Raw genomic sequence first — 143,380 nt, forward strand, 5'->3', positions numbered from 1 at the left:
TCCTCCCTGCTGTGTGGCAATACTGCCAGTGGGCATTGCCTCAAAAAGTTGCCAGTTAGTCCTGGCCTTCAGGTGTGTTTATTCTGAGTTTTAAACTGGCATCGCCACCGCATGTCTTTGAGGTTAGAGCCTCCGCTGACCGCCGAGGTCAAATGATTTCTCCTCTTTCATTCAGAATGTTTATGTTGGTGTTTCCTGTATGTCATGTGTTGAATTATGAATATGCTGAATAATAAAAAAACAACAACACAATGCCAGATTCTGGTCCCCGATCTCATTTAATCATTTAGTTGGTTTGTATTCTGCTGGGGCTCCCTGTCTCCCACCATCTACTCTGTCTCTGTCTGTCTCTCTCTCTCTCTCTCTCTTTCTCACCCGTGCTTTGTGTTGCTCTTGAGGGGGAGTGTGATAGATGATGATACAGATGGTGGCCTGTATCAGAGTGTTGTAAAATACCCCCACAAAAATATGACAATTTGACACAGTGCTGAAGAATGAGGAAGGCTCTCAGCACACAAATCCTATCTGAAGGTTTACAGCTTGCCTTAGGGGATGCATTACTGCGTTTGTGTGTACTTGTGTGTCTGTGTGTCTGTGTGTGTATGCAAACGCAGCCCCCGTTAATCTGCTCAGAAATATTTGCCATTTGTTGCTCACCCTGTTATCACACTATGCAACTTCAAGATGTGACCGCAGTGAACTAGCTCCTGCAAGCTGCTGGGTTTTGGTTTCCACCGAGGTTGGATGGCTGACAAACAAACAGTAACTGGAGCTATCAGTAAAGTAGAGCGCTAATTAGAATATTTAGATTGAACCTCACACTTGAAATGACTTGTATGTGAGCCAGAGGGAATGTTGGGGTTACTGTTCCATCTTAATTTCTGTCCGTGCCAGAAAAAACAACTCGAAAAATGTAGATCTTGTCTATGTAGCCACTAAACTATCACTCACACAACCTGAGCAGCAGCAGCTATAGGAGCTGTTGCTGCCGTTATTATCATTTTGTAAGTTGTGATGTTTCAATCAGAAACCGTAAGAAGCCATACAGTGCCATTTTCACTCTTTGTTATGCCTTAAGCTGCATTTTACGGGGAAGATTTGAAGTTAAAAAACCATTAGTGATGGTTTATACTGCTGTTTTCTTCCCAATCTCCAGCTCAGCCACTAAAAATAAGATATTCAGGGTGGTGCAAGTCAATGAACTTTCATCTCATGAAGCAGCACAATTGTTATACCTCTATGCTGCCACTTGGTGCCGCTAGCGTGCAAAATCATCTCATGCAGCTAGAGCAAATTAAATTAATGAAACATCTCTCACATGCCTGATGCTCCTCCTCATTGCAGCACAAAGTAGCTCCATGAGCTTAAGAGAGAGAGAGAGAGAGAATATTACATCACCGTGATTTGCATATCATTTTTTTCCCACATTGCAGAGTCGATTTAAAGACTTTGATCACTTGAGGGGCGGACGGCTCGACCAAGCTTCATCACAGACTTTTAACACTATCCATGCAGATTAAAAAATATGCTGCTCATATACGCTTTTAAAATCAGACTTAACCTCACCTGTCAAACCACTTCTTCACTTTTTCTGCATTGGTCCTTTATGACTCTTACAGTTTACAGCAGAAACAGAGTGACTCCCCCTGACTTAACCCTCATAGTGGGAAGAAAAAAACTACACCGAAAGGCAAGACAAGTTTAGCTGTATTGCATAAAAGCAGTTCAAAACTTAAATATAATGGGGACAGGGGGAAAAAATAGGAGAAACGACAAAGGGAGGGGGCTATAGACACAATGAATACAACCCAGATTGACGTATTCTCCAATTAAATGAGGCGAAAACACCGAATCAGCTGTATAATGTGAATTAAATAAAGAAAAGGCACTAGGGGATGCTTGGCTGGAAGTTGGGGGATTACGACAAGCACTTGAACGCAGCATGAGAGCGACCTCGCAGCTGTCTGCCGGACTGGGAGCGAGACCACCGGCGGCGGCTGCGTCACGGGGGTTATTTCACATCTACACCTCGTGACAGAAAACAACAAAACAAAACACAAACACAAATACAAACAAACAGCAGCACCCAGCGGGGACCGGTGACCGACTTAAAGAGTTTTCCCGGCCCGCTACAGCGAAGCTCCAGTGGCGCAATCGGTTAGCGCGCGGTACTTATACGACAGTAGCCAGCAGAGCAATGCCGAGGTTGTGAGTTCGAGCCTCACCTGGAGCAGAGTTTTTAGAATGACCGTCACGTGCCGCAGGTGCCCACCGCCACCGGCTCCGGCTCGCCCACCGGCCGAGAGCAAACCGCGGACACACCGGTCAGCCACGAGACAGCAGGGCAAACTTCTACAAACTGAGATGTAACAGCAGCCCTGATAGGCTGAGCCGCGTCCCAGGCCGTGCCACCACCCATCAACCCGCACACCTGCAGCCGTGTAGTTTACGTATTAATCCGCCGCTCATGTTTGATAGTATAATTGATAGAAAGATAGGTAGATTTTGCACGGAAAACAATGGTAGACTTCACCAAATATATCTCTCAACACTTGGAGAGAAATATAGATCTTTAGGAAAATTATTAAACACAAGTAACAAAATTAATAAAGTGGATCAGTTTAAAAATGCAAGAAAAAAGAAAGAAAAAAAATATTCATACCCTATAAGAGTAATAAAAAATAAAACATCTGCAGAATATCTATACACCTTTCACCTTTGAACCTTTGCATAGACTATATATATAATGAAATATATCTGCAATAATTTCCATGTGGCGGTCCTGTGATACCTGGTTCAGCCTTATGGAAAACATTTTATATAATATATAATTAATCTTGTAAGTATAAATAGAATATGAGCCGTGGAAAGATATTAACAAAGTTATAATTATCGTTTTCTCAGATTTTACAATTTCTATAGGAACATATTTGTTTGCTGTGTTTATAGTAACAAAGATGATGTTATTCATTTAATTAATTCATGAGGAAACTCGGAACAACACATGTCGACGATTTCCTCCTCACAAGACAAAAAAGCTCATCAAACAATGGATGTATGCAATATTTAGAGATTATTGTCAGGTACTCACGTTTTTTTTGTTTTGTTTTGTTTTGTTGTATTTAGTCTTTATTGCTCATCTTTTTGTTAGTTTTGTTTTGTTTTCACTGTATGTCTCTGTAAGCGATGCTGTTATCCTTTTGTGCATGACTTGAAATAAAGATTTACGGAGAAAACGAACCACACTGACAATAAAGTGTTATTCTAACTATTAATTAACTATTATTAATTAAAATCAAACTTCGTTTAATATTTTATGCACTGAAAACATTTGGCCATCAGTTTCAGTTAAAATCATAAACAATATAAACGGCCTGCCGTACGGAAGAAAAGTTTGGAAAGAAAAGTCCAAGTCAGTCTGGCCTCCTGCTCTCAGTGTATTGGCCAGTAGCACCCCCTATAGGCCAACAGGGGAATTACTACTTTGCTGTAAGAACAGTTTCTCACCACTAGAGGGCAGTACAGCTACAAAAAACACTGGAAATGTTATAGTTAAGGAATAAATCACCCAAAAGCTACACATAGTGTTCCATCATATATCCTAAGTTGTCTTATGACCCAAAAAAAAAAAAAAAAAAAAAAAAGTTTTGATCGCATGCCTCACAGACATTCAAGGCAACTCAAGAGTGAGTAAATGATGCAAAATATGTAGCTTTTTTTATGTGAAATATTCTTTTAAGTGTTCCTACTGTATACAATTCCTCTGACATTCTTATACAGGTTGCAAACATAAAGACAATGATAGAGTGTACATTTTGTAATATGTAGCAGCATAACAATATCTGTAGAAAAAACAAGTAAAAATAATAGATTATTCACTCACTGTGGAATTTGTCTGACTGGGTGACTGTGTTAGTGGGTCAGTGGCAGAGCAGGGAGCCAAACTTAACAGGCTTATTCCCAGTTACTTTTTCAACTAGTTGAACCACTGTGTGTGTGTGTGTGTGTGTGTGTGTGTGTGAGTGCCTTATGTGGTCCATGGATGCTGGTCATTCGGCTGCAGGACAGTCGCTCACCAAACTGCTTTGATTCAGTTGTTTCCTTGTGGTTACTGGAAGGAGTTATGTTATGGGAGGTTATGTCTGGAAACTTGTAGCAAAAAGCACAGTGGTACAATCCCTTTCCGTGCCGTTCAGAAAAACGTCACGTTGGCACACACACACACACACATACACACACCCACGGATCTCCACAAGCTGTTTGCCAATCAGCGAGTGCAGACTGCTCGGTTACATCACCGCATCTTACAATCTGTTTTACTGGAAAAAACTAACCTCATTTTGACCTTTGAGACATTTTTCTAGTTCACAGTTTACAGTTGTTACGTTTTGATCCTCGTGTGTGCATGAACTTGAGTATGTGTGTGTGTGCTCTTGTGTGCATGTGTGTGTGTGTGTGTGTGTGTGTGTGAGCAGGTTTGTCCCTCTAAGCTGTGTAAGCTGGGAATGAACAAGCAGAAGATTGCAGTAATGATGTGACCCAGATGTCTCCGTGCTGATCTCCAGGCTGAAAATGAGAGTGCAGATCAGTGCCCTGTACCTCCCTTCACCCCTCCCTCTGTCCCACCCAGGCTCACTGGGTATTTAGCAGCAGTGAGTGTGTGTGTTTGTGTATGTGTGTGTGTGTGTGTGTGTGTGTGTGTGTGTGTGTGTGTGTATGCGTGAATATCTTCATATGTGTGTGCATTTGTACGTACATGCCCCAAGTGTGTATGTGAGAGAGAATCTTTGGGTGCATGTGTGTTGGTGTGAGATTTTTTTTGTGCGTGCATGCATGTGTGTGTGTGTTTGTGTGTGTGTGTGTGTGTCAGCTCAGGCGGGCCATGTAAACACAAGGGATCAGGGTTCAGATTTTGAAGTGTGTGCCACTTGTTCTTGGTGCTCCAGATTAGATGTAACAGTTTTTTAATTTACTCCCCAGAGCTGAGCCAAGCCCCCCCCACCCCCCACCCATCACACACACACACACACACACACACACACATACAAAACCACCTACACACACACACACACACACACACACATCCCTCTTTCTCACCCCTCCCTTTAGGTGACCAGGTGGCTGAGCAATCACACACACACACACACACACACACACACACACACACACACACACACTCAACACCCTGACAGTAGGGTCAGCGGGCCACTTTACTCAATGAGAACCTCAGCAGTTGGAGTTTAGCAAGCATGTGTGTGTGTGTATGTGTGTGTGTGTGTGTGTGTGTGTGTGTGATCAGGGATTGAGGGGCATGGGGACAAAAGAGAGAGAGTTTAATATTTGGGATAAGCTGTGATTGAACATCCTGAGATCAGAGCAGAATGATCAAATTCTGCCAGTGCTAATCCCTCATCTTGGAAAATTAAATACCCACTCTGTTCTCTCTCTCTCATTCGTGCTCACACACTCTTTGTACGCCCACATACACTCATGCACACACACACACACACACACACAGACACACACACACACACACACACACACACACACATCACACCGAATTCTAACAGGGCCTTAATCTGACCTGTGTCTCATAACCCTTGTTGGGTCCTTAGGGAGATGTTCTGATATCTGATGAGTTTTTCATTAATAAGACTCAAATCTAATCCGGAGGGAGAAACACAAAATGACAACGGATAAAGCCTGCCTTTCCCATCCTGCTGTCACACACACACACGCATACACACACACTGACACATACACACATACATGCTGACACAAACACACACACGTCATAATTTTGGTCCACTGATACACTATCTCACTTTGGCTCCAGGGCACACAACATCTGCACACACACACACACACACACACACACACACACACACACACACACACACACACACACACACACACAAAGTCTCTCATTTCCCCCCACTGTTCCTTCATTTGAGTCTACTTATTATTACTTTTTTCTTTAAACTTTTTTTTTAGTACTTTTTTATTAAGTGAATGAATTACCACTTTGAATGATGTATGCTCTGCTGGTGCAATCAGTTGGTAAGGGGTTTCATCAAAAATGTACAAGTGCTATATAAATAAATCCGAGCGCACTTTGCCAAGCTTTCATTTTCATTTGTAAAACACTTTATTGACCTTGTAAAGAAAATATATGTCATTATACAGTGGACTCAAGTGGCATTAGCCTCTGAGATTAATGAACATAAGGAAGACATTTTTTTTTTTTTTTTTTTTGACCAGCGTCCCAGTGGAGACTCAAATCCCTCACCGGGGGACCAGGCAGGGATCATGTAAAACACATTATGTATCTTGTCATGTGGGCAGCCACCAGATAAAGATCCTTGACCTATTTGGGGGCTGACATCTTTCATTTGTTTCCATGAATTTAAAATGCAGAATGGAAACCATGTTATAATATAAAGCTTAATATACCAGAATATGGTGTTTTATTGGTTGATTGACCTTAAAATCCTCTTTTACCACTCAGCACAGGAAGGAAAAAAGTCCAACATCTCCAAACACAAATACCTTTTTTTCTTACAATCCACCACTCAGGTTTATTGAGCTTTGTGGCTGGATTTTGCCGCTGATATTTTAAAATTTCCAGCTGCTGCACTGGCTCTCCACTGAGGGGACACTGTGCCATGGATCCTCTGCTGATATCAATTAGCATTTTTTTTCCCCTGTGTTTTTCCCCGGGGAAAGTCCATGAAAGTCTATTTGGGTTTTGACAGGGACTGATTGAAGAATTAAACTGAAATGGAGCCACCAGACATCAAAATAAAATCAAAAGTAGGACTCTTTTATGTTAACCCTCCTGTTATCTTTGGGGTCATTTTGCCACAATTTATTGTTAAACATCTCTAAATGCATCATTAACATCTTTTTTGTTTTGCTTGATATTTAATGACTTTTCCTGATTTAATTGTGGCAAATGGGTCAATGGGTGAATTACTGGGGTCAAACTGACCCCAACTGAAAATGTGGGGACGCCACTTTGACAATCCCCCTTTTGCCACCAAAGCAAGGGCAAAGTTGTATTTTTCTACTTTATCATAAAAGGGACAGCTTTTTAAATTTTTTTTTTTTTTTTTTAATTTTAATTCATGAACAAAGAAGATAACAACATTGCTTACAAGTATATGAAGGATTAAGAAAATAAAATAGTCCAGTAATTTTAGGCCAAAATTGGGGTCAACCTAGGACAAATTGCAAGAGAAGCAAACTCAACTGATTTTGTATCCTCAGTTTGTCCTGAGTGAGGGGAAAAAAAAGTCCCAAGGAATCCCATTGGTGGAAAGTTTTGAAACTCACCTATTTATGACCACATATTACCAAAAAACACTGTTTTTAACACACAGGGGAAAGGGGTTCAAAATTTTACTTTCAGATATCACTATAAAAATTCACAAGTTGATTACACACACAAAGACAAGAAAAAAAAGTCAGTTACAAGTTCTTTGAATTATTCTGATCACACATTATCTGATTTGATATGCGCTAATAAGGAATATAAGGAATAAATGCCAGAACAGATATTTAAACAGTGAATTAAAAGGTTACGATATATACAGTAACCTTTTAATTCACTGTTATATAGTAACCTTTTAATTCAAGGTTACTATATATATAGTAACCTTTTAATTCACTGTTTAAATGTCTCTTCTGGCATTTATTCCTTTATATTCTTTATTAGCGCATATAAAATCAGATAATGTGTGATATGCATGTGTAAACAGAATAATTCAAAGAACTTGTAATTAACTTTTTTTCTTGTCTTTGTGTGTGTAATCAACTTGTGAATTTTTATAGTGATATCTGAAAGTAAAATTTTGAACCCCTTTCCCCTGTGTGTTAAAGACAGTATTTTTTGGTAATGTGTGGTCATAAATAGGTGATTTTCAAAACTTTCCACCAATGGGATTTCTTGGGACTTTTTTTTCCTCACTCAGGACTTAAACTGAGGATACAAAATCAGTTGAGTTTGCTTCTCTTGCAATTTGTCCTAGGTTTTTTCATAAAATGACTGGAGTAAAACATAAAGTAGCACAAAATAGAGAAATGCAGCAAAAACGAAACAAGCATAAAAAGAGATAAGTAATAAAAATAAAAAAATAAATAAAAAAAAAAACGCGTGTATCACTTTGAGAATCACAACTCTAGTTGGGTTACAAACCGAATACGTCACCTTGCTAGCGGAACCGCCCAATGAAAATTAAGCTTTGAACAGGGGCAGAGCTGATTGACAGAGAAAACAACCAATCAAACAAAACTTTTCCTCGACGTCATGACCAATCACCGAACATATGCCAAAAATAGTACCTCCTCTTGTTCAGCACCCAAAGTCGAAGGATAGCGCTGGCCTTTCAATGGACGAAAGTGCCAGATTTTGTCCGTGTTGTCTAATATAACCCATTCTGAGTGTCCATATTTGTTTTGGAAACGATCGGAATTGTTTATACGTATTGTGAGAGACAGAACTGGCGTCAAACATGCGTAAAAATCAACGTTATCCAAACAGGGAACCGCCAAGAAAGGAATTATCGCCGCTCATCTGAGGCCAATCTCGATTATTTTTGTCAAATAAGGAAACATAACAAGATAGCTAGTTAGCTAACATTAGCTCTGTAGGTAGCTAGGCTATATCTTCTCCCCCAAAAAACAGACCCCGGCAGAGAACAGAGATTGGATCTACATTCGCATAACGGCAGGAAAACGTAAGTAGCTAGCTGGTATGTTACGTTAACGTCATTAGCTAGACTTTTGACAAGCTGGAAAACCGCTGGCGTCGGCTCTCTAGCGTTAGCAACACCGCTAGCTTACATGAGTACACTGGCAAACAACTAGGCCTTCCCGCAGAGGGACCAGGCTAATGTGAAATGGAGCTCAGCATGTGGTTAGTGCATTTTGGTAAACACTAAAAGGATATCTCACAGGAACAGTCAAAAATTTTAGTTGCCAACACAAGTTTGGCAGCGCAGTTGCTTTCAAACGGACCTTTAAAACAACAAAAAAACGTTAGTCAGTGTTGCTAGCTAGCACTTGGAAGTTTGTGAGCAGCTTGGCTACCGTTTTAACGTTAGCGGGGCATTTTTTTTCCTTTTGGATGCAGGTTAATTATTGAAGACATTGGCCTCCAGTGGTTAGTCTGGTCCCCAGCGAGCTAACCCAGCTCGGTTTTGCAAGGTCTACCTTCCTTATCACTAGCCAGTGACAGGTTAGCTGACTTTGTCATGTGTCGGTGCGTAGTTAGCCATCGTTAGCTCGTCAAGTGTAAAGGTATTTATAACGTGGACATTGTTAGACCACGGTGTGTGCAAGTGCGTTGATTTCAGTGGAAACTCTGCGATGTTGAACGCCAATAATGCTGTTTAATCGCCAGCGTTGTTCAAGTCCAAGAAGCAAGAAATTCTGTATTGCTAACTGGCTAGCTAGTCGGCTACGTGTGCAGCTAACGTTGCAGATAGTTGGCAGGCATAGCGACCTTTTATGTGTACTGTCTTGATGCCTGTGTTTTACTACATAGTAGATATAATCTAAGTTAGGCAGATAACGCACAACACTGGTCATAACCTGGCGAGGTTTTTATGAGAAGTAAAGTTATGTGGTAGCGCCTCTCAACGCCTCACGTTTAATTGAAGGAGGATGAAGCTTTCTTAACAATCAGTCTTGTGCCTTCTCCACAGAAAAGGGGCTTATTTTGATATTTTCAAATGCTACTGTTCATAGCGCGTAAATTAATGTCACTATTGAGTATTTTTGATGCATCATAGTGTTGTGGAACTTATTTTTTGGTCGAAGTAATTGATATTTTATTTTGTCACTTAAGCTGAGAAGTATAATTCACATATCAGTGTTTTTGTGAATGCCAGCATTTCTTTTCTGGTTGACTACCTGTTCAAGCTCAGTGCCAGTTGTAGAGTTGTAACTTGTGCTGCATCTTGGCTCAGTGGATGGTGCCACAGTAAGGAGAGAAGCTATATTTTTTTTCTCCCTTTTTAATATTACCTAATATTTACTAGGCTATCCCTGGCTGTATGAGGAAAACCTACAGGCTTTTTTGTAACTGTAAAATGTGCTTACTTGATCATTTTTATGGTTTATTTAAGTGAGCAGTGCATTAGACCATTGTGATTAATAGACCAAGAGCTAACTTTCTCTGTCTCGGGAGCAGCCAGTGGCCACTGATGTTGCTAAACAAATAGTATTTGGTGGTATGTTGTGTATGTTAACCCCCTGGCAACAGCTCAGAATAATAGTCAAACCTATTATTTCATCATTATTAGTAGGTTAACACTAATGTAATTTGAATGTCTGAAGCTTGTCATACACTCGGGGCTTATTTGAATCTGAATGCGCTGTATGTAACAATATGTTTAAGTATCTTCTTAGTTAGTCGTAGTTCAAGGTGACCCCCAACCAGCCCAGGCGCCCTAAATCACACGTTCCACCCTCACTTTCCATATTGATGAACAAGCACCCCAACAGCATGCCGAGTGTGCTCCACCGTCCTCTCTTGTGGGCCGAGCACATCAGTGAGTGGCGACTCTCTCTACAGTTTCTCCTGTTGCCATGGCAAATAGAAAGGTTTGCTAAGATTTCAGGCGGAAAGGTGAGGCTCTTGACTTTCAAACATGAGAAGGGCTAAATTTGGGAGCAGGTTAATATTGATTTATCACAGAGATTTTATTAGACATTGTTTGTTGATTTTGAACAGATTCCAAATTGCTTTAGTGTAGCAGAGATGTGTCAACAAAACAAAAGTTTGGCATAATGTCACATTTCTTGTACACATTTTCCTTCGGGCAGCAGGGAAGGTGAAGCTTGAGAGCCATGCCAAAGGTCTCTCATGCATTTTAAGGCACTACCTTATCCGTATCAGGTGGTGATAGTAAGCACAGGTGACCCAATGTGTGACATCACCTGGTGTTGGACTTCTGCCCGGCTGGCGAGATAATGGAGGAGGTCAATGACTAATAATCTTATCTGAGTCAGCAAACACTGTATAAAGATGGAATGGCAGGTGAAACAGAGTGCCAGGGGCGTCGGAGAGGAGTGACAGGCTTTTTGAAGAGAGGAGTGACAGGCATTTTTTTTTTTTAAGAGTTGTAAAGTTGTTGAAGGGTGATGATGACAACCAGCTATAATGCTGGATTTCTCTTTACCTGAAAATCAGGCCTGTGATCACATAAACTAGCTGTATATACCCACATGCTTGTGTAATTCCACATTTTGCTCCAATGGTGTGGTACAGCCACTGGCTGCATGGTCCACCCAATAGTGGGATGTTTGTCTCCTCAAGAGGGAGAGGATGAAATTGGATGGAAATAGGTTTGTACAGGTTGTTTTGGTCAACTGCTTGGATTTCAGTCAATTTAACATACTGCATGTTATATAACTTGCTGCATATCACCAGTGTCCTATTTCCTGAAACAAACAAAAAAAAAAAACTCTACCTCCCCCAAAAATAATAATAATAAAAATAATAATAAAAAAAAAAAATTAGAAAGGAAACGCAATTGAAGATAACCCTTTATCTTCAGTTTAGTTCAGCTGGGTCTGATACTGAAATTTGGAGCACACTATTAACTACCGGTGTTTGTAATTTATTGGATTGGGTGTTTTATTAAGTAATTATTTCCTTGGAGCATAGAGATATGCTGCATTGGCCTACATTGGCATATTTTGGAAAGATTCTTCAGGTGGAAATACATTCCTTGCTTTAAATATTTGTGAAACATTTAGTACTTACTGATGGATTAAGCAAAATCTTCTATCCATAATTGGACATTTGCCATTTATATATCTCAAGAGATATGTCAGACACTGATTAGCTCTTTTAATTTTAGACCAGAGTCATGATATTTTCTACATCTCTATGCATTGGAGCCATTGTCCATATATGTAACAATTAAAACATGGCTTTTATCTGGAGTTATGGGTGATATAAAATTGTTGTTTTTCATGAGGAAAATTATTGAAGAAGGGTTATGCTATTAGGAATTTAAACTCTCCTTTTGCTTGTGTGTCAGTTACACAGAACAGACATTCATAACACTGTGGTTTGGTAGTGGTTTATAATTGATCCCTGATATGTAGGTTGCTTTATTTACACTTGGACAGCCATGATTAACAAACTTGGCTGGGTTTCTTTTTAGCATCTCAGTGGTTAGATAATCTTTGTTTTAGTTGTAAGTCAGAGGAGAAAGGAGGTGTTAGGGATAAGAGGCTTTCAGGAAAGTGGGCCCTAGGCCACAGAGGCTGTATGCGGCAGCTGAGTGGAGGATCCTGGGAGCGTGACCCTTGTTATTGTGAGTGCATCCAGACTCAGAGGATGCGACTCTGCATTCATGGTGACAGACCCTTCGTCTTTATGATTCCACCTTAGACTTTCATAGTGTCAGTGCGGCGGTTACGCTAGAAGACCTGTCAACACAAGGGACGTTAGCCAAACGTGTGGGTGTGTGGTGGTATGTGGTGGGCTGTGGTCGGAGGGGTTTGTGGACGGTTGGCTCTCAACCTCCACGCTGCACACTTTCCTGCTGGTGTCATCTCACTGTTAAATGCTTTTTATGGCTGGCTGCACACACTGCTACCTACATGCAGTGAGCTACAGGTTGCAAATGAAGCGCACTGTTACTACATCCAGAATATTCCAAATGATGACACCAACCCGATTTATGATTTTTGATGCCTGGTTCTCCCACCAAACTCCCAACACAGCTAAGTTGCTTTCAACGAGCATCCTGTAAGATGCTGTGATTTACTAGCAAGTGTATTTTGGAAATTGAGGTATGTCTACTGTTCTGTTCTTTTTGAATTTAGCATCACATATGGATGAGATAGCGCCTTCTTCTCACTAGAGTGAATCATTTTGTGTGTATGTGTTTGTGGGGGCTACATTAGCTAAGAGACAGAGCCCAACTTCCCAGCGTTACATTCACTAAAAAGTGCCTTAAATTAGCAGTGTGGGAGCATTTTGGACACCATGAAAATGACCAGAGTCTCACTGAAGTAGGCTCATATCCAGTTTGCAGTGCATGCCAACAAACACATTGACTTCCAGTTGGTCAAAAACATCCAACATGCATCGACATCCATCCTAGTTATAAGCCTTAGACAAGGTAATAAAAAGATGGGCGAAAAATTTTCTTCAGCATATTTTCTTTGACGGTATTAGCAAGTTGCTTTTGAAACATTAAGATGATAGGATTACTTACAATCATAGAAGTGCTCAGGCTTTCAATCTAATGTAAGCTAATGTCAACAAAGCAGGAATGGTGGTATTGCAGTGTCATCAATTAGCTTCCATTTGAAAAGCTCATCAAAACAGCTGTTTGTGTGAGTCAAGAGTGTTTGCTCACTGGGATAATTTTTTTATTTATTTATTTGCCCTTTCCCAGCTGTATTGATTAAATTTTTTGCAAGTATATCAGCCAAGAGTAAAAAGCCAACCTATTCCAGTACAGTTTATTTTTATGTTTTCAGAAGGGAGTTTTAAACTAAAAGGGAACTGCATACTTGTCCCACTGTATTTAAATGTGCTCTCCATATTGAAAACATCTGTTTTTTAGTGTCACATGAAATGTTACAAAAACTACATTAAAACAATTAATTATAAATAGCTAATTTGACTGTTGCATTTACAATGTATAAACATGTAATCATGTAAGTGTGAAACTGATTTTTCTTTCCTCCAGGACTAATTCATACCATAAAAATGTCAAACTATTGCATCTCTAGTTGTCACATACTTTCAAGTGGTGGTCATGAATTAAAAAGGAGAAGTAACTTGTGACAAGTTAATGTCTAAACACAGGCGGCAACCATGTGCTAGGTGCTATAAACCTCACATTAACCTTTTTGCGAGATGGCATAATTGTATGTGCTAGGGTGACTGATCTCAGAGCTGCGCTCAGCAGCATTATGCAATCACAGACCTCCACTTCCCTCTTCAGAGCCAGTGGTTTTTGGCAGCCATGTGTGTCTTAGCGTGGGGTTGGGGGTGGGGGTGGTGTTGGTTTCGGCCTGTGGTTAGAACATGGGTGACAGCAGTTTTCAGTGGGTTAAGTGGTTGAGAGTTTCTAGTTTCTGTCTGGCACCTTAGCAAAGCTAATTTCTGTGTTTTGTGTGTTTTTTATCTGGCAGTCTGTTGCACCGTTGTCAGACAGTGAAATCGGGTGTGTGTGTGTGTGTGTGTGTGCGCAGGCTGCATGTCTCCTTACAGGGTCTGGTTGCTGCGCCTGTTTTAATGGGCGCATGATGCAATTCCCCTTTCCTCTCTCTACCAGGCGACTGTGTAAGTGTGAGTGAGAGAGGGAGAGCGACAGAGAGGGGATGTCGCTGAATGAAGCCCAGCCTGGATGTTTGCACTGCAGGGTGGGTGGTTGCTAGGCAACGGCAGTGTGTTTGTTTTATTTTTAGAGAGAATCGCTGCTGCCGAACATAACAGGTCTTTCTCACACACGCACACACACACGCACACACCTGCACACTTGCTCTTACTTAATAGCATGAGCATATAGGCTGTTAATGAGCGTTTGATGGTAGCAGCGTGTCTTTTAGAGCTTGATAGAGGGAATTCTGTTGATAGACTCACAGAGCCGAAAAGCAACAGAGGTATGAATGGGGCGACCCACTGCCCCACCCTGAACATGAAATCCAAACCAGCCCAGCATATTTATAGAGTGTCTTTCACTCACACAGAGGCACTGACACTACACACATGCACGGAGTAGATACAAACACACACACACACGTTCCCGTGAAACCAGCTGTAGTCACTACTTGAATCTACCGTCCTTTTTTGGGCACACGTCTGCCATGCCATGTGTGTGCATGTGGGTGTGTATACAAGGAAGTGAATATGTTGGTAAAGACATGATTTGGGTGATCTTCTGATTGATGTTTTGTGTGTCTGTTGGCCAGTATGACTAGTGAAGAGTCACACACCCATGCTAGACAGAAATAGCTCATTGTTAAGCAATTGATGGGGTTTTGGTTAGAAATAGACCTGTAGGCTGGGATAATAGGGTCCGAATTGAAAATAACCAGACTTGAGCATTCAGTTTGTGGCTAGTGAAAATACATTGCTAAGTAACTTTTGCCAGCCAAACTAAGTTATGCACAATTTCAATTAACATGCTTTTTATGTCACCCCAGCTGCTGTTAATGCTATTTTGTATACAGAATCTGAAAAGGTACTATGTAAAACCATTCATTCATTACGTTTACATTAAAAATTTGGCTTTCTACTAATTTTTGGTGAAGGTGCTATTGAGGCAGAGGAGACTCAGGAGGAAAAAATAGCAGAAGTTTAGATTTTATGTTTTAGATTTAAAATTGTATTGTCTCAAACAATTGCCAGCCAGTGTGTCAGGTGACACTATACTGATTTATCCCCCGAGAGATTGTGATCATTTGGCAGCAGGTAGGTGTGAATTTCAGAGCCTGCTGGTACAGTAATGTTGTACTCTATTTCCGCCTAACAGGTAAGCTAATACTATTAGTTACCTTGTGCTAAGAGTCAAACAGGCTCTGTGTGCTCAAAGAGGCTTACAGGTGCCGTGTAATCCTGAGCCCCGTGGTTCTTCCTCTGCTATCTTTGTCCTGCAGTTAGGATCTCTGGCTCCCATCATCCACACAGTAATTAGAAGCACTACATGGTCATGGCTTGGAGCGCCCTCTTCAAGCGTGGATACCTCAAAAGCTTTGTACCCTCAAATGTTTTTGTTACGCTTTTGTTACAGGACTAACTGTATGGGATAACTCTACATGAGTTATATGTCTATTTGTGATGTTTTCAAACATTGGAGCAAAAACAACCCTGTTGTGAGTTATCATAGGTCAAGAAAATTGTACAGAAAATTGTACTTATTTTCCATATTAAATAATATATGTAAATATGATCACAATTCTGTCTTGACAGCTGAATATCAGCTGTGGTTTGAATGCAAATAATCATGGAAACCTGTGAAATTAAGTACCCACAGTATCATTGGGATGCACTTGCACATTTAAGAGTCTCTATTTCAGGTAATATTAATCAGCCACCAGCAAACATGCAGATGAGAGCAATTTAGATTAATACTGTTGATGTTCATGGTACTGTAGGGTGAAGGAGGTTGGCTTATAGGCACATGAAAAAAACCCCTCTGTGTTAGTCTTACATGTCTTTGTGGTTGATGGTGTTTTCCATGTCCTCCTGTTTCTCCTCTTTGTCTTGTGTATCCTCAGCTGTAGGCAGTAATGGGTGCATTCCTAGACAAGCCGAAGACAGAGAAGCACAGCGCCCACGGTGAGGGCAATGGCCTGCGCTACGGCCTGAGCTCCATGCAGGGCTGGCGGGTGGAGATGGAGGATGCCCACACAGCTGTGGTTGGCCTCCCCCACGGACTCACCGATTGGTCCTTCTTTGCTGTCTATGATGGGCACGCTGGTTCCCGGGTGGCCAACTACTGCTCCGGCCACCTGCTGGAGCACATCCTCTCGGGAGGGGCTGAGTTTGGCTCGGGGCCTGGCTCTGTGGAGGGTGTGAAGGACGGCATCCGCTCAGGCTTTCTGAAGATTGATGAGTACATGCGCAGCTTCTCTGACCTGCGGCAGGGCCTGGACCGTAGTGGCTCCACAGCTGTAGGCGTGCTGCTCAGCCCCACCCACCTCTACTTCATTAACTGCGGCGACTCGCGGGCTGTGCTGAGCAGGGATGGCCGGGTGGGCTTCTCCACCCAGGACCACAAGCCTTGCAACCCCCGTGAGAAGGAGCGCATCCAGAACGCCGGCGGCTCAGTCATGATCCAGAGGGTCAATGGCTCCCTGGCTGTGTCCCGGGCCCTGGGGGACTACGACTACAAGTGTGTGGATGGCAAGGGCCCCACGGAGCAGCTGGTGAGCCCTGAGCCCGAGGTGTGTGTGTTGGAGCGGGCGGCTGAGGGAGATGAGTTTGTGGTGCTGGCGTGCGACGGCATCTGGGATGTCATGTCCAATGAGGAGCTGTGTGAGTTTGTCCGCTCACGGCTACAGGTGTGTGAGGATCTGGAGAAAGTCTGCAACTCAGTGGTGGACACCTGCCTGCACAAGGTAGAGTGACACACACACACACACACAGCCTTTTTTCTGTTTCTGTGTTTGGTTTAACCAGCTAAAACAAATGTATGGAGAAGTATTGCCATATGCAGTGTAACCATTGGGTTTAACACACAGTAAGGAGGTTCATGATTTGAAGCAGTCCTGATATTTTTTAGGGTAAATGGAGACACATTTTTAGCAGTTTGAAGATTCCTTGTTTATTGCTGAAACAAAATTTGAAAAGACAAAATCATAACACTTCATGATACAATTATGAACATATCAGCCTATACTCTGATTTGCATTGGAAGTAAAAAGTCTAAATTAGTTAATAAATTGCCTCTGGGTGCTGAGCTTACCATTCATGCTAGGCCTGTATAATCTGATTTACACTTAAAACATTGCATTTCATTATTTTAGATGAAAAAATGATAAATGATTGAAATACACTGTGTAGTGTTGTGGGGTTCTTTTCAGTAGTAGTCTCTTTTGAAATTAAAATATGAGCTTGTGAATGTTCTGACCCTCCGACATGCTGGTGGCAGTGAAAGTGATGTATTCCTGAGCTATTTGGCCTTTTGCTTTTGTTGATTGCTTGACAAAACCTTGTGGTGAATGAAACGTCTTTCTGGTGGCTTCACAGATGATGAATCACAGTGATGTTGTTTGCAAGTACAACATAGCATAAGATGAACATTGTGTTTCCAACAATATTTTGTTATTGTGTGCTGAAAATCATGCTGCACCCTTAATTTCAAACAGGAAAAGAACTAAGAGTGCAAAAACAGAAAAAGAAGCAGCAGCTCATTTTGTGGATTGTTTTTGTGCTTCAAAATACAGATCTGGTATTGCATTACCTACAGAATATGCCTTATTTACTATATATTTATTTTAACTCTTTCCCTGTCGTCTTCCTGTAGGGGAGCAGGGATAATATGAGTGTGGTGTTGGTGTGTTTACCTGGAGCTCCCAAGGTCTCAGAGGAAGCCGTGAAGAAAGAAGAGGAATTGGATAAATACCTTGAGACTCGTGTTGAGGGTGAATACACAGCACACACAAACAGATGCATCTGGACCTACACACAAGCAAATAAATGGCCTTTTATCACATCAGTCTGTCAGTCACCATGTTGAATAAGGCATAGTTGTATTCATGTAAAATCCCAGTGACTTTGCAGCATTTTATGACAGTGGCTGTTATATGATAGTGATTTTTGCATTTTATTTCAACACCTTAACTGTTTAACTACATAATAATGAATTGAAATGTTGAATTGCTATATGCAAAAACCATAATACACTATTGTTTGGTCCTATTTACATGCACACACTGCTCCTTTGGTTCAACAAACTTTTGATTCTCTATTGAGCTTTTATGTTTAAGAGCTCTAAGTGGAGCAGATGCCCCATTTATCACCCATATGTAGTATGTACCTAACCTGGACAAAATAAGCATTCCATACATAGCACAAATATTTGAAACCTGTCTGCTATGTAGTAGTGGCATAAATGACAAGAACTGTTGTTACTGAGTTTTTCCACTGCCTCTTTAGACCCACCCAGGCCTCTGTTCATTGCTTGCAGTATACAAGTAGATGTAGCATAGCCAACAAAACTGCCAGTGGAAAATGTAAAATGCAAATGCATGAGAGGATATGAGCAAAACAGTGGAGGAACATCAGCGTTTTCCTTTGAGGGTTTATATGCCTGTAACCCCTCACTCACTACTTCCTTCCACCTTTTACTGTGTGTGTGTGTGTGTTTGTGTGTGTGTTTGTGTGTGTGTGTGTGTGTGTAGAGCTACTGGGGGGCTGTACGGATGAGGGAGTCCCTGACCTGGTGTCTGTCCTGAGGAGCATTGCCACGGAGAACATCCCCAACCTTCCACCTGGCGGAGGCCTGGCCAGCAAGTAAATACACACACTGAAACACACAGCAACACATAATCTCACATAACAGACACTGCACATGCTATTGAGTGAGCAGAAACCAATCAGATGGTCAAAAGAGATTCAGACTTAAAATAATAAATATCTTCACTGCTCCTGAGCTCGTAAAATTCATTGTTTACCACCAGGATGTTGCATACTAATGACCAAATATGTGACAAATGCATGTACTAAACTTGTGCTTGTTTGATAGCTAACTGAATTAGCTACATTGCTTTTTACCTTTTCACCTCTTTGGTGTGCAAAAATTAGTTTTAATATTCATCCATACTTCTTAAAGGAACAATAATAATATGACAAGCTGTGACTTCATAACTGCAGACCTCCCAATCTACATGAATTTTGCATTCCAACCATGCATTTCTTTGTGAATAAAATGCCAGCTGAAACAACACAAGTCAGTAGCTAGCTATGTTGGACAATATTCCCTGGTATTTTAAATAGCTTCTACAGACACCTTTGTGCTTCTGTACTTACGCTCCAAACCTATTGGAAGCATTTTTGCTAGTCTGTATTACCTTATTAGAAGATGTCACCAATATGAGCCACAGGTAGCATGATGTCATAGTCTAGATTAAAATTTAACCATCAAACATTTTGAATATAAGTTATCTAAACCAGACCCTTCTATAAAAATGAACACTAGGCATTTTATAAGAAGAAAAAATGTAGAAAAATATGATCATATTGTTTACTTCTTAGCCTATTTATCCATTGATATTTTATATACTGTTGATACTTGTAGTAATTATAATATGTACTCTTAATTACATAGCGGTGAACAGGGAAATGTCTACAGGCCAGGCTATGTGGGGTGAAACGGTGTGAATCAAGCGTTACATGACGGTGGTACTCAAAATATTACCTCAAGGTTGGCAGGTCTGTAATTGTGATCAAACAGCATGTGTCAAGGAATTAACTCTTTAATTGTGCAGCTCTGTTATGTAATTTATCATTAGTTGTTGTCATTTCTCTTAAATTTTCCCATCTGTGGACGCAATCAGAGACTCATCACTTTGTATATTAAGTGCGTGCTGTGTGGTCAGTTGACTAATTAACAGGTTGACAAGAAGCAGACAGATGCGTGGTCACATTAACCAAAACTAAACTGATTTGGACGCTTATGTGCACTCTAACACAAGTCTGCACACACTGGAACTCTTTCAAAACATACGCCGGCTAAAGCAAAAGAAGTTAATGCTTACACGCACGCACATCCTCAATTCACTCAGTTGCTTGTTTACATCAATACAATCAGCATACACTTGAGAGGGATGAAAAGCGGCTGTTTGTATTATATAGGGAGCACCCGAGTCCCTCTTCTCTGAGTTGTGTGCTGTGTGTGTTTCCAGACGGAGCGTTATCGAGGCGGTGTACAACAAGCTGAACCCTCACAGAGAAGAGGAAGGGGTGAGTTCATCTCTCTGACCCCTCACCTCTGCAACCTCCCAGCTCCCCAACATGACCTCATAAAGCTAGAGTAGCCCACGCCAGCCCAGACAAGGCAACACACTCTTTGGTGCACATGTTTGTGTGAGAGAGCGAGAAAGAGAGAGAGAGAGAATGTGATTTAAGTGTGGGTGAGGGTCAAGGATAGACGCACAAAACAGACTTGGCAGGCTTAGTGAAACTCAATTGACTGCGTGCCATGTTGAAAGGCATCAGAACCCTGTACAATCCACTTGGATTTTGTATTCATCATTCAAATAGGAGTTACAGTAAAACCTTGATAAACCTCTTGAACTCTGGGAATGAATGCAACTCCTTTGAACCAACAGAATGTTTTGATGACTTGAATACACTGAATGGCTGGGTTGATTCTTATTCACAGTGTTACTCATGCTTCATGCACACGCATTGCAAAGCATGAGTCTAATTTACAGTTGAACGTCCATTAAATCAAATGAAGTAATCATGATATTCCAACGAGTGTACAGTTAATAGAATTTATTTTTATAACTGCTGCATCAATCGGTTACTATGCCTGTTAAGGAAAATTTACAGTGTAGGTCAAACGTATGGTAAGCTGTGTGGGATCCTTTGTCAGTACACAGCAAAAATATCCTTAACAAGCCTTTTTTTTTTTTTAAGATTTTTTTTTTGGCATTTCTGCTTTATTTGACAGTCACAGTGGAGATAGACAGGAAAGGCAGGGGAGAGAGAGGGAATGACATGCAGCAAAGGACCTGAGGTCAGATTCGAACCCCGGTCGCTGCGATCGGGACTAAGCCCTGGTACACGGTGCGCGTTCTTGACCAGTGAGCCACCGGGGTGCCCCCAACAAGCCATTTTGTCACATTATCAGGCCTCAGGCTGTTTGGCTTAAAATAAATGAAGTCATCCAGTGCTGCGTGAATTCTACATCCTCTCTCTGGAAATTTCTAGAACTGTGTCAGCATCTTCAGACTGGGAAGAATCAGGCAGATCACTCCACTCATATAAAAATAATATCACTCGATTCAAGAAATTGTTCAAATAAGCTGATTTGAATTGGAAGTAAGGGGAATTATCACATTGCACCGGCAGACATTATTCAGTTGTTTTTAAGAAAAATAAGGTTTGAAAACTCCTTGCTAGATTAAATGACTTGTTGTGATGGATATGTTTTGCTCTGTATGTTCTGTCGCCCATGTGAGCTACTATCTGTCAGCAGATTTCATCGTTTGTCCCCATCCTGCTTTTGTTGCATGATTTACCAGTCTACCAAACATGAATTGGGTCTTAAGAACTCCCAATTTAGACTAAATAAAAGCGCAAACAGATCATCGGGGCTGCTTTTTGTAATGCTGATTTTTTTTTTTCATAACTTGTCTGCTCTAAAATACATTGTCACAACTATTTTCTGAAGTTGATTGTGATTGCACATTTTAGCACTACCATTGCATTTGCCGTTTCAGCGTGACTTTTATCAACTGATAATGCCAGAACGTATTAAGTGACAGGCCTTGGAACAAAAATCAGATTTTGCTCACATCTCTGTGGTGTCTTCAGAACCAGATATGGGAGCAGTCAGCCTTGTATTGTGAAGGAATGGCATCTTAACTACAGTTACCATTGGCGGCTGTCCAGATGCAATGAACATGCAGGCATTGTAAACTGATGGAGAGTGAGAGTGGGAAAAATAATGCAAACACAAGTGTAAATAAATAGAGCTACACAAGGTGTAACAGTTGTTCTTGGGCCAAGCTTGGATATTCAGAGATGTAAAAAAAAATGACACCCTTAGAGTCAGAGCTTTGAAAATCAAACTGAAATTCTAAGTTTAACTGTAGGAGGACATCCCACATTTAGCATCGCATGGAAATAGTTGTAAGAGCTACAGGCTAAAGAATGGATCACTAACAGAGGCCTGTATCACGAAGCAAGCTTAGTTTTCGCTGGATTAGCCAGACCTGTCCGGATACACTAATGGAGATCATGGTGATCAGGGATAACCGGTATCACGACGCTGGTTATCAACTCGCTCATTCGATCCAGGTTTGCCTCATCAGGAGCCGTGAACGCGCACGTATAAGGGGCGGAGTCTGAGGCAGCCAACCAATCACAAACATGAGCGACAAGGAAAAAAGCACAGCGTATGTCACGGCGGAGGTGAGGCATATTATAGCCTACTGGAAAAGTATGAGGAGGAAAAACAACATCTACACACCAAATCGAACGCCGCGGCTGCCGCGAAGAGAAGGCAGAATGCTCGGCAACGAGTTGCCGACTAAATGCGCAAATTACACATCGGTGGCTTAAGTCCACATCTGACGCTGAAACCTATGAACTCACTGCACTGCACAGATGTGCTGCGTGTATGAGAGATATTTAATTCCTCCAGGTGTAATCCCTCAAGGGTTAAAAGAACGTGGGAGCAAGTAAAAACACAAAAACACAAGAATATCATTGCATTTTGTAAGTTTGCCATTTTATTATAGGCTACATTTATTTATTGCCATTTATTATACAGGCTATAATAAAATGAAGCGGACGGCAAAAATTAATCACATCAGTCAGTGCATCAGGTTGACAGCCTGAATAAAAACAGATACTGAGCTGCATTTGAACAGGAACAAAAGGCAACTATAAATGCCTACTCGCCCTCTTGAATGAAGGGTACAAATGATCCTTTTTCAAATTTGCATCAGCGAGCTGTCAATCAGGCCTATTCTCTCACCCAGGAATAATTTGCCCCCCAAAAATATTTAGAGCTAATTAATTGAGCCATTTTAAATGTCCCTAAAATGTTGTGAAGAGCCTCTAAAGCTTTTAAATACTTTTAATTATCAAATTAAAAAAAAAACAAACGATTTCTGATTTCTGTTTTCCTCTACAGCAGGCAGCTGTTAGCCAGGCTGAAGTGCTGCTTCACATTAATATTACAGCCTCTCTCTCATACAGAGGGTTGTCGGCAAAATGTTACGGATATGGCCGGTCAAGGAAAATCCTTTAATGCCGTAATGCTCTCCTTATTTGGACTCGTTGTTCAATGGGATCGTCAATGATTGGTCAGGCCACGGTTTGGCAAACAGCTGATTGGCCAGGGGGCGGTGCTTTATGTAGGATTCAATCCTATCCTGAAAGTTAGCTGCCTGGAGCAGGCTAGCGTTCAGGATAGGATTAGGACAGGTTTTCTATCCCGATCAGAGGTGAACCAGCTTTGTGATACAGAAAATCCGGAGTTGAGCCTGAAGTTATCTCGCTAACCCCTTAATCCCGCTTCGTGATACAGGCCTCAGGACTCATCCAGCCTGGATAGGTGTGAGTGTGTGTTTGTGTTCTTAATGCCAGTGGCGTGTGGACTTGCAGGGCTCTTTTCTCTGGGCTGTGTGGAAGCTGGCCTCCTTTCCCTTTCCCACCACACAATGAACATCACTAAGGGCTGTCCGTCACTGAGTTACTGGCAGCTCAAACGTGGGTTTGTCACGTGGGTTTGACCTTTGTCACACTAAGACGGTGTGCAGTAGATATTTTAGTGACAAGTGTCATGCTTGAGTATTGATGCTGCTGCAGTGTGAGAGGATGCTCCTTAGTTGTGTGAGTGTGTGTGTGTTTTTTTTGACCATGGAGCGTGCCTGCAGAGTCTGACCCCTGGCGTGTCACCCCAGGCCTGTGCGGGGGGAGAGGAGGAGAGTGAGGAGGGAGGCGGCAGCGCAGCGGCTCACCTGCTGGAGGCCTTGCGGCAGTTTCGCCTTCACCACCGGGGGCAGTACCGCTCGGTGTTGGAGGAGTCCCTGGCCGCCTACCATCTACGGGGGGAGAGCACCGCCGAGGGAGCAGGGGAGAGCAGGAGGACGCCCGGTGGCAGCCATGATGACGACAACGAGGAACAGCCCGCCTCCCCTCCCACACCCCCCTCGCCCCCGCCCTCACCCGCCAACGCTGAGCAGGAGGGCAGCCCAGATGTGCCCGCCCCCGTCAACATCGGCCAATCTGATCCCTCCTCCGGCTGAGCCCTGCCCCACCCATTCCTGCCCCCAGAGCTTCAGTCAGATATACTGTGCCCCCTCCTCCTTCATGAGGTCATTCTGCAGCACAGAACTTAAATGGACAGAGTCAACTCCCCTTGCACAGCAAAGGCTCATATATATTTTAATGATGCAATGGAAATTATAAGGGCAATTCTGTCCATTTAAGTTCTGTGTCTTGGTCACATACACCCCTCTGGTTGTGTTTTAGTTTTACCAGACATTTTAATCATAGAAAGGGGAGGTGGATGCAAAAATGGCTGGTACAACACAATAAACCTTGCACTCCATGGCCTGCATTTAGCAGTATTGGCTTCTTCGTGTTTATTTCCTCCACAACCCTCACAGCGGACTAACAGAGGAGAAGGAGAGGACACCCTCTGAACTGTAGCTGTTATCCTGCACCGTCTCCAGGCCTACTCCACTTACTGACTCAGAACACACTCCCTGTATGTGCGTGCGTGCGTATGTGTGTGTGTCTGCAGAGTTTGATTGATTGTGCAAGAAACTAGCCATCAATACAGACGTGTATTTTTGCAAATGGGTGATACTTGAGTGTTAGCCCATTTTTCACACTGTAAAAACGCAAAATCTTACCAAGATTATTTGTCTTATTTCAAGTCAAAAATGTCTTATTTCAAGTCAAAAATGTCTTATTTCTAGTCAAAATATCTCATTACACTTAAAATAAGACATGATCACCTCAGAAGTAAATTGTTTTTAGACTATTTTCACTTGTTTCAAGTGAAAATTTGCTTGAAACAAGTGAAAATTTGCTTGTTTCATTGGCAAAATTTGCCAGTGGGAAAAGTGAAAATTCACTTGAAACAAGTGAAAATTAGCTAGACACAAGAAACAAATTTTGCCAATGAAACAAGCAAATTTTCACAAGAGACAACTGTCTAAAAACAATTTACTTCTGAGGTGATCATGTCTTATTTTAAGTGTAATGACATATTTTGCCTAGAAATAAGACATTTTTGACTTGAAATAAGACAAATAATCTTGGTAAGATTTTGAGTTTTTGCAGTGCAGCATGTTCAGCAATCATATGTATAATCCAATCTAGGTACTGTTGAGAACTGAGTACTCTTACAGACTTTAACAGCTGTGTCTGTGTGAACATGAAGGGAAGGACAGGTGAATGGTAGAGGGATAACTGTTAAGAGAGATTTAATTTCAGTCTTTTAACCCTAAATCCACACCACCACACTTTCAGTAGATTGTGGATTGAATACTCGCACCAACCCCAATTGAAGAGATAGTACCATTCAGCAGGTCGTGAATACATGAGTGGCACTCTTCAAGGACGCGAAACATGTATTGGTCCTTGATGAATGATCTTATCCCAAACATTAAAAAAAAAACTCAAACCACGGGGGTAATAATATTTTTTTTTGCAAAATGTATCTGAGTAATAAAATGTAGTAAAATTGGATGCCAATGTAGGGAAATGTTGTGTAAGAAATTACGTGGAAAGTGTGAGCATGGTTATGTATCTCTTGTCAGTTCATATCATGGATAAAATATGATTAGGCCCAGTTTTCATAAAAACTGCTCATGCTGGCAACCAGTGGTGTTAATTGTGGCTTGATGAGTTTCAAGGCTCGATGTAACCTCAGAAATGAGTTTTTACATTGTTTAACTTGCCACAAAATGCAATCCAAACTCTTGTCAAATGCATTCGAAAGTCTTGTTTCATTGTAAAAGTTTGATTAGGACTGTGATAGGAACTTTTAAAGTGTAATTTTTGTGTGGGGAAAGGTATGGAGGTTGTTTTCAGTCTGTTTAATGCCCTGTACTTAAATGCTTTGGTAATGCATGCACTGCACCTATCAATTCCATATCTATGGCACTTACCTGTTTGAGTGGAGATTACAAAAATACTGTGTGTGTGTGTGTGAGAGAGAGAGAGAGAGAGTTAGGGAAAAAGTGTGTCTGTATGTGTGGGTGTATGTATGTTTGAGATGTTTATATGCGTTGGTGTGGGCCAAATCAGTCCCACACAGTAAAATGTGAGCTGACAAATGAACAAATAAAATGATTTGAGGTAAAATCAAACGATTTGTGTAATTCTGTTAGTATGTCTGTGTTAGCTTGACTGCACATCATTGGTCCTGTCTGAAATGATTCACCATTCGCCAGGGTTTTGATTAGGAAGGTTTTTACCATTTAGTAAGGACTTCTCCAAAAGAATGAAAATGCACATCCCTGGTAGAGCCTAAATAAGTAAAATAGTGGCATTTGACACAGGGCCATTATCCTCACTGTTTTCACTGTGTTGTATGTTGGTGTGTAGATTCTGTGTAGATAGGTGTGTGGGATCTGATCAGCTTGAGCATAAACTAGATCTGCACATTCCTCACCCTCCTGCATCAATTTTTAGCCTCAGTCTAGCCCTCTTATTCCATCTGAGTAGCATAAAGAGACTTTCCTCACTTTATCTCCCGTTGAGTAATAAAAGTTGAGGCTTAAAATGCCAAATTCAACGTGTTGGGGATGAGTGAAGGAAAGCTCCGTAGACTATCGGGACACCCATCCCCTCCTCCTTCCTCCTTCCCCTGTTTTTCAGTCTGACAGTCGGCCTCACCTGATTCTCTGCAAGGTGAGTCATCAGAGGTCTGGGATCTGACATAAAGACTGGTACGGAGGAATAGCTTTGTCTCTGTTCAGATGAAGGAGGTCAAATTGGTTCCCATCACTTAAAAAACACATCAGGAGTAAGATTTTTACAATTAATTGTGTAAATAATAATTGCAGCAATAGCAAACCTAACAGTCTGTCTCCTCTTGTCCCTTCCTGTCCATTTTCCTCGCCCAGAGTGCCGGTGAGCTGGAGGACCCCTGGTAGCCATGGCAACGCCCCCTGTCTCCTCCCGGTGATTGGTGCAGCCACCCAGAGGAGGAGTCTCTCTCTCTCTCTCTCTCTCTCTCTCTCTCTCTCTCTCTCTCTCTCTCTCTCTCTCTCTCCATTGCGCCATGTCTCCTCCACCAAGAGGACATGTAGTGTGTGTTGGAGTGCGTGAGTGTGCGTATGTGGGTTTGTGTGTGTGTATGTGTGTGTGTCTGCAGCAGCAGCAGCAATGGGACAAAGACGACAATGACGAGTACACAAATGCACACACAAACACACTGCTTTAAACCCGGAGGAATCACTTTTCAGAAATGTTACAATTTTACGAACTGAGTTATCATAATGGTAGAGATGATTTTTACCTTTTTTTTCCCCTCCGGGGTTTTCTTTTTCTTTTGTTCTTTTTCGGGGTGGGGGCAGGGGGCGTTGACATTGATCACCTGACTTCAGAAGGACTTGAGGACCGAGTGTGTGTGTGTGTGTGTGTGTGTGCGTGCGCGCATGGGTGGGTAAGAGTTTGTGTGTTAAAGTTTTTTCGAGGACGGCCAAGAGAAGAAAGATGGCGGACAAACACTGGCTGGATGTGGTTCTTCTTCTTCTTCTTCTGGACTGTTTTTTTTTTTTTTTTTTTTTTTTGTGATCCTGGTTCTGATAATTGCCTGGCACCCTGACTCCTCCCCTCTTTAAAGACTCACACACACACACACACACACACACACACAGCCAACCTTAAACACCCCCACCCCTACACGTTCACCGCCACCTTCGCAGGGCACCGCATGAGGACTTTTTGGTTCTACATGTACATGGTTTTCTCAGCACCGGCCCCGGACCGCCATTGGTTGAGACTGAATGCACCTGAAGGACCTCTGGACTCTGATTGGCTCCCGCCGTGTGAGAAAAGTTCTTTTTTCTTTGATTTTTTTTTTTTTTCTTGATGACGCTATAATGATGATGATGATGATTATGATGGAGGGGGGGTAGCTAGTTCACTGAAGAGCCAAGGTGCTGGTGGGAAGTCACAATGTTGGACTCATGGAAATGGGAGGGTGGAGGGGACTTGTGTAATATCGTTGGTTGGACTTGGGTTTTGGTTTTTCAGTCAAAGGGGTTGGGTGGGGGGGGGGCAATTCAGCAGGACACACTCATCAGTTTGCTCTCGAACAGGCAGGACTCCGCCCCCTCCCTCCCACCTCCACGATCGGAAGTGCACGTGACGGCGGACTGTCCTGACAGAGGGAGTTTTTTTTTGTTTTGTTTTTGTTTTTGTTTTTTTTTTTGTAATGTTGTCCAGCTGCTCGCCGTATAGAGTGAGTGAAAACTCCCTGTTTTAACCCTGTTCCTGGTTCTCAGACTGCATTGGTAATGTTTGTATTTGCTGTTGTTTGATTGCACTCACATTTGATTACAGAAAGCGTCTATATATGAAATAAAATACCTGCCAAGGACCAGTGGTCACCGTGTGTTTGGATTGTTTGTTTGTGTGTGTGTGTGTGTGTGTGTCAGGCTGTTGACTCATGTCTGACCTGCTTTACATTTTCAGAGCAGATTCAGATAAAAAAACAAAAAACAAAAAAAAACCCCCAAAAAACTGGTTTGTTGAGCTAACACACATCCTGATGTTTCAGTAAACTAGGGCCTATAGTTGTCATCCTCAGCTTGTTCACCCTATAAAGCCTGAACTATGAAAGAACTGGCAGAAAATTCCAATTTTTTGAAATTGAACCCTTTTTTTAGTCCTATAACAAAATCTTAAAAAAAAAAAAAAATATGTTATTACATGATCTTTCTGTTGTATGATATGATATGTACTTGAAGTGCCAATGGTATGGTCCAGGGTGAACGGGAAGTGTCCAAACGTATACAACAGTATTTTGATTAAAGTATTGATTAAACTGAAAACGGAAAATAGAATTGAATCCATGTGTATCATATATGATACACATGGCTTTATAGGGTTAATGGTTTTGCCTGTTTTGCCCAAGTTTGCTGCTGCTATGACACTTGAGTTTCCTCATGGGATAGATGAAGGTCCTGTGGGTACAGCAGGGAGACGGCCCTGAAACCTGCATGCCAGCCTGCTGAAGTGTCCATGAGCAAGACACTGGATCCCTACCAGCCTCAGAGCTGCTGACCTCTGACCTCCCTGTGGAGGAGATAAAGCAGATTCATCTTAATGAATCAATAAAGTTTACAACTTATACAGTCATTCACACAAATCAACCTTTCCAAATAGTCTTATTTAAATATTCAAATATGATGAAGAAAACCATAGGATTGCAGTGTAACTTAATAGGTTATGTTGAATAATACCTTAACTGAATCAGTCTATTTAAAGTCTCAAACTGCAGAGAAAATATTTTCTTTTGCTGACTAATTCTCCAGTTCAGTTACACACATCTAGCTATGAATGCAAAGTAAAACAAATTAAAATGTCATGCATACATACACTATATTGCCAAAAGTATTCGCTCGGCTGCCTTCACACACATATGAACATGAGTGACATCCCATTCTTAAACCATAGGATTTAATATGATGTGGGCCCATCCTTTGCAGCTATAACAGCTTCAACTCTTCTAGGAAGGCTTTCCACAAGGTTGAGGAGTGTGTTTATGGGAATTTTTGACCATTCTTCCAGAAGTGCATTTGTGAGGTCACACACTGATGTTGGACAAGAAGGCCTGGCTCGCAGTCTCCGCTCTAATTCATCCCAAAGGTGTTCTCTCGGGTTGAGGTCAGGACTCTGTGCAGGCCAGTCAAGTTCTTCCACACCAAACTTGCTTATCCATGTCTTTATGGACCTTGCTTTGTGCACTGGTGCGCAGTCGTGTTGGAACAGGAAGGGCCATCTCCAAACTGTTCCCACAAAGTTGGGAGCATGAAATTGTCCAAAATGTCTTTGTATGCTGATGCATTAAGAGTTCCTTTCACTGGAACTAAGGGGCCGAGCCCAACGTCCGAAAAACAACCCCACACCATAATCCCCCCTCCACCAAACTTTACACTTGGCACAATGCAGTCAGACAAGTACCGTTCTCCTGGCAACCACCAAACCCAGACTCGTCCATCAGATTGCCAGACGGAGAAGCATGATTCGTCACTGCAGAGAACACGTGTCCACTGCTCTAGAGGCCAGTGGCGGCGTGCTTTACACCGCTGCATCCGATGCTTTGCATTGTGCTTGGTGATGTAAGGCTTGGATGCAGCTGCTCGGCCATGGAAACCCATTCCATGAAGCTCTCTACGCACTGCTCTTGAGCTAATCTGAAGATCAGATGAAGTTTAAAGGTCTCAAGCTATTGACTCTGCAGAAAGTTGGCGTCCTCTGCGCACTATGCGGCTCAGCATCCGCTGACCCCGCTCTGTGATTTTATGTGGCCTACCACTCCGTGGCTGAGTTGCTGTCGTTCCCAATCACTTCTACTTTGTTATAGTACCACTAACAGTTGATTGTGGAATATTTAGTAGCGAGGAAGTTTCACAACTGGACTTACTGCACAGGTGGCATCCTATTACATTACTATTACAGCACCATGCTGGAATTCACTGAGCTCCTGAGAGCGACCCATTCTTTCACAAATGTTTGTAGAAGTAGTCTGCATGCCTAGGTGCTTGATTTTATACACCTGTGGTCATGGAAGTGATTGGAACACCTGAATTCAATGATTTGGATAGATGAGCGAATACTTTTGGCAATATAGTGTATATCAAAATGCCACTACCACTTCCTTGAAGATATCACATTGTTGCCTCATGGCAGACCAGTAGGTATCAATAAAAGTCCCAACCAATAGTAGCCATCACATTTTTCCAACCTAATTCTGCCGCACACCTCTCCCATCATATAAAAAGTACAACTTCACAAATTTCAAACTTGACATGAGACATGAGAGTTGGTCTCATTTTGCTAAATCCGAAATATAACGCAGCTCAAGGCATTCTTGAAATTTTGAACGATTGCTTGTATTGGTATGTCCTGCAATGCTACGGCTCTCACTCCAGCTCTCTTTTTCATTCTTTCTTTTCCTTTCACTCTTCGCTGCATGTATCAATAAAGCAAGAATACCCTACAAAGAAAAGAAACACGACTGACACGCCGGCGTACATCCAGGCTGCTGAAGTGGATCAGAGACAAGAAACTGCAATGATCTCTGCCTCCAGTCTCATCCCCCTGCCACACACACACACAAACCCCTCCCACCTCAACCCCCGTCTAATCTGTCACTCTATCATAATTTGATCATAATCCCTAATCATAATCACATCGTATCTTAAAGGTGTTCTCAATCTGGAGTGGGATTAGGGGATTGCAGAGCATGTGTGTGCATGTGTGTGAGTGAGTGATCCAAATATATTGCATCAGGAGGAGGGGGGGTTGAATGAGAGGGGTGAATTTAATTTAATGATGATGGGGTACAGAGCGCGCCTGCTCGTCGACATCACCCTCTGAATCCACTCTCAGTCTGCTGTGACATCACAGCAGTACACGCTAACCTGTTAAAATGTTAAAGTCAACGGTCTTAGCTTCATCTTCAGTCTCATCGTTTGAGTGTGTTGCGTGAAGTGAAAGGCTAGAAAAAAAGAGTTGAAGGTCCTGTTCTTTTTCTTTTTTCTCTCTTTCTTTTTTTCACACTCACATTTTCTCTCCTCTTTGCACTATTCCCACCCGTCTCCTCTCCTACTTACCTGAATGGAAAGCAGGATCTGCGATAACCTTGAAGCTCTCTCTCCAACCAGAACCACTTAGGCTATACCTGCAGTTAATGTAAAGCTACAGCTACACACACACACACACACACACACACACACACACACACACACACACACACACAAAGCAGTGGTTGCTTCTGCTTCAGCATCTCCCTTTAGAGGACAGATACTGTACTTGATGTCACTGGAGCTGTTCACTGTTACTGTGCAGCTTTTCTGAAGAAGTATGCACCCTGTACTACAGCACATTATTATATACACATACATATATACAATATATACAATATATATATGTGTATATGTGTATATATATATATATATATATATACATATACAGTCCTGGGTGTATAAACATTATGTTGCATGCATTGCCGCCTCTTCTGGGAGGGCGACAAAAGTGTATTTGTGGTGGCGCTTGTGCTCCTTACATCTCAAGGTCAGCTGACACAGGTTAACTCATACATTGGCCTACTGAGGAGCTGCTGTCTATAGGAGAGAGCTTTGTTTGCACTGTCCACCCCCCCCCACCTCTCCCCTTCTCTCTCTCTCTTTCTTCCCTCTCTGATTTGGTTCTCTGCTCTCTTTTCACCCAATGCCACGCTTTCACCCTCGCTCGGCTTCCACCCACTCTTGTCTTTTCAGAGCGACGGATTCTTTACTGGTGCCTATAACCTTGGGTGTCCAGGAATGAGAAGAGGGAGACAGGGTTATGCTGCATAGGCATCGCATTTCAAATAAGAATCCTCTCCCTTTGAATTTGATTTGATCACTCCAAATGACAGCTCAAAGGAGTGTGAGATTTCCATACACGGCGAAAACACACAATATGCCAGTGACCTCGCTCTGGGTGTGTGTATGTGTGTGTGTGTGTGCGTGTGTGTGTGTGTGTGCGTGCGTGCACATCCCTGTATATTTGTGTATGTCAGCATATGATTTTGAGTGGAGTAATTTAGCAGATGAGCGGGTGGCCATTGTTAGAGGGATAATCCGGCTCTTGCTGCTCAGATAGGTTAACACGCAGCAGATTAGACCAGATTACCCCCAACCACACCAGACAGGACAGACCCAGCCAGCCACCCACCTCCTCCCCCAGCCTCCCTGACCCTCCCTCCTTCCCTCTTCCACCTCCTTACATCCCTCTGTGCTGGCTGATCCTCCCTCCCCTGCTGTCCGCACCTTGCCTCCCTTCCATCCTTTCTTCGCTCCTTGTCTTTTTCCTCATTTCTCCGCCCTTGTCCCTCTGTTCACCCGCCTTCTGTGTTCCCTCTCCACTCTCGAACTCACCAAGCCATTAATTTCTCCTCTCTTTTCCTGCCCCTGTCTCTTTTTCTGTCTCCTCTGGGTTTCTTGCAGACGCTCCTCCAAGAGGCAGGTGATAGCATAAAGCGAAGCGCAGTTTAACCACTAACAAATCACAGTGGCAGTGACTCAGTAAAATCCTGCTGCTCTGACACTTATATATCCACCTTAAACCAAGAGATGGACTGTTTTGAGAATGAGATATCAGCATGGAGGAAATGAAGAGTTAATCTAACTTTCCTCTTTTATAACCCTCTCCTCATTTCCTCTTCTGTGAAAGACAATTTCTTTCTCCTACATGGATGATAAACCCAAAACAGGTATTCTCTTATTTAGTGTTATTCTCAAGTGCAATCTTCATTATTTAGAGTTCCTAAAACTGCATTAAAATGGAGTTTTTAGGGTTTTCTACAGTAATCCATTCCAGCATGGCCTGGTGGGCTGTTGTTCCCCTTGTAGGGTAATGATATTGTCTAGTAAAGAGAAAATATCCCAGCTGTTGGAATTGAAAGAGCTTCGACTCTTAGCGCTGCAACAATATGTTTGTTAACATCACTGCAGTGTTCACTTAGTAAAAATTACCACTGGCTAAAGTTCCATTAATGATTGAAGCACTTTGCTAGTCCTCGCTCCTTCTGATAGAATATCAGCTTGGCAAAATAATCCTCAATCAGTCAATCAATTAAGTTTATTTGTCACGTGTAACCATATAAGGTAAAATCACAGTGGTTCTTCCTGACCACAGTGATCCTGCTCTGTTCTGTTTCCACAGCAGGGAGTGATCATTCACTGTCCGGACCTTCTTTATGGTGCAGGACTAGAAATCCCTCAGTATTTAAAGGGATTTCCTAAAGCATCTGAGGTCCAGCAGTCTCTGCCTCGCCTTTCTCACCACTGAGTCAGTATGCAGCGCCCGGGTCAGGCCCTCGGTGATGCGGACGCCAAGGTGCTTGCGAACCTGTCCACCCTCTCCAGCAAGGACCTGTTGATGTTGAGGGGGGCGAGGCTCCTTCCCTGCTTCTTCCCACCGCCTGCTATCAGCCCCTTCGTCTTGCTGACTTTCAGGAGACAGCTGCTGTCCCGACACCAGCAGGTCAGGTTCTCTGCTTCCTTCTGGTGGCCCTTTTCATTGTTATCCACGAACAGGCCCACCACAACTGTGTCATCAGCAAATAATCTAATCCTCAGTAAAATGGTAGATTTATATCCAGGAACAGCACAACATTTTGCAGTATTCCTTTAAGCTGTGCATGCCGGTGTGTGTTTATGTATGTGTGTTTGTGTGTGTGTGAGTGTGTTGGCCTGCTCAGTGCATGCTTCTGTGTGTGTGTGTGTGTGTGTGTGTGTATGCATCTGCCCTTAGAAAACAAGACAGTGGGGCTTTTGTTACAGCTCCAGCTGTTTGTATTTTTAGCCATTGGTGTGTTTGTTTGTCAGGTCACCGCTGTATGTTTGTCTCATACACACTATTAATTAAAAATGCCCAGAGTGCTGATGTGATGCTGGCAAAACACAGGATAATGATGTAATTACTGCCTTAACATCTGGCCCAGCTATCCTAACCTACAGTCATAATGCAGCCTGCTGGGTGAGGCGGCCGCACAATGCTGTTTAGTGGAATTATTAGTCGAATTATCTGATTATCTTGTTTTTGTCATGTATCGGTAAGGTGTTTGTGCTTTTATGTTTGTGCATCTCACCCATCTGTCACGTATGTATGCTCACATGTCAGTATGTGTGTGTGCTTGTGTGTGTTGAATTGTTACAAAGTTGAATGCTTTCCTCCCAGTGTAGAGACAGTTCTCTGTCTTTACACACTTCTCTCTCCAAACTGTCTGGTGACACACAGGTGGTCCACCGCCCCGCCAATAACACAGCAGGATTATCAGGAAGTATTGAGTTGCACCCCAATTAGGTAGCAGGATTAGCAGCTCAGGTACAGTTACTTGGATACCTGTCCTCCTCAGCTGGGTGTGAAAAGGGTCAAGAGGTGGTCACCTGGTGACCACACACACAAGCAATACACACACAATGTAATGTAACGCCACATCCATCTGTCCATATATGTGGCGGGCTAGCTCTCCCTGCAGATTGGCTCTGGACCACCGTTTGTGTGTGTGCATGCATGTGGATTATGATGATGATGATAATGATGACATATGCACACTAGGAGTGTGCAACTTTGGTTTACAGCAGTTCAAACTGATTCATGGTTCACTCGCTGGCAATTTGATTTAAGAAGGATTTTCCTGTTTTGGAACGATTTAATTTGAGTGTTTTTTTTTAAAGTTTGAGTTAACGATTCAGTAGCGTTAGACAAAATTTTATCTTCATTAAATAAACGTATACAATAATCGTAGATGGTATTTTTTATTTTGAAATGTGAAAAAAAATCTAAAGAAAAAAAAAAAAACAGCTGTTGACCAAAAAGTTGCAGTTCATTGTTAGATAAGCACAATAGGTCATCTTTTTGCTATTCATTCATTATTTATTTATTTATTTTTTTTAGCAGATCAATGCAGTTGAATCGGTGGAATGAGTCATTAAACCTGTGATGCACACACAAACATCTTGATGCTGCTGCTCCACAGGTGACAGAGACAGCCAGGCAGCAAGGTGGAGTAGAAGCAGCTCTTTTCTTTTCTTCCGCCTCAGTCCCCAATTTAGTCATCCTTCATTGTGACCCCCCCCTCCCTTTTTTATTTTTACTATTGTGCAGTAAAACTCTCCCGGAGGCCAGCAGGAGCACAAAAGCACAACAGACTTAGGAAGTGATTAAGGGCTTAACGAGGAGTCGGGGTTTGTGTGTTTCTGTGTTTCTGTGTGTGTGTATGTGTATGTGTGTGTGTGTGTGTGCATGCAAGTGTGTGCATGCATGCATATACACCAAGAAAGTTGGATGGGGTTACGGCAAGACAAGGACGGGTGGATGGAGGAAGGGGGGTGAGGTGTGTGGGGGTTAGGGGGGTTAAAGTTTCAGGGCTTAAGAGGTCGATGTTAAGTTGTGGAGGTCAGTGGAGGGGTTAATGAGGAGCAGGCCTATTGTTTACAGGGGATAGGGAGACATGGAAGGGGGGGCTCACTTCATATCCTCTCTGTGTTCCTCCAGCCACTCTGAGTGTGTCACCCATCCTCCTCCAGCCGCCTCTGCTTTCTCCTCTCCACTAATTGTTCCGCCGCTGAAAGGACATGTAGCCGAATTTACTTAATTGTCACCAGTGACCCCTCCCCCCTCCGCCTCCCATACAAACACACCCTACCCTCCTATACATGTTAAGAAGGAGCAAAACAGAGTGTTTCCTTGAGCATGTTTTGTGTGTGTTTCCTCCTATGTGCAGGACAATAATGTCTTTTAAACTTGGAGGAGTCCTGACCGTGATCATCCCTGAAGGAGCCCTGGTGTGTGCATTGTTCTGCTATAGAAACACTAGTACACACCACACAGCAAAGAGCAGTGCTCTAAAGGCCAAGCATCTCAAGTGCAGTGGAGTGAGCTTCTTAATGTGTGTGTCTATGTTTGTCTGTGTGTGTTTGTGTATGTGTGAGAGACAGAGAGAGAGAGAGAGAGAGGGAGAGAGAGATTATCTGGACAAGCATGAACCTTTTGCATCAGCCTGGGTGAAAAACTGGCACATAGTGTCTAACATAGCAGTTCACCAGCACACACACAACCCCACCCACCGACCCACCCACCCACCCACACACCCACACACACACACACACACACACACACACACTGGGCACACACTGGGGGACATCTGTCTGTTGGGGTAATTGGCATTAACCCTTTGAGCTGGGTGACCCCCTTTTTCACGCCCAACACATCTGCACTGGACTGCGTATTTGGGAATTTTGTGTGTTTGTGTTTGTGTGTGCGTGTGTGTGTGTGTGTGTGTGTGTGTGTGTGTGTGTGTGTATGTATGTGTGTGTGTGTGTCTGATAAGTGGGTTGTTTTTGCCTGTAAAAACTTATAAACCTGTGCACTCACACTATTGGGAGAAGAGTGTGGTTGACCTTTTTGTTGGATGATGCTGATTTATGCTCTCAACCAAAACTGTGCCGTCATCCAGTCAGAGATTTCATTTCCAGAACAAAACATCATTTACTGGACATTTAACGTTTCAAGGATTTAACTGAGAGCTTACGGGGAGGCAGCAGAGAGCAGGCTTTAGGCTTCTTAAGGGCTCCTTGTCAAAACACGCCGCCATTGATGGACAAGATTGGCAGTTGAACCCGTGACCTTCGGGTTTCAAGATGGCCTCTTTAACTTCAATGCCACAACCTCCATGGTACATCTGGTTACTCTGTATTCTCCGTGTCTCTGAATCTGATATAAGCCTACATCCCACCCAAACACACACAAACACACATGTACACACACACATGGACACACAAAGAGTGGCATAGTCCAGAGCATATGGCTTAAAGTAACAAAAATGTGTTAATGTTGATTGAATATGCTCTTCTATTAGTCTAATGCTAGTAGGCTGTATAGGCCTGATGCTAATCCAAGGTAATAGAATGGGGCGCTTATGCATATTAGAGAGTAGAAAAGTGATTATGATGGCGGTAGACCACTTAGAGAAACATACGCTTTCAGGTCTGGCTGAGATTTCCAATCACACCGGGAGCGATGGACATCACTGGCATTAGTGGAGCAAGCGGCTTACCGGGCAGGACCACCGGGACCGTCAGGTTTATTTGATAGCACTGATGTTGTGCTTGTTCACGGGCGCGCGCCAGTCAGTTTGGTTATTGCACATACAGCCTAGTTTATCCTTCATGGGTTCTTGTTCATCCGGTTTGAATATAACTAGGCGACATCATCAGCATCCCAACCCAGTGATTCCTTCCCTGCGTAATCGGCCTTAAGCTTTTCTTTATAGTCTATTTATGTGTCTTATTGGTTTATCAGGCTTCATTAGATTAGTTTCTATTTATTACTATTTAGCTATTCTGTATTTCTGTGTGTAGATTGCACACTGTATCATGCAGATGTAAACAAGCTCTGCTCTCATATTTGTGATGTATTTTCATTTGTCTGACTTAAATATTTCAGATCATAAATCCAGCCCAGATGAAGGAGATGAGGACTTTGTGCGACTTTCTGTGAGGCAGATGCTGAGACTGAGTCTTAGTGGAGCCCACCGCTTGTGCGTAAAAGGCGGGAGATAAAGCCTGCTTGGTCTGTGATTGGCAGCGCTGCCATGACAACCCTGCATCAGTACCAAGATGTCCAATAAGGAGTCAGACTGGGAGTCCCGCCCTGACACCCAGGTGAGCTAAAGAGTCAGACTTCAGCCGTTTTCTGTCAGACAATTCGCGTCACTCCGCAGGGACAGCGCGCTTTTTTCCACTTCTCAGGCTTTCCCCCCTCCCGTTATCCAGATGGTGTTCAGATCACCACTCGAGTTTTTCTCAGCCTCCCGTCTCCTCCTGCCTCATTACGCGGACGGGCCCCCTCTCCTGCCCCGCTCCCGGTCTCCGGAGGAGCCCCTCGCTGCTTGTCCTCCTCTGGCTCTTCCGGGACTCTGCTTCTCTGCGGCGCAGGTCGCCAGCGTCTGCGAGACTCTGGAGGAGACCGGGGACATCGAGCGGCTGGCCCGCTTCCTCTGGTCCCTCCCGGTGGCCACGGGCGGCCGCGACTCCATCTCTGAGCAGGAGTCCGTGCAGCGGGCTCGAGCCGTGGTGGCCTATCACACCGGGAGTTTCCGTGAGCTTTATCACATCCTAGAGACGCATCGCTTTACGCGCGCCTCTCACGGTAAACTTCAAGCGATGTGGCTCGAAGCTCACTACCGAGAGGCCGAGAAGCTCCGCGGCCGGCCGCTCGGACCGGTGGACAAGTACAGGGTGAGGAAGAAGTTCCCGTTACCGAGGACCATCTGGGACGGAGAGCAGAAGACGCACTGCTTCAAAGAGCGCACGCGGGGGCTGCTGAGAGAGTGGTACTTGCAGGACCCGTACCCGAACCCCGGGAAGAAACGGGAGCTGGCGCACGCCACCGGGCTGACACCGACCCAGGTTGGGAACTGGTTCAAAAACCGGAGACAGAGAGACCGAGCGGCAGCAGCCAAAAACAGGTCCGTGACCTCCTGCAAACAAATTTCTTTGAACACCAGGGAATATGGACGTATTTTCTTTTGATTGAAAATAAGAGTTTGGCAGCTAGTTAACTCAAAACATACGCAAACAACTTAATCAGTGTCCCAAAGCCTACTTAATTACTTAGGCTACTTCTCTATTTACAAGCCAGGTTGTGCGTAAAAAGGGCCATTCGTGCGTAAAAGCGCATTGCCCTTTCCAGTGTCAGCTTGTAGGTTTGTTCTTTTCAATCTGGCCTTGTTGAATCTCTCTATCTTTCCTTTTCTCTCACCATCCTTTCCTTCAGGGCCAGTGTTCGGGTCCAATGGGTTAATTTACCATTTGGAGACAGCATAAGCTATGCCTGAATGGGTGCCACTTGGGTGCTGTTCGTGCGCGTGTATGCGTGAATGTTGATAATTTATTACTATCCACTGGACAGTAAAATCATAGCATTTAGTTCACAGTCTCTTAAAAAACAAACAAACAAACAAACAAAACCCCTCTTATTTTCGTTTTTCATTGAGGGTCGATATAGGTTTAAAATGTCACTTTGGAAAAAAATATTTTGCGTTTAACTAAGTAGCATAAATATTATTTTTATATGCCTTATTTTCCCGTTAGAAATTAGTGCTCTACACTCTGGGACAGGATCAGAAAAAACGAGCATTTCTATTCTATTCTGTTACATTACAATATATTACAATTATATAATATCATATAATATTATATTGTATTGTGTTATTTTTTGGCGAATACTGTAGGCTAAATGTAGTTTTTATGTTTTTCGTTTTCGTTTAGGACAGACAGACAGACAGACAGATAGATAGATAGATAGATAGATAGATAGATAGATAGATAGATAGATAGATAGATAGATTGAATGATAGACTGATTGATTGACTGATAAACTTTATTGTCTCCATGGGGAAATTTGCATGTTAAACACAGTCTATAATACATACACAGTATCACAAATACAATTCATATGATAAACTTTGTCTTTAGCACCAAAAATCACCCCTTTTCTTAATGTCTCCACTTTTATTTTCGTTATTTCAGACTGCAGCATCATGGGATGGGTCCCGACAGTGCGCGTGCCATTACCAGAGGAGAGTGCAGCCCTGACGAGAGCGCGGAGCGCGTGCACGGAGAGACACTTCTTTCGGTAACGGACAGTGACTCCGACTTTGATGCCTGAGACTTTGATACCCCACGGACATGCAGGGACGCTGTGAGATCTGTGCTGGTCGTCGAGGATCACAGTTAGCTGTGGCAGTGGGAAGAGGAGATAGGTTAGCTGCTCGCTACCGGCAATGTGGTGGGGTGCACCTAAACTGAGTTAACCCACTGTGTTATTCGCAGAAGAGGCTGAAATTCATCTCCGTGACTTCAATCATACTTCCCCTCATCAGTGTTAGAAAACTGATAATAAAGAGCAAAAAAGCATTCATGAAAATATATATTTTTGTTTATATGGTGGTGGTTTGCCTTATAATGACCACCGACAGGAGGTCATGATTCATCCACTTTTTAGCACCACCACATCCCGCCACAGACGCTCATTAGGCCCGGGACAATCTGATAAGAATGTATCCCAGGGGGAGCTCACATGGGAACTTTTTTTTTTTTTTTTTACAATGAAAGTGGTGTGAGTGACACCTAGTCAGTTTCAATCGTTCTCTGTAATTGGAATCTTTTTATGTTGAAATCAAACCAGTCCTCGTTTTGCGTGGGGAGGGTCCCCCTGGATGTCCCGGCCCTCACTTTGAGAACCACTGCTGTAGACAATCGGACGCACTGAAGCCTACCTCCCGTCTATTTGTATGTTTAGGAATCTATTTTTTCTTAACCTCTACACAAACATAGTCTACTTTTATATCATGTGCACAAATGGTAGTCCAGTGTACAGTCTGTGTGATGCTTATGTCCCAGTTTGTGTTCAGTTTGATGTTGAATAAATGTGTTGGTATTTTGTGTAAATAAATTAATTTAATATATGGCTGTCTTTGTGCTCACTCTCCCCTCATGGAAAAAAATCCTTAAAGCTCATATAGAGAATCCTTGTGTTTTTGGTAGCCTACTCAATAATGAAGTGATATTATTTATATTATGAACAACAACAACAACAACAACAACAACAATAACAATAATGATAATAACAACAACAACAACAACAACAACAACAACAACAACAATAATAATAATAATAATAATAATAATGAAACACTGGAATTAATATCCTTGTGACATCTGTATGGTAAACCTTATCCTATATGTAAAATGAAAAAACGTGCAATGGTAATATTTATAATATGGCCTACAGCTGATATACACACCACGATAAGGCTAAATGAAGTTCCTGGCTGTAAAATAATAAGTCCTGTGGTCATAATGGAAATTCAGTATTATATTTTTCGTGTAGTTTCTGCATACAGATGCAGCCTAACACAGGTATTTTTTAGAAGTACCCCAGATACCACAGAGATCCATGAGAGATGATTTTTTGGATGACATGGGACAGAGTCATATATACCTTGACACGGGACAAATTGGAAATTAAAGGGGCCCCCGGCAGCCACAGACCCCACATGGTGACTCCTGGCCTGCTAAATGTCTAATAAATGGAGCAGTTTGTGTGTGGAGTCTGGGGTTTAGAGGTGATAACCTGGTGCTGAGGGGAGTTGAACCTGTAACCACACAGTTCACAAAGTATCACATGCACCCTTACAAAAATAACCCACTTCTAAATCACACACCGGATTTACCTGCAGCTTTATGCTATTTTTGGCCAAAAAAGGTTGAAACGTGGATTTCTTAACGACGTGCCTTTCCTGTTTTTTTCAAATGCTTGCGCTAGTGTTAGACAATAAAACAATACGCAGTTGTTGATTTAGATAGATAGATAGATAGATAGATAGAGTGCTTAATTTATTCTCAAAGGGAAATTTCGGTTTTGCAGCAGCAATTCACATAAATGACAACAAGACACATAATTTGCATACTTTACAAAATATCTGCATATACCAAAAACTACAATAAATAGAATAAAAGACTAGTATAAAAATAGGATAAAAAAATAGTCTGTGAATACAAAATGTCTATATATTCAAAAACCACGATCCTAAATAAAAATGTTTTCAGTGATGTTAGTGGTTTCAGTGGTGGATTAAAAATGGGATTGAATGACAATACATTAGATGTACAATGGATGCACTAAGCACTACATGACAATATTTTCCTGCATGGGGTGTCACGGTAATACCCTGACTTTAAGATGCTTATAGCGTCACCCAGTGGTCAGAGAAAAAAAAAAAAACACCCATACCTTTTTTCCCTCCACCGGTTTCTTGTGCTGTTGGAAAAAAAGACTGATAAGTTCATCACACATGAGAGAGCCAACAAACTGGTAAATGCGACCAAATTTGCTACCCTGGTTACCAAAATGTAATCTTCATGAGGCTTGGGAGCGACAACACAAATAAATATGTTGCATTTTATTATATAATCACATTCTGTGTTTAACAATAGATATGCCTATTGTTGGGTGTTTTTGATTCATCTCTGTTTAGCATTCTTTATAATACTTGTTTTCTTTGTAATCAGTTAATTTAAACATGAATTACATCACCGATTAGTGTTTGTTCCTCTTTGCTCTGTGCTCTTTGACAGCCAACAAAATCAGAAGTATACGAAGGAGACCTGAACGCAGCAGCACTCCCCCTCCTCTCTGCATCGCATGACGTCATGTCCTGTGTGCTGCGCAGCCGCTTCCAGCCGGTAGGTGGCGCAGCTGGCCAGGCCTGGCGCGCAGGCTGGGACTGAATCATATGCTCAGTATGCTCACTGCACATGGCGAGGGCCAAGGGCAAGGCTACTGCAGGAAACAGGCAACATGAACACAGCAGCAGCAACAACAACAACAATGACAACAACAACAACAACAACAACAACAGGACTGCTTGTTGGCCATCCAGCCTGCACTGGAACATGACACACACTCTCTTTAATCAGATAGTGACACACATATTTATGGTTCGATCAGTGAACCATCTGCTAATGTAAAAGCCTTAAGGCTGAATTATGCTTCCGCGTAGGAAGAGCGTACGGAGGTTGTGCGGAGCTTACGGGGGTTGTGCGACCGCCGCAGAGCCTTGCCGCGCGCCTCCCAAAAATTGTAACTACGCGGACCCTCCGCAGCCCCACAAGAGCTGTGATTGGTCCGCCGAAGTACACTATTTCCGGCATTTCGTTGCAACCGGCATCACATTCCTGTTGTTGTGCCGTCAGCGCCGTTTTTTTTTTTTTTTTTTTTTTTTTTTTAAACTGTTGTGTCTCGACTCGTCGGTTGTGTTTGAAAACTTTGGAGAGTGCCCGCACCTATACGACTCGTCCACTCGCCACAGAAGAGCAGCGACCATACGTCACAGGGTCTACGTTGGTGGGAGGAGAATTGCTCTGTGTGTTTGCAGAGGTATGTTGGACACACACGCGCTGCGTAGGAAATGCGTGCTTCGCACAACCCCCGTACGCTCTTCCAACGCTGAAGCATAATTCAGCCTTTATGGTGCGATGTTTAAAATGTGTCTTATACATGCCTTGGCTAATATCCACCTCATTCTCTTCTCTTCTATTTTTAATTCTCACACATACACACATCAGCACACATTCATTCACATGCACACTCAGACACAGACAGTTCAAGCATGCCCACACAGGCCGGTGTGTATGTGTGTGTGTCGGTGTGTTGGTGTGTGACTGAGTCACTCAGATGTCTGAGAAGTCACATCATCCCCTCCATACATCACAGCTGATGGAGAGTGACAATCGCTACGGTGACCCACCTGCCTCACTCTGACCCATACAAGCAGCCAGTCAGGGATCCGGGCTATGACTGGATGTGTCATGTGGCATGTGTTTGTGTGTGTGTTGGAGAGAGAGAGAGGCAGACAGGCAGACAGGCAGACAGACAGACAGACAGAGACAGGTAGAGCAGATTGGCCCTCTGTCTGCCAGCCAGACTCCCACACTCTGAGCTGCCTTCTGTTTACAGCTCCATTCACCCTATAATATCCCTGTAGGGCCTGGCTGTGCTGCTCAGCTGTAGCTCTATACTGACCTTATCATGCTTTCTGATGCATATCCAACAGTCCTCTGATGTTCCTATGGGAACCTGAGGGTTTTAGCTCTGCTGTGATATCTTTACAGTTTCCTTCTAAAATGTATTCAAGGATTACTATTATTCTTTTTCATAACATTATCATTGGCAGCGTGTCCCTTTCCCCCCGTACACCCCACCATTCTTCCATTCTGTATGTGTGTGTGTGTGTGTGTGTGTGTGTGTTTGTGTGTGTGTGTGTATGTGTGGGCTATCTGTGACCATGCATAAGGCAAGGTCTGGCTGATTGACTGGCTATATTGGGTGTCTGGCCCTGACACACACACACACACACACACACACACACACACACACACACACACACACACACACATACAGCCTCCATGCCTGCGGGTGAATTTCCCCCCGCCCAATTCCCCCCATGCGCACAAACACACCGCTTACACACACACACACACACACACACACACACACACACACACACACACACACACACCCTCATCCGGCGCAAGGGGCCGGCGGCGCGGCTGACGCGTTTTGCGCATTTCCTGAAGCTCGCGCTCACTCACGGATTCATGAGAGAGAGAGGGGACGGGAAGCGGGGAGCGCGCGCAAGGACCGACAGGGGGAAAAAAAGCTCGGGAGCACCGTTATGTATTTGGGGTGCCCGTGAGACCGAAACGTCTGCATTGGGGAAGAAAAGGCATTCCTGTTCGAGAGCACACGCAAATATCGCGGTACCGCGAGGTCGAAGCGAGGAGATTATCCCAGAAGAGAGCGCACGAGCCGCGGCGGGGTGGAAACGGAGCACGGATCCCGGATGGCTAGGCGCGGCTGCTCGCGCTCTCTCCCACCCTGACCCGGGAGAGACGAGACGGGGGGAATCTCCGGTGGTTCAGATGGTCCCAGCCGGAGCCCGTTAACCCGTATTCAGTCTCACTGCACATCCCGGCCTCGCTCTTTCCGCCGAGACGGGAATCTTGTCTGGCGCACGGGACCGACCGTAAACAAACAAGGGAGCGCGAGAGGGTTCAGCAACCGACCTCTCGAGGGTGTGTGTTCGCGTTATTGCTGCGTTTTCCACTCCACCGGGAGCCCAACAGCTGTCCCGTGAGTGTGTGTGTGTCTCCCTGTGTGTGTGTGTGTGTTTGTGCTATGTATGTGTGTGTGCGTGTGTGTGAGTGTGTGTGCATTACACAGTGTTCTGATATGGCTGTATTAGACTGAGAGTCCAAGGAGCCAGTGGCATTATGGGATGTAGCAGGACTGTGCAGCAGTGACTCCACTCACTGGAAGGAAACACGCCGTTTACAGGAGCAGGAACAGGCGGACTAGCCTAAACACACACACACACACACACACACACACACACACACGCACACAGACATCCTTGTATACACACTCTGAGCCCAGCAGCCCGGGGCCATGCCTGTGTTCAGCGGTCTGTTGAAGGTGCGAGTGTGTGAGGCGGTGGACCTGAAGCCGACCCCCTGGGCCCTGCGTCACGCCGTGGGGAAGAGTGGCTCCTTCCTGCTGGACCCTTACCTGGCCCTAAACCTGGACCAGATGCGGCTGGGCCAGACCGCCACCAGGACCAAGACCAACAGCCCCGCCTGGCACCAGGAGTTCTGCACTGAGGTGCGCGAGGGGCGGAGCCTGGAGCTGTCAGTCTTCCACGACGCGCCCATCGGATACGACGACTTCGTGGCCAACTGCACCATCCAGCTGGAGGACCTGCTGCAGAACGGGACCAGGCACTATGAAGACTGGGTACGTGTGTGAGGGGGCGAGCGAGGCGTGCGTGTGTGTGTGTGTTTGTGTGTGAAAAAACAAAAACAAGCTGTTTTTGGCTTTAATTTCTCCTGGGAACAGATTTGTTTGTTTGTGCTGCTTCGTATTCATAGCGTTTACACAGATTCACACCTGGGAGCTGCAAAGTAAAAACCAGTCTTCTGCTGTCAGCCACTCCACTGGAGCAACTGGGGTTCAGTGCCTTGCTCAAGAGCACATTGATGGTAGTTGTTGAGGAAGTCCAGAGCATCTGTCAGCCATAAACCCACCCATCTAACCTCTATACTACTAACCCCCCCGGGAAGCAGTGGGGTTGCTTATCATCACTACAGTCAACATCATCACCACCATCTTTCATTGGGGCATCAGTGTGTTAGCTCACCCTGACATCCATTACCTATGCCTGTTGTCCACTGGTATGTGTGTGTGTATGTGTGTGTCCATGGGGTGCTGAGACCCCGGCCGGTTGTCCCGTCTGCGTCCATTGTTTTCATACACTGTGTCCCCTCTATGGAAGAGCCGTTTACCTTTGTCCCAGTCTCAGTGCAGTGCTCCGTCCCTGTGCGTGTGACACAGGAGCTGCCTGGACACGCACTAGATCGGCCTGATTTGGGCGTTTTGGGTGGACCTGTAGTCATCCTTCCTCCATTCCTCACATTCCTCCTGGCTCTTTGGACTGGAAGAGATATTAGCCCCCACCCTCACCCCCACCCCCCCCCCCCTTTAAAATTAGATCTGTGAAGGAGACACAACAGGAATTCATCCAGGAAGATGTTTTGGAGGCTTCGCCACGACCTGTTTCCCAAAAGGCTCCTCTTCTGTAGTAGGCAGAAGACATGCAACACATTAAGCTGTTAATGTAGCGTCTGTCTGCGGGGCCTTTATTTGCTCTGGGGCTGTCCGACGTGAAACAGCCACAAATTCATTTAGAAGGAAAGAGCTGTTTGCTGTGGCCGGGTGGATTTTGTCCTCAGCTGCATTGGTTTGTCCTCTTGTCCCACTTTGTTTTATATTAGCTGTCAGACGAAGGTGAGCTCAGTTCAGGCGTTCTGAAAGCGAAAGACACGCAATTTCAAAAAAAAAAAAAAAAAAAAAAAAACGGGAGGGGGGGCATGATTGATGTGCTGTTATGTAACCTCATACTATGTGTGTGCACACATCAGCATACATTAACACATATAAATATATACATAAAGACAAATGCACTTGGGCGTGTAAATATATGCACATCCATATGCATAAATACAAATGCACACAAGCGTGTGCACTCACACACACACACACACACCCTCCCCCAGTGCTCCAGAGTAAGGTCAGAACATATGGATCATCCCGCTGATTGACCCCAGCCCATTGATTAGCCAGCCGGCTTGTCAATACATCTGCCTCACAGCGCTCTGACACAGCCCCCTCCCACTTCCCTTCCTCCCTCCTCCCTTCATTATTACTCCATTACTCCTCCTCTCACCCCCCATCCTCCCGCCCCCCTCCCTGTGTGAGCCAACCACCCATGCCAACTCTTTCCCACATTCATTAGGGATGCCATTTTTCAGTTTTGTGTTTTTTTTTTCCAACAGGTTTTCAGGGTCCATGTGGCTGCCGTTCTTTCCTAAATGGGAGATTACCGCTTTCCCTGTGATCCTCATCACATCTGCTTTCCTTGTCTCCCTTAAACTCATCCTCCCATCTCCCACGGCCAATCGCTGCTCTCTTCTCTCCATTTCTGCTGCCATCTCCCCTCTCTTGTCTCTTCATCTGCTTCCTTTCATTCATCCCCTTCCTCTCATCTTCCTCCTCGTCTCATTCCCCTGCTCCCTCTCTTCTTCCCCTCACCCTGTTCTTTCTCTTAGTCCTCCTATCTCTTCTGTCCTGTGTTGGCCTCCTATGTCACATGACAGGTTTGCACTTGTTCCACAGGTGAAGGTAGATTAGTAGTTTTTGTTCCCCCCAGCCTTTAGTTGGGGGTGGATGGTGTATTCAGTGTCACCAATGAGGCTGCTTGTGTTGCAGTGAAGTTTAATTATTAATAAATAGTTGCGGATAGATCAATGGTGTTTTCGGCACCTTTTACCTTTAATCAATAGTCTGCATGACAGATGTTTTCAGTTATTTGTGTCACCAACCTCCTTCATTAATTATTCAATTGTTCACCAAACATGTAATGTTTTATTTTTAAACATGAGATATACATAATTTGGGGCCTCTGTACTGCATTTGGTGTATTTGGATGGGATAAAGCGTCACCATCAGCATATCGACTCAACATGTTTTCATCACACCAGAAATGTCCTGTGTGTCTTATGTAGTTTCTGCCGGTTTTCTGTTACTGTTGCCTACTACAGAAAATGATCTCACCTAAAGCTGCTGCAAGCGCCACCCCTCTGACAAGCTGATCCACTTTTGAACGTCTTTTCATGGCCTTGATTATCTGTCTTCTGTGTACCATTAGATAAATAATTATTCCATGAACTCATGCCTCAAAGAACTTTCACGAGTGTCGTCTCCATTATCAAAAGAGTCCAAACAAAGAATAAAACCGGGAAAAGTTATTACTCACAGGAAGTGGCACAATACCTGGGGGTGTTTTTTACACAGCATTTCACAGTAGGAATTTTTACTTACTCAGATTGCAAATTCAGACGGAACTAAAATGGCAGTGATGCTCAGGTAATTATTATATTACCCCACCTCCCCCTGTAAAACTAATCCCGTCCGAATAGGGCTTAAGTGAATGCTTGCGTGAAAGTAAAATGCAGTATTTTCAAAGCTATTAGTTCTCTTAAAGGGCAAAGATGTTCTCTGATGCACATAAACATCCAGCAGTTGGATTAATTTTGTGTTGAAGAGTCAGAATTTACTTTTTACTGTACCCACTTTCCTGCACCATGTGCCGCGTACTTCGACATTAAGCTCGATGGTATGCCCAGTTTCAGCCCCTTTGCTCCTACCTCACTGGTTTAAAAATTGCATCACTCTGGAAAAAGTAGGAGCTGGGTCTGGAGAAGCAGCTGTAAGATCAATATATGAAGCACAACACTGCAACACATCCAATTATATTTGCCTCTTTTTGATTTTCAACCCCAGAGAAAAGAGACTTGTTGAGGTAGTGGAGGTAGAGCCTTGTGTTTCTGTCTTCTATCTCAAACACCTAAAACAACAACCAGTGTCCTACAGTTCCCAGAATGCCTTATGACAAGCCTGAGAGAAGCAGCATTAACCTTGTTGGTATGGCCATGTAAATATAGCCAGCGAGCGGACTAGTGTGCGAACACGGGGGCAAATGTATGATCGCGGCCGCGTCCCTCACACGAAACACAACATGCCTCGTGGCTGAATTGCATTGTGGTCTGATGGGGCAGCTGTCAGAGGACGAATGTTCTTTTTTTGTCTCATCTGTGATGGAGTTCTGCCTGTATGATTGTTGAATGACAGAGAGAGCAGAAAAAAAAGGTCTTTGATTTGGGGCAACTGACAACAAAGCCTGGTGTTTGCTGTTGATACTTTACATGGGTAAAAAGTAAAATCCTCTATTAAATTCCAGTGTGCTGCACTGGGATATGGCAGTGGGATGTTGTATTGTCTAGATTCGGGTATGGGAGAAATTAAAATACAACACCAAGCAACACAATGGGCCCACAAATGCATTATATAACCCAATAGCTATTTTTAACTGTTTTAAAAACTGTTTTAGGGTGGATTTGTCCTGTGGAATGAAGCAATAGACAGATAACAATCCATATTTTTAAAAATGAACCAGCAACATGAGGAAACACTTTACCCCAGATACATGTGTAGCATCATTTGTACCTCTTTCCTCTATCCCACCATCAGCCTCTGGCCTACACTCCTCTCTCTCTTTCTCACTTCCTCCGCCCGTCTGCTGCCTCACTCATATCATCTCCCTCTCAGCCCCGTCATTCTCATCTCCTCTCTTTCCTGTCCTCTTTTGTCTTCCGCCATCTCTCCATCTATCTCATATGGACCAGAGAGGCCGGCTGGCTCCGCTTTGGGCCAGGTTCCTGCTCTGTGCTGCCGGTGAATTATTAACCAGGCTTTGATGCTTATTAATTGTCCCACTCAGTAATTGAGATGCTCTGCGGAGCCCGTCCCCATGGTGACATGACAGCCAGCCGCCTTGCCTCTCACCCACAGAAACGCAGGAAAAGAGAGAGAAACCGGCAGGTGGGAGGTGGATTGGAGAGGGAGAGACGGGGTAAAAATACTGAAGAGAACGAGGACAGAGAACAGGCGCCTTCAAAAGTATGAAAAAGCCTTAAAAGAAATGAAATTGAAGGCTTTAAATGTCTTAATATGCCTCAAATGTAGCTATTAGCAGATTTATTTTTCTCAGCATGAAATAAAATCTTTTGTGGTGCAGCAGCTCCGCTCACAAACAGGCCCTCAGGTGATACGCCCTGGCAGCCATATTGGAGGTCCTGGGCTCTTGGGCAACAGCGGCTGTAAACACCTGATAACGTGTCTAAACCCGTGACTCAGCCATCACAACAGGACTCGGTAGACATGGTTAATTTCTCTGCACGTCAACAATAACATTAATTGCTTGCTTTAGGCTACTAAAGCAACCAATTACATTAGCTACATTACCCTGCTGGCTGGCTGGCTGTGGAGCCAACAATGCCCAAAACTGACTGGGTTGACTGAGCAGACTCTTCTCAAGCTACAGCTCGGATTGTTTTGGAGGAGATACTTAGAGCTGAAGATAAGACAGTTTACTGTGTCACGGTAACCTGAACTTGGAAACAAATCTGCTTTATCTGACTATTCACTTTTACTTGTAATATTAATGAATCGACCAGCACACACACACACACATGCACACACAGCATGTTTTTCAAGTTTCTCTCTTTTTGTTTGCCAGCACACAGCCAAATAAGGACAGTCAAAGGACCTTCATGTGGATGCAAGCCATTCCTAGATTTTTCATGCAACTCCAAAGATACAGAACAGGGTTAGTAGCGCAATAAGCCAAACACATTTTTTTCTATTTTTCGTTGTGAGTGCATAACACACAACATGGTTTGACTTCAGGTCCCCTAACAGATCGTTTTCCATTTGTGGTTTCAGAACATTCATTAGGTCAGTTTCACATGGAAATAGGCTGGTTTTTGCAGCTTTTTGAGAGAGAAATGAGGCAAAGTGGGCACAAGAGATGGAGTGAGGAGGGAGAGAGGAAGGAGAGAAACGGTGAGGGACGAAAAGGGAAAGGAGAGGCAAGTATAGTACTGAGCCCTGGCCATGGAAACTTTTCTTTTTTAAATATTGTGTGCATGAAATCCTGATTTGTGCCCACAAAATACTAAATCGAGGTCACAAAATCCTGATATGGGTGCACGACTGACTTTTTTCTGCTCTCAAATTTGACATTTCAAGCTCTCAAATTAATAAAATTGCTTTAGTTTTAGTTATATTATACTCTCAATTAAAGAAAATGTGGCCAGGATCTGATGGATAAGGTGACAGCAGCCACCTGTGTAACTGGGCTTCTTTAATTAAGGTGTGTTTTGACATGGAGACGTGACAGAGAGCGCCTCACATGCCATTATAGTGAGCAGGAGGATCCTATGGGTGCACCAAATCTCCCAGTATCAATACACTAATTTGGATCAAGTCACTGAATTCAAAGTGACTAGAAATGGATGCACACACTTTACAGTACGGGATCCAAATTTTGAATATATTACAAATTTCTATTATTAAAACCCATCTTAAATCATATAATTATTATGATTTTTTGGGCAACCCGGACGCACTATCCTCTGAGGGTGCACATGCAACAGCAAAGATCCAGTCTCTGGCACCGTGGGCATGTTTTTCTTTAGATGCGAGCACAAATTTGGCAAAATGTGGGCACAATTCGATTAATTTGAGAACATAAGGTGGCAAATTTAGAGCATGAAATAAGTAAATCGTGTGCACAAATTAGGATTTGGTGACCTCGATTTAGTATGTTGTGGGCACGATTTAGTGCATTGTACGCATGAAAAAGAATAAATCAATTCCGTGGCCTCTCCGGGGCTCCGTAGTGTAGAGCGAGAGAAGGGTGAGCGAAGAAAGAGAAAAGTGGAAATCTGATGAAGGGATGGTTGAAGGCGTAGGAGGTGAAGAAGGAGAGGGAGAAAGGTTGGGAGAGATGAGGCGATGAGGTGTAGAAGTGTAGAAGTGAGGTCTGTCTACATGTAAATACAGCAGGCCCGAGGCTGTGTGGCTGCCAGAAGGTTCTAGGCCTTGGCCTGAGACATGGTGACCACACAGTGTAATGTTTCCACACAGGACCCGAGCCACGTCAGATGTCAGCCAGCCACCCGTTTGACACTCTGAGGCAGCCAACAGCGCACACACACACACACACACACAGACGGAGACAAACACAAGCTCATACTTACAGCAGCCAGGATTAATGAGTGGAGGACCGCAAGCAGAGGCCGGCCTCCATCCCGTTACTGTGGCAAGTTGCCGGGCGATGACATCACCGCCTAGCCCCACCCCCTTGGTGACCTGATGCTGAAGTAGGACAGACTGGGCTTAAGATGCCCTGACATGCTGTCGCCACGGTGACAAGACAAGCGAACGTGTACACACACACACACACACACGCACACACACACAAATGTAAGCACAATGTTCTGTCCACTGATGCCAAATCAGGTCAGCCTTCGGAGTGTGTGTATGTTTCCTGGAGGGTGTGTAATGCATGTTCTCAGTGAAAGGGAAGGAATGGTTTGATATTTCAGAGGTCTGGGACAGCAGGTGACACACACTCTTTCTCCCCTCGTCTCCTTCTCTGACCTCAGATGCATGTGTCCATGTCTGCGTCTGTGTGTGTGTGTGTGTGTGTCTGTACATTTACACCACTTCTGTTTTTCATTTTAGCCAGCTCCGGCGCTCCCCTTCAACCGCTTGACTCTTTTTATGAAATGCATCTTCATTTAGGCCGATCCAACGGCGATGACTGTGCTACGGCTCTGCGGAAGTCGTTCCCGGTGCCGTCTGCCGGTCCAGCTGGACATCAAACGCTCATCTTGAGCAGAAGCGATGCGATCTCTGAGACGGCAGAACAGACAGGCTGATTCGATTGGGAATGTCCGCTCCTCTAAATTTAATTCAATTCCCTCTATTCCCTTCCGTCACGCTATTGGACCACGGCCCTGTCGCTTGGGCTGGAGGCGGTCTTTGTTACAGCCGAGCACCAATCAAAAATCTCGGACCCCCTCTCCCAGCTCGGCTCTTCTTACATTATTAGCCGTCTGTGATGTTATATTAAAGATGCATGACTCTCACACTGTGTCACTCAGCATGGCCCTTGTGTGTGTGTGTGTGTGTGTGTGCTGATACGCTTGAGGGTCTGAGTGAAAGAAGGAGGGATTAACACACACACACAAACACACACACACATGCACACACATTATTGTGTGAATGCATGTGAGCTATCTCAATGCCGAAATTTGTTATTTGACAGATGGACGTGGGAGGCTGTCACTGAGACTAAATGCTCCTGAGAGAGAGGGAGAGAGGGAGAGAGATGGAAAGAGAGAGAAAGAGAGAAAGAGAGGGAGAGAGAGAGAATGCAGTCTGGTGGGAGAGATATAGTGAGCTAGATGGACAGGGAGTGGGAGGGGGTTAGCTCCACAGTATTGATATAATGCAAGCTTTGAGTGCCCTGTCTGCTTGGTTGAGTGCTTCTTTGTACTGCTGCATATGGTGTGTGTATGTGTGAGTGCATGTGTGCGGGTGTTTTTCCACCAGTGTGTATGTCTGTGACTGTTTTGGAGTGTGTGCGACTGTGTGTGTGTAGATGGAAAAAAAGAGAGTTAAACTCGTATGTGTGTTTAACACTCGCCTCCCTCTGAAGCCCACTTTAGAATCCCTGGACACCAGACACTCACACATCACTCATATTGTGCTTCTGTGTGTGTGTCTGTGAGTGTGTGTGTGTGTGAGTGAGTGAGTGTATGTGAAGTGATAGGTCTCTCTGGCTGTATCAGTGTCCTAACTGGACTAACTAGATTAATGAGGTGAACTAGATTCTCCAGTTTCCTCCTCCCCTTTTTTGTTGTCAAGGCGGGGCTCTTCATTATGCGTGTGTGTTTGCATGCACGTGCGCGTGTGTGTACGCATGCTATTTCCATATCCAGTTACAAATCGTCTACTAGAAATTATTAGACTCTGGAAGCATGTTAGAGCTTCACTAACACAAACCTCCTGTGGAAAAAGGCCCAGTAAAACATCCAGAGCAGTGAATTACATTGAGATACTGAAGGCGAATTCAGTCAAAATATAAAACATGCACGCAAACTACACCAAGATCAAATGTTGTTATAGGTTGTAAGTAATTCTTAGCTTTATTTTTGACCTGTGTAAATTGCTGGAAGGGTGGGGTTTATCACACGAGGACACTTAAAATAGTAACAGTTGAGTTGAGCCGCAGAAAAGTAAACTAAATCAGCTTTCAAATGTTTTCCTTTGAACGCCTGAGCTGTCTGACTCTCATCACATCATCATCCTCGGAGAACCCAACCCATCTGGCACCTCAGTCGCTTTAAACAAACTCAAAGAAGTAATTCCAAACAGTATGTTAGCGAGGTGTGCCGCCCGCTGTCTCTACCATTAAATATCAGCTGCCACTGCAGACATTTACTTACCCAGAAATCCCCCTCAAAGGAAAGTTTGTGGAAATTTGATGTGAATGCAGGCACTGTCCTCTTGATGTTTTATGTGAATGTAGTCACTGTCTTAAAGATGGCTTTCAAGTGACATGATGCACACTCTGGTGGCCATATTGGATGGGAACAGCTGTGAGCAGCTGGTTGCCTTTCTAAATGTACGACTTTGTTTTTGCAACACAATTCTGCACATAAGGGATAACACACTGAAATAGTTATAGTTGCCAAACCTTTGATAACACTACAAATAATAATTAAATGTTTGGCGATAAGAACCAACCACCTACATTATCCCATTCATTACCAAATTCATGAACCATTGGACACAAAATATTGGTCTAAAATGATTTTAGGATATGTAAAGTTCATAAATTCATAAGCTTTCAGCAGAAATGGGTCAGCATGACTGCAGCCAGGGTCCAAAATCACTATCATTTACCTGCCAGGTAAAATGTAGGCAAATTTGGGGTTTGGTGTGTAGATAAACTGGGCTCACCAGCCAGGTGGCCTGTAGATAATTTGGGATTACAGAGTAGGTCCATGTTTACATTGTGTAACGGCTGAGACTAATGTGACCCTCATTGTCCACCATACCCACTGTGACATAAGCCAATCAAGTCAAAGCTGCTTACGACTATATGGCGTTATGTACATCGTGTCTGTATGTGTTTTTGTCTAGAGAAGCATCTTTGGGCTTGTTTCCGTTGATCTGGTTGCGAGATGACCACAGTACCTTATCAGCCAGCCATCACTGCCTTGTTGTGAACACATCTGCTTTGCACACAAGCTGAAGGATCTAAGAGATGCTTGTGTTAGATGTGGCATTAGTTAGCCAGCTACCAATGTAAAAAAGAAATGTTTAGGCTATCTGAAAGTCACATTTTTATTTGGTAAAAAAAACTGTTCCTCAGTGTCAGTAGCAGTGTCAACTCCTCTCAAGTTTCAACTCATAATTCTTTGGAGGCGAGACAAGGAAAAGGGCTATAAACAAGACAGTTAGTGCGCTGCAGTAACCTTGATTTGCAAATAAATCAATCTTATCCCACTTTTCAACAGCACTCAATGCCTCTACACCTGCACCATAACAGTCTTGTTCTAGCCTGGTTGGTGTACATTTAGGCGTTACATTAAATTACAGCCAATTCTCTGGACCTGCATGATGGCATCAGACACGGTTGCTCAAACATTTGTTATGCAACTTCAAACCCACTGTAGATGTTTCCTGTCACAGGCGTTTTGTATCGTTTCCTATGCCATACATGTATTAGAGCATTCACTGGCGCTTCTGATGTATAGTGACTTTTTCTGGGGGAAATTAGGATTATCAAAATTACTGTTAACACTGTGCAAAAAACACTGCAAGAGGATAATCAGAAATATTGCAAAACCACTTTCACAAGTTTTCACTAGCATTTAAAGGGGCATGTAAATTCTGTCAGATTCTGGAAAATGTCTACGGTGTTTAAAATTTGTCAGCAAATCACAAATGTACCCGGATTTACTCCCAAAAATCCGGGGACATTTGGGGATCAGCGTTATCGGTGAAGAAGACACACACACATTTGCTGTTGTGGCTGTCACTTCTCCATTACGTGACGGTTTCTTCAACCACCATCCCACACCGCCAGACATCAGAATATGAGGCACAGTTCTCGGCTTCGTGTGGGTTATTGATGTTGATCAATTTTTGTTTTATCTCACATGTTGCAACATCTTTAAGAAATGATTTGTCACTCTGATCAGGAGCGTTTCAGACCACTGTTTCTCTATTTTGGCGTCATGTTACATTAGTCCTGTCATCTCATATGATTGAGGTTCCTCCCCGACTTCCTCCTTGTATCAGTAGACAGTCAGTTTACACAACACCTAAATGATCTGCAATACATTGTTTGTCTATAAGCCTTATCGCTGAAATGTTTCTAATGTTTTGATCAGATTCTATATAAAAGGCAAGAATTCATGTATTTGTTTTATTATTATAACAGATAAAGAATTCCTTCCATATGGTATTATTTAACCCTGCAGCTTTCATGAAAAACAAATGAAAATCTTGAAAGAGCTGCTCACCCACCTGAAATAATGTGATGGATTGTGTATGGATTTTGTAGGAGAATTTTACCAGCATATAATGATGTAAATGCTGCTTCAGAGCTTTTTCTTTATGCCAACAATACAATTCTTGTGGAAAAGTTGAACGTTTATATTTTCACTGATTCTTGGGAATTTGGATAAAACAGGTTTTAATTTTGAAAAAAAAAAAGTGCGTTAAATTACAAAATCTGAAGGTATATCATTATAGGCCAAGGTCTTGGCTGTTCAGCAATGTACCGGTGCAACGTCCTCATTTTGCATTTTTTTCATAAAATAGGTTTTTCCAGTTATTAGGCTACTTTGTTTTTGTCAACACCATCACCATAATGTTTTTTTTTTTTTTATTTGAAAAACATATTTTTGTATTAAAGGGACTATTACTTTAATAACTTAACAGCACCAAAGAAACATATTGTAAGCATATTCATTTAAAACCAATATAACTGCCTCTGACGGTGGTGACATTAATCTGACGGTGGTGACAGTCGCCTCATTAAAACATACATTTCCAAAATTTATTCCACTCAAGTCAATGGCTTCTTGCTTAACAACTTTATTTAACTATTTGGTACAAAAAAAATAAGAATCCTGAGCTCTGTTATAAGCATTTTTCAGACTTCAGTCATCACCGTCAGACAGAAAACCTGACGGTGGTGACGTCTGACGGTGGTGACAAAAACCTGCTCTTTCACATGATGAGCATGAGTTGTTCACATTAGCCAGCTTGTTTTCGCCCTGTTGCTACCTGCATCAGACCTCTTCTTAAAAAGTATACATTTATTCCATAATCTAATCTAATATTTTTTATACAAAAGTGACAGTGTTGACAATTTATGGTTGCGACAGTAGCAGTGTCCAAAAATATGAAGAGATTTAAGAGAAAACAGCAAACTTCCAGGAGCCTGAGCGGTCTTGAAGCATGCAGTAGAGCTGAAAGTTTGAAAAGGGATCCTCAGGAATGTAATTGACCTTGTAGTTTTATTATTATTATTTTTTAAATATATATCTGACGGTGGTGACGAATATCTGGGACACATTTTGAGCAACCACAAAATAATAGTAAATATTGTTCAAAACCCATCGTTTGAAGTTTTTAATACATATTATCATGTACTCTTTCATGTGGTAAAGATATTATTCAATGGAATTATTACTTTTGGTTGTTTTAATCAAGTTGAAATGATTATCTCCTATCCGAGGACAACTGGTTTTGTAGGCCATGGGCCAACATATAATCATTAAATTAATAAAAATTAAAAATAAACCTATAAAAGAACCTTACAAATGTGCAAAGGACCCCCTGATTATGCCTTTGATTCTTTTTATTCATTAAAATGTTGTAAATTTCCAGCAGAAATAGCATTTTTCTTAGTGGGACGTGATTTATCCAAATTCTCAAGAATCAGTGTTTTGTTTTGGTAAGCTGTGGCATGAAAACGGTCACATTTTCAGATATTTCAATACTGGCGCAGTTAAAAACCCATATCTGCCTAGCTGGCCCCTAAACTCCTATTGATCTTGAAAGAAAAATGAGCTCGAAGGAACCAAGTGGTCATATATAACCGCTGATAGGAGATGGGGTTTTTGGCTGGCGTGCCACCTCGAGACCTGAGCACCAAATCAATCACGGTGCCGTCCATTTGTTCCACACTATACCAAATTACTCTGAGTCCATCCTGCAGCTAAAATCCCGCCGAGATGCGCTGTTATGCAAGAGGCTACACTCGGGGATTAGCACAGTATTTTCAAGGGTAGACATCAAGAATCCAGTGGTGTTTATGGGTCAGAAATTTCATGCAGTTGTTATGCGTTATGCAAAGAAAGGAGGATACCACACAAACACAAACACACGCATACACACACACACACACACACACACATTCCCTCTGCATCTTCCGCTGTATTTGTCTTGAGAGAAGTCCCTTGACAGAAACATTGATCACACAGTAAAAATAGCGCAGAGTTGTTATGTGTGTGTGGGAAGCTTCTTTCTTAATATGAACTGCCAACTTCAGGCTTTGATTCCACGCACCGCCGCCTTACTCCAGACACAAAACGCATGCCACCAAATATTCCCCAAGTAATGGCTTTTATACTTTGGCTCACCTGTGCTCAGAGGGACTGACTGCAGAGCCTCAAGTTTTACTATTTTCACGTTCATCTGATATGCACAGTGCCTGCTGCCATGCTTTCTGGGTGACTTATGAATTCTATCTGATCCATAGAAAAATCCTATTGCACGTCTCAATGAATACCTTTCCACACAGTTGTCTGCAGTGCCATGCCGCTGTGGGCTACAGTGTGTGTGTGTGTGTGTGTGTGTGTAAGTGTGTGTCTGATGGAGGAGGGTGGTTGGGTGGCGGGGTGGGGAGGGATGCAGGGCAGTACTTTTGCATATTTGTCTGTTTATCATTTTTGTGCAATGCATGGATGTATATGTGTTTGTCAGACTGCCTCTGTGTGTGTGTGTGTGTGTGTGTGTGTGCGTGTGTGTGTGTGTGCGACTGTTGCATAAGAGGATCTGCTGCTGTCCCAGAGCTTAACTAAGGATTTAAACCTCTCTTCCTCACTCTCTTTTTTGCTCTCTCTCTCTCTTCCTGTGTCCTCTGTGTCTCTACTTCCTCCTCTTCCTCCCCTCCCCAACTCTCTTTATTTCTAATCTTTGTAATTGCATGTATATCGTAGGGGGGGATGATGTCATTATTTGTTAGATAAGTCTTGAGTGTGTGTGTGGGCGTGGGTGTACGCAAACGCAGCATATATGCCGCGGTATGCCATTGTGTGTCTGTACATGCTGGTGTTTGAGTATGAAAATGCATTTTCATTCAGGATATACACATGGAAGATTTCCAAAGTGAAATAACAACACCATTTTATCAACACCTACTCCCACAGTGATTGTTGTTCTTCTATTAGCTAAATAAAGACCTTTGTTCACAAAACATTGACGACAGCATGATGATTAGTTAGTAATATAGTGATTTAATCAGCTGTATTTTCGATATGTTACATATTGAAAGTGAATATACTGTAGAATGATATAAAGCTGGCATCAAGACCTGTATTCATACATATATGGATTTCTTTTTGTCAGTTTTTCTTCATGTCCTGCCTTGGATGCAGAGGATTATTAGATGTACATGAGCTGCAATAATTAGTTTAACGATCAGTTAGTCGTTTTGAATCATTTTTAAGAGGAAAATTTCCAAATTCTCTGACTCTAGCTTCTCTAATGTGAACATTTTCTGGTTCCTCTTTGAATTGTGAACTGTTGAAGGGGACAAAACAAGACATTTGACAGAGTCACCTTGGACTGTGGGCAATGGTGATCAACATTTTTCACCATTTTCTGACATTTTATGCACCAAACAACTGACTGATTAATCGAGAAAATAGTTGACAGATTAACTGATGATAAAAATACTCATTAGCTGCAGCTCTCATGTGAACACAGGTACATCCAGCGCTGACACCGTTCCCCATTTCTCCCTCAGTAATCCCGTTCAGCACTTGCAGTGACTAGTTAATAGTTTAACATCCCTGGTAGCATCACACACAGTATTAATTCTTACCATTTTTTACATTTTTCACAGTCTGTTGACAGTCGGTCACAGAGCAGATTTGGCTCCCTGGTGGTCTAAAAATAGTTGGTTTAGTTTAGACTCAAGCATGATTTTCTGAGACATGCAGTGTTGCAGATTTTTTGGCCAAGAACTCCACAAAGCCCAAGAACAACTTGTTATGGAAGCTAAATAGCTCTTTCCCTTGAAAAAACAACAAACTGCACCCTCTTGCAGTTTGAACATCAACGTAATTAATAATAATATTTTGATTTATTGCTCAGCCATAGACCTTGATGATGATGATGGTATTATGGCTAATTCCTTCACCTCTGGAATAGCATCCACCATGATAATAAAAACAATGAAGATAATATGATACTTATTTAATCACGACAGGAAAATGTTCTTTTTCTGCTGCCCACATCCACAGGGGGGTCAGAGGTCAGGGTCAGCTGCAGTGCAGCCCCCAGGAGCTGGCAGAGGTTCAGCGTCTTTGCTCTAGGACACTTCATCAGGTCGGATGCTTGCCAACATGGGGGCACGGACCCCCACAGCGGTCAAAGGACAGGCTTTTTAAAGGAACACATCAAGTTTTCAGAGAGATCGTGCCATTGGTCGGCTTACCTGTTAAATGATTAGAATATAAACACCAAATAACCTCCATGCGTCCCTGGTAGATTGCTCAAAAATGACAATATGAGAACCTGTTGTGGCTCAAAAGCTAAATGTTACAGTCAGTTTATGGCCAAGTCAGACATTTTGGTGTAGATTGGTAAAATATAGTTTACAGAGTGATGCACTTTGTTGAATTAGGCTACAGGGAACTACAGTAGTCCATTGTTTTTTCCCCTCCCCACTACAAGCTGTGCACTACTCCCCACTAGCCTACAATACAGCAGCCTGCTGGACTAATTCTGTTGTTATTACAAATGCTATTAAATTTCCTGTAAATTGGTTATTCATCCATTTGGTCAGTTTGTTCCGATGTGTGTGTGCATGCCTGTGTGTGCCGCCGCTGCCGCCACAGGTGACCTCATATCGTCGCAGCTTCTGTTTTACGGGCAGGTGTGTAGGGCCTGATGTTTGTGCTGGTTTAAAGGCTGTTCATTCTCCAGTAAATAAGCCTCTTATTCACTGGTCAGTTTGTTCCGACATGCATGCATGCGTGTGTGTATGTGTGTGTTTATGTGTGTGTGTGTGTGTGTGTGTGTGTGTGTGTGTATGCGCTGCAGCCACAATAAGAGACTTCTTTGATGATGCTGTTGTCTCCAACTGTTTGCAGACAGCTGAATATTTCCTGGCAGGTCAACATATTTGTCAAGTGGTTTAAAAGCTGTTTGTACCACAGAGGCGTCTGGAAACATGTTGATAATATATTTAATTTAATAAGTAGAACATGTTCTGCCAAAAGGTTTGGTGCATTTTTAAACAAGTTGCAATTTCCCGAAATTTAAGCCATGAAATACCTTTATCCTGGTTCGGATAATCAAAGTCCCACTCTACTACAACCTTTGTTACTTTGCTGATGTTTTACTTACAGGAAGTGTAAATACTAGTGTAAACATCTGCATAAGTAAATGTGAAATTTAAAATGCGCTGAGAGTAAAAGTTACTGAGTTCATTTTAGAAACAGTAATTTTGTATTAGACTGCAAAAACTCCAAATCTTACCAAGATTATTTGTCTTATTTCAAGTCAAAAATGTCTTATTTCTAGTCAAAATATCTTATTACACTTAAAATAAGACATGATCACCTCAGAAGTAACTTGTTTTTAGACAATTGTCTCTTGTTTCAAGTGAAAATTTGCTTGAAACAAGTGAAAATTTGCTTGTTTCATTGGCAAAATTTGTTTCTTGTTTCTAGCTAATTTTCATTTTTTCAAGTGAATTTTCACTTTTTCCACTGGCAAATTTTGCCAATGAAACAAGCAAATTTTCACTTGTTTCAAGTGAATTTTCACTTGATCTTGGTGATCATGTCTTATTTTAAGTGTAATGAGATATTTTGACTAGAAATAAGACATTTTTGACTTGAAATAAGACAAATAATCTTGGAAAGTTTTTGCGTTTTTGCAGTGTAGAAGTTAAATCTTTTCCATACAACTCTAAAATAGGGAAGAGTACAAACAAAATTGTATTAATTGGTAATTTGGAAATTGCAAAAGAAGTCGACAAACAAAGCAAAGCCGTCTTACTGTTCTCATTTAATTAGTTAATTGTAATTAGTTACTTACATCTCTAAACACAGGGTAACAGCTGGCTGGCTGGCTGTATTAGTGCTGGTACTGCTACCACAGGATGCTCTGTCCCCCCCCCCCCCCCCCCCCCCACACACCCACCCACACACCCACCCACTGCACTATTACTATTAGCATGCACTGACTTACTGTCTCTCTCTCTCTCTCTCTCTCTCTCCCCCTCTCTCTCTCTTCATTCAGATTGACTTGGAGCCGGAGGGGAAGGTGTACGTGGTCATCGATCTGTCCGGATCGTCCACTGAGGGTAAGACACACTCTCTCACTGGCACAAAGAGATGGTGGAGGAAAGAAAACACACACACACACACACACACACACACACACACACACACACAGACTGCGATGGAGCGATAAGGAGAGATTGTGCCTCAAGCCTTGGCCCTTAATGTTTCTCTTCCTGGATTCCTAGAAAGTCAAATTCGTAGAATTCTCTCTCTTTTTCTTCCTCTCTTTCTCTCTCCCTTCCTCTTTGTTTGTATTGATTAGACATGGTAGCATTCTAAATGTCTCTCGATTGACCCTCAACCCCCACCCACTCCCTTTGCACACGCACACACACACACGCACACACACATGCACAGGCAGACACAGACAGACAGACACACACACACCTCCACGCAGACATGCAGACACACAGTGACTGATGAGAGCGATTTCACCTGCACCTGTGTATCTTCGCACCTGGCTATAAATAGAAAGCTTTCTTTGACTTCCAGTGAAATTTTGTGTGTGTTTGTTTGTGCGTGTGTGTGTGTGTGTGTGTGTGTGTGTGTGTGTGTGTGTGTGTGTGTGTGTGTGTGTGTGAGCAGAGTACACCTCAGTGGCTGCAGAGCGGAGAGGGGGTGAAGGTGATAGATCGAGCATAGCAATGAGTGGAGAGAGAGAGAGAGAGCAGTAGAGGGTGAAGGGAGACGAAGCAGTGGAGGGGCATTATAGTCTTAAAATAGGAGGTGAGATTGAGCCATGGATTACACACACAAACACACTCACACACACACACACACACACTGACTTCCGAGTCATGCCCTCCTCAACTCTGATTGGACACTTTCTGGTGACCTCATGACCTGCTCTCCGCCCACTCCTGAACTTCCTCCCAGGGTTCAGCTGGCCCCTGTTAATATATGATGATACATACCGCTGTGTACCGCATAGGAGCTGCTGGAGAGAGAGATGGAGAGAGGCAGAGAGGGAGAGAGAGGAGAGGAGAGGGGTGAGAACTAGAGAAAGAGGTGGTATTTTTAGCAGATTTATTTTTTCCCCCCTCGTGCAATCTGTTCTCTGCAGCTCCAGGGCTGGAGAGACTCTCCTCTCGCTTTCACTTCCTGACTTCTCTTCTCTTCTCTTCTCTTCTCTTCTCTTCTCTTCTCTTCTCTTCTCTTCTCTTCTCTTCTCTTCTCTTCTCTTCTCTTCTCTTCTCTTCTCTTCTCTCATCCCACCCTTTTCTCTCCTTTGTCTCAGGAGGTGAAAAATAATAATCTGACCTAATCTGGCCATCTGCAGCCTCCTCATTCTTTCCTCACATTTTCACCTTTTCATTTCCCTCACTCCCAGCAGCTTGTCACATTTCATATTTCATATCTCTTAATAGAATTTTAATAGAAAACAAATAAACTTTGTTGTCATATTCATCAGATGAGCCTATTTTTTTTAAATTTGAGCTGGTTCTAGGTCAGTGCCACAGTTATATTATCACCTCAACACATTTCGAGGGGAATATTCATTTCAATATTGTTATATTTGGTTTAGCCTCAGCTCACCTCCGCCTCTGCTCTCCACAGGCCTTATGTGTGTTTGTGGAAGATTTAATGCCTTTGTTGCTTGTGTGTGTGTGTGTGTGCGCGCGCGCGTGTGTGTATGTGTGTGTGTGTGTTTATTGAATAGCCGTGCCCCAATTGGTCACTCAGCAGGTCCAGAGTACGTCTGTCTCCACGGTGATCTCACTTACCTGCCGTTACGCCCCATAACCTTCCCTTGTCAATATGCCTTGCCTCTGTGTGTGTGTGTGTGTGTGTGTGTGTGTGTGTGTGTGTGTGTATGTGCTCTGAACAGATGGATGATGTATTATGTAAAACACAGTGATCCCAGTAATGGCCTGTTTAGCGGCTCTGCCCCCCACCCCCTTTCCCTCTCTTTCTCTCTCTCTCTCTCTCTCTCTCTCTCTCTCTCTCTCTCTCTCTCACACACACACACACACACACACACACACACACACACACACACAGTCCCAAGACACCCTGTCTGTAATAGAACTCTGGAGAGGCTCAGCAGTAACCACATGTATAGCGCACCCAGGAGAGAGAGAGAGAGAAAGGGAGAGAAAGAGAGAGAGAGAGAGAGAGGAAATAAAGAGGGGGAGAGCGAAGGAGAGGAAAAGAAAGGCAAAGTAGGACAGGAGCGCAGAGAGGGAGTGTGTGGGAGTGAGCGTGGAGGTGGTTCTCTTGTCTTAAGGTTACCCTCAGAAAGCGTTTCTCTCTCCTGTGAGCTGGAGATGGAGATGGAGAGACGGGGGGAGGGAGGGGCGAGGGAGCGGGAAGGGGAGGGCTGGTTGGATGGCGCTCGCTGAAGAGGAGTATTTTAATATGCCGTCCTTCGTTTAAGTGCCCACACATGGAAGTATAAATAGCACACACACGCACACACACACGCACACACACACGCACATTTAAGTGCGCGTATGCATTAGGCCTCTGGTAGTTTTCAGGGGGGGGTCTTTGCAAGAAAAGAGAGTGCGAGGGAGGGAGAAGGAAGCCGTTTGAATGATTAAATGTGTCGAGCAACACATTTATGCAAGTGATCCTCGTTTGCACAAACCCCCCGTGGAAGCTGAAGGCAGAGTGAAATGTCATGAGTGCCGCAGCACGTCGAAATGTTTGACACAGGCTTTGTTCAGAGCCACGCAGGTGTCCCGAAACACGGCCCGCTGTCGAGCTAGTGGTCGATTCGTTCGACTCACCGGATGTAGACTGTGGGCTGTATGTGACTGTTCTCCCTCTCTTCCGGGACGGGCGCTATTCTGCAAGGGCGCCGTTGTTGCATCCTGCGGTTTGTGCCATGATTTGTGCGGTTACACAAATACAAACAAGCCAGAACCTTTTTTTTTTTCCCTCTTCTAGCAGAATGATAAAGGACTTTTCTCCAGCGCTGGGACAGTGCCAGGACAAACACTTTGATTGTGCACAGCAGCAGAGTTTAGAGTCTATTTAGGCAACACCACATTTTCAGGTTTATTATATATTTTCTGTAGATGTGCCAATTCAGAAATGTGAAGTTGTGTAACGCATCGGTACATGGCATCAGACTGGAGCTCACGCAGTATCTCAACTAACACCATCACTCAGCTACAAGTGCATCAAGCAGCCATCTGTGGCTGTATCCATGCCCACAGATTTGTGAGGCAGTTTCAGATCAGCAGTGACTTTACGTGGCACCGTATCACTGGACCTAAAGCACATTTCCTAATAAGCCATTTTCTCCAACCCAATTTCTTAGCCAGTGCCTTATTACATGATAAGTGGATCAGGGATTAAATATGCAGCAAAATCCATCTTGGTTATCAGCATTAAGCACAGCGCGCCTATCAACACCCGCCAGGCTGACGAACACTGGAAGAGCTCGATCACAACTCGGCGTCGACATTGAGCAGTTTCTAATTCTCTCTTGTTTTGTGCGTCTCTTCCCCCGACAGCTTCAGGGACCAATGAGAATGAGGAGCGAGTGTTTCGCGAGCGGATTGGTCCTCGCCGGCGCCAGGGGGCCGTCCGGAGACGCGTCCATCAAGTCAACGGACACAAGTTCATGGCCACCTACTTGAGGCAGCCCACGTATTGCTCGCATTGCAGAGATTTTATCTGGTAGGAACCGCGTGCATGCTCAAACACGCTTGTGCACAAACACAAACACACACTCACATAACACACACACACACAGCAGTCTGATAGAGCTCACTAATTGCTCTGTAATGTCTCGGTAGCGCAGGACATAATGGCTGAAAGGTCTGCTTGAGAGGCTAACCTTTCTCTTTTTGTGTGTCTGTGATCTGATAGGGGGGTGCTGGGGAAGCAGGGATACCAGTGTCAGGGTGAGTATGTCTCTCTGGCGGATTCCAATTTCTCAAATAACATTGCACATCATCCATTATTCAAGCTTTAGAACACAAGAGGAAGTATGTTCCGGTGAATGACAGTTGTGATTTGGCTGCGAGCCGCACGGAGGCAGGAGCAGCAGAGGTATTCGACTAAAGCAGGCGGTCCTCAGGGGTCCTCCTGCGTGTACACAGCAGCAATATTGTAAAATAAAGTGCTGCTTTAAGGTATAACCTGTCATAGCATGTGTTGCCTTTTTCCCTCAGTGCAGGAAAGCCTTGCCAAACAACAAACTGCTCCAGTCAGAATGATAGTTCACTTTTTTAAGCCGTCAAGTCACTATTTGATTATTATCATTGCGACGGCGATGGCGTAATTCAGTTTTCAGTGGAAATCAGTGTCTAATTCCATGCCAGCTGTCATTCTTTCATCCAGTTCACAGTGAAAAGTTGAATTATGGCATTTGGCAGTGTATTCATGATGAATGCACTGCAAAAACGCAAAATCTTACCAAGATTATTTGTCTTATTTCAAGTCAAAAATGTCTTATTTCTAGTCAAAACATCTCATTACACTTAAAATAAGACATGATCACCTCAGAAGTAACTTGTTTTTAGACAATTTTCACTTGTTTCAAGTGAAAATTTGCTTGAAACAAGTGAAAATTTGCTTGTTTCATTGGCAAAATTTGCCAGTGGAAAAAGTGAAAATTCACTTGAAATAAGTGAAAATTAGCTAGAAACAAGAAACAAATTTTGCCAATGAAACAAGCAAATTTGCACTTGAAACAAGACGCAAATGTCTAAAAACAAGTTACTTCTGAGGTGATCATGTCTTATTTTAAGTGTAATGAGATATTTTGACTAGTAATAAGACATTTTTGACTTGAAATAAGACAAATAATCTTGGTAAGATTTTGAGTTTTTGCAGTGTGAATACTTAAATAACAACAGTATCAGCTGTATTACTGTGATAGTGACACTGCTGGTGCCGGCACCAACTGTGCAGCACTGACATCAGTGAAGCACTCACTTACGTAATGCCTATTATGGCTTTCATACTGTTTTTAAAGCTTGTTTTATAGGGCAGGGAGATATGGACAAAATTAAATATCACAATATCTTTAACTGAGTCCCTAGATATTGACATTAGAGGGATGACTGCTGGTGCTTTCGTAAGATATTTACAGGAGATTTTTGATGTGGATTTGACAGCCAAACAGGTCGAGGCAAATAACAGAACAGCTACAATAGTCTAATAAGATGTGAGGAGTGCATCCCTTTAGTGAAATACAGCCTTTAAACTGAGGAAAAGACAACACATGCACCATATAATGCTATTATTATATCTAAAATCTTGGATGATGTCTGGTTTTATATCACAGTAATGATATAATATTGATGTATTGTCTATTTATTCAAGTATTTGGAATATTTGCGAATTGTCTTCCGTTTTTATGAGTGTGTGCCACAGATGGAATTGTTTTATGATGTTTTTATGGGTTTGTCTTATACTGCGATTTATGGAAGTTTGTGTGTTTTAGGTTTTTATGTTTTTATGTTTATGAGCGCGTGGCAGTGAATCCCACTGACTGCCAAGCTGAAGTGGCAGTAAAGCGTAGAATTGAGTTGAACTGATCTTTATTAGGGTGTGCTTGTCAAGGTCAGCATGTGCTTGATGTCGATGCTGTGTTTGCAGTGTGTACGTGTGTGGTTCACAAGCGCTGCCATGAGCTCATCATCACCAAGTGTGCCGGGATGAAGAAGCAGGAGGACACACCGGAGGAGGTGGGCGTTCAGTCACACACACACACACACACACACACACACACACACACACACACACACACACAGCCGTCCCTTCCTGTCTGTACAGTTTCTGGGTCGCCTAAGGCTTCCCTACATCCGTACAGCATGTCCTTTATCCATGCATTGTTTTCCATGCGCCCACATGCATTATTCCTCCCCTAATGTGGCATTCAGCTCACTGTGTGTGTGTGTTATGTGTGTGTGTGTGTATATCTCCCTCTGTAGGTGGGCTCCCAGCGGTTCAGTGTTAACATACCCCATAAGTTCAGCATCCACAACTACAAGGTCCCCACCTTCTGTGACCACTGTGGCTCCCTGCTGTGGGGCCTCATGAGGCAGGGCCTGCAGTGCAAAGGTGAGAGCTGCACACACACACACCCACACACACACATACACACACACACACACACACACACACACACACAGTTACACCTGGTGTTCTGCTGTCATATTTATCATGTGACCACACAAGGATGCAAATTTGAATGTACAAAAATTGGATCTTCACACTGCCGTTATAGTTTATGCGCTGCAGGCAGAATCTGCACATATTTAAAGACGAGGGAAGGCTAATTTATCCATCTAGCATGACATAAATAATAAATAATAATAAATAACAGGAGTTAAAATAAATCTACTTAAAAGCTGAATAAGACACAACAAATACAATAAAATGCAATAAAACAGAATAATGAAGAGGAAAAAAGGAACAATAATAAGATAAATACCAAAAATAAATCAGTACAAAAATAAAATAAAATAGATTAGAATAAGAAATCCATTTACAGTGGGGTGCAGTTTTGCAGGGTTATTTATTATTGTAAGAACAAGGGTTGTTAAAAGGCAGATTTAAAAGATTTTATTTAAAGTCAAGTCATGGAGAGGAAGAGCGGGAACAAGTAAAACAGACACGTGCATTCACATTTTTTTTTAAAGCAATTAAATTAAAGTCACTGTGAAATGGAAAAAAAAAAACAAAACAAAACTTTTTTTTTTATCTTGTTAGGTAATTGCCCATGTCATAACATACAGGTAACAACAATAAATGTGAGGATACGGTTTACTTTTGCATATTTTGCATATCTAAATCCTATTCTGTTTTTTTACTGGAACACTATGTTATTATTTTTTGCTTGCGTTGGGACAAAATTCCAACCAATAATACCATTGTCATTTTTAACACCCCCTCTTATAAAAACTGCAAGTTGACAGCTTTCAAATTAACACAAGTGGTGAAGTGGTTGGGTGGTGCAAAAAAAAAGAGGCTGTTTTCCTTCACTCAAGACCCCTGTGTTCATGACCCGGTGGCTGGAATTTATTAATTTTGAAGAATCCAGATGAGGATTATGCACAGTCAGGATTACGTGCATTTTATATTTTAGGGACTAAGCTGCTGCTCTTTTCCTGAGTGACTTACAACGTGAGACATCCGGCGTCTTTCTCACAGGGCACGTCGGCTGGTGCTGGACAGGGATCAAACCTGTGACCTTCCGGTTCCAGGACGGTCTCTCTACCCACCACTCCCACATATCGCAGCTCTGCGACTCAAACGGCGTCATTCAGTTTTGTCGTTTCAGCTCAACGCAAATCACTTTTGTGTGCTTCTGCAGTGTGTAAGATGAACGTGCACAGGCGGTGCGAGACCAACGTAGCCCCCAACTGTGGCGTGGACGCCAGGGGAATCGCCAAGGTCCTGTCCGACCTGGGAGTCACGCCCGACAAGATCTCCAACACCGCACAGCGCAGGAGGAAGGTCAGCACTTGTGGAAAAAAATGAAGTTATCATCTCAACACTTGAAACGTGAAGGCAGAAAGAGGGAACATGAGGGTTATGTGACAGGATGAACATCTCTCTCTCTCTCTCTCTCTCTCTCTCTCTCTCTCTCTCTCTCTCTCTAGTTGACTCCAGGGCAGGACCCTCCTCAGTCTCCTCCTGAGCTCTCCCAGACTGAGGACAGCTACAGCCAGCCAGCTGTCCCCACCTCCCCTTCACAGCAGGGTAACACACACACACACACACACACACACACACACACATCATCATCATCATCATCATCATCATCATCAAAAACGCAAAATTCCTAAATTCATTTCTGGGCTCAAATTGGCAAAGATTTTCAAAGTGTTTTTCAAAGTCTCGCCTGTGTCCTGTGTACTATTAAATAAAAAAAATGTGGGAAAAAATAGGAAGTAGGGAAGGCCACTTGGTGCAGCATCTGTGTTTGGATCACGCTCCACTACATTTTGCTGCAGAAACTCTGGAAATTGCTTATCTTCCTTGCATAAAACTGCTATTAGCAGGAATTCCAAAAGAAGGGGGTCTGAAGCCTTAAGTTATGGCTTTTAAATGCAATACAGAGACAGAGAGCCTGGGAAACCTTTTTTGAACCGCTACCCGCTGCAGCGTTATGCCAGGAAGATATCCAAAATTTTGTAGCTAAAAAAGACAGTAGTTTTGTTATTGTCCCCTCTACATATAAGATTTAAGTTCAATTACATAAAAACAATATCCCACCACCCACCACAACTCATTGTTCTCATAATTAGTCATTAGTCCTCTCATACTGCGTTAGCTGAGAGAGAAAAGTTTACTTTCTTTTATGTGGAAGGATTCCCATTTTTGATTTTATCGAGCCAAATGATGACAAGAGCACTGGACGTCAGTGCTGTTTAGCAGCTCTTGTTGCTCACAGGAGAGGTTATTGAGTTGGTGAAGGTAAGATAATATTTAGTCATCATTTAACACCAGTCATGAGGTTTAATAAAAAAGTAACACAATGAACAATACAAAGACTTAGTGTTTTTAATTACTGCCTGAAATGAGTAACAAGTAAGGAGGAAAATCGGACTATTTTTTGCATATCGAGTCCAACGCTCCGCTAGTTTTCGCTGATGGCGGAGCTGTTTTTCTCCTCACACCTACAGACTTGGCAGAGTTAGAGCGGCTGCAGGAGGTGCTGTCGCTGGAGCAGCAGGGACCCGAGCACTCCTGCTCCTCCACCTCCTCTTCCTCCTCCTCCTCCTCATCCTCCACGGTAGGCCGGGAGAACGGGCAGGGCCAGAGGAGGACTCTCAAGGACTTCAGCTTCATCAAAGTCCTTGGCAAGGGCAGCTTTGGCAAGGTAGGACAGGACGGAGGAGGAAGAGAGAGGGGACAGGGAGGAGGGATGGGGAAGTTTTTTTTAGAGAGTGAATTCACCACGGTTCATTGGTCATGAAATTTCAGGAATATTTCAGAGGTGAAAAGTCAGACAATTGTTTGGTGAAGTCAGAGAATTGGAACTGGAATGGAGAATCAAGGAATTGTTTGAAATGAGTCTCCAGCATAGACCTTTTGCCACAGCAACCATTTTTTTACATGAATGACTTATTATGAAAAGTGTTTTTAACACTCTCATGAAGGCTCTGTGCTTCTACACTGCAAAAACTCAAAATCTTACCAAGATTATTTCTTATTTCAAGTCAAAAATGTCTTATTACTAGTCAAACTATCTCATTACACTTAAAATAAGACATGATCACCTCAGAAGTAACTTGTTTTTAGACAGTTGTCTCTTGTTTCAAGTGAAAATTTGCTTGAAACAAGTAAAAATTTGCTTGTTTCATTGGCAAAATTTGTTTCTTGTTTCTAGCTAATTTTCACTTATTTCAAGTGAATTTTCACTTTTTCCACTGGCAAATTTTGCCAATGAAACAAGCAAATTTTCACTTGTTTCAAGTGAATTTTCACTTGTTTCAAGTGAAAATTGTCTAAAAACAATTTACTTCTGAGGTGATCATGTCTTATTTTAAGTGTAATGAGATATTTTGACTTGAAATAAGACATTTTTGACTTGAAATAAGACAAATAATCTTGGTAAGATTTTGCGTTTTTGCAGTGTACTGTGACTCAGTAAACAGATGAAATGTGAGTATTTTGACTTGATAATTTGGGATGTGTTACCTTTTCACATGTTTGGATTTTGGGTTTCGCATTCCATTGGAAATCATTTTGTTGAAGCGTAACCTTCTCCTCGAGCCGTCACTGAATTTGATTTCAGCTTCAGTGGGAATGCCGTCTCACCGTCATCCATGCTGGTCTGCCTTTTCCAACTGGCTACCACCTTTTTATGTTAAACCCATTGGCAAGCGGTTTCTTTGTCAAATAAAACCAGACAGGCCCAACTCAGCACGATGCACAACACTTGCTAATGAAGCCATGTCTGTTTGAACCTGCTCGACTGTTGGTGGGTTTGTCATTACACATGCAGGCTGCGCAGCTGAGCTTTGGCCAAACCAGCAGAAATGTGTTTTTAAATTCTATGGACATGGCTGAATTTTGTCTTTTATTTAAACTCCCTCTTCCTTCTTTTTCACCTCCTCTCTCACTCCCTGCAGGTGATGCTCGCGGAGCTGAAGGGGACGGAGGAAGTTTACGCCGTCAAGGTGCTGAAGAAGGACGTGATCCTGCAGGACGATGACGTGGACTGCACCCTGACCGAGAAGCGCATCCTGGCCCTGGCCCGTCGACACCCCTACCTCACCCAGCTCTACTGCTGCTTCCAGACACGGGTAGGACCACACACACACACACGCACGCGCGTACACGCATACACTCCCTCTTCCATCTGTCTCTCTCTGTCTATTTCACGCATCCCGCTCTCTCTCCAGGACCGTTTGTTCTTTGTAATGGAGTATGTGAACGGAGGAGACCTGATGTTCCAGATTCAGCGCTCCAGGAAGTTCGATGAGCCTCGATCTCGCTTCTACGCCGCCGAGGTCACCTCAGCCCTCATGTTCCTCCACCGCAACGGGGTCATTTACAGGTAAACTCCCACCACTCGGTCCCAGAGAGACCCTGTACTGTTACAGAACAGCCGCTGCAAGATAATTAAAGCGAGAAATCTCTGCAGGTTTATCCTCTCTGCTCTCATAACTAACTCTCTTTTCGTTCTCACAGTTTCTTGCATACCATGAATTTTAGAGAGTGATTTACAGACAAGGAAGATCATGGGTATTTGATAGATTTTTTGCATAAATGATGGAATCTTTACAGGAATATACTAGAGCTGATATTACAGTATCTTCCATGCATTCACTATGCTAACATGGTGCTTTTCAGCTGCTTTTCTGCACTTTATGCTCAGTCCTCTGCAGTAAGACCAGCTGCAGTGCAAACCAGACTGTTTAGCCCTTAAGAAAAACAATGAACAAACCATGAAGGAAAAACAGTTTTCAGGTCATGGAAGCCCTGGAAAGTCATGGGAAAAAAAAAATGAACCTGCTTCTCTCTCTTTCTCCCCCCTCTCTCTCTCTTTCCAACTAAATTCAGATGACATATGATGTATTGCAGTGGTAACAGTATGTCTTTCTGTGCCTCTGTCAGGGATCTGAAGCTAGATAACATCCTGTTGGATGCGGAGGGCCACTGTAAGCTGGCAGACTTTGGCATGTGCAAGGAGGGCATCATGAACGGAGTGACCACCACCACCTTCTGCGGCACGCCCGACTACATCGCCCCCGAGGTGAGCCGAGCCCACAGTGCTTTGACGCTTCCTGTAAAATGGTAATCTACAAGGTCCTTGTTTATTAATATGTTATGTTAATATGTTATAATGCTACAGGACATGGTGTTAATTGTGAAATGATGTTACAGAGTGTGTTTTTCCTCATGGTAAATCATGATCAACATTATTTTATCCTCCTGAGACCCGAGGAAAAAAAAGTGTCTTCCAATTTAACTTTTTTTGTGATTTCCTGTCTATTTAGACAACTCACAATTTAGAATTTCACAAAAATATTTTTATTTTAGATTTTACAGTACGTCCACTGTAGTGGATTTTACTGTAAAAAACAGATAATTTTAAATTTAAATAAAAAACCAATCAAATAACCACAGACAATCAATTACAGACAATCAATGCCATTAACAAGAAAATATATAATTTTCATAAGTAAAAACCAATAGCTTAACAATATTTCCTGTTTCTTTTTTCATGACATGTGCGTTTTTCTGGAGCTGCCATTTTGGCTCAACAGAAAGTGGGTGTTTCCCTCATCCCACCTTATCACATGAGACATCATTGGAAAGGCCTGGAGGCCCTCTGTACACCAGGACTTGATTGGGTAGCTCAAATGAGTAAAAGGATATAGACGATCAAATGATGTCCACTACAGAGGACATAATTGAGTAGGCTGGGTCTCAGGAGGTTATTGTATTTATATCCTGCAGGAGCTGGAGCATGGTAGTAAGCTGCTGTTGCATGTTTAACCGTGTTACTTTGCTGTATGCAGATCCTGCAGGAGCTGGAGTACGGAGCCTCGGTGGACTGGTGGGCGCTCGGGGTGCTGATGTATGAGATGATGGCTGGACAGCCTCCGTTTGAAGCCGACAATGAAGACGACCTGTTCGAGTCCATTCTCCACGATGACGTCCTCTACCCCGTGTGGCTCAGCAAAGAGGCCGTTTCTATCCTTAGAGCTGTACGTACAGCCCCTTCCACCGTTTCCTTATTGGATTTCTTCAGCTGAATAGCCATATAAATACATTTCAAGATTGTTTCTCATCATTCAAATTAGTGGTTTGCTGAGGCCCTTGATGGGATTGCATTAGAAAGAGTTGTATAGTAATATAATTCAAATATTGTCCTACTCACAGAATACATGAGTTTTTTTTTATATTTATTTTTCAAAGTGTCTCGCACAGCCCTAAGAGGCTTATAAGACACTACAACACAAAACAGCACAAAAGCAATAACATAATGACAGCGGAAAGAACAAATATAATCCACGTCCATACATGTCAAACAGTGTCAAACCAAACATGAACACAAGCCCTTTACACATCACAGTTATAAAACAGAACTTTGGCACGTCTGAGGCACACTTTAGGATCACCTCAAACAGAACACGCCCCTGTACCATGTTGGAGATGTTAAACACTTTGTCTGCCAGCAGCTACTGACGGCTGCATTCACCAGTCACAGAAAACAAATCAGGACGTTCGGCAAACATTTTACAGAAAGCCTTTATCTGAGATTGTGATATAACGGACAATAGAACAAAAAGTGCATTTCATTTTCGATCTCTCCAGGATCACACAGGTGCTCTAATACCAGCTCATCAGTAGTGTCCCATGTCGTTTTTAGACAGCTCACTATCAAATCAGCAGCAGCAAAATAATCCTGTTTGTGGACAAATCCTGTCAAATAGGGGGCTGTGGCCAAATGTGTGTCTGTTTGCTCCATCATGTGCAAAGATATAAGAACCCCGGACCTAAAGGTTGTACATTTAGTGGTGCACCCATTTATAGTTAGTGAGCTTTTTCAGTGCCATTCACACTAAAAAAGCAAAGCACACAGCGAGGCAACTGCAAGTACAGTGGCTAATCCTCAAAGCATTTATTTTCATGGACAGTCTTCACGTAATTTCAGAAAGTTTCATTTATTATTCTCCTGCAATCTTGATTTATGTGCCCCTCAGGTCCTCATAGATATCTAGTGTTTGTACAGTGGTGGAAAAAAGTTTTCGGACACCCTTAAAATTTTACGCAATCTCACAATCTCAAATATTATCATGAAATATTTGTGGAAATTTTTTTTGTGTGTTTCAAAAGGTATGGCTGCATTAGACAGATACAAACAAATGCAAATTATATTTTTTTGTTTATTGTTTCCAAGAAAAACGAACAAAACTAAATTGTTGACAGTTTAATCTTTATCTTCAGGCGTGTTTCCTGCGTTAGGTTCCTTGTTTTAGCCATTTTTGTGTCTGAAGAACTTTCAAATGTGCTGGCTTTATATAGACACCAAGCTTGGCAACAAAAATTGTGTATTTTAATAAAAAGAATGACCTTCATCACTGGTACCAAAATGACCCAATACTCAAAATTTCTTATGTTTTTTTATGGAACCAATCAATTTTAGGTTTTTAATGGCTTTTTTAGGATTTGTTTAGTATTTTGGCTGTGACTGTACTAAAAGAAATTGCAGTTGAAGACCTAAGAGTGATTCTTAATGCAATATTTCACAAATGCAAAAACTTTTTTCCACCATTGTATATACTGTGGCCTGTAACCCGTCTTAATCATCGCACATCTCTTCCCTCCAGGACGAATTTCTCTTTTTGTTCATGTTACATCACACCGAAACCGCCATGTCTCTTTCGTCAAAGCTGCGCGCGCCGAACAGATCAACTCACATGCATTGAAAGTGCACTTTTCGCACAAGTGTTGCAATCCACTTTCCGCCCGCACTGAGAAGAATAAAGAAGCCCGAGTGGAGAGGTTAAAGCAATAACAGTCCAATCATAAAACCACAACAGAGGGTACAGAAAAAAGCTCTTACAGGCACAAAGCGGAGCAGACAACAGGACAAATCGGGCCAGAGCTTTCAGACGCGGTAAATAACACCAGTACTCTTACTTTCTTCCGCTGACCTGTTTCAACATTTACCACTAGCCTCTTTGTTCGTACCATCTACAGAGCTATTATGCCTCGGCTCTTATTAGCGTTGAAATGCTTTTCACTCAACCCTCAGTCACAGTGGTATTCATCTGCATTCCCAAAATGGCTTTCCTCATCAACCCAAACTGATTAGCTCACTTGCACACAATGCGAACACATGCATTTACATTTACGCTATTTTAAGATGCCAAATGTGCCGAAGATTTGTGTTTTTATCATAATTCAGGCAGTGTCAGGCTAAATAAAAGTTTCTTAGGTTGGTTACAACTTACTGGCACTGGTTTTATTGCCCAATATGGCAAACATCATCCTCACTGGTATATACCCTTGTTTCTTCCTCGTGTGATGGAGGAAAACCCAGTTAAGTGTCCTAAGATTTTGTTTTCAGACGATATAATTTCAGATGAAATGCGGTATAATAATAAACATATGTCTCCCTCTGTGTGTGTGTGTGTGTGTGTGTGTAGTTCATGACCAAGAACCCGGCCAAGCGTCTGGGCTGTGTGGTGAGCCAGGGCTGTGAGGAGGCCATCAAGACCCATCCTTTCTTCAGAGAAATAGACTGGGTCCTGCTGGAGCAGAGGAGAGTCAAACCACCCTTTAAACCACGGATTGTAAGTCGCACACACACACACACACACACACACACACACACACACACACACGAACACACACGAACACAAACCATGCTTTTACCATCTGGTGAGTTTCAAACATCCTCACGATAACTGAAAATTGGTCAACTACAAAAACCGTGTATGACTATTTTCCGGACGTGTGTGTGTGTGTGTTGACGCAGTGGAGGCCACACACACCTGAACACGTCCTCCACACAGGCTGAGCATTCGTAGTCAGTGCTATGTATTCAGACAGCCTAACAAGAGAACATGGTGCCCAAGTCCCTCGTAGTGGACCCAGCAGTCTGCACCTACTGTTGCTCTGCTGGGGTTTTACTTTAGCAGCAGCACGTCTGCGAAAATCTACTCAAGTAAAAGGAAAAACAAGTCATTTGAAATGCAATTAGAGTAAATTTTTTTTCTCCCATGCCACTCAAATCCCAGTTCAAACTAGATTCTTGTAGTCATGGCATGTTTGCATCTTGTATTTTATGCTGACGTTCATGAGCCTTTTTCTTGAATTAACCCTATAAAGCCATTTGTATCAGATATGATACACATTTTCAATTCCGTTTTTCGTTTTCAGTTTAATCAATACTTGACCAGAATACTGTTGTATACCTTTGAACACTTCCCCTGTTCACCCTGGACCATACCACTGGCACTTCAAGTACATATCACATATCATACACCAGAAAGGTCGTGTAATAACATATTTTTTGAATTTGTGCCTGTGCGTTTCTACTGTTTACTGTTTTTTAAAATTCTATTTATTATGTGTTTTGTTTGTTTGTCCTTTTTTACACTGCAAAACTCTTACCAAATCTTACCAAGATTATTTGTCTTATTTCAAGTCAAAAATGTCTTATTTCTAGTCAAAATATCTCATTACACTTAAAATAAGACATGATCACCTCAGAAGTAACTTGTTTTTAGACAGTTTAGACAGACACTTGTTTCAAGTGAAAATTTGCTTGAAACAAGTGAAAATTTGCTTCTTTCATTGGCAAAATTTGTTTCTTGTTTCTAGCTAATTTTCACTTATTTCAAGTGAATTTTCACTTTTTCCACTGGCAAATTTTGCCAATGAAACAAGCAAATTTTCACTTGTTTCAAGTGAATTTTCACTTGAAACAAGTGAAAATTGTCTAAAAACAAGTTACTTCTGAGGTGATCATGTCTTATTTTAAGTGTAATGAGATATTTTGACCAGAAATAAGACATTTTTGACTTGAAATAAGACAAATAATCTTGGTAAGATTTTGTGTTTTTGCAGTGTACAATGTTTTTTAATGTTGAATGAATGATTACCATTAGGGATTGCACTTTTAATTTCGTTGTACATTGTACAGTGACAATAAAGACATTCTATTCTATTATATTCTTCTATTCTATTTTTTGATTTTTCTTTTTTTTTTATATATATATTTTGTTATAGGACTAAATAAAGGGTTCAGTTTCAAAAAAATTGGAATTTTCTGCCAATTCTTTCATAGTTCAGGCTTTATAGGGTTAGGGACTTTTAGTTGCCAGTCATTTTGGGACTTTCTAATCCACTGAAGGAACCACTTCCTGTAGGCTTACTTTAAAATCAGCTAAAAGACGGCACCTTGAAAAGAAAGCGTCCTAAAACAGTGAGAAAATCCTACAACTTAAACATTTCCATTGTTCTACCTAGAAAGGCAGTGAGTTCTAGTTGTCAGAAGATGTCGCCTCAATTTCACTTTTCTCCCTCTGGGTTGTGGTGGAAGCTGAAAGTAGAAGACAGACAGGCAGTTCCTCTTTTCTGCTCTGACTCTCTTCTCTTTTTTTCTGTGTGTGTGTGTGTTTGTGTGTGTGTGTGTCCTGCAGAAAACCAAGCGAGATGTGAATAACTTCGACCAGGACTTCACCAAGGAGGACCCCGTGTTGACTCCCACGGACGAGGCCATCGTACGACAGATCAACCAGGAGGAGTTCAAAGACTTCTCCTACTGCGCTCCCGAGGAGACGCAGACCTAACGCTTTACCACGCACACACTCATATTCGCAATCACACACACACACGCACGCACACACACACGCAGACAAACACAGTCATGAAACAACACAGAATGTGGCCCTCACCGCACGCACAAAAACCCTCACTCACATGTACGCTCACATGCCAACACACACATACACACCTACCACTACCACAAATCCCTTTACAAAACCACACACACACACACACACACACACACACTGTCACTCCTTTACTTTGAAGCTATTGGTTGTTGTTACTTTTGAAATCTTCTTTACTTGCATTGTGTTCTTGTTGCCTGGCTTTATTGTTAATATGAATATGAATATGAATATGCACATACACACACATGCACACACACACATGCACAGGCACAGTAGCGCACACACACAAGCGCACTTATGTAGATTTACGCTCGCAACACCAACATACGCTCCCAGACCCACATGCAGACTCTCTCTCACACACTTTCTCTCTCTCTGACGCACACACACACACACACACACACACACACACACACACACTGCTTCTCTCCCCAGCACCTGTACACATGTGGACTGTGGGTGTTGGGTGCAGAGGCCTGTATATAGCCTGTGTTGAGTGGCTGTATTGTGTTGATATCGTCTGCTAGTAAAGGAGAGCGGTGGCGCATGGACAAGCACCCGACCTGTGTTATACTGTTCTTATCGTGGACCAGCTAGGGCCCCACACACCCTTCGTGCAATACCCTATCGATATATTTTACAGTTTTTGTTTGTTCATTATTGTTTTTTGTTTTTTTTTTTTTCCTCAAAATGTGTTTTATTGGATTGTGGTATGATTGAATCTGTACTTTTTTTGCCGTTTGTACAGTGTTGTTTCTTATGTTACACCTCCACGTGTTGCTGTTTTCCATCGGCCCATGACTGAATCTCTCTCTCACACATGCACACACACACACACACACACACACACAGGCGCACGCAACTAAAGTTACAGGCTATCGAACTAATTACCCGGAGCAGAGTGTTACAGGCGGCCTGTGTGACAGGTGTAGCAGCGAAAAGCGTCCTCCTGGTTCCATCTCTTTCATCCATCTGTTACCTTCTGTGTGTGTGTGCGTGCATGTGTGCGTGTGTGTGTGTGCGTGTGGTGAGTGCGCCGGCCCGTAGGCGTTTTTGTTGTGAATGTATGTTGTCGTCATGTGTGACTGTGTGAATGCAGGTTTTTTTTTTTTTTGTCCCTGTCGGTCTGTGACTCTTTGTTCTCGTCATTTCTGTTTCCATAGTTACCACCAGTGTTTCCCCAACCCCCCCACCCACTCCTCCCAGAAAAAAAAAAAAAAAAAAAAAAAAAAAACCACCAACCCCCCCAGCGGCCATCTCACTTAGCCAAAATGACTTGCTTTTCTGACTTTTTTCTTTTTGTTTTGTTTTTCTCAAGAATGGCTTATTTTTCTTTCTTTTTTTTTTTTGCTCTCTTTCTCTTTTTTATCATTATGATAATAATTATTATTATTGTTATTATTGTAAAGTGTATCTGGAGGAAAACCTTTTGTGTACAATGCTATAACTCTACTATTATAGGTCTGTTACAGCCGGGTTACAGGAAATGTGGAAAACCAGCAGCTGAATTACCTCTCGTTTCACACAGAGACACACACACACACACACACATGCACACACACAGACAAACACTGACTTTCTCTTTCTTTCTTGCTCCTCTTGTGGCTCTCTTTCTCACACACACACACACACACACACACACACACACACGCACACACACAGAGAAGGACTGATGTCTTGTGTACTGTACAGTGATCTGAAGGCGAGCTGGTGGCTCTGTGTGCAGTAGAGTCGGTGTGTAGTGAAGCTTCGTGTACCCAGGGGTAGGGCTGTTCCTGGTCACACTATCTTACTCTGTGCCAAATGTAGTGTAACAGCCGGGCTAGTCCTGTCTGGTCTGATTCCAATAAAACACTGAGCTGTCTACATCACCCCGTGGCCTTTTCGCTCTTTTATTCCTAATTCTGCTGTTTTATCGATATTTTTTCGTGGCACTGCAACTTGTGGAAAGCACGCTCACCACAAAAAAAAAAAAAAACATCTTAACAAGGGATTTAGTCATATGCTGTGTTAAAAATCCTGTTTTTTTTTTTTTTTTTTTTTTTTTTTTGGTGCTGATTAACTTGTTTCCACGGGGCTGATGTGTCTTTTTGTGGTGAATGAGAGGAGAAGCTGCCTGCATGTACAGTGTACGAGTCTTGCAGGGAGGGAGGGAGGGAGGGAGGGAAGAAAGGGGAGGGGAAGGTGATGCTCCTGGCCAGCTGACCTATCATCTCGCTCGCTTTTGGAGGCCTCCTGTGTGATGCACGTGCAAATGAGACAGAGGACACCTTCTGGAGTCTTCATCTGCTCAAGTCCTCCTCAAGTCACCCACAAGGGAGCGGCTTGCTGGCGACATTTGGCACCTGTAAGCACGTCTCAGGGCGCCGGGGCGAGCCTCTCCGCTTAATTAGACTACCTGTGATGGTGCAAATTGCTGCAAGGAGGCTTCACGCCGTGCTGTGAATTCCTGCCGTCGCCTTCATTCTCCGAGCCAGCCTCCGCCAGGGGCCGGGATAAAGACGCGTTTTGGACACCATGACGGCAGACAGGGAGAGGAGGAGGTAAGCCTGGGGCCTCACATCACTGCATGCTTAAGTAGACGTGAGTGAACAGAGACGTTTTGGTGACCACACTCACAGCACTGATCTCCAAAATGTCAGGTTTTCAGGAACTGGAGAAAAATATGTAGCTTTGTGGTCATGCATTTGTAGGTTTTGAAAGGATTCATCAAAAAAAAAAAAAAAAATCTGAGAAAAATGTGATTTAATTCAATTCAATTTAAATTAAAACAGAAAATGCACCATGTTGGAGTTTATTAAAGATTTTCAGCGGATGTCTTTTTGAAATACATCCATTCTTATTTTGGGAGATGGAATAGAATCAGCTTGTATGTTTTTTTTTTCTGTCAACTTATTGCACTGAATAAAGAGGGTATGACAGCAAAAGAGGCGATGTGGTGTAAGCAAGCAGGCAAAGGTCTTGTGGCCACATCAGGCCCATAGAGCTGACCAGTCTTGTCAAATTGTACCAGCTCGTAACCACACTTGTTCATACCACATGCACTTTTCTTTTCTCCTGCCCTTCAGTTCAACTTTCACTTCAGTTATTAGAAGAATGTCATGAAACCATTGATAGTAGCCCTAATGGAAAAAACAAAAAAACAAAACTCTTAATTTTCTCACAGTAATCCTATAGTTTTTAACAAAAGTACTCAGTAGTGGCTTTATTGTACTTAATGTTTTTTCTATAATGCTGCTATAAAATTGCCAGGTAGTGATAGCTGCATGAAATCCATCTAAAAATAATTTTTCTTTTTTTATAGGGCAATTTGTCATAGGAATTTGACGAGGGAAACTAAATTTTGTCACCCTGTCTCTCGGTCTGACTCATGTTTCCGCTCTTCCTGTCTTACTGAACTGTCTCTCTCTCTCTCTCTCTCCCTCTCTCTCTCTCTCTCTCTCTCTCTCTCTCTCTCTCTCCTCTCTCTCTCTCTCTCTCTCTCTCTCTCCCCCTCAGGGCTGTGAGCCGTGAGGCGGCGAGGAGGCGACGCAGGGTGGAGTCAGACGTGCTCTCTGACTTGTCCCTCCTCCTGCCCCTCCACCCCTCCGTCCGAGCCCACCTGGACAAGCCCTCGGTCATTCGCCTCACGCTCAGCTACATACGCATACACACACTGCTGGCAGGTACCTGCACAGTCACCACACACACCACACACACCTCAAACACATTACATGAGTCTACATGTAGGCTTGTAAAGACCTAACCGCCTTTAAACCCTGAAACCAGAAAACCTCTCTCTCCATGTGAAAAAAATGTTTCAAACAAACTGTACCTTAGAATATGAAGGCTATATTTGCAAAAACAGGAAATTGCCATTTCCTGTTTTTTGATCAGTATTGCCTGGAAAAATATGATTTATAAGAATTTACATAAATGGAGATATCCATTTTTGCAAATGAACTTTTCATATGTTTAAAAATATGTTTTTAAAAAATGGGTGGAAATGTATTTGTACATGTAGAAGACATTAATTTAAGATGCATTTTTGAGTGGCCGGTATAATATACAATATATACAGGTTTAAAGGGAAAAAATGCATTTAGAGCATCCATGATGTCTCAGATGACATGTTATATGCATGCATAAATACAATGTATTACATATGTTTCATTTGATTTTATTTCATTATTAATGTTTTTTTGGTAAATTTTGAAACATTTCTCAAATTTGGAAGGATGTGAGAAACGGATATCACTTATATAACTTGTGGCCTTGTGAAACTGCACACCGTTGATTGGTTTGAATAAATAGATTCTGATGGTAGTTGCAACAGTTGTGGGTGTGAGACCTAAGCTAGACTCAACCTAAGAGGAAGTCATTGCACACACACACACACACACACACACACACACACACACACACGCACACGCACACACTCAACCCAGATGTCAAATAGAATAGAAAAGAATAGTTCTCATTCAGGGAATTACATTTCACAGCTATTTCAGAAAAAAAAAATCAGTCATCATTAAACAGTAACACAATCCAGTAACATAAGCGAATGTTTTCTTGTCTCAGGCGCTCAGATGGAAACCAGTCAAACAGTGAAATACAGACAGCCGGTGGAGGAGAGGCCACACCTAGAGAGGAGAGCGCAGGACGGAGGCCGCAACGAGGAGGGGAAAGAGCTGGAGGAGCTGGTGGCCGTGGAGGAGACGGAGATGTACATGAGGATGATGGAGGGCTTTCTGATGGTGGTGTCAGCTGATGGAGACATGATCTTCCTGTCTGACAATGTCAGCAAGCACATGGGCCTGACGCAGGTACACACACACACACACACACACACACACACACACACACACACACACACACACACACACACACACACACTCAAAAACACACACACACACGTCTTCACGATCGCATGCACGACACGGTTTGACATGACACAATGCGATACCACTTGTACCACATGCCGAAATTCATGTTGCATCATGGTGCGCTTCTGCTCGAGAGATTTACACACAGATTAAACCAAGGGTGTAACCATGGTGGTTTGTCTTGGGGAGGAAGGCGGGGTTCAAATGGAAACCTTCCCCTACAATTTTTACCAGAAAAGTCCATTGAGAACATAGTTTTAAGGACCACAGTGACCATTTGAATTCACATTTGAAGGACTAGTTTGTGATTTCTCCATGACAGAGGCTGCCCCTCTACTTTGTTTACTCACTTTAAACACGCCTACCTATTACAATTATGTCTTCTCCAGTTTGAGCAAATATGATAGTTTCCAATGGGGGGAAAATTAGGCTACACACCCAAAGCATGTTTAAAAAAAATAGTATGAAGGTATGGTCCTGTAAAAAAAAAGTTAGCAATTGACTCAGAATGGCCTGGAACCTGAAAGTATGGACCAAAGAGTTTTGCTTGGCACTTAGGAAAAATTTGCTTATAATGGAGGGTCCAGTGGGCTCATATCTCTTTTTCCATGTAGATACAAAAACATGAAAGCCATGACAATCAAACAAATCCCATTATGTCCTCTGGATTCAGATCTCAGTTAGCAGCATGCTGATTTTGCTTTGGCAACAGGATAGACTGACATGTGAAAGAATTCTTCATCCTGTTGTGTTTAAACTGAGGGACTCTAAATCACCTGTCAGGGGGCAGGAGTTCGAATTCTCCGTTTAAAACATGTGAGGAGTCAGAAGAGATGCTGTCAGCCTTTAACAGGCTTTAACTCTCGTTCCAAATGTGTTTCTGTGCAGACTGAGCTGATGGGACACAACATCTATGAGTTCACCCACCCTTGTGACCACGAGGAAATGAGAAACAACCTACGTCTATCAGCAGGTGTGTGTGTGTGTGTGTGTGTGTGTGTGTGTGTGTGTGTGAAATTATAATTTGGGGATTGTGGATGTCCATTTTGTGTGTGACTTGTGCATCAAGGCAATATTGTGCAGTGTTTGCGTGTTATTTTTTGGGAACGTGTCATTTTTAAGGGTGGCTCAGCAGGGGTGAATTGTATTATTTGCTATAGATGTTGGCTGGCGCGGCGCTGAGAGAAACTTTGTCATCAGGATGAAGAGCGCTATGGCACACAGAGGAAGAACCGTCAACCTCAAGTCGGCCACCTGGAAGGTGAGAGAGTCACTGCCCTGCTGCAGTGGCCAGAGAGCCTGGCGCTGACACTGCCAGGGTTTGGGGTTCAATTCCTGCTCAGGCCATCTTCAATAAAAAAGCATTCATACAAGCTGGAGGTTTTCACATAAAGGTGCATATAGGCTGAAAATAGTAAGTAGAAAACAAATACTTCATCATGAGGCATTACATTAGGCATTACCTCCTGATCTAATTTATTTAAAAAACCCTTTGAAACCTGTACAAAGTGGCTTGATTTCTTTCAAAAACATGGAGAAAAAAGGCAATGAGCAACTTGAAAGGACCTGAAAATTTACAAGAAGTTAGTAAAAAACAAAAAAACAAAAACAAAAACAAAAAAAACAAGAAAGAAACTAGTAATTAGCAAAAAAAAGAAAGAAAAAAAGACTCACATAATTGCAAAAAAGAGAGAAAATTATTTTAAAAATTATAATTGAAAACTTGGGGAAAGTGTCTAGAAAACTATATTTAGAAATATTACAATTATATATATTTAAATATTTATGTTGCAGAAAAAAAAAACATCTTTTTTGGTTAAACTTAAGATTATTTCTTGTCTATTTTTGATTTTGAGGACTTTTTACTTTTCCTTTCTTTCCCTGCTATTTATTCTTTATTATTATTATTATTATTATTATTACGGTGTTTTTGAATGAGATCAAGCGAATTTGCTCAGGTTCATGAAGTCCATGCTTCATGTTTGGTTGTGTGTTTATGACCGGCCAGGTTCTGCACTGTCAGGGCCGTGTGAAAGTGTGTGTCGCCCCCTCTTCAGTCTCCTGCCTGCTGCTAACCTGCCGGCCGCTTCCCCTCTCACACACACTCCTCAGCACACACACCTTCACCAGCCAACACAGCATGGACATGAAGTTCACACACTGTGATCGCAGGTGATTTACGTGCACACTCACAAAGACACACACAGACACACACGCACACATATACATGAGACTCCGATTAGAGTGGCAGTGATAATAATTGAACTAGTTTCTCCAATATATAAATACCTTTTTATGGAAATGTATTGGTGCTGTTCAGGCACAAAGCAACAGAAAACAATGGAAACGATACAAAAACTAAAAAAGTAAATAAGTAAAAGTAAAATCACTGACTTAAAAAAATACAAAATAAAATGTAAGCTGGTATTTTACTTGACTTACAACTACATATTACAACATATTATTAAATATTCTTTAAAATTATACTCATTCGAGGTTGCTGGAGAGTTAATGAATGCTAAAATATTAATAAGTAATGAAATAAACTGGTAGTAAACAATATACTTACTTATTATAAAGTACTTACATTTTAATAAGCAATTTGCTGCATTAACATGTGCTTAATCACTAGTTAATAAGCATTATTCTGTGAGCTGAAATATAAAGTGTTATTGTGGTTGCATATATGTGTGTGCATGTGTGTGCGTGTTTGTGTGTGTGTGTGTGTGCTTCACAGTGTAACCGCACTTTTAGGATACAGTCCCGAGGAGCTCCTGGGCCGCTCCATCTATGATCTCTGTCACACACAGGACATGAACTGCCTGACCAAAATGCATGTGAACTGTGAGTGAGCACGCACACACACACACACACACACACAGAGAGAGAGAGAGAGAGAGAGAGAGAGAGAGAGAGAGAAAAGAAAAAAACAGCAAATTGCACTTCTTGCTCTCTTCATCTTGTGTTCACTCTCAATCTCTCTCTCTCTCTCTCTCTCTCTCTCTCTCTCTCTCCCCCTCCAGTATGTTTGAAGAGCCAGTCAGTGAGTGGTCAGTACCGGATGCTGGTGCGAGGTGGAGGTTACGTCTGGGTGGAGAGTCACAGCGCTGTCATCCCCAGTGTCCGTCCCTCCAGGTCCAACCCCAGCAGCGCCCAGCAGCCCCTCTGCATCCTCTGTGTCACCTATGTCCTCAGGTGTGTGTGTGTATGTGTGTGTGTTGTTACTGTAATGGCTCATTTGGAGTTGACAAGTAATGCGCAGAGAGCTGTTGTGGCTGATGTGGCTCTGGAACGGCTGTGCAAAACAATCTAAAGGTGTTTAATGAACGCTGTGGACCGGGTTTAGTGCGGATTTTTACACTGAAATTGACACCAGGTGGTTATGCTGCACCCATATAACCAAAACAGGCGTTCAGGACCAGCGTTGTAGTTTCCCCAGTGCAGCTTTGTTGGAGCTTTGTAATGGAGAACTCATAGAGATATCAGATGTTAATGGAAGCCGACTGATACACAGAGGATTATTGGCGAAGTTAATTAAAAATATAACTTAAATAATATAAAGTTGCAGTGTATAGTTATTTATTTCTGTGACTCCGCATTCTCTCTCTCTCTCTCTCTCTCTCTCTCTCTCTCTCTGTGTGTGTGTGTGTGTGTGTGTGTGTTACAGTGGAGTGGAGGAGCCGTCCCTGCTGCTTTCCTTGGACCAGACTGTCCATCGATACGCGAGATGAAATTGGCATCGAGAATCTCAAGGGAGCCAAACTAACTCTCTGCTCTACCTCCCTCTGTAAATCCTGAAATGCCTTTCATTGTACTAATTTAATATAAAAAAGCAACAACAAATAATAAAATAAAAAAAAAAATAATAATAATTTATCATAAATCCGTGTGTAAGCCTGTTTATGTCAGACCCCTATTTCTGAAGGGTAACTTTGATGCAGAGCCGAGCATTACTTCAAATATGTGAACCATCCAATATTTTGCTGTTACTCACAACACATTTACTATTACTACTACTACTACTACTACTAATAATAATAATAATGAGTAGAAGAAGAAGAAGAAGGAGAAGAAGAAGGAGGAATAAAGATTCAGATTATTCTACAGTCCTACGTGGCAAACAACAACAATAAAAGTGGGATAAAGCAAAACCAAAACATAAAATATGCTCAAAATGATCTTTTGAAAACCGAATACAAAGCCGGTAAGTTTAGATAAACCAAGCACAACCTGTTTTTTTTTTTCTTTCTCTTGAAATACTTGGCTGATTGTTTTTGCATAAACGAGGCAGAATCACAATGACTCTCCTCAGAAACTGACAGCTGTAGTGCAGTGTGTATGCAGAGCGGTGTGTGTGTGCGTAGAGCGGTGTGTGTGCAGAGCAGTGTGTGTGCAGAGCAGTGTGTGTTTGTTGGAGATGAGGGGGTGCAGGTTTTGTCATCGTAAGCAGGACGACGTGTTCCCACCATGCAGAGGAACTGGAAGTACCTGATTACATTTACTCAACATGTACTGTTGTGCGTATTTTTTTAAAGTCAGTCATTTTATTTTTACTTCTACACGTTTTTGCTTGAGTTTTGCGCTTCACGACATTTTAAATCAGATCAACGATCAACGACAGATTGTGGAACCTTTCACAATAAAAGTTCAGTCAGCAAAGATGAGAAAAGGAACCTGCTTCTACTTTGTTGGCTCTACTTTTTGTCAATCCCAAATTTCACAATAAAAGCTCTAAGAAACTAAGACCATTTAGACTCAAATGGAAAAAAGAGGAATAATATCCGATACTATGAGAACCATGTGGGCTCAACCATCATAATCATGCTTATTCCCACATTTGTCAGCTGAGTCTACAGGGTCCTCACTTCAGTTGAGCGTAATGCCCCTTTAAAAGCATGCAGTGTGCAGCGTGCTCTCTCCTCCTTTTCTAACTGCATGGAAAAGATCCCAGCTAACACAGTTACTGTTTGGAAAAAGGAGCTCAGTCACTTTTACTGCCAGGACATTTGAAATTGGACTTTTACTGCAGGAGATTTTTATTGCACTACTTCTACTTGTACTGCAGTAAAACATCAGTAGAGTGACTGTACTTCTACCTCTACTGCAGTAACACATCAGTAGAGTGACTGTACTTCTACCTCTACTGCAGTAACACATCAGTAGAGTGACTGTACTTGTACTTCTACTGCAGTAACACATCAGCAAAGTGACAGTACTTCTCCTTGAGCAGCAGTTTGTGATCCTCTCTCTTTCCACCCCTGCCTCCACGTAACCCCTCCCTGACCTCTGTGAACCTGACCGTACTTCCTGCGGGGTTTCCTGCTGGGTCACCTGACGCGTGGGGTGACATGGCCTGATGGTCGAGGCCAGACACATCAGACGCTCGGCGCTGAGGACGAGAGAACGAGGCGCGAGAACAGACACAAACGAGCCCCGAACCACAGCTTCCTGAAGACACACACTTGACAGGAGAGTTCTCGTGGGAACATTTTCAACTTTTTACCTCTCAGTCTAATTGTTTACATGCCCACAAACTGTCTCTCTCACTTTCTGACACTACACACACACACACACACACTCACACACACACACGCACACACACACACACGCGCACACACGCACACACACAGAATTTCAGTTTTCATTTCAACTGGCTTTGTTGGCAATAGCGGGCTATTCACTGTATGCTGACAAAACAAAACAAAATAAAAGCACAATAATCACAAAAGACAAAGAAAAACAGGTCAAACTTTAAATGCATCACATTTTGAACATGCACAGTTTTGCTAAGGCAATCGCAGTTAACTCATAACTTTAAAAAAAGACTTTAATAATTAAGAATATTCCTCCAGCTTGATGCATTTCCCCTCTGTATTTGTGTTCACGAACAATACATTCAGATTGGTAGTTCTAATTTATTTCATATTCCTTATAATAAAGCACAATTTGTATTATTTCAGAATGTATTTATGTTCATTACAAACTCAACTGAAATCGAATCATGTAGAAAAAAACGACTCTCGAGAAAATCTTGCATTTCCTCTTGTCTGCTCTTTTGTTCCTGCTCTGTTCCTTCACTCAAATATTGTTTATCATAATTAATGTGTGTGTTAAAAAAATGCCCTGAACTCACATCATGTGATTTCCATGTTCATTGAAGGAAAATGTTAAGTTAAATAAGTTTCCCAGCTCTGTTTGTCTGTTATTAATTGTTAAGTTAAAATGCTTAACTGATGGTTACAGTAATGTCAACCTTGTTATCCCTTCAGAGAAAATACAATTAATTTTACTGATTAAAAAAGGAGCATTATAATATTGATATAAGCAATTTTAATTTAACTGGTTAAATGCTGTGGATATGAAACAAAACAAATGAGTCAAACAGGCTGAGAAGTGAATGCAATCCTGAATAACACAAAATATTCAAAATATGAGCCAAGACAACATGATCATACCTGTGAAAATCTTACTAATTTACCTTTGAAAAAAAAAAGAGCGCTATACATACCAGATTTGTCCAGGGATTTCTCTCACTTATTCCTTTTATTATGCTCTGTTTGTGGCTGATTTATTTACTTAATTAATTTTTCAAATTGATTTTCTCTTAGCTCATTACATTATCATACATTTTTTGGAGATTGTTTTTTTTTTTTTCTAGCACCCATTAACTGGGTCTCAGACTTGATTCAAATGTGGTGTTAAAAAAATAATAGTAATAGTAATAGCAATTATTATGTCATGTTGCATTTTATTTCACGACACAACTACAGTGTGGGAACAAAACAGCAGCACCTGTGTTCTGGTTTACGCCTTTTGCTGACAACCGCTAACAATCAGCACCCCCCCAACACATATGCGCACGCACACACACGCACACATGCACGCATACACACACACACACTCCTAAATATCGCCTGTGTACAGACAAGAACAAACGTGCAGTTGAAATGAGTGTGATTTGAACAGAGATAAGTCCTTTTACACAGGCGGTGTCTCTACAGCCTGCATTGAGCAAACAGGGGGATTTTTCTTATGTATTTATTAAAGCAAATTCACCTTTTATGACCTCCAAAAACTTTCCTGAAGCATGGCAGGTGAATGACAGAGGTTGGTAGGCCTAGATCTGCAGTTGCTGATGTCAGGCTCTCTTTCCGTCTCCAAGGAAATCTCAGTGTGGGATCTGAGCTGCAAACCTCTGTGTATTTGTATTCTCCTCCTTGCACTGATGCAGTCACACTCTGTTCATGCTGCTTGCTCCATCTAGTGTCTGACTCAGGTCAGTGACAACCGTGCAGTTAGCATCATCTGCAGAGCTGCCATATTACAGTAAGTTGGTTTTACTCTGGGCAATGTAATGTACATATACACTGAGTGGCCACTCTATTAGGTCCACCTGCACAATCTAATACAATCCAATGCATCATGTTTCCTTTCCTGATACCTATAATGCTCTGGTTTCCTTTTTGTCACAGTAATAGAGGTGGTCATTCACTTCTCTGTTTGGCATTGAGCTCATTGTTAGTGCTGCTGTTGGACTGGACTGCATTTTATTGAGAGCTGTTTCCAATATTCTGTCCCTGCTCATGTATGGAAATGGGAGGACAAAAAATTAGAAACACATCTCAGTATAATGTAGTCCAGTATAAGACGTCTGCAAACTACAACCTCAATAATAAACACAGAATTAAATTTGCAGTGTCAACAGAAATTTAACATTATAAACTTTGTTAATCTAACTTCTCCTAAAATTACTGTTTTTTTAATCCCAAAATGTATATTTCAGTACTCATGATACATTGTGTAGATAAAATATCTTCAGAGTTGCTATAAGATTCATATTTAACTTGGATTAATGGGAGAAAAGAAAATTAGGTAATTTTCTAATAATTTAATCTAATCATCTCTCTCTTTTTTTTTTTTTTTCAATTTCCAGGTCTTTTTTTGGTGGCTAATTTCCATTTTTTCCATTCACTTTTTTTTTCTAACCTTTTACTAATTTGTCACAAATTTTCAGGTCATTTCTTGCTAAGTTGTTCGTTGCCTTTTTCCCCATGTTTTTGATCATCAAGCCAATTTGCTCAGGTTTCAAAGGGCTAAATGTTCATGAAAGGTGTCTGAACACTGTTTAAAGCATTTAAACACAGGAAATCTGACATCCATTCACATTTCAAAGGGTTGAAGTCATTAAAAAAAAAAAAATCTTTCCAACTACATGCTAGCTTGTGCTGGGACACACACTTGGTGTTCACAGTCTACTTTTTAACATACACTACTCACAAAAAGTTAGGGATATTTGGCTTTTGGGTGAAATTTATGGAAAATGTAAAATGTTCACGCTACAGTGATATTATATCATGAAAGCAGGGCATTTAAGTAGAAGCATACACTGGTGATTTCCTCATCTCAAACAATTTCTTGAAACAAAAGCCAACAACAGTGGTGGGTATACCCCAACAAAAAATGTCAGTGTCAATAACTTGTCATGTGCCCTTGAGCATCAATTACAGCTTGACAGCGACGTCTCATGCTGTTCACAAGTCGACTTATTGTCTGCTGAGGCATGGCATCCCACTCTTCTTGAAGGGCGGCCCTCAGGACATTGAGGTTCTGGGGTACAGAGCTCCGAGCCTCTACACGGCGACTCAGCTGATCCCATAGGTTTTCTATGGGATGCAGTCCAGCACAACAGCAGCACTAACTATGAGCTCAATGAGCTCAATGCCAAACATAATATTGAATGAGCACCTCTATTAGTGTGACAAAAACAAAACCTGAGCATTTTAGGCAGCAGAAAAGGAAACTTTATGGCAGAACAGTTGTATTAGATTGTATTAAATTGTGCAGGTGAACCTAATAAAGCGTATGTAATTGTGTATGCTAATGGATAATAACAATCCAAATGTAAAGCAATTCATGGTACAAATGTTATGATGTGGTGGTATGTATAGGTTTATGTGTATGCCTATAATTTACTTTGTCTTCTGTACATTATAATTTTATATTTATAAAGCTCACATCTTGTCTCAGAGTCTGAATCCTTGAATAGGTTGGGGGTGCAATCCTCAATCCATGTCCCTGCAGACCTGAGTTAGGCCATGTCAGCTCCTCCTAGTTTTTGTGTCGAGGGAGGAATTAATAGCTCATGGCAGAGAACATGGTATGGAAATAATCTGCCTGCCCTCCACCCTCCTGTCTGCAACCACCCTAACACATTTCACACTCCTTATCTCTACTCCTACATGTCCACGCCCGCATCGAAATGCCTCAAGAGAAGCACTACAGTTGACTAACACTAACCGTCACGCTGGAGAGACCCAGGCCTCTGAGGCAATCTGCAGGCCACAAATTCCCCAGCCGCTGTCGGGGTCACCTTGAAAACAAACAGCCATAAGCCACCAGGAAGTGTCGGCATAAACAAGTGAGGAGTAATTGATACTCTTTGTTTGTATGTGTGTGTAAGTGTGTATTGAATGAAAAAGACCTTCCAGGACCAGGTCAATTAAAAAAAAAAAGACTTGACACAGACAGTTTTATTGGTGTGAGTTGTGTTTTTTTTTTTTTAGTCTTTCTTTCCCCTCTCTCTTTCTGCTGACGACAGGAGGGAGAGTACCAAGTTTTGGGAAACATTTTAAACAATTCTCATAAAGCAGAGCAGATAAAAGCTGCTGTGAAAGCTCCCTCCTTGAATGGTTGTATTCAATCTTTTGAGTTCAGTTTAACACAAGTGAAAGGAAGGGTATATTTCTCTTTCCCTTTACTGTTTTCAGCATTTCCACACTTTTTAGTGGCTTTAAAGTTCTTCTTCATACTTTCAGGTGAGAAATCAAATTCAAAAATGTGTATTGTTACTGGCATCATGTTTATTGAAAAAAAAATGATTTAAAGATACTGAGCTGTGTGTTTACAGCAGCCTCATGTTACTTTCCATGCAGGGGGGAAGGGAAGGGAGCACAAGCGTGACTGCATCAATAAATCAAGATTTAGAGGCGAGTGAGACTGGATGAGAGAGCAGGAAGATATACAAGGTGTGTGTGTGGGACAAACATCTGTCAATGTGAGAAGAGAGCGAGCACAGGGTTAACCATTAAGAGGCAAGGCTAACAGCACAAACACACTCCCATACATTTCCAAGGAAAATGACATGTGACCCAAATGAACCTGTCCTTGTTTACAGCAGCCGCTCAGATCCTCTCCATGCTTTCCTCTCCTCCTCCCCCCTGTCACAGCCCCTCAGCTGGGTGGGTGTTGTCAGGCCAGCAGCCAATGACAGGACAGCACTCACCCTTTGAAACATATAGCCATGACAAATCACAGTATGTCAGTGCAGACAGAGAAACTGAGAGAGAGAGAGAGAGCGACTAAGGCAGAGAAATACTCAAGTATGGAGTGATGACATAACCAAAGGCATATAACTTAATAGTCCTGTTTTTTATGACTGTGTTGCAAATAATGACTATTCTTATTACAGAAGTCATTGTCTTATGTGTAGTCAAGTTGCTGTGTGGATAGATAAGGAGAAAGACAATGAGAGAGAGAGAGAGAGAGAGAGAGAGAGAGACACTTGAATGGAGTTGACCTCAGGAGCAGAGTTCACCGTTCAAAGTCCTTTTTTTTCTTTCCAGCAGTTTCATTATGAGTCTGGTACAAAATCAGGTCTGAGCAACAGGCAGTTTCATCACCTCTGAGGAGAGCGGGAGATGAAAAGGCCATTTTTTTTTTTTTTTTTATCTTGATCTTTATCTTGGATCAGTTTTGAAGCAAACTCATTCACACCTACTTCTTGGCATGAAATGAAAAGCTCACACATACAAAATTCACTAAAACATTCAGAAAATAAAATAGAGCTAATTTATTTTGGTTCCCTTATAATCTTGACATTAGGGCTGCAAGTATTATTTTCATTGCTGTGTGCAAATATATACATTATTTCTCTACAAGAGTCAACAAATCATTTTTTCTGGGCCATAAATTGTTAAAAATAATGACAAATGCACACCACAAGCCATATTTGATATGGCTTATGAGATTCTGTGATACTGTAATATTATAAATTTGCTTCCTTAATCTAGCAAGCAGCCCCCCCAAAAAACAAACAAACAAACAAACAAACAAATAAACAAATTAAAAAAAACAACAACAACTAAGTATTGATTTTAAAATGCTATGAAATGGGGAAATGCAAGCAAACCATAGCAGTGATTAGCAATTGTTTGGTATATTCCCGTGATAAATCTAAATAATCATATAATCTAATAACCTAATAATAATCTCTTGATTTTCTGCTGATTGATTAATGTACTAAGTACAGTATGTCAGCATTAATAGGTATGTTACAGTTCAGGCCCTGCAGTGTAATAATCTCACACAGCACCTGAAGGACTATGTAAACTACAATTGAAGCTGAAAAACACCTCAGGCCAGTCTTGTAGTTGCAGTGTTTTCACGTGACAGCCGCACACACACACACACACACACACACACACACACACACACACACACACACACACACACACCTCAGTCCAGGAATGTTGTGTCTGGGCGGCTGCCAGAGGGACGTATTCTCGTTCATTTGCCAGATTCAATGATAGAATGTAAGATCAGTGAAAGGTAGTGTTGCCCTGTTGGGGATGACTTTGTGAGTGATGGAGGCCTTGGTGGAAAGACAAGTTCACATTATCTTTACTGCTGTTTGCTTATCATGAAAAAAAGACAGGACATCCAGCCAGAGGAGACCTTAGACCCCCCTCTCCTCCTCTCTCTTTCTTTCTGTCTGTTCTGGGATGTAAAATGGTGAGGTTTTGCTCCATCTCAGTGCATTGCAGGGATATCAGTATTCAATAGTCAATAAAACTATATGGCCTTGTAATACAGAGATGGAGCAATGAGGAGATAAGCGCTGGCATTATTGGAATAGTAATAGTCCTGGCATTATGCCATTTGCAATGGGCAACACAGTTACTATTGATCACTTTCACCAAGTGACATCAGAGTGACGCCATGGGATGTTGCTGAGAACATTAAGATTTATAGCCAGACATGCACTCACTGAGATAAAAAATGGTCTGTGTGCTTATGGATCTCTATATGTGTTTTAATTCGATTTGCTTCTCGCATTGTGTAATCATTTTCTGTGTTTGTGCCAGTGCATGTGTGTGTATGTGTGAATGTGCACCGGTGGCAGGAGGGAACGATCTAATCTTATCTTCTGCACAGAGTCCACAGGTGTAGGTCCAGGTCAGGGCCTTCATTCAAACAAGTTCTGCTCTCTCTCTCTCTCTCTCTCTCTCTCTCTCTCTCTCTCTCTCTCTCTCTGTGCCTTTCGTTCAATGGGCCAAACAACTTTTGCATGTATGTTTGCAATGCCAAATGTACCAAATGTAATGTATGAGAATGGCTACATAAAGTAACACAGTCTTGGATTTTTTCGACAGCTAAAATCATATTCTGAGGGCAATGCATGAAAACCAAGCATGTAACCTTGCATCACAACATTGTCAGCAACTGTATACAATTCAGTTATTATAATCAAAGTGTCAAAGTGGTCATACTGGAGTGTACCCACGCTGCCTTGCTCCCATGCTGAGTCAAAAGGCTGCTGGGTGAGTTTTCTTTTCTTGAGCCATCTTGCAGTGCTGTGACAGCTCGGCGACAGACACCCACCCCCCTCTATCTGTTCAGTTTCTGACATGCTCAAGCTCTCAGCAACCCCCACAGACAGACACACACCATGACTGACCTGCTGCCCTAATTTACACGCTTACTTAAACATAGATAATTGCACATACATACAATATATGTGCTATACACATAATACATACACCTCGAAGGTCATACTCCACAGTGTACACACATCTTTTTCATGAAAAAAATCAACAGGAATTTGGTGTTTGTCCCAAACAAATGAAGGTCTTTCAGGGTTAGCAGCAGTTTTTTCATGCAGGGTGACCCACTCCACCTCCTCAGCAGTAGAGGATACTTCACTGCCTTCAAATCAAGAATATATTTACATGATTTTAAGAATAAAATTAGCAAAATTGAACAAATAAATCTGCAAAGGAACTAAGCTTTTACAGATTGGGTTTATATAGCGGTGGTTAGGCAGGAACCACTAGCCTATTAGAGGTGGATAACCTGACGGGTTGATATCTGATATTTAATAAAAGGCCAATATTGGCTTTTATATCTGCAAGATGATACATCGGACTAATCCTAGCTTCAAGTTCATTCAATGGAAAAACAAAATAAAACAAAATGCAATACATAAACCTGTTCGTTGGATTTAGTAACGTGAGTCTTGGAATTATCATCCTATCATTCAAACTTAATGACACTGGGAATAAGTGCAGGGGATAGAGAAGCACCCAAAAAATAAATGAATGCAAAGTGAAATATATGATACTACATTCCCTTTGAAGAATAAAGAGCTGTGAGCTGTTTCAGGTGCACCAGCCTGGTCATTCATTGGCATTCGCACAGCTGTACTTTGTCTCTGTGGCCTCTTCAAAGGAGGTGACCTACACTTGTAACCTGTACTCCTTGTATGGCATTTATTACTTAAATCACCCCAACCTACTCTTTAATGTTAAGGGATAATGACTTTTACCAAAATTTGGAAGATGCTGCAAATGTTCTATGCTCTGTTACACCAGCATTGTGTATTTTTTTTCCAGTTTTTGGGCCATTCATTCCAACTTCACTTGGGCCCTACAGTGACTCCAGACTCATCTGAACACCAGATGAAAATATCTGTAATTATCCTTTATAACGCAAATAAAACCCCACACATTCCGGCCTGAATGTGATTAAGTTCGACCTGTTTCACTTGAGTTCATTTAATCTCAGAGCACCTTACTGTCCAAAAGTCTGAGTTCACAACCAAAAACTTTGTCTCAGAAAATTATGGAGAAAAATAATTATTCTATTTATTTATTTATTTATTTACTATTACACTATACTTTTCATGGTCATTGATGAGTTATTTGCTGTAAGCTTTATGAATTAACCGGAACTACTTTAAAAACTGGTGCAAACTCGGGAGCGCGCGCTGTCAACCAGCTCCAGCAGGCGCGCGCCACCCCCTCATCTTCCTCCTCCTCCTCCGCGTGCATCCCGAGGATCCCTCCAGTGCTTTGGCTCGTGCTGCCTTTTTAAGCAAACGGACGCAGCATGCCATTCTCTACTCGGCCAGAGGACGGGACGCAGTGAGGAGCTCCTGTGTCGCTCATTTTTAACCCCCCCTCTCCTGTTGTCACCCCATTGTCTTTGTTATTTAGTTGCCTTTTTTTAAAATTTGTTTACACGGTTAGCTAGTTAGCCCCTTCCGTCATGTACAGGTATTTCGGGGAGCTGCTTACTCGCTCCGCGGGTAGCGCACTGGCCTCGGGCTGCGTCGACTCCGCTCTCCCGGTGTCCTCGTCTCTGATGCGGGTCCGTCACTATGCCGACGCGGCGGACCGGCCCGACGACCCCAACTTCTTCAAGATGGTGGAGGGATTCTTCGACCGAGGAGCCGCCATCGTGGAGGACAAGCTGGTGGAGGACCTGAGGACCAGGGAGAGTCCCGAGCAGAAGAGGAACCGTGTGCGGGGCATCCTCCGCATCATCAAGCCCTGCAACCACGTCCTGAGCGTCTCTTTCCCCATCAAGAGGGATAACGGAGAATGGGAGGTGGTGGAGGGATACCGCGCCCAGCACAGCCAGCACAGGACGCCCTGCAAAGGGGGTAAGGAAGAGCCCGACCACACCAATTTGACAGCTAGCACATTAGCCAGCTACCTTACTTAGCATAACTTAGCAGCAGCTTCAAACACTGTACACAAGGCAGGCTGCCAACAGCTGCCGCCCATAGCTTCACTGTTTTTTTTTTTTTTTTTTTTATCGTGTAAGTTGGAGGTGTGCTGCCACTCTCGCTGTTGTCATTTGTTCATGTCGCCTCCTGTGATTTCAAAGGCTGTCCTGGTCATATGAGACCCTGAGGTGCAGGCTTCAGTGACCTTCCTGCACACTTGTGGCTGCAACGTTACAGCAGTGCGTTAGCTTGCAAGCTAGCAGCAACTAGCTGTCAAAGATTGGAGCCCCCCCTGCCATAGTAGGGATGTTGGTTAGCTGAGTAGGCTACAGCCAGCAAACCCTCATTTTGTTTTTGATAATCTACTGAAATGAGGAATTTTACCTTGGTCAAAAAGTAAATATTCAGTTTATGCCTCGTTTATAACAGGCCAGAGCTGCTCCACTTATCTTTCAGATGTCAGATATGTGCCATGGATAAAACACACATAGAGGCATCAGGTGTTTCTTCAATAGGTTGTCAAAGTCTGAATCTGAATCAGAACTACTTTATTGATTCCCGAGGGGAAATTGGTTGAATTGTAGTTGCTCAGATTCTCAGGAAAAGAATAGAAAAAAGAAATAAGAAATATAAAAATGTGCATCTAAATAAATACCTAAAAAGTGTGTGCATTATGGACGCATATGCACATTAATCCTACTTGTGCATCAATCCTAGCTTTAAAAAAACTGTGTGCATTATGTCCAAGTATGTTCATTAATACTGCAGAATATTACAACAATAAATACAGAAATAAAAATTGAAATTCTCCATGCCCCAGTATCACTGCATATGCTACCCAAAACACATGTGGACCCCTTGTAGGCTTACTGCTGATGCACTGCTCTGTCAGATGATTCATGCATACAAGCAGGCGAGGACAAAATCAGGTCAAACACACTTTTCTCACTTAAAAGAAATACTTGTGTGGTTTAAATAGCTGCTTTTAATTTGTCTTAGCTGATGTCAGCCTCGGTCAGGGTATGACAGACTGACTTTTGCTCTTTGGTTCAAGGTTCAAGGTGCGAAGCAGGGGCATTATGGGCTAGTGCAGCATTGCATTCTGGGTAATTTGTGAGTAGGATATGATATATAGTGGTAGGGAGAGTAGGGGAGGGGGTGGTTGTGTATCCAGGCGCTCCTATTTGTCAGCAGTTAGGCAGCGGGGGAGGGTGCAGAAGGTATTCTCAGTAGAAAGAGACATGCTATTCAGTCAGTCACTCAGTCAAAGGGCATATTTGAACGGTGTGAAGCGGACATTGGCCAAGTGATAGTACTGTGAAACCTTTCCGTTGCACCTGCTTGGTGAAGCTAACGTAAACCTACTCTGGGGAGGCATTATTCTGCTCTTGCTTTCTACATGGTATTTGTGCGCTATGCAGTATACACATGAGTTGGAAAAAGAACAGGCTGGGTGATTTCTCTTTCTGTATGACAAGGTAGATTAACAGCGCCACCATTTGAAATGTCCAGTCCATCCTCAGTGGGCATATTGGTATATAGGCATATTGGTAATATCAGTAACATTAATAATAGAATCTCTGTGCCACTATCGCTGCCATCAAGGCCTGGGGAGAGCCCTGCCCCACCTCCATTTGTAGCTAAATCCCAGCCCAGAAAGCCAATATAAGTCCTTTGATATGCTAATATAGCCTACTGGTTAGTGCCCTGCCCTCTCACATGCTGTCTGATCCAGACATAAGATGAGACTGATGCTTAAAAAAATATTGTACTCAAAGTACAGAGATTGTTACCTTTTCATTCATTTAGATGTAGTGGCACACCATAGTAGGACACCTACACCTGCATTAAACTGTAAAATGAATGAAAATACATCATAAGTTTTTATCATGCCTCATGTAATTGTAAGCAGAATTGCATTTACAGTGGAAAAAATGTCAACGTATCATACAAATACCAAATAAGAAACATTTTTAAACTATAACACTTACTGGAACTGATCCTGCAGTGGACCCAGGATTGACCCTGGGCTTAAGTACCAAAATGAGCTCTACACACATCTCACATCTACAAAGAATATACAGGATGCATAATGTTGATTGAATTGACACAGTCTGTTGCTTAATCAAGTCAGGATGTACCAACCAGCTGTCTACAAGGAAGTCTGCCCCTCATTGCAGATTCCTGGATAACAGGGTTGCATAGGGGTAAGGAGCTGTTATTTTCCAGTTTAATCATTGATACAGTGCACAGACCCTTGGCCATGCTCAGATCACAGTAAATTACAAAGTGCAAAGGCTGTTTTTGTGTGTGCCGGTGATACTTTACACCCCTTTTTAGAACCGCACGGAGCAACAGCTGCGGGGCTGACCTACAGTGCTTTGTAGAGAGTTTCTTAACATAGGATTGTATGTATGTGTGTGCATGCGTGTGTGTGTGTGCATACACGTGCAAATTTGTGTGCTCACAACCTGAGAATGTGGCAAAGGTTGGACCACTGTTAAATAGTGCAGACTCCTCAAGTTCTGTTTAGTCTGCCAAATCATCAACATCCTTCTTCTTTCATGCAGAAGTGGGATTAAATCCGCGTTACAGGCATGAGTCACGGGGGATGTTGCTTATTGCTGTTGAGTGAAAACCTTCTTCAAATGGCCTTATTTTTTGCTTGACTTTCAGTTTATTCAATTTGCTTCAAGGGTTTCATAAGACCAGAGTTTACAGTATTTTTTCACCTCCCAGAGAGCCGTGCAGTCTTTCAGTGGTTATGAGGTTTTTACTTGACAGAGACAGTGTAGGTGTGTTTTATCTCCTGTAGTGATAGGATAGGAACTCGTCTTTGTTTCATTCTCTGTCCACTGATTGTATGACTTTTGTGTCTGCTTTATTTAGGCTGTGAGTTTGCACATCACATGTGTTACAGTGTGTCAAATACCATTGCATAGGCATAAAGAGTCACCCCACTTAAAAGCTGCCAGCTGGCTGAAAGCATTTCAGTACTGTTGATGTCAGTGGAGCTTTAGTGTCACGTGGCGAAATGCTGTTGTGTTGCACTTTTCACCCCATCAGAAACAATTTCTGAACAGCTTCTTTTGCCACTCAGCAAGATGAATAAACTGCATCGCCTAGGAAAACAACTCCCTGCGTATAGCTATTTCTTTTTTTTTTTTACATTGGTTTTAATGCAGACTTTCAGTGTCATGTGACCTTATTGCTGCATGAGAGGCCTTACCACCCCTAGAAGAAAAAACAATGAACACTGATGTGTGCAGCCTGTTTCCTCCCTTTTGTTTCCAACATCTTTTTTTCACATCTGCAAAAAAGTAGTAACAGCATTAGTGAAAACCTAGACAATGGAATGAATATAGAAGAAAAAAAAAATTACTAAAGGGCAGATTTACTGAAGAATTTAAATGAGAGTTAAAATCAATAGACATACCATTTTACACATAAAAACCTGCAAAAGTACATTTTTAAAAAAGGCATTCCGAAGTCCAGAGGCCTTGTAGCAGAAAACTGCAGCAACTCGTGAGTTTCCATGTGAGCTCTGTTTATTTCCTCCAAGGAGAGAAGTATTTACAGATATGTTTTGCTGCTTGTGCTGCAGTGGGCTGTGGGCTGGACCAGTGATTGGATGGATGGAGGGGGGATGGGAGGCGGGAGGTATTTAATGAACCAGATAGGCTAGTTTTTGTTCAGTGAGATCGCTGCTCTCCCATGTAGCTCTGAGTTAAATGAATTAGCTGAGCCTGGGATGAATGAAGAGAGAGAGAGAGAGAGAGAGAGACAGGGAGAATCTCAGCTGCACACTGAGAGATGGAGCTTTGTATGGAGAGGTTTGGTCTTCATCCAGCTCACTTCTATGATGACATTCAATATGGCAGTAATTACAGACTAAGAATTGAGGGCACTGACTGAAATATTGTAAACAAGAGTGGGTGGCCACTGACTCACTGGGTGGTGCTTAGAGATGACATCATACCTCAGACTTGTCAAGAGGGTGGGCTTGAGTTTTGGAGCTGGGATGCATATCACCTGATTCAATATTATCACAATAATTGCGTGCCGATTCCATATGTATTGTGATTTTGATCTGTATTGTGATCCAGTATTACAATTTATTGCAATTTTTTATTATTATTATTTTTTTTTTTGGCATTTTCTCCTTTATTCGACAGTCACAGTGGAGATAGACAGGAAAGGCAGGGGAGAGAGAGGGGATGACATGCAAGCATAGGACCTGAGGTCAGATTCAAACCCCAGTCGCTGCAATTGGGACTAAGCCCTGGTACATGGTGCACACTCTTAACCGGTGAGCCACCGGGGCGCCCCACAATTTATTGCAATTTGTGTTTGCCTGTTTAACCCCAGGCCATGGGAAAACTTGAATCATCAAGTATTCAAGTATTTAAGCATTTAAGCACCTAACTACTGAGATTCTACAAGCATTGGGATTCGATATCACAATTTATTGTGATTTTTTTGGTCTCTGAATTGTATTGCTACAAAGAATCATGTGAACTGATTTTTTTCCCACCCCTATTGAGCTTCTGCTTCCTGTGTTTTTGGCCTTGACCTAAGGAACTGTAATCATTGTGATCAAACACACATATACACACAGTGCTTTTGCCCCCTAAATCAAGCTGCAGTCTCCTCTTTGTGCTGCGTGCCCTTGGATTTCTCTGTGTAAGCTAACTCTAGATGAGCTATATTTGGTAGTAGCACATGCACACACACATGCAGATACACACATTGTGGCGGTAGGATAGAGTAGAGTGACTCGGGCAAACTGGCTGGACAGGCAGACTGCTGCTGTGTGAATACAGTTAGTGTTGGAGACAGGATGGCCCACACATGTTGCCATGGTGACGGCAGTACACCCCAGAACACAGGAAAGAATTACTGTAGCTCAGAGGCTGGGGTCAGATTGGGTGGCTGGGATTGGCTCGGTCATCTCCACCCGCCCGTCACTGTGGCCGTGACTGCCAGAACCAATCAGTGATCTCTGACCTGTGGCTGTGGACACACACACACACACACACACACACACACACCCTCTGACTGACTGTCCAACCAAGTCTTTGTGCACTGTTTGCACTGTTAGACCGAACTTAACTGTTTTTTTTTTTTTTTTTTTTGTTGAGCTGTACTTGTTGGAAGAACAGTTTTTTATGTAGCCTAATAGTCTTGTAATAGTTGCAGTCTAGCCACTCAGCAGGCTCTAAATCAGTTTGTCTCATCTGTTTCAGGGTCAACATTTGTTCTTAGTCATGATGACACAGTCCTCAACATAGGCCCGAGAGCCATTTAATTTTATTTTGCAAAATAGAAAGTGCAGTTATCCTAAATGCTTTCATCCACTGTTTCAACTAGGGCTGGGCAATATATCAATATTCTATCAATATCATGATGTAAGACTAGATATCATCTGTAATTTTGGATATCATATCATGATATTGGCTAAGTGTTGTCTTTTTACTGGTTTTAACGGCTGTGTACCAGTAAAGGGACGCAGTTTTCTGAACATATCAGGCTGTTCTAGCTATTGTGTCTACCCGCTTAGTCATCATATCCACATTAATAATGATTTTTCAAATTAAATATCTCTGGGAAAATATGATAGGAAAGCAAAGTCGTCCTTACAATATAATCACAATAATGATATTGAGGTATTCACTCAAAATATTGAAATGTTTAATTTTGTCCATATCATTCAATCCTAGTGTCAAAATAAAATAAACAAGAAAGTGCAACAAAGCGTTAAAACCCAATAAAATAAAATAATAATAAAAAAAACTATTGCAACAGCAGCTAGAGATGGAATCACAGGACAATAAAGGAGACATTAATTTTTATATATGTATATATTTTTGGACAAAGTGGAGCCACGCACCTGTGGTCCACTAAGAACCAAGATGCGGGCCAAAAATGGATCACCAATTGCAACCCACTGCTCAAAATAGATACTTCAGCCAATTAATAATGGGCTTATACCCACATTTGTTAATACATGTGTTTTTCCCTTCTTTTATCACAAGGTTGAATTCTGTTTTGCAACATATGTGTATAACAACAGTTCATGAATGTTTATAAATGCTCATTCAGATGTTCTTTGTGCACTAGCCTGATTGTTAACTGACCTGTGTCTGTTTCCCTCAGGTATCCGTTACAGCACAGATGTGTCTGTGGATGAGGTGAAAGCCCTGGCCTCTCTGATGACCTACAAGTGTGCCGTGGTCGGTAGGTATCAGGATCGCTTGTATGTTATCTCCTTTCCTCCACTTATATAATCACCTCTCCAACCATTTTCCTGTCACATGTCCACCCATTCTGTCCGGTTCCTGTGCTGTAGCTCTTTGTTCCTTTCTTTTTATGCTGGCCATGTACTGGTGCTTAGACAATTGTGCTTTGTTTGATTTTAACATTTAAACAGGTTGATTAAGTTAAAAAAAATTGTATAAATCTGCTGCTTACCATCTGTTCTTTTAGTGTGTTCTCAAATGTTTTTGATAATATCTTTGTATACGTAAATTCTAAAAACAGTAATTTCATCATTGTGCTCTACAAATATTTGCACTTATAAAGCAGTCACAGCGCACACACATTTTTCAAATATTTTTTTAATTCATTTTTGTCCACTTTATGAAAGAGAATACTCTTATCCAGCCTGGTATTCCTGGCCACACCCCTGATTACAGCCACTGGTGAATCTGCATCTGTTTGTCGATATTGTATGTGTTTAAAGCATGCATCTCTTAGTGTGTAATCCTAATCCCATGGTTTTTAAGATGTATTCTTCCTCTCCAGATGTGCCATTTGGGGGTGCCAAAGCTGGAGTCAAGATCAACCCCAGGAATTACTCTGTAAGTCTTAAAATGTCAACCCTCTTCCCCCACCAACACGTAGGAACATGCTTAGATACACACAGATGCCTAACTGTGTGCAGTAATACTGTGTGTGCATGCTGCTGCTTCCCTGGATTGGACATGATTGAAAAGCAGCAAGGCCTGGGTTTAAGATGAACTCATAATATAGCTTGTGCTAGGAATTAGGGGTGGGAATGCGTACAAAAAATTCGAAACGTATACACGCGCCGTATAATTGCGTGTACACGTGTCTTCAGAGTTGGTGGATTTTGACCGCTATACAACCGTTAGGGGGCGCTGTCACCATTCAAATAACACAGTCGCAACCGCAATTAAGTTCTTAATTGCTTCGCTTCGTGGCTTGTCACATTTTCTGGATATGAAATCCTTCATGCTAGCTTGCTGTTGTCGTCCTCCACTCGCACCTGCACTGACGCCAGTCTCTGTCCCCAGGCTATTCGGGTGTTTCCACTGCAGGTGGTTTACCACTGAGCCTGTGCTGCTACCCTTAAAAACTAAAGCGACTTTCACATAGTACACGGTTTGGGCCGTGCTCTGCGCAGGGTTAGGGTTATTTAAGTTAGCTCGGCACAGACCAGTGCGCCTTCGCGCCCCGCGATCACATACACAAAGAATGGCTGTGCCGGCCGAGGTCTGTGCCGTGCATGTGCTATGTGAAAGCCGCTTAATTCAGCGTGACACAGTGTACACTTGACAGTGTTTCCGCTTACGTTTCTTTGAAACAGCTGCCAAACAGTGCTTCTATTTTCGGTGGATGCTATCGTGCTCGTGAGTGAACTTAAAGTCATGTAATGAAAAAAAAAAAACGTGTACACGGTTAGTGTTTTTTTCACAACGTTTATGATTGGCTAACCGTGTACACGTTTACATGTGTACAAGTCCCACCCCTATGAGGAATCATGGGAGAAAATACTACCCTCGTTCACAGGATGCTGTACTCTACATTCTTGCTCAACATCATATGAAGGATCACTTTCTTTCTCACACACTCGCATACTCACAATAGTTGACATCCATCTTGCTTGAAGGTGAAGAACAAGGCTGCAGAATCTAATTCCTTTTATTTTATCCTCTTTTTTCCCCTCCTTGGTAGGTTTTCAAAGGGAGAGCCAGAGTAAGAGGAGGAAGAGAGAGTAATAAAAGAGAGAGATAGAGATCAGGAAGGAGGGAGATGGAGGGAGAGAGGCCTCTTTGTATTTGGCAGTTGAAGCAGATAATTACACCTTTATTTCTCTAGAATGACTTTATTTCAGAGAAAGAGGAATTACTGTGCCCATAGATGACAGCTGCACTTGATTTAATGGACTGAGTGAGCATTTTAGATGTTTTTGAAGGGCCATTTATTGCTGGACGGCCAGGAATACTAAATGTTCCTTGGCTTGACCGCCCCCTCCCCATTGTTGAAATGCACATATGTGTGAATCCCAAGAAATATTTATTACATAAGTCTGAGTTGTGCTCTTGGCTGTAGCTAGCCAATTGGAAAGACAAGAGGTAAGCTATGGCCTTTTTATTTTTTAGCTTTTATTGTTTGGTGTGTGACCTTGCTTGTGTGCAGTGACCGTATACCATGACTATAATATGGTTTAGCTAGTACCCGTCCTTGGGCTATTGCAGGTTGTGTGTTGGTTTATTGCTGTGTAGGTGCCAGCAAGCAGTATTCCCCTCAGGCATCAGTGACAAACAGTGACCAGCCTTTATGGGCTCACAAAATGGGAGTTTTAGTTTCATTTGACTGATTTTTCTACTAATAGATGACAGTGAGTTGATGGTCATTGCCTCTGTTCCCAGAGATGTCTGGCAAGAAAACAGTATCTATCATAAACCTTGCAGTTTTGCCAACATCCTTGAATAATGTAGCCTAAGATTTATTAAAAAACTAAATTCAGTCATATTTTCTGAACAATTAAAGGCATGTGTCGCTGTATATGAGGTAGAAACTCTTAGCTTTGGTGGTGACTTTGTGGTGATGTACCTCTCTTTCATCCAGCCTCTTCTTTCCCACATGTCATGCCTTTCATCTATCATGCCTGGAGTATTACCACGGTGACAGTATCGATAATTATTATTATTATTATTTTTAAATCTCTGCTTTCTCTATCTGCTAGGATAATGAGCTGGAGAAGATCACCAGGAGATTCACAATCGAGCTGGCCAAGAAGGGCTTCATCGGTGAGTTTGATGTAAAGGTGTTTGAAAAGATAATATATTTACTCATCAGTTTCAGAGGTAATGTTATTATGTGCAGGGAGCAGTAAATTGTTACACGGCCTTTTATGTTACTTCTCCATTACAACCCCCAAATAGGTCATTGCAGCCTTTAATTTGTTCAATTCAAACACAAGAGGGAAAGACATGAGACTTTTGTATACCTGCAGGCACAGCAGCAGCCTCTTGCACACTTCACTGCCCTGCTCTGCGTGTGTGTGTTTTGCTGTCGAACATTAATATGGTCAGACAGCCTCTGTTCAAAAATTCAGTCATCCATTTCCCCCTCTCCTCCCTTCTGTCTGTCTCAGTCCTCCCATCCCCCAGCCCTCTCCCTGTTTGCTTCTGTTTTTGGGCTCTGTCCCAAGACACGGGGTCATGCAAGGCACATGTATTTATGACCCAAGGACACCAAAGTCAGTCATCAAAGTCAGTTCTGCTAACATTCACCCAGACCCCCCTTTCTGGACTCCAGCCTGTCTGCAATAATTTATTAAAGAAATTACAGAGTGTTAATTTGCATGATTTTGTCTGCAATGTAAAGTATGCATGCACACTTGCTGTGCTGCGCTGTGGCTTGTAGCCTAATAATTCCTCTGTCTTGTCTGCTCTCTTTTTCTGTTACCAGGGCCTGGCATCGATGTCCCAGCCCCAGACATGAGCACAGGAGAGAGGGAAATGTCCTGGATTGCCGACACATACGCCAACACCATTGCACACACTGTGAGTCCTCAGACGCACACACCCATCCTGTCTGATGTGGAATATTTTTTTAACTGTACATGTAAATAAGCCAACATAGAGACAAAAGATGATGTTCAGCTCTGCCTGGCTCTCAGTCGTATTCCTTTCCCTCCAGATCCTGATGACTCAGAGAGGAGGCATTTTTCCTCCCTGAGTCATCAGAGCAGATTTATCCGGTCTGAAGCCTGTGTGTGTTTGTGTTAGGACACTCTCAGTTAATCATTCTCCTATCAAAACCTGTCGAAAAGGACTTATTTAACCAAAACTGGAAACATATTGGCTTATGCATGTCTGTGTGCACGTGCATGTGTATGTGAATAGCTTACTATGTTGTAAAGGCATCATACTTCTTGCTGTCTGTGGTCAGGTGATGGGAAACTGGGCCACATGTTAGTTCTGCAGTCCAATTTACCAATTATTTGATTTATAAATTGCTATGTTGTCACAAAGTTTTAACTATGGCTAGGCCATCCAGTTAGTGGAGAAACAGAAGTTCAGATGCTATTGCTTTGTGCAGAGCAAACATAAAACACAGCCTATCAGGAGCCTGTTTGATACAGTCATTGTTTTGCTGTGATTTAATTGGCTCATAGTCCCAACAGTACAGTGGTCAGCAGAGACCAAGTTTGAGAACAAGCAAAGGTTAAAAACAATAAATCTGAGGAATACCGTTGAGATGAAACTATCATCTCAAAAACCTAGCCACCGATGCGGCTGTTTACTCTTACTGATGTATCTGCCAAAGACAATTTCTCTGGCATTTGGCACTTAGATGTTCATTTCACACTCTGTGCAGTTCAGTTTCACCTTCTCTCTCACCCTCTTTCACTCTATCCTGCCATGCATCCTCTGTCCCAGATACCCTTGGCAGGACTCTGGAGTGGGTGACACATTCCTGCCCTGGGTACCCGAATGAAGCACATTCTGGGTAGCGAGTGCTGTAATTCATTCAGGTTGTCTACAGGGCTCTTTGCTGCTGTAATAGCTGAAAAAAATCTGCCTCTTCCCGCCGCACTGCACAACCTCTTCTGACTGCATCTGTGTGATCTTGGCTGTGTGTGCAGGACATCAACGCCCACGCGTGTGTGACGGGGAAGCCCATCAGCCAAGGCGGTATCCACGGGCGTATCTCGGCCACCGGTCGTGGAGTCTTCCATGGCATCGAGAACTTCATCCACGAGGCCTCCTACATGAGCATGCTGGGCCTGACCCCCGGCTTCCAGGACAAAACCTTCATTGTCCAGGTACACAGACATACAGGCAGAAGCATGTCTGTTTCAGTGAGATCATGCACTGTATATATGTTGTGTTAATGCACACACACACACACACACACACACACACACACACACACACACACACACACACACACACACAGGATTTAAGTTGTGGCTTGAAATTGCACAGGATTTTACAGCCGCGTCTCAATCAGAGCCATGCCATCTGCTTTAGTTTGGTCCTGATTTCCTCCTGCCTGACAGACAGCAGTGAATCAAGAGACATTCCCTGGACAGGGGGACAAATTAACACCATTTGTAGGTGAGAGCGGCCTTCTCATCACCTCCAGTTTTCTGTGTAGGCATATTTTAATTGGTGAGGGCTGGAGCCTGAAGAACTTCCCTTATAACATTGTCAAGTGGTGGTCTGTATTCATTATGCAAACAGAGAAAATGTATAACAAAGAGATTAGTTCCATGCATTTCCTCATTTAACTATTCTTAATTAACAAACAAAAGATCTCAGTGGCTCTGAACAAAATTAGAGGAACATTTAAACAGAAACAACATCAATTAAACACTGAAGTTAGTCATATATGCAGCTAAATAAATACACGGCATTACCAAACTCAAACAATAAGAATAAGTCACTTTCTGACGCGCTTGACAGGCATAAGGCGTTCACCTATGTCTAGTTAACTCTGGATAGAGTGAGTTTATTGTCAAATAATTTTATAACATGTTCTTATATATACTTTATAGCACTTTTCAAGACAGAAAAGACAAAATGCCAAACAAACAGGTTATAAAAAGGCAACATATAATTCAGTATGAGGGACAATACAATGCAGAGATCATTTAGCTCAGAGTGAAAAATCAATTTGAATTATTATGAACCTTGTTAATACAAATTGTCAACTGTCAAGGATAACATTTACCAGTTTAAGACCTAATCTGCAGAGATAGAAACACAAATGTGTGTGTGTTAGCTGTTTGAGGGGGGTGGGGATGATCAGAGGTCAAAGAGCGGTTCTTTTTATTTGTCTCAGTTCTATTTGAAACATGGGAGTGCCTCATGTTTCCTGGACACACACACACACACACACACACACGCACACACACGTACTTTCCCCCAGATTTTTGACTTGGCCTCTTTCTTGTGCCCCTTTTCCACCAAAAAGAACCTGGTGCTAGTTCGGTGCTGGTGCTAGAGCCAGTGCTTAACTGGTGCCAACAAAGAACTGGTTTGCTATTCCATCAGCCAAGAGCCAAGTCAGAGCCACGTCATGACGTCAGCGTAAAATGTGATCACGTGGGTGTGGGTGTGCGAGACGCTCGCTCGGAATCATAATGGATGACCCATCGTAGCGATACAAATACTGCTTGTGTCTTTACAAGCCTACATTGCGATCCAGAGGCAAAAAATGCAATTCTTGTTGGCTACCTGTCGTATTTGTGGTCGGAACGAACGACGACTATGTTAAGCTATACGTTTATAGCTTTCGCTGTTCCCGTTTGGGTCTGTAACCGCGCCCACCAATGACGTGGTGGGTCGTGTCATCGGTTCTTTCTCTGGCTCCTGTATAGCCCCTGCTCGAAGTTGGTGCTTGCCTGGAACCGATTTGGAACCAGTTTGGCCGGTGCTTGGGCGGTGGAAAAACAAAGAACTGGTGCTAAGTCAGGCACTGACTCCGAACCAGCTCTGGAACCTCTTTGGTGGAAAAGGGGTATTGGAAAGCTTTTGATAAGTTCTGCTATTTTGTGACAGCTTTGTATGACTGTGTAGTGAGCCTGTATGTTTATCTGCATCTCGTTCAACAAGAACAACATCGCCATCGCCACTGTCGGGACGAGTGCGCTACAGCATACATACAGATGCAGAAAATGTGCCTTGATTGTTTCTTTCACGATGGCTGTTGCACATGACACCCACATCCAATGTTTCCTCTGTGTGTGGACACAATCCTCTTGCAGGTTGCGTGACTTCTGTTACAAACAGTACAGAAACAGTAAGAGATGGTGATGATGTATGTAGATGGGAGGGATGATGGGGGATGAGAGGAGGATTGGGGTGAGGGGTCAGTGATGACGAAAGGAAATGGTCAGGCGTGACAACAGCTGAAACATGACGTGGGTCTTCAAAGAACTAATCCCTGTGTTTGTGTGGGTTAGTTTTTGAGGATTACGTTGTGGGATGATTAAGTTTTCTTCGAGGTTAAGTGAATATTGAGATCAAGCAGTGAGCAGATCTCCAGTGTGGTGTGGGGATCAACACAGGCTTGGTTTAGGCTCCTACTGTCAAGCATACACACATTTCTTCTGGGTCTGTTACTAGTGAAGGGTATTGTCAAAACATTCATCACTGCTATCCTCATTTTATTCACTTCCGTCTGTTTCAGTCCCAACCAAATTAACCAGCAAGCCAGCGCAGTGATACTCATCAATAGTAACATGCTTTGGATTGTAACCAAGCAGCAGAGGAATGTGTCCCTGCCAGCTCCCATCCCACCCATCTGTGCTCATGTCCCACTCTTTCTCACCCACATTCACTCATAAGTCTTTAATCAAACACATGGCAGCGGTTGGAGGTGACTTTATGAGAGAATGGTGTTTAACCAGCAGTGGCTCCTCTGCTGCACATGTAGTAACCTCATGTGGCCACTTGATGGCACCAGAGTATGTTGTCTCATTGAATTCACACTCACACATTGAGGGTGAGTTTTACATCGTTTATCATTTGAAATAAAAAAACAAAAACAGCTTTATCAGGTACAATATATATGCTTCCAAGCTCCATACCAGTGCGTTTGAATATTTCAGCCCATTTCATAAACTGCACACATACTTTAGATTACCACAGATTTTTTTTGGTTGTTTTGTTTCCTCAAATGCCATGTGTTTGAAATTTAATGGATAGATTGTTATGAAAATCGGTGATCAAATTTATGCCCCATCCAGAGAATGAACCTCATCCATTTTGGGGACTGCCTGACTTTTTACATAAGATATTTGAACACAAGATATCACAAACTGTAATTGGTGCATTGCCATGATTTTGGTCAGTGCATTCATACTCCCCAAAGATAAATTACTCTTGGTTGTGGTGACCCGAAGGCCCTCCTATCTTCAAGCAAGTGTCATTTAATATGTCAAAATCTATTGAGCAGATTGTCATGGCATTTCGCAAACTCACATTTCTCTTTTTATGATGCCCGTATCTGCTCATCATTTATCTTCTTGATTTGATTTTCCAGGGCTTTGGCAATGTGGGTCTCCACTCCATGAGGTACCTGCACAGGTTCGGGGCCAAGTGTGTGGGAGTTGGTGAGATCGACGGGTCCATCTACAACCCAGAGGGCATCGACCCCAAACAGCTGGAGGACTACAAACTGGTACCAGCACAGTTCTCTTCCTCTTCCTCTCACTCCCATTTCTTATATTTGCTCTCCTCTTCTACCTGCAGTATACACTCCCCCTGGTCTCTTTACTGATTGGTGTGCTCTGTGTGTGTGTGTGTGTGTCTGTGTGTTTGCCCCATGTAGCAACATGGCACCATTGTTGGCTTCCCAGGGGCCAAGCCTTATGAAGGAAACATTTTGGAAGCCGACTGCAACATCCTGATCCCTGCTGCCGGAGAAAAGCAGCTCACCCGTCACAATGCTCCCAGGATCAGGGCCAAGGTAGGCACCTGCGATTCCACCCACAATGCCTTTCTCTGTGTCTTCATTTGGATCCATGTGATCGTTAGTGTAGTGTACCGCCTGCTTTGTTTCAAAATGAGCTGCACTGATGCATTCTCACTGTTAATGTAGTCCGTGTTTGTGTTTGTCTGTTCCAGATCATTGCCGAAGGTGCCAACGGTCCCACTACCCCAGACGCTGACAAAATCTTCCTGGCCAACAATGTCATGGTTATTCCTGTAAGCAAAGACTCAATGAGCATACACACAAACATACACACACCCCAACGATAACAGACACAGAAACCTTTCCAGGCAGATATAAAGCAGATTTTAAGCAGACATTTGAGATGTTGCCAACAACAAAAAAGTGAATTAGGTGCATTTCATTCAGTTGGGATGAAGTGAATAAACTGACTTCTTGAACATGAAAGTACAGAAAAAAGCTGAGTGGAAAGATTGTGATGGTACAGTCCCTTGTGCCATAATCCAAAGAAAACATTCTTATAGAGGAAGAATAAGAAGAATTAATCAGTTTTGTGCAAGTTAATGAGGTGTATATTTATAATTTTAATCCACACAAAGGATTTCCAAGTGTGCAATATTTCGGCCAGCTGCTCACACAGATAAGAACACACAAAACTGTGCAACAAAAGGCACAGACACATGAACACACAACAAGTAAGTGTAACTAAGTGTGTGTTGTTTTGACCTGCAGGACATGTACCTGAACGCCGGCGGTGTGACAGTGTCCTACTTTGAGTGGCTGAAGAACCTCAACCACGTCAGCTACGGAAGACTGACCTTCAAATATGAGAGGGACTCAAACTACCACCTGCTTAGTGAGTGCCAGAGTCACATGACACAATCTGGAGTTTTGGTTGCGTTTTTGGTTTTCAAAAATAGTCATATCACTCGCTTTAAAATCTCACCAGTGGTAGGCACATAAGAAAATACACATGAACTGTTTTGAATTAAAAGAAATTTTTATTAAAATGGCGTCATACATCATAACACTTTGGACCCAAATTAATTTGACAATAGAAATCAAAATTGTTAAAAATTTCACAGAAGTTGACAAAATTGATTGTATTACAAACCAGAAACTACAAACACCCACCACCTTTAAAAAAAAAAAAGGACAAAAAACTTCAGGAAATCCCTTGGAAACCACACATTTTGGAAAAGTGATTACAATGTGTCATATATTTTTAAAACAATATATATAGTTACAGATCTTTATAGATAAAATGAGAAGGTGAACAGACTGAACTTAACTGTTTTACTGATTTATCATATATTTAAGATGACTGAAACATGGCTTAATGTGTGATTTATTTTATTATTTTTAGAGTTTTGATTTGTATAACTTTCTCCCTACTCCATTCCATTCCACCACCTGTTCTACTTTTCTCTGTGCTCTAGGCAATTTCAAGTTTGTTCTCTTCCTATTCTTCAGGTTTGGAGATATTCATGTGTGACATTTCTTTTGCTAAAGCTTCCTGTTCCTCTTCCTGTTCCTGTTCCTGTTCCTGTACCTGTTCCTGTTCCTGTTCCTGTACCTGTTCCTGTTCCTGTACCTGTACCTGTTCCTGTTCCTGTTCCTGTTCCTGTTCCTGTACCTGTACCTGTTCCTGTTCCTGTTCCTGTACCTGTACCTGTTCCTGTTCCTGTTCCTGTTCCTGTTCCTGTACCTGTACCTGTACCTCTTCCTGTTCCTCTTCCTGTTCCTGTTCCTGTACCTGTACCTGTACCTGTTCCTCTTCCTGTTCCTCTTCCTGTTCCTGTTCCTGTACCTGTACCTGTACCTGTACCTGTTCCTGTTCCTGTTCCTGTTCCTGTACCTGTTCCTGTTCCTGTTCCTGTTCCTGTACCTGTTCCTGTTCCTGTTCCTGTTCCTGTTCCTGTTCCTGTTCCTGTACCTGTACCTGGTCCTGGTCCTGGTCCTGGTCCTGGTCCTGGTCCTGGTCCTGGTCCTGGTCCTGGTCCTGGTCCTGGTCCTGTCCCTGTCCCTGGTCCTGGTCCTGTCCCTGTCCCTGTCCCTGTCCCTGTCCCTGTCCCTGTCCCTGTCCCTGGTCCTGGTCCTGGTCCTGTCCCTGTCCCTGTCCCTGTCCCTGTCCCTGTCCCTGGTCCTGTCCCTGTCCCTGTCCCTGTCCCTGTCCCTGTCCCTGTCCCTGTCCCTGTCCCTGTCCCTGGTCCTGGTCCTGTCTCTGTCTCTGTCTCTGTCTCTGTCTCTGTCTCTGTCTGACTGTCTGTCTTAGCCTTAAAAACCCTCTGTCAAAATTATCTAGGCTTTCCTCTGAACCATACACCACAATTTTTCCAGTGTGATATACACATATTGTGAATTCATCAGTTGCATATTTATCAGCCAGCCAAACTTGATTAATCCCAGGATATTCAGCTTCTAGTGCTTCTACCCATCCCTGTATGTTATCAGTCAAGAAAATGAGGTTACATCTTCTACCAGACCTTTGAACATCATAATACAGCTCATCTTTATTGTTTGTCAGTGTCTCTTGTTTGAATTTTTTTTTCATTGCATTTTCGTCTCTTCTTCTCTGTTCTGGGGTCCTATTCGGTTTCGGCCTGTAAACTGGGTAGTTGAAAGGACGAGCAGTCATCTGTATATATAAAAAAACAACAGGAAACAAATAATGATGTCATTGTTAGATGATGCAAAACATTCAGTTCTTTCCCCTTTGATTTTTATTTTTACCTTGTCTTTGTCTTGGCCTTGCGACACTGTGATGTGGTTTAATCAGCCTAGAGGTGCACACGCTGCCGGGCCAACAGCTGTCACCTGCAGGGCCAAAATACAAAGTCCCAGGTCAGCACCCACATATAATTTGGGTAATATTTGGCTTATCCCTGGCCCATCAGCATGAGATGGGAATTCGTCTTTGTTTCTCACTATATTCCCTGATAGGTCTTGTCTTCATAATATCCCTACCCCACTATGGCTAAGATATGTGCCAGTCACACAGTAAGGACACAGCCCAACCATAGTCCTGGTAGTCCTGATCTCCTTTTACTCATAAATAGAGGACAGCTTCTTTAAAATCTAAATCAGCTTTGAAAAAAATGCAGTCCAGTCTAACAGCAGCACTAACTATGAGCTCAATGCCAAACATAGAACTGAATGAACACCTCTATTACTGTGACAAAAAGGACAAGTGAGTGTTAAGAGCAGCAGAAAAGGAAACTTTATGACAGAATAGGTGACAGATGCTGTGGAAGATTTGGTGGTTCTGGCTTTTTGCTTTTTAGAGTATCTAAATTTTGCACACTCAGAGAACCTCTCTGTTCCTCCATTTTCAAGATTTGACCGACCCAAACCCGGTCCTGGAGCAGATTCCATTTTTATCCGAGATCCCTAGTTAACAGTAGCCTCCATCTTACTTAAACATCTGTTGATATACAGTAGCTGACAGAATAGGATTAAAGAGATTGGTTTCCTTTACCCCCAAGTGAACGTGACTTTACAAGTCTAGAGTAACTAAGAAGAGTCTTCATCTCTCAGACCTAGCTTAGCAGTACAAGCTCTCCTGAACATTTACAAGTTGTCTCCTCAAGTGAAGAAGACATCTGCTGTGCTAAAGTATTCTTTAAATGCAGGATTCAGCATTATTCAGTTCAGCTTTCAGAAGCATAAAATTAGATCTGAGTGGTAGGTTAATTCAAACTTTGAGACAAATATTCGAGAAAAGGATTCTCACTGAATCTGTGGTAGATCAGGCAGTCCCAGTGATGTCGCTCTGTAGATCTGGAGGGAATGGGCATCGAATGAAGAAAGCTCTCTGCTAGAAGATGTTGAAATCCCCAAGCAGTTGTCTTGCCTTATATAAAAACACTTAGCCAATCAAAAGTCAGGAAGAATCCTGTTTCACCATTTATGTACAAATTCCTGAGCCTACATGGTTTCTAATCTCCAGAAACAAAACTTCTTGTGCCAGGCTGTGATAACAATGCCCACTACATTTGTTATGATGAGATGTGTTGGTTCAAACAAGCAAACAGCCCTGTGGCTTCTTTGAACGGCTTTTGGGAATGGAATAGAATTCAGTGCCTTGACTAAAACTTGATGATAGAAATAGTGTTGGAAAATTTCCATGGGAATTTTTGGAAATTAACGGGAATTAACGGGAATAAATGGGAATTTTGTGGGAATTTTCGGGAATTTATATTCACTGCATTCACCCGATCATATACATGTATACATAATAAACATTTTGGTTTGTTATAAGCAGATATGCATGCAAACATGTTACATTTTAATGAATTTCCCGGGAATTTTCAGGAATTTTCCCTAGCTGAGTCAAATTCAGGCATAGGACTGTGTGCAGTACTATTGTTAAGGTGTGCATATGAAGTGGTTCAAACTACCCATTAAAATGCATAGAAATGCAGGAAATTGAATCATGATGCTGATGTGATGATCGTCTGTCTCAGTGGAAGTGCTGTAGCCTAGTGGAGTATAGGCTACTGACTGATGATGATCAAATGTGCTCGAAATTATTTGCATATGTGAATCATGGTGCACAGGTGAATTTGCATTGAATCATTTAACATATTTGTTTCCACCAAAATGCAAAGTTGACTGTTTATATTTAAGTTTTATTTCACACACGTGGGTATGGGGATGATGATTTTACGGTATGCTGGCATTGTGGCCTTTGGGTTAGAGGTGAGTCCTGAGTTCAGGACATTAGGGTTTCCATTTCCAAAATGGTGATATTGATGTTGACATTCATTTTATTGATTATTGTTTATTTTTGCCCCATTCACCTTAAGTTAACAAAAACAAAAACGAAAATTTCCAAAATTCCCAAGCTTAAATTTCCATGGCAACTTTTTAAAAACCTCATTCAAATCGATGACAAGAAAAACGAAAATTCCCAAAATTCCTGAGCCGAATTTTCCCGGGAATTTCCGGTAAAATTGAAAAAAAAAGTGATAGCAAAAATCTTCTAAAAATGTCCAATATTCTAGAGTGAAAATTCCCATGGGAATCTTTGGAAACTTTCTGGGAAATTTACCGGAAACTTTCCACCCCTTTGCAACACTAGATAGAAATAGTGTGCCTTCATGTGAATTGGAGAAAAAAATTGTTTATTTTGATCTGCCCACAGACCACTTTTGACAATACAGTGGTCTCTCGTTTATCGCGGGGGTTACGTTCTAAAAATAACCCGCAATAGGCGAAGTAGTCAGCTTTATTTTTTACAATTATTATAGATGTTTTTAGGCTGTAAAACCCCTCACTACACACTTTATACACTTTTCTCAGACAGGCATTAACATTTTCTCACTTTTCTCTCTTGTTTAAACTCTCAAAGTTCAAACCTTCGTAGAAAAACAAGTCCAGTATTATAGAATGAACGCATTCTGTACTGTACAGCAGACACGGCACGGAGGAGATTAATTGACAATGGTCTACAGTCCCTTAGCCAATCAGGACGCAGAACACAATGCGCTGTTAAAAAAAAAAAAAAAAAAAAAAAAAAACATGCAAAATTGCACTAAAAAAATCCGCGAAACTGCGAGGCCGCGAAAGGTGAACCGCGTTATAGCGAGAGACAACTGTAAACAATAATTATAAAGATACACCAGCATTTTCCTCCTACATTTTTAAATTGATCTTTCCACCTCTGTTCTCTTTTCCAGTGTCTGTGCAGGAAAGTTTGGAAAGGAAGTTTGGCAAGCAGGGAGGACCCATCCCGATTGTCCCCACTGCTGACTTCCAGGCCAGAGTCGCTGTGAGTGAGACACACACACACAACCCTATTGTACAGAAGGGCATATGGTGTTTTCATATATAGTGTAATGTTTCGATTTCAGCTACATGGGTGTCAAATGGGTACGATCTCTCATGGAAACACTATAGAAGGTGTTCCAGAAAGAATAGCCAGTCAAAATAAACTGAAAACGACTACCCCTCTGTCATTGACAGCTCCACTTACCGAGCCTGCATGCAGTAACATGCAGTAAACCCCACATATCTGGTATTCCAAGCAGGTTAAAACAAACACTGCAAAAACTCAAAATCTTACCAAGATTATTTCTTATTTCAAGTCAAAAATGTCTTATTACTAGTCAAAATATCTCATTACACTTAAAATAAGACATGATCACCTCAGAAGTAACTTGTTTTTAGACAATTGTCTCTTGTTTCAAGTGAAAATTTGCTTGAAACAAGTGAAAATTTGCTTGTTTCATTGGCAAAATTTGTTTCTTGTTTCTAGCTAATTTTCACTTATTTCAAGTGAATTTTCACTTTTTCCACTGGCAAATTTTGCCAATGAAACAAGCAAATTTTCACTTGTTTCAAGTGAATTTTCACTTGAAACAAGTGAAAATTGTCTAAAAACAATTTACTTCTGAGGTGATCATGTCTTATTTTAAGTGTAATGAGATATTTTGACTAGAAATTAGACATTTTTGACTTGAAATAAGACAAATAATCTTGGTAAGATTTTGCGTTTTTGCAGTGAACACAAAGAAATATTTGACAGAAATGGTCTGACCAACAGATTTACACACACATTGAGCAAACCATTATGAACAGTGAAGGGCTACTTTGATAATGACTAAGATTGCAAAATATGTCTTCCTTTCATGCAGGGTGCCTCTGAGAAAGATATCGTCCACTCTGGCTTGGCCTACACCATGGAGAGATCTGCCAGGGTGAGTGAGTTCCACAAGACGGTTGTCATGAACCGGCTCAGAGTCCAGACATAAACAGGGGAGACCACACAGATAACTATGGTTTTAAATAAAGTAAATTGAATTGACCACAGTTAACCAGTTACAAAAATACAATGTGAATGAGTATCAGTGGTTTCAGTAGTGAAAGTGGTGGATGCATGTGTGAACATGTACAGTATTCCAGAAAATCTAACAGAAAATAACCCAACACCAAACCAAACCATCCTGGCAGGGAGGAGAGAGAGAGAACTGCTGTCATCAGCTCTTTTATAGCCGTGAGCAGCAATCAGTGGAAATCTGTCCAGGTGTGGCTTATCCACCTGGCCCACTACTGCCACTCCCAACTGCAGGCCTCCTACACAGGGAGAATAAAGAAAACCCAGAAAGTAACAGAGGGGGAGGGCTCATCACACAGTCCAACCTGCTGCACTGAGTAGATGACTCATAATAACACTGACTAACATCAAACCCAACCCTCGCCTCAAGCCACACTGATTTTTTGCATGCCTAACATTGCAAACTGAGAGAAACCAGAATAGTGTTTGTGCAGTCAGTTTATGCTTTTGCTTTGTATGTTAAAGACTATATAAATCTGGTTTGCCTGGTTAGAATAGGTTTTACTGAATGAAGCAACACATATCTGTGTATTTTTCCCATTTATCTGATTGCGTTGTCTTCTGCCATGCAGCAAATCATGCGCACAGCCAGCAAATACAACCTGGGCCTGGACCTGAGGACGGCTGCCTATGTTAACGCCATCGAGAAGGTCTTCAAAGTCTACAATGAAGCGGGGCTCACCTTCACATAAACGTCCAATCGCATTCACCCAACACACTCTCCCCTTCCCGCTTGCTATTGATCTCTTTCTCCTGCTTCCTCATCATCATTTCCCAAGCCTCCAGATCATATCTGTGTTTACATTAGAGAATCCCACCAATCTTTCTCTCGTGAGACACACCCACACTGAGACATTCTGTGGCTGGCCTGATCCTGTGTCCTGTGATTTTTGTGCTTGCACAGTATCAGTCGCTGTTTGAATATCAGCCCGTCCTCGTTTTTGCTTGAGAAAAAGCCAACAGAGAGCTACATCCTGAGAGAAACTGAGAGAGACCCCATCTTTGCTTCTGCACCCATGTAAACGTTCCTGCTCGTGGTGTATGGTAGCCATAGTGGGAGCCTGCTCCTGTGATCCCTGGATGTGTTTATTACCCTCCTGTTGTGATTGTTTTAGCCGACAACACTGCAGATGCCTTAATTCAGAGAGAGTCCTGCTCTAAAAGGGAGACGCCCAGTTCAGTTAACTTTAATTGAAAGGGATGTAGTTTTAGCTTCAAGAGAATAAAAGAAAATGATATTAATATATTGTTCCTGAGTTTATCTCGCACACCGAGGCCAGGCATCACATTGCTGAGGCTTAGGGTTAGTGTTAAAGTTGCCAGAGATTAGGATTCCCAACAAGGTTTTTATCTGAGTTTGTTTTTAGATTCAAGGTTCAAGGTTTTTGCGGTTTTTAGTGGGAACACATACCCTCATTCCCCCATCGCCCTGCCCTCCCCCTCCCCTTCCCATCCAGCTTATCCCTCCCAGTCTCTTCCAAAGCAGCTGCTCCCCAACTCCTCCGCTGGCCAAGAGGGGAGACATGGTCACTGTGACAGCCAATCTCCTGTTTAATTTTCTGCTTTTAACCGTCCAAGTTTCACATGGAAATTACTTTGGGATGGAAGAATTGTATTGCCTTTTTAGTTGTTGTTGGAAAACAATAAAATGTCAATAAAGATACAACACAGTGTGGTTATTCAACATGACGATTGGAAAATCATCGTTTATTATTAGATAATAACAGAGAGGTCATAAAATGGTCAAGGAGAGTTTTCAGCGCGGAGGCAGAGCTGCGTGCTGTAGGTCTTCACTTAAATGCGCTGAAAAGTTTTTGTGCTGTATCTCCAAGACCTAGAAGAGGACATACACAGAAACAATATGGTGGGATAATTAAAGCAGGTATCTGATGATGAGTTTAAAATGCCTTATTTTCATGTAGTCCCATTGTTCATAATATATTAATTGATTTTAAAGGTCAGTAAAACGTAGCTCAGATATAATGGGTGGAAAACTTTGGTAACAAACAGCTCACCTCCACTGCCCTGATCCTGTTTTCCACCTGTGACAGCACAGCAACAAAGACATGATTATACATCCACTCAGGCAGATTGCTCTGTGCACAGTAGTGCTAAATAACTTATTAATAAACCAATAATACACAAATATAAAACAAGACTTTAGTAGAAATTTAGTACTGCTGTGGAGTCTCTCCTCATGCCAGGTCCTGTGCAGAACAGAAGCAAATAATACTACAAATAGATCACCTGATTCCTTTTCTTCATTTCCTCCCTCTGAGAGACCTTAGAAACAAAGACATCGTAACATAATCACTCAGACCGAATGCTCTATACGCAGTACTTCTGAACAGCTTGACAAGAAGAATAACATATATAAAAGGGAGTATTTGTGGCAGTGCATGCCCCTCCCAGCCTCCCAGGAGAGGGGGGCATGGGCGAGGCATTCAGGTGAGAGTGTGTGCTGCTTCCTTACTGCACCTTTAAGTTGCTTTTTGACAAGCGCTTTACCCGCTGCAACCTCAACTTCACCCAATCCTGAAAGAGGACACATAAACAAACCACAATGAGATGGATGAGATGAATTATGTTTTCTTCATCTTTTCCATTCATATAGCAGTGTGTGGAGTGACCCTGCTACCGTCTAATGAGAGCATTCAGGTCAATCTGGTAGTCATGGTAACAGAGTCCTGTGTGGTGTTCAGCTCTACAGGCTACATTTTAATTTTCTGTTAAAAAAAAAAAAAAAAAAACTTACTTTCATGTAAAATCTGGTCTCGTTGTGATCTATGCTAAGAGAACAAATATATTTTTTAACTGCACCTTTACCTGTTTTTTCACCCACGAAATCACCCGCTTTATCCACCAAGTCTTCCACAATGCCTGGGAGCAGACAGAGACACACACACACACACACACACACAATTAGTTTTTGCAATTTTTGTCATGTAACATACAGCCATACATATTATAGTCTACAAATACAGACACTGAAAACCAATAAAGAGTAGACAATAAAAACAGGAGTGAACAATTAAATCAGACGGCAACATGTGAATATAAATATAAACCATTCATGTTAGAGGTTGATAAACTGTAGCCGCAAATTTAGGTTGGGTGGTTTAACCTCCACTATATTCCTGGGCTCATAGCACCTGTTGTACATCTGAACAACTGAGCAAAGACCAAACCGGCAAATCATCAATCAAGCACACTTAATGTGGATCATGAGGCGCAGATATACTCCTCAGGCTGGGGTATTTGATGTAAGTTTTGTTTTAGCAGTCCCTCCCCCTAGCTGACGTTTACTGCAGTGAATAATTTTAATTGCAGGAGCTCATGCCTCCTGCAGTCATTGTATAGCTTTTTTTTTAATGTTGAATCCCAACAAAGCAAGTGGCTTCAATGATTGAAAAGGAGCATCCATCTCCAAGATCCAAAGCCAACAAGCTGCCGTACATGTCACGTCCCTACTCACAGTACCTGTGTTACATCCGAGAAAACAGACTACAGACCAAACATCAATCAAGTGCACTTAATGTGGAGAACAAAACCAGATAGTTCACCTCCTTTCTTCTCGTCCTTGTTGCCTCCCATGAAGCCCTTCACCACGTCCAGTGGACTACCTGTGAGACCACAGACACAAAGACATCATCACAGATCCACTCAAGCAGATCACTGCGTGTGCAGCAGAGCTAATTTACTTGAAAAAAAAAAAAAAAAAAAGATCATGCTTAGGCTACCTGGTGGCATCCACATGTTTTAAATTTATTGCCGTATTTTCCAGAATGTATTTTGTCTTTTTTTTCTTTTATTGCCACCAGGTAGCCTAAGCATGATGAGGTTGCAACAGGTACTTGGATTGGACAAAACAGATTACCTCCGTCACCTCCTTTCTCCTGGTCGTTGCTGCCTCCCGTGATTTGATTGAATAGGTCCATTGTACCACCTGTGAGACCACAGACACAAAGACATCATCACAGATCCACTTAAGCAGATCACTGTGTGTGCAGCAGAGCTAATTAACTTAGCAGTTAACTCAAAAAAAGGATCACACAAGTGACGCTCAGCATTGACATGGAGTTTCTACCAGGTTCTGTGTGGAAAAGGAACAAATGCCCTAACATGAGGAATAAATGCACTTTTGCTTTTTCCCCATTCAGTTCAGATGTTAATTTCATAGCAGTCTGTCTCAGGTAAAGCTCCACTGAATACTGTTATTAGCAGGAGCTCATTCCCTGCAGCTATTGCATGGTCTTTTTATGTTGAAAACCAATCAAGCCAAACATACAACAGTGTGCGATTAGTCAGTGCAGTAAATATGTAAAAAGAAGCTACAAGTGAGGGATGAACTGAAGTAACTCAAGCATCCTTTCATTTACTCTTCCAGAGCTGAAGACTGTGAATATCTTACCAAAGACCGACTTCTCAGCGGTGTGTTGGGTCCTTTGTTGATACCTTCCTGAGCTGAAAATGTGCAGTGGAGGTTGTTAGAGGGTTGAGTGTGTCTGTGTGTGTTTGTGGACTGTTACCTGAGGTGGTTCCGACCGTACACACCCCTGCCTGCATGAATCAAAGCCGGCTGGAGATCATTTTGCTCTGGGCGCAAGCAGACACACGGCAGCCCTGGGTGTGAGAGCTTTGAAACAGGAAAAACCACCAATGGCATCCTATGATTTGTAGGATGAGTCATGTTCAAAACAGTCATATGCTGTCAGTAAACACACTCAGATGTAAAGGGCCTCATTAATATAAAAATGCAGAACACGTTTTTGTGTGGGGCAACACCCTTTCACTTTTACTGAGGTTGCATCGGGGCGTTGTCTACATGTGGATCAACCCTGGTGTGGCTGCTTTTTATTTTACCTGCAAGCAAAAGCCTCAGCTGTGTTTGGGCAAGACCAAGTGTATGTGCTGTGAGAATGGGAAAATACTGGCTGGCAGGACCATTAAACATGATTATAAGATGCCATGCCAACCTAATTTCAAGTGTGTGTGTGTGTCAGGGAGTGAGAGAGAGAGAGAGAGAGAGAGAGAAACTGATAGATAATGAGTCACATTTATAGTACACACCCCTGGCTTACCTGCTGGAGAAAGCTTCAGGACCAAAATACTGTGATTTTCTAGGAGAAAAATTTTAGCTGTCAGTGAGATAAGATGAGACCTTTCTCAGGCCGTCCTGATGCGTCAGCTTATCTTATCATTGCAGAATGTGGTTGAACAGCCCTTGAGACCTGTCTGTTAACATGCAGCTAAATCAACGTTTCCTCTGCTGTCATGACCCCAAAAATAATTTTGGACCTTTTTCTAATAGTCTAGATGGAAAGGGGGGTCCACGTGCATAGGGTGGGTTTTTTATCGGGACCTGCTTTTTCTAAATCCTTGAAGGGTGTATTTTAACATTCTGCCAGGTCCCAGGCTGAAATAATGTCCCATGGGCTTCATTTTAACCCTTTCTTACAAAACCCTGGTACAAAACCCAAAAATGGAAAAAATAGAAAATAGCATAACTTTTGAGCTATACATGCTACAGGGACAAATGAACACATTTTTCCATAAATTTGGACCCAGGGAATCCATTAAAATGGTTATTATTAAGATTCAAGCACATTTTGACTCCATTTCATGACAAAAACTACAAAAAACTAGGCAAAAATCATCAGATCACATCTATATTTCTCTGTTTACTAAATATCTTTGGGTGAATTTTTCTTGCCAATTATTTTTTCTCAATCCTTGAAGGGTGCACTTCAAGATTCTGCCAGGGACCAGGCTGAAGTCATGTCCCATGGGGTTCATTTTGAACCCTTTCTTACACATATCCTAACCAAACCCCAAATAGAAAAAAAAAAGAGCATAACTTTTGAAGTGCTCATCATAAAGAGACAAATGAACACAGTTTTCCATACAAGTTTGGCCAAAGGAATGCATTAAAATGATTATTAGAAAGATTCAAGCACATCCTGACTCCATTTCCAGACAAAAATCACACAAAAACAGCAATCAGACTGATAGTCCTGCGGCTACGCGCAATATTTTGATGGAATCGTGCACTTTATGATACAAGCATGAAATTTGGCACACTGTTAGAGCATGCCCTACGGATCATTTTTGGCTACCAGAAGCAAGCCTGGCGTGTCACTTCCTGGCTATCTGGCAGCAGCTGTACCCTTCTTGGCTGATAATCTTTATCTTCAGGCATGTTTCCTGCGTTAGGTTCCTTGTTTTAGCCATTTTTGTGTCTGAAGAACTTTCAAATGTGCTGGCTTTATATAGACACGAAGCTTGGCAACAAAAATTGTGTCTTTTAATAAAAAGAACGACCTTCATCACTGGTACCAAAATGACCCAATACTCAAAATTTCTTATGTATTTTTATGGAACCAATCAATTTGAAGTTTTGAATGGCTTTTTTAGGATTTGTTTAGTATTTTGGCTGTGACTGTACTAAAAGAAATTGCAGTTGAAGACCTAAGAGTGATTCTTAATGCAATATTTCACAAATGCATGGGGTGTCCGAAAACGTTTTTCCACCACTGTACATATTTTGATGGTTTTTACTATTATTTAATTAACTGAATGCCAGAAATATGTAGTGAAATAGTTGCTAGCATGTTGTAAATAGTACCACTGTATTCGTCATCCTTGAAAATGTAGGATTAGCCACCAGGATCAAGGTCCTAGGTGGTCTAGAACCTGAGTTACAGGTAAAATCACAGCAGGTGGCAGTCATTTTGAAAAATGGTTGCCACGATTACCACGGGACAAATCTGCGATGGCCCTTATAGCCAAAAATGATCCTGAGGGCATGCTCTAACAATGTGCCAAATTTCATGCTTGTACACAGCCAAATACAGCCAAATACAGCCAAAATACTAAACAAATCCTAAAAAAGCCATTAAAAACTTCAAATTGATTGGTTCCATAAAAATACATAAGAAATTTTGAGTATTGGGTCATTTTGGTACCAGTGATGAAGGTCGTTCTTTTTATTAAAAGACACAATTTTTGTGTCTATATAAAGCCAGCACATTTGAAAGTTCTTCAGACACAAAAATGGCTAAAACAAGGAACCTAACGCAGGAAACTCAGCCAAGAAGGGTACAGCTGCCACCAGATAGCCAGGAAGTGACACGCCAGGCTTGCTTCTGGTAGCCAAAAATGATCCGTAGGGCATGCTCTAACAGTGTGCCAAATTTCATGCTTGTATCATAAAGTGCACGATTCCATCAAAATATTACGTGTAGCCGCTGGACTATCAGTCTGCTTGTTGTTTTTGTGGGTTAGGGTTAGGGTTACAAATGGAGTCAGGATGTGCTTGAATCTTTCTAATAACCATTTTAATGCATTCATTTGGCCAAACTTGTATGGAAAACTGTGTTCATTTGTCTCTTTATGATGAGCACTTCAAAAGTTATGCTCTTTTTTTTTCTATTTGGGGTTTGGTTAGGATATGTGTAAGAAAGGGTTCAAAATGAACCCCATGGGACATGACTTCAGCCTGGTCCTGGCAAAATCTTGAAGTGCACCCTTCAAGGATTAAGAAAAAATAATTGGCAAGAAAAATTCACCCAAAGATATTTAGTAAACAGAGAAATATAGATGTGATCTGATGATTTTTGCATAGTTTTTTGTAGTATTTGTCATGAAATGGAGTCAAAATGTGCTTGAATCTTAGTAATAACCATTTTAATGGATTCCCTGGGTCCAAATTGTATGGAAAAATGTGTTCATTTGTCCCTGTAGCATGTATAGTTCAAAAGTTATGCTATTTTCTATTTTTTCCATTTTGGGGGTTTGTACCAGGGTTTTGTAAGAAAGGGTTAAAATGAAGCCCATGGGACATTATTTCAGGCTGGTATCTGGCAGAATGTTAAAATACACCCTTCAAGGATTTAGAAAAAACAGGTCCCGGTAAAAAAACCCACCCTATGTGCGTGGACCCCCCTTTCCATCTAGACTATAAAGCCCTCTCGACCGCAATCCAATCATCTCCATGCCATGCTGTATTAAGACAAATGCATACAGACACTCTGGACACAACAGCTGGATTTCAACAAAGTCGTTTTAATTTCCACTGGTACTGTTTATAAAATCAGCGAGTCTGCTTTGATGTCAACTTAAACAAGGTGCATGAAGTGAGATTTGTGACCGTGTGTTGTTTGTTTGTGTGTGTGGATCAGTGCAAGTGTGGGTGTGTGTACTGTATGTGTGTGTGTGTGTGTGTGTGTGAATGTCAGATTGCTTGATAAGGCAACATGCAGTCATCAGTTTCCATTGGCCTCAAAGTAAAAACACACAGACCTGTTCCCAACACAAACACATACACTTTGCTGGCTGGACCTGTTCTATAATAACACACACACTCCCACACACACACACACACATACACACACACGCATGCACACAATGTCAGACAGATGAGCTGTGGAGCTACCACAAGCGGTGGGGACAGGGCACAGTGAGTGACAGGACAAAGGGATCCTCTGATTGGCTGAGGCAGTTGATGGGCGGGGCTTCAGAACAGTCAAGGTTCAGAGTGGAACGAGTCAGTAGGGAACTACACACAACCATTAAAAACTACGTATCCCAAGATGCAACATAGTGTAAAATCCCTACTGGCTGATTGGCCGTCTGATCCCCAGACTGGCTGACTGTCGTTATTGCTAACAGACATCTGAGTAGCTGATTGGCTGACATCCATATTGCTTGTTTCTCTCTATAACATGCAAACCACTTTCACGGCGACTAAAAAAGCAACTCGGCCTACAGTACAATAGATAATGTAACACAATGAGGGACCACATTATTACCAGTCTTGTTTTTCACACTCCCGCTCATCCTCCCATTTCTAAAATAACTCTAAACCCAAACTAAACCCGGGCCACATCCACACGCTGCCTTCTTGGTTCACGTTGGAGCTGCACAGTATTGCTTCTATCTTTAAGATTCGATGAATAACTCGTGGGGGAAAAAATAAAATGCCCTTGTTTTCCCTTGCATCGGTTTCAGCACTCGCTCAGGTTGCTACTGTGAGAGCTGAGACAGCGAGCGTAGAAATATTGCTTCCTGGCTGACGGTCATGACCCTGTTTTCTAAATGTCGAGACAAAACACACGCTAAGCCGCACGAAGCTAAATAGGACAGCTGCTACTCTACGGTTACGATACGTGACAAGTCATTCTACGTGTCTGTTCATGCAGTCTACTGGAGCGAACTAACTACCACACACACAAACAGAATGGCCATCTCTCCTGCAGAAGCCTCTGGAGCACTGTCCTTGGTTTATACATCAGCATGCACACACACACACACACACGCATACACACACACAAACACAGAAGTTCACATGCACACACACAGGCACACACACACACACACACACACACACACACATAAATAGTTGCTCATGCCTCCTCACACCCTGTCTTAGTCACACAGTGAATATTTCTCTCTTACTGCATGTCATCCTGCAGAGGCCACGCCATTTTTTGTTGCAGTATACACACACCAAGGTACTTCTATAGACTAAATTCCTCTGAACAATGACTACAGTTGTCATGCATCTGTGTGTGTGTGTGTGTGTGGGTGTGGGTGTTTTTCAGGGCGGGTGCAAGTATGTACAAGTATGTACTCCATGTAAAGGTGTGCCTCTGTTTAACTGTGTGTGTGTGTGTGTGTGTGTGTGTGTGTGTGTGAGCAGGTCTCCCTTTAGGGTGGCAGGTATGGGGTGACAACAACACTGGGTTAATAACATGACAACACTAACACAGGGTGAGGGAGAGGGAAGACAGGCGGTGGAAGAAAAGCTACAGGCTGCAGAAAAACAGGGGATTGGACTGTGTGTGTGTGTGTGTGTGTGTGTGTGTGTGTGTATGTGTGTGTGTGTGTAAGGGGGTAGGTGCAGGGTGAGGGGCATTACAGGTGGCAGGGGACTGGCAGCGGGTAACAAGAGGGCATCAGGGAGTGACGGGGTTGGGGGAAAGGAGGATTGGGGTTTGAGGTGGAGCATCTGGAAGAGTCTATTTCAGTTGATTTGGTTCCATAGAGTCACAAAAAAATATGTTGAACATCTGGAGTCTGGTACAGCGAGGCAAGGGCAGCGAGGGTCCATCAGGGAGGACGGGAGGGGACGTCCCAACAACGACTAATACCCCTGGAGGAAAGGAATCAAGGAAGGGTTGCAGGGACAAAAGAAGGAAAGAAAGACAAGTGACATTTAGATGATTCAAAGCTAACTGACTGCAGTCCATAAAGGAAAATTTCACCCTAAAACACATGAACACTATCTATAAAGCAGCATTTGTGACTTATAATATGTAACTGGTGTTGTTTTGTTATTTAAGGGTGTAACTCTGTGGGTAAAATCACAGAGAGCAGCTGCAGCTACAATGGAGGTTAATGGAAGAAAGAAAAAAGCGATCTCCCTCTTATATGCTGGATTTCTCCCTGTATATTTGTTGAACATTTGATACACATCATGAAACTCTTCCGACACAATATTACATCCATAAATACAAGCTTCCAAGTGGGAAAAAATGTTCATGTCTTCTCCCAGAAGATTTAAACAACCAAAGAGTTCATCATGGCAGCATTTTCAGTAGTAGATACTTGCTATATAATTTCCTTCAAACTATATAAGCTATAGTTATAGTTTAGTCTATAAAATGTCTATAAAACTATATTCCCTATAGTTTTATAGACATTTATGCAGTTTAATCATGCAACAGTTTAGCGTTTGCTGTTAGCCTGTAAATTTGTAAATGTGTGAGCACTCTAAAGTAAATTGCCAATCCAAGGTGTTAAAACTACATTACAGTAAACTGACCCATGTTCAATGAGAGTAATCATTGTTGGCTTTCCACCATACCATTTACAGCCGGCCTGTTGATATTTCCTGGTTTAAGATTTCTAAATTTTAAAGTTTCTGCCCAAACAAGCTTCTTCTCTGCCTTCCTCTTTGCTCATGTGAGTGCCTCTGTTGCTACAGTCAGCACTTCAGTCCACGCAAAGCAGTGCCACCTTGTTGCTGAAAGTCTGCAGCTTCACCACATTTTCAAATTGGAGGTCTGAGACAAAATAATCCAGGTAATCTCTCATATCTATCCCAATTTTTGCCTTAACTTTTGGTTTGGTTCAAGCACGCTGCAGTACAGAGTCAGATTTCTCTACAATCAGAATTTAAACGCTGAGCACCCTCTAGTGGTTACAAATCATAAATAACTATTTTTAAGTTCAGCTTTAAAATAGTGCTAATGTGTTTTAGCCTGGCAATTTCCTTTGACTTACAATATCACATGTATTTTAATCTCTCGCAATAGTTAACTATTGCTTGAACAGCCTCTAATCCCCTTTAATCTCGGTGCCAGCCCTGCAGCTGTTTCCTCACCTCTCCTCCATCACCTCCCTGCTCCATTCCCCCATATTCTCCCTGCGGAGAGAAAGAAGGACAGAGAGAATAAATTAAAGATGAGGAAGAGGTGGAGTAAATGTTGCAGAGGTTACTAGATGAAGCGATGGGAGGACGGGGGCATCAAGCATCTAGGTCACCTTCCCCCAGCTCCCCCTCCCTCCAGCTCTGATCCATTAAAGCAGTAAGACTCCAAACACCATGCGACAGGGCTCAGACAGCTTGGTGTTGCAGTAAGTGCATCAACTCTTATTGTACGTCATGCTTATGGTATTGTCTAAGGTCCCTTGACATGTAAATTATGAGCCTCACCTGCGAGGCTCTGTGTGCAAAGCCCTCTCTTAGGTTTTGCCTCAGTATTACATCAAAGCTAGTTGGTGCATGCCATGAGTGTTGCTCATTTATTGCGTTAGAGATGCGGCTGAGAGCTTATCATGTCGCTTAAGGTAGACAATAGTATGGTTAAGAATGGAAGAATTTTACTATCCTTATAATGTTAGAGACAAGTGAGTGAGCATTTGAAGGATAGGAGGAAAGTGTAGCTTTAACGTCTGCAAAATGTCTGAATTGCTTACAGAGATGTTGTGGGATGTGTCATGCATGGAATAGTGCAAAAGAAGGAGAAGAGGCCTGGTGAAATTATTCTCTATCCTGCTGTTGATGTTCTCTGGAGGAAGCGTTTCTTCCAAGCCTCTCATAGTGTTAAAACACATGGATTTTTTATGTGGGAGGGATCACAGTGCACTTTCTCTCTCCCCTTCTTAATGCTCACTCACTCTGGTGTAGGCCGGTAGCTACAGTAGGGGGTTAGCATGCACAATATCCCATTTATCCCATTTATCCCTCTGCCCTAAACATGATGACCTATGACCCCACACAGTCCTGTCCAATAGGCACCTCGTATACAGGCTCCTCCTACCAGGGCAACACAGAAGAGACACAAACAACATGAACAAGAACAGATTAGCAAAGGAACAGAAACACAGCACAGAACACAAGAGAGCACAGTCACACACAGACACTCCGCCGCACCGCAGCCGTTTGGACGTTAATCAGCAGGGGAACCACAGGTGTCACTAAAGCACATTTCAAAATCATTTTAAAATTAATTAAGTCTCTATTCCATTCGGACCCGGGTTCTGTTAGTGTCATCGGTCACACCTGTGTGTCCCCTGCTCTTTCATGTCAAAGAGGCTGCTGTGAAAAAGGTCTAATATAACAAAAGCAACCACACCATATGTATAACTATAATAAAAAGCAATGCACAATGAGCAACAACAAACTTAGATTAAGAGCATAGAGGATCACACAGAGGTTTGACCACAGGCTTCAAATTTTAAGGAGGGCTTTCAGCTCTGTCAAACCAAATTAAATAAAAATGATGGCTGAACTTTGAAATATTTAGAGATACAGGATACAGAAGAAGACATTTTGAGGTTATCTGCATCATACAGTTTTTTTTTTTTTTTTTTTTAGTTTCTTGATTACCTGTGGACATTTATTTATTTGATAGATTTTTTAAATTTCAAATACGTGCACTGCAGATAGAGCGCAGATCTGCTCAAGTAAACAAAGCAGACAATAATATTAGCGTTAAATAAATGTTCAGCAAGTTCAGCAATCAAAAAACAAACAACATCATATCAGCTATCAACTGCCCTGCTCTCAAACCACCTAGTAAATATTAGCTGAAATACAGTATAATTTGATCCCTGCTGAAATCCAACAAAATAAATAATTAAAATTCATTGCATAAAAACATATATAAGCGTGCAACCTCATGTTTTAACTCAGGTTATGCTTGCACGAAGTAAAATGATCCATTTATCTGTAACAGATTAATGTATGGGATGTTTTCGTTATGAATAAGAGCAGAAATATTAAGGCACTGATTTAATATGCATCACATTTTTAAGGAAAGAAGGATGGGGAGTAAGGTCTGTGACGTTATGCGGCCTTGTTCCAATGCATGTATTTGGGGAAAGAGCGCTCCCTGGTGGCTGAGTGCAGGCCCTGCTGCCTAAAGTGGCCCGTTCATTATCAGCCACACAACCTGAACCTGTACGTCTCCTCACATCTACAGCGGCATGTTTCAGGCCTTTTGCTGGTGCTGCTCCACGCTGCCTTACAGCCCTGTGTGGAGCGTCTAACAAAGCTGCTGTGAATTGGAGTGCTCCTGCCTCACATCATTCAAAGTGTTCATACTCTCTGGTGCACTTTTCTTGGGGTATTTTTGTTTATCCCTGGAGGTTAAAGGCTCTGTTTGTGTGTCTGCTCCACAGGGAGGTCAAAGGTCAGTGTGAGCTGCGGCAGCCCCCGGAGCTGGTCGACAAACAGCGTCCCTGCTCAAGGACACTTCAGCAGGGTGGATGTGAGCTGCCGCTGCGACTGACCTGGTTGATCAGCCCGGTCGACGCGGCGACGTTCTCAACTCCCTCCACGGTTGCCTGCGACACATCGTTGGCCCCGGCAACCGCTGTGTCACCAACAATGTTGGCCTGCTCGGTGGTCCTGTTGGCCACTGGGACGCATAGAGGAAGAGGATTAGGAGTCAGAATGAAACACACCTGCACACACACACACACACACACACATACAGTGCACACACAGGCAGTTTGTCTTACCTGTGTTTACTCCTGACACGACTCCCTCCTTTGTCTTATTGCCTGAGGGAGAGACAAGGAGATCAGAATCACATTCATACCTTTAGCCTGAGGTCAGATAACTCCCAGACAAAGAGAATAACCTCCTTTGATGGAGAAATACCCCCCATCAAAAGATCTATTTGAAATACACATGAACACATGACAGACTGGCAGCTCATGTCATTAGCATCAGATAAACATAGGAACAAAAATACCCTGAAAATGCCCTTCTGAAAAGGATTGAAAATGAAATGAAAATTATTAACGTCATAAACTGCAACAATTATTGCATTAACCGACATTTATTTCTTAATAAGGGCTGCAAAATGTTTATAATTGACTTATGATAACATTTACTCATAGTTTAATAAATCGTTAGAATGAAAAGAATGTGACCAATTGATATGTTGCAGTTTTATTATTATTACACATGTGATGTGATGTAACTTCATAAACACATCAACATGTATTTATTATGACCCATTTAGAGGGATATTCATATTATATCACAAGTGGTTATTATCATATCATACATGTATGATATGAAAAAAGGCAGAGAACAATGACTCAATAAGAAAAAATGTACTTTACTTGCATTTTTTTTTATGGTCAGTCTTTTGTTATTACAGCTCTGAGACTGAAGATGAAGTGTCAGCAGGATGCATTGCTATTTATAAAACTTTTACTCAGTGGCCTTTGTGTGACTGATGTGTTTCGCCTGCTTTTTTGAAATGTGCTTGGTCTTTTAGGCTCTTTCTTTTTCTGTTATCCGTTATCTCATTAAGGCAACTTAATAAGATGACAGAGCAGAGCAGATCGAGTTAAGCTGACTAACCCTGGCTGCATTTAATGTTTTATTGAAACCTTTTGATTGACTTGACTGATTGATTCTTTCCTGCCTTTTCCCTCCGCACAACAACAAGAGCGCTCTGCTCTCCAGCCCTGCTCTCATTACAGTATGATCCCGAGCAGATTAAATGATAGTTATGTAATCTGCCAGAATGACGGAGAGAGAGCGAGCGAGAGAGCGAGAGAGAGATCTGTTGTAAAGGACAGAAGGAAAGAAGGAAGGACAGTAGAAATTCAGGAAGGAAGGATGGGTGGGGGTGGGGAGGTGGAGGGATAATTCTCAAGCAAATCCAGCTTAAAATCTGCAGAATAGCATCAGTCATGTTGGTGCACACAGACACCACGGTGAGCTGCTGCACTCTCTCTGTGTTCCCCGCGTTTCTTCACATATGCTGCCACTTTCAGCGCCCTGCATCCCCTGTGCACCCCCCCCCATGTTTCCCTACCCCTCCGTTCTTCCATTCTCTCTCTCTCTCTCTCTCTCTGTCTTTTTCTGTTTCTCCCTCATCTCTCTGCACGCTCCCCGTGGTACATGAGCCACGTGCCTGGGTACTGAGCAATACTGCAGTACAGCCCAACTCTCTCTCTCCCTCTCTCTCTCTCTCTCTCTCTCACATACACACACACACACACACACACACACTCACATACAGTGATGACACAGCTTCTTTTTCCCACTCAACAGAGGGAGCCCCGTAAACCTCCTCGTGCAGTGTGAATATCTACATGTAACTGTGTGCCTCTGGTGATCTGTCACTGTCACTCTATCAATCACAGTGTCTGCATGGCGGGCTGACACAGAGGCTTTGAATTAACTTATGACTCGCTTACAGAAGCAAATTATCTAAGGAGACGGTGTAGCATGGCAAGTTCTGAGCGGAAACAATGCAGTGGCCATGGAAGGTGAAATCTCTGCAGGGGAGCTAGCGTGCAAACTGCTGTGTGTGCAACATGCGACAGAAAAGGAGTGATCGAAATAATGCCAAAACATAGTTTTCATCATTTTTTCAGAGTGCGACTTGTGGCTGAGCAGACAGACTGAGGTCCAAAAAGGCTCCTCTTGTTTAATGAAAAAACACCAGTGCAGGGAAATCAGCAGTCAAATCCACTGTCTTACATATAGTTGATGTGTTTTGGGCCAGAAAATGAATCCTTTAGAGAGTTTTGAGGAAGGATTCAGTGTTTTCAGTGTTAGTCATTTCCTTTCTATCATTTCATGCATCTGCTTCTCTCTATTCACTTTCTTCCTCTGCTCCTTCTTTCATCCTTCCCTTCTTCTTTCCTTTCTCTCCGGCCGTCCCCCCCACATCCCCTGCACCCTTATCCGAGCCTCTCAATTTTTGCCAGTCTGCACCCTGTGGAGCATCCAGGTTTAAATTACTGCAAATTCTCCCTCCACCTGCATTATTCCTCCATCTTTCTATTTATCGCCCATCTCTCTCTCTCTCTCTCTCTCTCTCTCTCTCTCTCTCTCTCTCCATCTGTTCCCAGGCGAGCCACAAGACTACAAGCTCAAAGCCCTTCTGATATAATACCCCCTCCCTCCTCTGTCTGTCACTCTGTCTTATTTACCTATCCCTCCTTTTCATCTGCCGTTTCCTTCCTCACTTTGCTCACTGGCTCTGTTTCCGATCCCCTCCTCTCCTCTCCCTCTTCTCCTTCTCTCTTTCTCCATCCTTCCATCTTTCTCTTTTGGGGGGTGGAGGGGAGGAGTGAGGGGGGTGTGTTCAGAGAGCTGTGGGGGGAGGAAGGTGGTTAGTCATCAGAGCGTCACGCACGCTGGCCGGCAAATCCTGCTGCTGCAACAGCACGCGTGCACGCACGCACACACACACACACACACACACACTAGCGGACACACACAGGGCCAGCAGGGAGGAGGGAGGGGGGGTTGCGTGGAAAGAGCAAACTGCTGCAGTGCTCAGCTGATCCTTGCCCCTGCCTCCCCCCCTCCCACCTGTCACATTGGCTCTCTCACACACACACAAACACACACACACACCTATGCCATTCGTTCTTTTCCTTTTTTTTAATTTTATGATCATCATCATTTTCTACACTACCTGACAGTTGCTACATCAGCAGAGCTGCTCTGAGCCGTCAGTCAGGCTCTCAATCTGGTGAGCCGGACGACGAGCCAGCACACTGCAGACACCGGCCACTTCCTCTGCTCCCCCTCGACTACACCCCCACCCCACCCCCCACATCTCGTGCTCCGTCCGACCCACCTACCCTGCCCCCACCTCTCTCTCTCTCTCTCTCTCTCTCTCTCTCTCTCTCTCTCTCTCTCTCGCTCTCTCTCTGACGGCCCAGCACTCGGGGTAACCTTGAGATGTGACGCACTCAGTTGCACACACACACACACACACCACTCTGCCTCCTGTAAAATGTGGACAAATTGCAATGTGACCTCCAGCTGGTGAGCATCTTGAGGCAAATACAATAAAGAAAGAAATGCATAAAATAAAAATCGCCTCATTTATATTTTATTTCTTACATCTGTTTAGTGACACAAGCTGTAAATGCACCTCAGAAAGAGTTGTGTTCGCCTAAAACGGAGGGTGAACTGAGTTTAGGAGGATTTCTCGTCATCAGGCTCCTCACCCTGAGCACGGTCCCTTCCTCCACAAGCCAGCGATGTGCCAGTGGTGATGCAGAAAACTAACAAAAAGGTCTGCTACCGCCTGCACCTTCACTTGTCTCTCTTCCTTTTCTCCACTCTTTATCTCTTTTACTTTTTCCTCAGTTTTTCCCCCTTTTTTTTTTTGCCTCTCTGGGGCAATCAACACTGATCAATCCATTTCATTCCGTCAGATTCTTAACTGCTTAACCATTTCCCTCCCTGGTAGGCTACAGTACCTTTCTCCATCTCTTTCTATCCATCTTCCTGTCTTTCTTCCCTCCTCTACCAGCAGGCCCCCCCCCAACAGACACACACACACCCTCTGCCCTGCACCAGTCCTGCAGCAGTATCTTGCCAGCGCTCGCTCCAGCCCCTCGCTCCTTCCTCCCTCCTCCCTCCTCCTCCTCCTCCCTCTGCTCCCCTCACCTCTCACAGCTGTCCCAGACGTGGACACCCATGGGACCCCACCTCCTAGCCGTACAAACTCACACAAACACACACTCACACACACATATATATATATACACTGTAAATGTGTGCAATTCCCTGCAAACTTTCCAGCTTTTTTTTTTAACTGCAGGTCGGTGTGGCTCCCAGCTCCGCAGACAGGATGTGCTACGTACCTACATACATCACCCCTTCCTTGGTTTTCGCTGCGGCCTCTTCCACGCCGGCTTTGGTCTTCTCTGCAGCGGCCACTACCCCCTCCTTGGCCATAGAGAACCCCTTCATCAGTACATCCATCTTGGCTGACGAGACGGCTGGGCTCCCCTGCTCCGAACGGGCCTGGCTGGCTGGCTGGCTGGTGCTTGCAGCGAGTGTGAGAGAATGTGCAGCACAGAGATGATGTGCGATGTGAGAGTGTGTGTAAGGGTGTGTGTGTGTGTGTGTGTGTGTCTGTGTGTGTGTGTGTGCGTGTGTGTGTTGGTGGCTCCTCCTCCCTTAGTGGTGCAATAGAGGCTGAGAGGACTACACAGCAGGGCTACAGCAGGCAGACTGAGAGAGGAGAGGAGAGCGACTGAGCCAGAGCGAGGGAGAGAGAGGGAGAGAGCGAGAGAGAGAGAGAGAGAGGGAGGGAGAGGACAGGAAACAGCCGATGTGCGTGTGATGGAGAGAACGAGTGGTGGAAAGACAGAAGTTGCTGGATGCTGCAGCATTTTTAAGTCGTGCTGCAGCTGACCCCCACAACACACACACACACACACACACACACACACCACCCCTCTCCCTTTCTCTCTCTCTCTCAGCCCAGCGCAACCCTCAGCCTATCAGTTTGCATATTTAATTGGTACTCTGAAAACACCTCTCTCGATGATGTGTGTGTTATTTACAACGTTGCCAGGTTACATAATCACCGGGATTGCAGGAGAGAGAGAGAGGAAAAAGGCTTTTGCATCATATGCCTTGTGCGATTTTGACATGTCGCCCATAATCTCCCCACACAACGTGTCCCAGAAATGTGCAGAGAGGGGGGGGGGTTGGCGGGGAGGAGGAGGGGGGGCAGAGACTACCGGCAGCCATTTTCCCTGTTGTGGGATGAGAGAAAGTGCTCTGTCATCGCTACCTGAGTGAGTCACAAAGCCCACCCCGCCCCCACCCCCATCCCTCCCCAGACACACACACACACATATCCTCTTTCTGCCAGACTCAGCAGCATGGAGGTTCCTCGACTGGGTGTAACTGATATGACAACAACTCCATTTTCCCTTTTTTCTTCCTATTTTTATCCCAACCAGGTTTGTTCAAAATAGTTTTAGGCAACACGGGACAGCACGGAGAAATAACTGGCAGCACAGCACATGATGATACCAGAAGATATCAAATGGGCATCGATACACTCAAAGCACTAGGGCTTTCTCTGATGAAGCTGTGGTCATATAACCTAATTGATAGATCTGATGCATTAAATGATGCTTAGCTCTTCCATTGTGGAGAAGCACTTGTCGTTTGAGTCTTCTGACTGTATGGAGCCACGCTGCCGTCTAGTGGCCACTATAAATATGACATCATGACACAGCATTATGGTTGTGTTGATGCTTCATCTTATAAAAGGGTTACAAAGCCAAATTGTAAGCTGTAAAGTCATCGCTCTCACTCACACCTTTTCTCCTTCAGACTTTTTCTTTTATCTGTTCCCCCTCATTCAGTTCGCCTGCAGTGAACCACTCTTGTCTTGAGCGTTTTTGATGCAAAAAGGAAAGGAATGAACGCACATTTTAATAAGCCAATTCGTCAAATATGATTGTTAGCAGGAAATCCCACACCAGAGGAAAATGTTCTGTTTCTGCAATAATGGAGAATTTAGTCAGTATATATTAATAACATTAAAACTCCCACAGATAGCCCACAGGGAGTGGCCATCTGCTGTTGATTTTCATGCTGCAGCTTGGATCATCAGAAATAAAAAGAGACGTGGAAACAGAATGCAGTTGCAGTTTCTCATGCTGGGTATCTCGACACCATATATGCTTCAGTGTCGATGTCACCACCGGCTCATAAACAATTACATTATTATGCCAGAAGCTTATACTTCCCAATGTGTTGGTTTGTGCAGTAAAAAAAAACCCTCTCTCTGCCATCCAGACAGGAGTAGAAACGGTAAATGTGACACACTGATTGGGGGATGAAAATGAATGATCCACTTGGCCATGTGGTTTTAAGAAAATATTTATTCACATTGGTATCAGTACATTTTCCGAGTGTGCATTTTTACAGACAGCATTTGTGCATGTGCATATGTCTATATGTGTGCCTTCTCACAAGCATGCGCTGTGTTCATGTGGTGTATGTACTGGGACGTAAAAGTTAAATGATCAGTTTTACAGTTTCACCTGAATACTATTTTGTACAATTCTCTTTATTTAAGAGAGATAGGACCGCAAAAAAAAAAAAAAAAAGAAAAAAGAAAAAAAAAAAGAAAGAAAGAAAGAAAGAAAGGAAAAAGAAAAACCCAAATGTGAGATCAGGTCTTAGCAGTCGATAGATACACTGGGACAGGTACAGGTAATATTGAGCTTATTAACAGATGAACAGATTGCACTCTAACAATTAATAACTCACATTCTACTAATCTAGGCTACCACACTAACCCACATTCCTGAGGAGCTCCTTACTCCTCCACCTCTTTCTCAGTAATTTATCACCTCCTCATCTTTTCTCCTGTGTGTTTGTCCATGTCTTTCTTTGTCATGTTCTCCTCCTTCTCCTCCTCACTCCTGGACATTGAGGATCTGTGCAGACAGTCCGTGGTGCCAGTTCTTCAGTTTGGCAAAGCGGGGGCCCTTCATCTCTGACTCAAACTTTTCTCTGATGGTTGGGAAGGCATGGCTGTTACTTTAGATTTTATACTGTAGGCTACACATTTCTCAAAGTTCTGCTTTTTTTATGCAAGGCAAAATAACGTTTCGAGAAACACATGCTAAGATCCTAAAAAAAGATCCAACAGCTCCAAAGACAAAATGTGTGCTGAGCTGAATGTTTTCTGTTTTTGTCCCCTTACCTCGATTTCTGCAGGGCTTCCTCATCGGGGTCTTGCACTGCATGGAGAGAAATGGACAGGAGAGACAATGAGGACTCAGAAAACATAACAGCAATAATAGCAAAATTATAACTATGGGAGGGAGGAAGCGAAAGAAGAGTTAAGGGATGAAGCGATGGAAACGGGGATGCAGGAAGCTAACAGCAGAGGGAAGGAGAAAGGAGGCAAGGAAGGAAGCAAAGGAGGAAGGAGAAAAGAGGAGGGAGGGAAAGAAGTGAGGGAAGAGGAGGGAGAAGCGAATGACGCCGCAAAATAAAGAACAGGGACAGGAGAAGCAAAGGAAAGGAGGAAGGAAGGAGAGAAGGGAGGATGATGGATGGAAAACATGGGGAGGAAGGGAAAAAGAAAGGTGAATGGAAGTGAGCAAGGAAGAAAAGGTGAACAAAGGGAAAGGAGCAGTGACACAAAAAGAAAGGATGAGAGGCAATGAAAGAAAGAAAGACACATCAGTGAACTGACGGTATTCGGTGCCCGTGATGTGGGCCAGCATCCTGAAGCTCTTGGACTGCAGGTTGGCGGCACGGCGAGCCCACTCGGACATTTCCGGGTTCGTTTCATTTGGCCTGATCACCGCCTGGTACACCGGAGAGGCACAGTCCACCACCGGGTCCTTAACTGGCAGGACTCCACTGGAGGACAGACACCACTGTTAGAGCTGTGTGTCGAAAGCTGCTCCTATATGTACACATGGTGTGAAGAGGCTGTCCCATGGTTCCATATTATGGGAGTTCAGTGTGCAAACCACGCTCTATTTGAGTGACGTTACCCAGCTACATTAATTGACTGGGTGATGCTCTAACAGCATTCTCCGATGGGTGTTAGGAAAGTGAGTAGATACCAAGTGGGCAGCAGTGGATTGAGACCTGTGATCGACTACTCAGAACATTCCCATGCCATGAAATCCCATCGGGCCGTATAATAGCTGCAAAGTTCTCAATCCCTGCCCAAAACACTCTCACACTTTGACCAAAGTACCTTGAAGTACTTTTACACACAAAGGGATTATGACTGTCTTACAGATAAGACAGCTGGTCCTGGTTTGATTCCCAGCACGGCAAAGCATCTTTGAGTGAGACATATCATCCGTCTAGCACCTCAACCGGAGTGTGAAA

At 42.6% G+C, this 143,380-nt stretch overlaps 7 protein-coding genes and 1 non-coding gene across 16 annotated transcripts in view; 6 read left to right on the forward strand and 2 right to left on the reverse strand.

Moving 5' to 3' along the window:
* The first annotated feature begins 2,139 nt into the window (after positions 1-2,139).
* trnai-uau (transfer RNA isoleucine (anticodon UAU)) lies at positions 2,140-2,233 on the forward strand. Its single transcript has 2 exons — positions 2,140-2,177; positions 2,198-2,233. It is a non-coding gene; the product is annotated as a tRNA-Ile (tRNA).
* Positions 2,234-8,348: 6,115 nt separating this feature from the next.
* Positions 8,349-28,797, forward strand: ppm1bb (protein phosphatase, Mg2+/Mn2+ dependent, 1Bb). 4 transcript variants are annotated; one of them, XM_030077427.1, is made up of 6 exons: positions 8,349-8,738; positions 16,258-17,100; positions 18,009-18,126; positions 18,886-18,997; positions 20,389-20,446; positions 27,307-28,797. In XM_030077427.1, the coding sequence occupies exons 2-6, from the start codon at positions 16,270-16,272 to the stop codon at positions 27,334-27,336; spliced, it is 1,149 nt and encodes a 382-aa protein (XP_029933287.1). In that variant the 5' UTR covers positions 8,349-8,738; positions 16,258-16,269; the 3' UTR covers positions 27,337-28,797. The 4 variants fall into 4 exon arrangements, with proteins under 4 accessions (XP_029933287.1, XP_029933283.1, XP_029933284.1 ...); XM_030077423.1 differs by lacking the exon at positions 27,307-28,797 and adding an exon at positions 24,127-25,188; XM_030077424.1 differs by lacking the exons at positions 8,349-8,738; positions 27,307-28,797 and adding exons at positions 8,793-8,917; positions 24,127-25,188.
* Positions 28,798-38,686: 9,889 nt separating this feature from the next.
* On the forward strand, positions 38,687-41,435 carry six3b (SIX homeobox 3b). The gene is made up of 2 exons (XM_030077922.1): positions 38,687-39,434; positions 40,498-41,435. Exons 1-2 carry the CDS (start codon positions 38,740-38,742, stop codon positions 40,634-40,636), a joined length of 834 nt encoding a protein of 277 aa, XP_029933782.1. The 5' UTR covers positions 38,687-38,739; the 3' UTR covers positions 40,637-41,435.
* Positions 41,436-45,116: 3,681 nt separating this feature from the next.
* On the forward strand, positions 45,117-85,876 carry prkcea (protein kinase C, epsilon a). Of its 3 annotated transcripts, none has more exons than XR_003930062.1 (15): positions 45,117-46,324; positions 63,119-63,182; positions 66,627-66,792; positions 66,985-67,019; positions 68,722-68,810; positions 69,057-69,186; positions 70,442-70,584; positions 70,731-70,830; positions 71,757-71,953; positions 73,209-73,636; positions 74,197-74,335; positions 75,105-75,293; positions 77,742-77,888; positions 79,743-80,989; positions 85,836-85,876. XR_003930062.1 is itself a non-coding variant. In XM_030077522.1 (15 exons), exons 1-15 carry the CDS (start codon positions 45,980-45,982, stop codon positions 79,890-79,892), a joined length of 2,223 nt encoding a protein of 740 aa, XP_029933382.1. In that variant the 5' UTR covers positions 45,117-45,979; the 3' UTR covers positions 79,893-81,868. The 3 variants fall into 3 exon arrangements, 2 of the variants coding, with proteins under 2 accessions (XP_029933382.1, XP_029933381.1); XM_030077522.1 differs by lacking the exon at positions 85,836-85,876 and having other exon boundaries at positions 73,209-73,382; positions 73,482-73,636; positions 79,743-81,868; XM_030077521.1 differs by lacking the exon at positions 85,836-85,876 and having other exon boundaries at positions 79,743-81,868.
* On the forward strand, positions 82,515-88,713 carry epas1a (endothelial PAS domain protein 1a). The gene is made up of 9 exons (XM_030078345.1): positions 82,515-82,540; positions 83,481-83,662; positions 84,558-84,802; positions 85,751-85,835; positions 86,023-86,123; positions 86,871-87,034; positions 87,600-87,706; positions 87,886-88,057; positions 88,530-88,713. The coding sequence occupies exons 1-9, from the start codon at positions 82,515-82,517 to the stop codon at positions 88,591-88,593; spliced, it is 1,146 nt and encodes a 381-aa protein (XP_029934205.1). The 3' UTR covers positions 88,594-88,713.
* Positions 88,714-98,950: 10,237 nt separating this feature from the next.
* glud1b (glutamate dehydrogenase 1b) lies at positions 98,951-122,869 on the forward strand. The gene is made up of 13 exons (XM_030077414.1): positions 98,951-99,584; positions 105,807-105,887; positions 106,455-106,510; positions 108,643-108,706; positions 109,371-109,465; positions 110,551-110,730; positions 113,958-114,095; positions 114,246-114,383; positions 114,542-114,622; positions 115,101-115,224; positions 120,050-120,141; positions 121,007-121,069; positions 121,779-122,869. The coding sequence occupies exons 1-13, from the start codon at positions 99,188-99,190 to the stop codon at positions 121,896-121,898; spliced, it is 1,629 nt and encodes a 542-aa protein (XP_029933274.1). The 5' UTR covers positions 98,951-99,187; the 3' UTR covers positions 121,899-122,869.
* A 6,381-nt stretch (positions 122,870-129,250) lies between these two features.
* Positions 129,251-143,298, reverse strand: sncgb (synuclein, gamma b (breast cancer-specific protein 1)). 2 transcript variants are annotated; one of them, XR_003930057.1, is made up of 6 exons: positions 139,354-139,857; positions 135,238-135,279; positions 135,007-135,134; positions 132,593-132,634; positions 131,044-131,359; positions 129,251-130,864 (listed from the first exon to the last, which is right to left on the reverse strand). XR_003930057.1 is itself a non-coding variant. In XM_030077419.1 (6 exons), exons 2-6 carry the CDS (start codon positions 139,472-139,474, stop codon positions 131,351-131,353), a joined length of 342 nt encoding a protein of 113 aa, XP_029933279.1. In that variant the 5' UTR covers positions 139,475-139,538; positions 143,295-143,298; the 3' UTR covers positions 129,251-131,350. The 2 variants fall into 2 exon arrangements, 1 of the variants encoding a protein (XP_029933279.1); XM_030077419.1 differs by adding an exon at positions 143,295-143,298 and having other exon boundaries at positions 129,251-131,359; positions 139,354-139,538.
* The window catches only part of ldb3b (LIM domain binding 3b), a 13,477-nt gene continuing 11,557 nt past the window's right edge, over positions 141,461-143,380 (reverse strand). For all 3 annotated transcript variants that reach the window (XM_030077416.1, XM_030077417.1, XM_030077415.1), the window contains 3 exons: positions 142,728-142,897; positions 142,230-142,266; positions 141,461-142,036 (listed from right to left, as the gene is read on the reverse strand). In XM_030077416.1, the coding sequence (XP_029933276.1) occupies positions 141,940-142,036; positions 142,230-142,266; positions 142,728-142,897 (304 nt within the window). In that variant the 3' untranslated portion in view covers positions 141,461-141,939. The remainder of the gene's footprint in view (positions 142,037-142,229; positions 142,267-142,727; positions 142,898-143,380) is intronic.

Source organism: Myripristis murdjan, chromosome 19 (genome assembly GCF_902150065.1).
Source record: "Myripristis murdjan chromosome 19, fMyrMur1.1, whole genome shotgun sequence".
NCBI classification, from domain to species: Eukaryota; Metazoa; Chordata; class Actinopteri; order Holocentriformes; family Holocentridae; genus Myripristis; species Myripristis murdjan.

Excerpts from the sequence above, each read along its gene's own strand:
- ppm1bb (XM_030077423.1), top strand. The coding sequence starts at position 16,270 with ATGGGTGCATTCCTAGACAAGCCGAAGACAGAGAAGCACAGCGCCCAC. Across the intron at positions 18,998-20,388 it reads GGCGGAGGCCTGGCCAGCAA|ACGGAGCGTTATCGAGGCGG; the intron begins GTAAATACACAC and ends GTGTGTTTCCAG. Across the intron at positions 20,447-24,126 it reads CTCACAGAGAAGAGGAAGGG|GCCTGTGCGGGGGGAGAGGA; the intron begins GTGAGTTCATCT and ends GTGTCACCCCAG.
- six3b (XM_030077922.1), top strand. The coding sequence starts at position 38,740 with ATGGTGTTCAGATCACCACTCGAGTTTTTCTCAGCCTCCCGTCTCCTC. Across the intron at positions 39,435-40,497 it reads GCGGCAGCAGCCAAAAACAG|ACTGCAGCATCATGGGATGG; the intron begins GTCCGTGACCTC and ends TCGTTATTTCAG.
- prkcea (XM_030077521.1), top strand. The coding sequence starts at position 45,980 with ATGCCTGTGTTCAGCGGTCTGTTGAAGGTGCGAGTGTGTGAGGCGGTG. Across the intron at positions 70,585-70,730 it reads CCGCACAGCGCAGGAGGAAG|TTGACTCCAGGGCAGGACCC; the intron begins GTCAGCACTTGT and ends CTCTCTCTCTAG. Across the intron at positions 74,336-75,104 it reads CCGACTACATCGCCCCCGAG|ATCCTGCAGGAGCTGGAGTA; the intron begins GTGAGCCGAGCC and ends TGCTGTATGCAG.
- epas1a (XM_030078345.1), top strand. The coding sequence starts at position 82,515 with ATGACGGCAGACAGGGAGAGGAGGAG. Across the intron at positions 84,803-85,750 it reads AGCACATGGGCCTGACGCAG|ACTGAGCTGATGGGACACAA; the intron begins GTACACACACAC and ends GTTTCTGTGCAG. Across the intron at positions 87,707-87,885 it reads GACCAAAATGCATGTGAACT|TATGTTTGAAGAGCCAGTCA; the intron begins GTGAGTGAGCAC and ends CTCCCCCTCCAG.
- glud1b (XM_030077414.1), top strand. The coding sequence starts at position 99,188 with ATGTACAGGTATTTCGGGGAGCTGCTTACTCGCTCCGCGGGTAGCGCA. Across the intron at positions 109,466-110,550 it reads CCAACACCATTGCACACACT|GACATCAACGCCCACGCGTG; the intron begins GTGAGTCCTCAG and ends CTGTGTGTGCAG. Across the intron at positions 110,731-113,957 it reads ACAAAACCTTCATTGTCCAG|GGCTTTGGCAATGTGGGTCT; the intron begins GTACACAGACAT and ends TTGATTTTCCAG.
- sncgb (XM_030077419.1), bottom strand. The coding sequence starts at position 139,474 with ATGGATGTACTGATGAAGGGGTTCTCTATGGCCAAGGAGGGGGTAGTG. Across the intron at positions 135,280-139,353 it reads GGAAGGGGTGATGTATGTAG|GCAATAAGACAAAGGAGGGA; the intron begins GTACGTAGCACA and ends TCTCTCCCTCAG. Across the intron at positions 135,135-135,237 it reads CGTGTCAGGAGTAAACACAG|TGGCCAACAGGACCACCGAG; the intron begins GTAAGACAAACT and ends TATGCGTCCCAG.